This window comes from Oncorhynchus nerka, linkage group LG17, assembly GCF_034236695.1.
Source record: "Oncorhynchus nerka isolate Pitt River linkage group LG17, Oner_Uvic_2.0, whole genome shotgun sequence".
Classification (NCBI taxonomy): Eukaryota; Metazoa; Chordata; class Actinopteri; order Salmoniformes; family Salmonidae; genus Oncorhynchus; species Oncorhynchus nerka.
The window spans coordinates 50423644-50567822 of NC_088412.1; the positions used below are offsets into that span (position 1 = coordinate 50423644).

Below are 144179 nucleotides of genomic sequence, written 5' to 3' on the forward strand. Positions count from 1 at the left end.
TTCTTCCATTTAAGAATGATGGAGGTTGGACCTTTGTTCTTGGGGACCTTTTGCTCTGACGTACCCTGTCAACTGTGTGACCTTATATGGACAAATGTGTGCCTTTCCAAATCATGTCCAATCAAAGAAATGTACCACAGGTGGACTCCAATCAAGTTGTAAAAACATCTCAAAGATGATCAATGGAAGCAGGATGCACCTGAGCTCAATTTCGAGACTCATAGTAAAGGGTATTTCTGTTTTTATTAGTGCATTTTTTTATTTAATCAACTTTGGAATAAGCCTGTAACGTAACAAAATGTGGAAAGAGTCAAGGGGTCTGAATACTTTCCGAATCCACTGTATTCAATAAACCATTTAACGATGTTAGAAGCAGTGTTCGGGTTTCCTCAAAATAATAAATATTGAAGCAATGACATGATGTAATGAATGAATTTGAATATGTGACAAGAGCAAAGATCATTTGCCTTCTTAAACCTTCCAGATCATTTCCCATCAATGCATGGTTAAACAATGAGGCACAAGGGGGTATGGTAAATGCCCAATATACCACGGCTAAGGGCTGTTCTTAAGCGTGATGCAACGAGGAATGCCTGGATACAGCCATTAGCCGTGGTATATTAGCCACATACCACAAACCCTCAGGGTGCCTTATGCTATTGTAAACTGGTTACCAACGCAATTACAACAGTAAAAAGTAATGGTTTGTCGTACCTGTGGTATATGGTCTGATATACCACGGCTTTGAGACAATCAGCATTCAGGGCTCGAACCAGGTTTATAGTTGTAAATACATCCCCTTTGCGCATGTGCTTGACTATAGCTAAATCATACAGGAGAGTGATGGAAGTTGGACAGAGGATCTCGAAATCTCTGAGCAAGAAACATTTGGATTAACATTAAAAAAAACGAATGTTAGGCTATTTGCTGGCAATTGTGCTGTCATTGTGTGCCAGATGTGAAGACTACAAACCGTTAAAAATAGCCCATTTGCGAGATTGACTTGTCAATTCAATAGGCTACAGACTAAAATCTGGGTTTATAATTCTTATAAAATGTTGCTATAGTTTGTTTGGATAAAGGCAAGTAGCCCATAGCCGCTGATAGGCCTATATCTCATTTCAAATAGTCTACAGTAGCCTAGACAAGATGTAGGCAAGATGTAAACTGAACGATTTAGCAGCTTGCTTAGTTCAAATGAACATACACATTTATTCAACATGAATAGCGAGGCCATTTCGCAGTAAGAAGTGCTTGTTTCCCCAATAGCCTGCTGGAATAGGCTACTGAGGATGGGGTCATAATTTCAATCACTGAATCAAATATTAATAATATGTATAAATGTGTTTTACGTGTAGCTTAATCAGACAACTGTTACCATCAATCGAATGCGTTCATAATAACACAAGGCTACAACAACAATCAAATCAAATCAAATCAAATGAATTTATATAGCCCTTCGTACATCAGCTGATATCTCAAAGTGCTGTACAGAAACCCAGCCTAAAACCCCAAACAGCAAACAATGCAGGTGTAAAAGCACGGTGGCTAGGAAAAACTCCCTAGAAAGGCCAAAACCTAGGAAGAAACCTAGAGAGGAACCAGGCTATGTGGGGTGGCCAGTCCTCTTCTGGCTGTGCCAGGTAGAGATTATAACAGAACATGACCAAGATGTTCAAATGTTCATAAATGACCAGCATGGTCGAATAATAATAAGGCAGAACAGTTTAAACTGGAGCAGCAGCACAGTCAGGTGGACTGGGGACAGCAAGGAGTCGTCATGTCAGGTAGTCCTGGTGCACGGTCCTAGGGCTCAGGTCCTCCGAGAGAGAGAAAGAAAGAGAGAATTAGAGAGAGCATATGTGGGGTGGCCAGTCCTCTTCTGGCTGTGCCGGGTGGAGATTATAACAGAACGTGGCCAAGATGTTCAAATGTTCATAAATGACCAGCATGGTTGAATAATAGTAAGGCAGAACAGTTGAAACTGGAGCAGCAGCATGGCCAGGTGGACTGGGGACAGCAAGGAGTCATCATGTCAGGTAGTCCTGGGACATGGTCCTAGGGCCCAGGCCAGTTGAAACTGGAGCAGCAACATGGTCAGGTGGACTGGGGACAGCAAGGAGTCATCATGTCAGGTAGTCCTGGGGCATGGTCCTAGGGCTCAGGTCCTCCGAGAGAGAGAAAGAAAGAGAGAAGGAGAGAATTAGAGAACGCACACTTAGATTCACACAGGACACCGATTAGGACAGGAGAAGTACTCCAGATATAACAAACTGACCCTAGCCCCCCGACACATAAACTACTGCAGCATAAATACTGGAGGTTGAGACAGGAGGGGTCAGGAGACACTGTGGCCCCATCTGAGGACACCCCCGGACAGGGCCAAACAGGAAGGATATAACCCCACCCACTTTGCCAAAGCACAGCCCCCACACCACTAGAGGGATATCTTCAACCACCAACTTACCATCCTGAGACAAGGCCGAGTATAGCCCACCCAGACAGGCTGACCACAACAGTGAATCAACCCACCCAGGTGACGCACCCCCAGGGACGGCATGAGAGAGCCCCAGTAAGCCAGTGACTCAGCCCCGTAACAGGGTAGAGGCAGAGAATCCCAGTGGAAAGAGGGGAACCGGCCAGGCAGAGACAGCAAGGGCGGTTCGTTGCTCCAGAGCCTTTCCGTTCACCTTCCCACTCCTGGGCCAGACTACACTCAATCATATGACCCACTGAAGAGATGAGTCTTCAGTAAAGACTTAAAGGTTGAGACCGAGTTTGCGTCTCTGACATGGGTAGGCAGACCGTTCCATAAAAATGGAGCTCTATAGGAGAAAGCCCTGCCTCCAGCTGTTTGCTTAGAAATTCTAGGGACAATTAGGAGGCCTGCGTCTTGTGACCGTAGCGTACGTGTAGGTATGTACGGCAGGACCAAATCAGAGAGATAGGTAGGAGCAAGCCCATGTAATGCTTTGTAGGTTAGCAGTAAAACCTTGAAATCAGCCCTTGCTTTGACAGGAAGCCAGTGTAGGGAGGCTAGCACTGGAGTAATATGATCAAATTTTTTGGTTCTAGTCAGGATTCTAGCAGCTGTATTTAGCACTAACTGAAGTTTATTTAGTGCTTTATAACTGAAGTTATAGGTTATGTATTCAATTGGTTTGCCAGCTCCAGGTAGGCTGCAGAAGTGGCACAAATTGATTTGCAACTCTAGTGATATCGTAATTTCAACATATGTATTGTATCAAATGGTAGCATACAATGGCATTTACCTTAATAGGCTACTTGATGGACAACGGAGGCAAATGTATTATTCTCCATATGTAACCTGTCCGTTTATTGAGGACTTTTCCCCATACAAAAATAACCACGCAAGGGAGTTCCAAAACTTCCATTTCAAATTTCCACTCCAGCAGCCCACAAGACCCAATAAATGAGCACATATAAAACACTTCGCTTGATACCGATTTATTTAATAATTAAGCATTCAACATTAGAATGCAGTTTAAACCACCTCCGAGCAGATTTATGTAATGCGCTCTAGTGTGCCCAAAGTCGTTTTCCAGTGCTTTGCGCTCTAGTGTGCCCAAAGTCGTTTTCCAGTGCTTTGTCTCCAGTATTTCTTGATGTGCATCAGTTATAGAGTATGTTTGTATGTATGTTTCATGGAAAAAGGTTTGGAAATAGGTGTCTCCATAAGGACGATCTAAATAGCCTTCCTACAACTGGTAAAAAAAAGTTGACACAACGTGCGAACGTGCTGCTCTCTCTCATCTCGCTCACTGACTCAGCCAATAACTGTAGTGCTCTCTCTTTCAATTCAATTCAATTTCAATTCAAGGGGCTTTATTGGCATGGCAAACATGTGTTAACATTGCCAAAGCAAGTGAGGTAGATAATATACCAAAGTGAAATAAACAATACAAATTAACAGTAAACATTACACATACCGAAGTTTCAAAAGAATAAAGACATTACAAATGTCATATGATGTATATATACAGTGTTGTAACAATGTACAAATGGTTAAAGTACACAAGGGAAAATAAATAAGCATAAATATGGGTTGTATTTACAATAGTGTTTGTTCTTCACTGGTTGCCCTTTTCTTGTGGCAACAGGTCACAAATCTTGCTGCTGTGATGGCACACTGTGGTATTTCACCCAGTAGATATGGGAGTTTGGGTTTGTTTTCGAATTCTTTGTGTGTAATCTGGGGGAAATATGTGTCTCTAATATGGTCATACATTGGGCAGGAGGTTAGGAAGTGTAGCTCAGTTTCCACCTCATTTTGTGGGCAGTGAGCACATAGCCAGTCTTCTCTTGAGAGCCATGTCTGCCTACTGCTGCCTCTCTCTCTCTCTCTCTCTCTCCTACTACCACTACTACTACTACTCACTCACTCACTCAGCAACAGCCTGTCTCACTCAGGAGCAGGTCACATGGAAATATATGTATTTTTAAGAGTAATGCATTGGCGGCCCACCGTGCAACTTAGAAATAGCCCGAAAACCCACAACCCGTGACCAATACATTTTCCCCCTCGACATAATTTTCAAAGTAGCCCAATTTTTTTGTAGGAAAACCACGAACATGGCAGCACTGATCAATCCGTCTTTGCAAACTTCCTGGTAGTTGGCCACAAGAAAAAGTATGTTCACTCAAAATCTGAGCATTTCTATATCCCCAAACCCATATGAGTGATATTAGAGTCATTTAACAAGCAAATTTACAAGGAAATCTTAATTACTGTTCAATATTTTTAACAAATAAGACTACCTATGCCATGTAAACTGGACTAACACCTCAGTAATGGGTGTAATAAATCCAACCCCTTACTGATTGGATAATCAGTAAGTAATAATCAGTAAGTTATTTACTGATACGTTATTTATCTTTGTATAGTATAAGATCAATTAATCAATCAATTAAATCAAGCTATTCTAATCATTCTACCTGCAAAAAAAGCATATTAACTTTGAAAGACACAACGGGAATTAATTCAACACAGTCAAGTAGCAACAACACCACGATGGAAAATGTTTATTGAATCCAATGTCCTTCACTTGTGCTGAAATGTAGGTAAGGTGACAGACATTCCTAACACCGATCTGAATAAAAGGCATGGAAAGTCACATCAATTTCTAATGACTAAATGCACTCTAAGCAGGACAATGTGTAAATAAACACATAAATAAACACTTAGGAGTTATAGGTTACAGGAGCCTGTGTGTCGATGTCCGTGGTACCTCGAGATCCGGGCTCTCCGTTTACATTATTCATACGAAGGGTGTGACTTGTTGGCTGTTTTTTTCAGCCTGTATAAAACAACACGTTCGCGTAAAATAAAATAGATGGAGAAGGCTATCCGGCACTCTTTGACACGGAGAGTTCCCGTAAGCCTAGTTGACAACTCGCCTACTGTCCCTTTGTGACCAGCTTTTCGGCAGAATGCCCGGTCTATGCTTGTTTTGTCTCACTGCCGTGCTGGCTGCATTCACACGGTTCGCGGAGACCATGGGGACGGTGGTCAGATGCGAGCCGTGTGACACCGTGGCTCTCATGCAGTGCAAGCCTCTGGCAAAAGACTGCGCCGACAGGGTAAGGGAGCCTGGCTGTGGGTGCTGTCTGACGTGCGCCCTTGCGGAGGGTCAGGCGTGTGGAGTGTACACCGGGCGTTGTGGCTCCGGGCTGACTTGTCAGCACCAACCCGGGGAGACCCGACCACTGCAAGCCCTGCTAGAGGGACGGGGAGCGTGCTCCAGCGTCGCGTCCAAAACACTCAGCCCCATTCTGCTCCCCACAGAGAAACAAGGTAAGCACCGTTCTATGTGTCTCTCTTTCTGTGACGGGACTGAGCTGGGTGCCTGGGTAGGTGTGTTTCTATTAGAGAACTCGTACTGTATCCCTATAGGAGTATAGCCTGCATTTTGGTGTTGGTGCGTATTGCAGGGCACTTCTTTCTATCAACATTAGCGCACTTAAGTTACATGACCTATTAACTCATGGCAATCGGTAGTAATCTAGCTACTCAGCGGACTGTGACTGCCTTGTGACCCGCTTTCCATGCGTGCTGTGCAGTAGCCCTGCACACCCCTCTGTCAGGTTCGGGTGACTGTTGCAAATTGCAGCGCATGGTTCAATTAATTCAATACTAAGAAGGTGTTCTTAATAGCCCGTTTACTTAGTCTACATTTGTAAGTAGACCGCTTAACTACAACATTCTCGGTAATGGTAACATCCTCTTTTTACTTGCTATGACTGTGGTCTATTATTGTTTACCTTAGTTTAATACAATGACTGTAAGTCGCTCTGGATACAAGTGTCTGCTAAATGGTCAAAATGTAAATGTAAAAATGAACACTTGTAAAACACACTGCTGGTTATTATTCGAATGACCTTAGTCCGCAAACAAGGGCACATTTGATCAGAATACAAACAGTTTGAGGGCGGAGCTTGCTGGAATAATACCCAGCAGTGTGCTTTGCAAGTTTTCGTTAGACATTTACATTTGAATAATTTAGCAGATGCTCTTGTCCAGAGCATAGTCAGTGCATTCAGCTGTGGTTGATTTTAGCTGTCTAAGTATTAGCTGTCTAAGTATCTGTAACCGTTACAGGGAATGATGTTGTAGTTAATGATACATTGGTCTTCATAATACCTCTTACTATTAGTAGAATACCTTTTGAATGTAATTATGTAATGAGTTAGTTAGTGTAAAGTATGTCACTATAATGTTGATAGTGACTTGCCGCCAGCTTATTTGAGGTTACTGGAAAATGCAGTGCAATGACACAGAACAATACTTTTAAGTTAGCTGTATGTTTTGTGTGAAAGTAAATGTTGCTGACAGCGTGCTGGTGTGTTACAGTATATTTGTTTAATCAGATGGGATTAGTGCAAGCAGGTTGGCTGCTAGGTATTTGTATATAGTGCCTTCGGAAAGTATTCAGACTCCTTTACTTTTTCCACATTTTCTTACATTACAGCCTCAAAATTGAGCTCGGGTGCATCCTGTTTCCATTGATCATCCTTGAGATGTTTCTACAACTTGATTGGAGTCTGCCTGTGGTAAATTCAATTGATTGGACATGACCAATAACCCTATGGTCACTCTGACAGAATTCTAGAGTTCCTCTGTGGAGATGGGAGAAGCTTTCAGAAGGACAACCATCTCTGCAGCTCTCCACCAATCAGGACTTTATGGTAGAGTGGAAAAACGGAAGCCACTCCTCAGTAAAAGGCACATGACAGCCCACTTGGAGTTGCCCAAAAGGCATCTAAAGACCTCTCAGACCATGAGAAACAAGATTCTCTGGTCTGATGAAACCAAGATTCAACTCTTTGGCCTGAATGCCAAGATCTATCTGAGTGAGGGCAGTGTAGAGTGCAGTTGAGATTGCGTCGCCCTCGGATCTGTTTGGGCGGTATGCAGATTGGAGTGGGTCTTGGGTAGGGTCTCCGGCAGGTCGATTGCGAGCTGCCAGTAGCTCGCAGACCACCTATGAGTAGCTCGCCAAACAATTCTGAAAGTAGGCCCACATGCAATTTTCATGTGTTCCACCACAAACTGTCATAAACAAATCTCACAAGTATAACACATCGCAAGCTCCCAGCTACTACAGTTGAAGTCGGAAGTTTACATATACCTTAGCCAAATACATTTAAACTCAGTTCTTCACAAGTCCTGACATTTAATCCTAATAAATATTCCCTGTCTTAGGTCAGTTAGGATCACTACTTTATTTTAATAATATGAAATGTCAGAATAATAGTAGAGTGATTTATTTCAGCTTTTATTTCTTTCATCACATTCCCAGTGGGTCAGAAGTTTACATACACTCAATTAGTATTTGGTAGCAATGCTTTGAAATTGTTTTACTTGGGTCAAACATGTCGGGTAGCCTTCCACAAGCTTCCCACAATAAGTTGGGTGAATTTTGCCCCATTCCTCCTGACAAGGCTGGTGTAACTGGGTCAGGTTTGTAGGCCTCCTTGCTTGCTCATGCTTTTTCAGTTCTGCCCACACATTCTATGGGATTGAGGTCAGGGCTTTGTGATGGCCACTCCAATACATTGACTTTGTTGTCCTTAAGCCATTTTGCACAACTTTGGAAGTATCCTTGGGGTCATTGTCCATTTGGAAGACCCATTTATGACCAAGCTTTAACTTCCTGATTGATGTCTGGAGATGTTGCTTCAATATATCCACATAATTTTCCATCCTCATGATGCCATCTATTTTGTGAAGTGCACCAGTCCCTCCTGCAGCAAAGTAACCCCCACAACATGATGCTGCCACCCCCATGCTTCACGGTTGGGATGGTGTTCTTCGGCTTGCAAGCCTCCCCCTTTTTCCTCCAAACATAACGATGGTCATTATGGCCAAAAAGTTATATTTTTGTTTCATCAGACCAGAGGTCATTTTTCCAAAAAAGTACAATATTTGTCCACATGTGCAGTTGCAACCCGTAGTCTGGCTTTTCTATGGCGGTTTTGGAGCAGTGGCTTCTTCCTTGCTGAGTGACCTTTCAGGTTATGTCGATATAGGACTTGTTTTACTGTTGATATAGATATTGTTGTACCTGTTTCCTCCAGCATCTTCACAAGGACCTTTGCTGTTGTTATGGGATTAATTTGCACTTTTCGCAAGAAATTACGTTTATCTCTAGGAGACAGAACTCATCTCCTTCCTGAACGGTATGATGGCTGCGTGGTCCCATGTTGTTTATACTTGCATACTATTGTTTGTACAGATGAACGTGGTACCTTCAAGCATTTGGAAGTTGCTCCCAAGGATGAACCTGACTTGTGGAGGTCTACAATTGTTTTTCTGAGGTCTTGGCTAGTTTCTTTAGATTTTCCCATGATGTCAAGCAAAGAGGCACTGAGCTTGAAGGTAGGCCTTGAAATACATCCACAGGTACACCTCCAATTGACTCATAGTATGTAAAGTATGTCAATCAGAAGCTTCTAAAGCCATGACATCCTTATCAGCTGTTTAAAGGCACATTCAACTTTGTGTATGTAAACTTCTGATCCACTGGAATTGTGATACAGTGAATTATAAGTGAAATTATCTGTCTGTAAACAAAACTGTAGTTCACATACTCCACACAACAAGAAATGTTTGAACATTTTTATATTGTTACTACTGCTTTTCTAGCTCCAGACATAAATTATCTGCAGATCATTTATAAAAACATTCTCTGAAGATGGTAATTTCTCACTGCAGCAACAATATAGTGAGGAGAGAGCCTCAGTCTGGTCCATACACATTTTTTTCAGTGCGTTACATTTTGTCATTATTCTTTTTGCAGGCCATCTAATAGTTTGGTAAATGACTTAAATGTAAATGTAGCACATTAGAGGCTGCTGCCTATATGCATAGACTTAAAATCACTGGCCACTTTAATAGTGTTTACATATTTTGCATTACTAATCTCATATGTATATCCTGTATTCTATTATATTCTACTGTATCTTAGTCTATGTATTACTCATCTCATATGTATATACTGTATTCTATTATATTCTACTGTATCTTAGTCTATGTATTACTCATCTCATATGTTTATACTGTATTATATTATATTCTACTGTATCTTAGTCTATGTATTACTCATCTCATATGTATATATTGTATTATATTCTACTGTATCTTAGTCTATGCATTACTCATCTCATATGTTTATACTGTATTATATTATATTCTACTGTATCTTAGTCTATGCATTACTCATCTCATATGTTTATACTGTATTATATTATATTCTACTGTATCTTAGTCTATGTATTACTCATCTCATATGTATATACTGTATTCTATACTATTCTACTGTATCTTAGTTTATGTATTACTCATCTCATATGTATATACTGTATTCTATTATATTCTACTGTATCTTAGTTTATGCCGCTCTGACATTGCTCGTCCATATATTTAGATATTCTTAACTCCATTCCTTTACTTATAGTTGTATATATTGGGTATATGTTATTAGATATTACTTGTTAGATATTACTGCGCTGTCGGAGCTAGAAACACAAGCATTTCGCTACACACGCAATAACATCTGCTAAACACGTGTATGTGACCAATCAAATGTGATTTGATACGTAATTTAGGAAAATATCAAACATAATCTGGGGAGAAAAATCACAGATTTTATAGGGCACCCTTAGAGTTTTTATGAACCATTATTTTAACAGGTATATTGACAGAAGACACAGTGCACTACATTATCTTGTACCCGGAGAAGAGTTGCAGGTGAACGGAGAAGAGAAGAACGTGCCTATTCGATAGCTAGGAAAAGATGAGTAGCTTGTGACATGTTTCATTTTTAAAAGTAGCTGTCATGGTAAGAAATGGTTGGAGACCCCTCGTCTAGGGTGTCTAGAACGATGGAGTTGATGTCAAAGCACTTCACAGATGTGAGTGCTACAGGGCGGTAGTTATAGTGGCGTAAAAAGATGTGAGTGCTACAGGGCGGTAGTTATAGTGGCGTAAAAAGATGTGAGTGCTACAGATGGTGCTACAGGTAGTTATAGTGGTGGCGTAAAAAGATGTGAGTGCTACAGGGCGGTAGTTATAGTGGCGTAAAAGATGTGAGTGCTACAGGGCGGTAGTTATAGTGGCGTAAAAGATGTGAGTGCTACAGGGCGGTAGTTATAGTGGCGTAAAAGATGTGAGTGCTACAGGGCGGTAGTTATAGTGGCGTAAAAAGATGTGAGTGCTACAGGGCGGTAGTTATAGTGGCGTAAAAAGATGTGAGTGCTACAGGGCGGTAGTTATAGTGGCGTAAAAAGATGTGAGTGCTACAGGGCGGTAGTTATAGTGGCGTAAAAAGATGTGAGTGCTACAGGGCGGTAGTTATAGTGGCGTAAAAAGATGTGCTACAGGTGCTACAGGGCGGTAGGCGGTAGTTATAGTGGCGTAAAAAGATGTGAGTGCTACAGGGCGGTAGTTATAGTGGCGTAAAAAGATGTGAGTGCTACAGGGCGGTAGTTATAGTGGCGTAAAAAGATGTGAGTGCTACAGGGCGGTAGTTATAGTGGCGTAAAAAGATGTGAGTGCTACAGGGCGGTAGTTATAGTGGCGTAAAAGATGTGAGTGCTACAGGGCGGTAGTTATAGTGGCGTAAAAAGATGTGAGTGCTACAGGGGCGGTAGTTATAGTGGCGTAAAAAGATGTGAGTGCTACAGGGCGGTAGTTATAGTGGCGTAAAAGATGTGAGTGCTACAGGGCGGTAGTTATAGTGGCGTAAAAAGATGTGAGTGCTACAGGGCGGTAGTTATAGTGGCGTAAAAAGTTCTTCTTAATGATGCGGTGTGAACCGGGGAGGGACGACGGGTTATTAGCACGGTTATTAGCAGCAGAACAAGGCGGTAGGAACCAGGGAGGGACGACGGGTTATTAGCACGGTTATTAGCAGCAGAACAAGGCGGTAGGAACCAGGGAGGGACGACGGGTTATTAGCAGCAGAACAAGGCGGTAGGAACCAGGGAGGGACGACGGGTTATTAGCACGGTTATTAGCAGCAGAACAAGGCGGTAGGAACCAGGGAGGGACGACGGGTTATTAGCAGCAGAACAAGGCGGTAGGAACCAGGGAGGGACGACGGGTTATTAGCACGGTTATTAGCAGCAGAACAAGGCGGTAGGAACCAGGGAGGGACGACGGGTTATTAGCACGGTTATTAGCAGCAGAACAAGGGGAGGGACGGTTAGGAACCGGATCCAGGGAGGGACGACGGGTTATTAGCACGGTTATTAGCAGCAGAACAAGGCGGTAGGAACCAGGGAGGGACGACGGGTTATTAGCACGGTTATTAGCAGCAGAACAAGGCGGTAGGAACCAGGGAGGGACGACGGGTTATTAGCACGGTTATTAGCAGCAGAACAAGGCGGTAGGAACCAGGGAGGGACGACGGGTTATTAGCACGGTTATTAGCAGCAGAACAAGGCGGTAGGAACCGGGAGGGACGACGGGTTATTAGCACGGTTATTAGCAGCAGAACAAGGCGGTAGGAACCAGGGAGGGACGACGGGTTATTAGCACGGTTATTAGCAGCAGAACAAGGCGGTAGGAACCAGGGAGGGACGACGGGTTATTAGCACGGTTATTAGCAGCAGAACAAGGCGGTAGGAACCAGGGAGGGACGACGGGTTATTAGCAGCAGAACAAGGCGGTAGGAACCAGGGAGGGACGACGGGTTATTAGCACGGTTATTAGCAGCAGAACAAGGCGGTAGGAACCAGGGAGGGACGATTAGCACGGTTATTAGCACAGAACAAGGCGGTAGGAACCAGGGAGGGACGACGGGTTATTAGCACGGTTATTAGCAGCAGAACAAGGCGGTAGGAACCAGGGAGGGACGACGGGTTATTAGCACGGTTATTAGCAGCAGAACAAGGCGGTAGGAACCGGGAGGGACGACGGGTTATTAGCATTTATTAGCAGCAGAACAAGGCGGTTATTAGCACGGTTATTAGCAGCAGAACAAGGCGGTAGGAACCGGGAGGGACGACGGGTTATTAGCACGGTTATTAGCAGCAGAACAAGGCGGTAGGAACCAGGGAGGGACGACGGGTTATTAGCACGGTTATTAGCAGCAGAACAAGGCGGTAGGAACCAGGGAGGGACGACGGGTTATTAGCACGGTTATTAGCAGCAGAACAAGGCGGTAGGAACCAGGGAGGGCAGCAGAACAAGGCGTGTTATTAGCAGCAGAACAAGGCGGTAGGAACCAGGGAGGGACGACGGGTTATTAGCACGGTTATTAGCAGCAGAACAAGGCGGTAGGAACCAGGGAGGGACGACGGGTGCGCACGGTTATTAGCAGCAGAACAAGGCGGTAGGAACCAGGGAGGGACGACGGGTGCGCACGGTTATTAGCAGCAGAACAAGGCGGTAGGAACCAGGGAGGGACGACGGGTTATTAGCACGGTTATTAGCAGCAGAACAAGGCGGTAGGAACCAGGGAGGGTGGGAACCCATGCAGAAGGCTTAGGGGCCTTATAGTAGCTGACGCACACATACTAATATAGACTTGGCACACATATCACATCCATGTGAACCAATACTTTCTTCACCTTGCTTTATCATGAGGAAAAGGGTATATTTGCCTAGTTAAAAAAAAGGTGAAATAAAATACAAGGATGGATCCCAAATGGCACCCTATTCCCTATACAGTGCACCTTGGTCAAAAGTACTGCACTATGTAGGGAATAGGGTGTCATTTGGGATACAAATTAGTCATAACATTAGTCATAATGTAACAAACTCAGAGCAGGGAGACAGTGGGTTTGTCTGTCCAGTTTTGACTGCTAGCTATAACCCATTGTCCATTACCATAACAATTATGGCCCAAACTGACCCTAGAACAGCCTCTAGGCCACCGTACCTGTCTCTATCTTCCTGTTGTGCTCTATGTTTATCATGGTTGAGATGGGTAAAGTGTTAAGGTGTGACTGGAAATGGGTCCCAAATGGGTCCCTTATTCCATATAAAGTGCTTTTCTCTGGTCAAAAGTAGTACACTATTTGGGCAATAGGATACCATCAGGGAAGCATTGGCTGCATTTAAACAGGCCTCCACGTCTCCTGATGTACTGGCCTGTCTCCTGGTAGCGCCTCCATGCTCTGGATACTACGCTGACAGACACAGCAAACCTTCTTGCCACAGCTCGCATTGATGTGCCATCCTGGATGAGCTGCACTACCTGAGCTACTTGTGTGGGTTGTAGACTCCATCTCATGCTACCACTAGAGTGAAAGCACCGCCAGCATTCAAAAGTGACCAAAACATCAGCCAGGAAGCATAGGAACAGAGAAGTGGTCTGTGGTCACCACCTGCAGAACCACTCCTTTATTGGGGGTGTCTTGTTAATTGCCTATCATTTCCACCTGTTGTCTATTCCATTTGCAGCATGTGAAATTTATTGTCAATCAGTGTTGCTTCCTAAGTGGACAGTTTGATTTCACAGAAGTGTGATTGACTTGGAGTTACATTGTGTTGTTTAAGTGTTCCCTTTATTTTTTGAGCAGTGTATATATTATATATATATATATATTGTACCTTTATATAACTAGGCAAGTCAGTTAAGAACAAATTCTTATTTACAATGATGGCCTTCCAAAAGGCAAAAGAACGTGCCGGGATGGGGGCTGGGATTAAAAATACAAATAAATTAAATAAAAATATAGGACACACATCACGACAAGAGAGACAACACAACACTACACAACACTACACAACACTACACAACACAACACTACACAACACTACACAACACTACACTACACAACACTACACAACACTACACAACACTACACTACACTACACAACACTACACAACACTACACAACACTACACAACACTACACAACACTACACTACACAACACTACACAACACTACACAACACTACACAACACTACACAACACAACACTACACAACACTACACAACACTACACAACACTACACAAAGAGAGACCTAAGACAACACAACACTACACAAAGAGAGACCTTAGACAACACAACACTACACAACACTACACAACACTACACAACACTACACAACACTACACAACACTACACAACACTACACAAAGAGACCTAAGACAACACAACACTACACAAAGAGAGACCTAAGACAACACAACACTACACAAAGAGAGACCTAAGACAACACAACACTACACAAAGAGAGACCTAAGACAACACAACACTACATAAAGAGAGACCTAAGACAACACAACACTACACAAAGAGAGACCTAAGACAACACAACACTACACAAAGAGAGACCTAAGACAACACAACACTACACAAAGAGAGACCTAAGACAACACAACACTACATAAAGAGAGACCTAAGACAACACAACACTACACAAAGAGAGACCTAAGACAACACAACACTACACAAAGAGAGACCTAAGACAACAACATAGCATGGCAGCAACACATGACTACAACATGGTAGCAACATAACATGGCAGCAGCACAACATGGCAGCAGCACAACATGGTAGCAGCACAACATGGTAGCAACACAACATGGTAGCAGCACAACATGGTAGCAACACAACATGGTAGCAACACAACATGGCAGCAACACAACATGGTAGCAACACAACATGGTAGCAGCACAACATGGTAGCAGCACAACATGGTAGCAGAACAACATGGCAGCAACACATGACTACAACATGGTAGCAACATAACATGGCAGCAGCACAACATGGTAGCAGCACAACATGGTAGCAGCACAACATGGTAGCAACACAACATGGTAGCAGCACAACATGGTAGCAGCACAACATGGTAGCAGCACAACATGGTAGCAGCACAACATGGTAGCAGCACAACATGGTAGCAGCACAACATGGCAGCAACACATGACTACAACATGGTAGCAACATAACATGGCAGCAGCACAACATGGTAGCAGCACATCATGGTAGCAGTACAACATGGTAGCAACACAACATGGTAGCAGCACAACATGGTAGCAGCACAACATGGTAGCAACACAACATGGTAGCAGCACAACATGGTAGCAGAACAACATGGTAGCAGCACAACATGGTAGCAGCACAACATGGTAGCAGCACAACATGGTAGCAACACAACATGGTAGCAGCACAACATGGTAGCAACACAACATGGTAGCAGCACAACATGGTAGCAGAACAACATGGTAGCAGCACAACATGGTAGTAGCACAACATGGTAGCAGCACAAAACAGGGTACAAACATTATTGGGCACAGACAACAGCAGAAAAGGCAAGAAGGTAGAGACAACAAAACATCATTCAGTGCAGCTGCAACTGTCCGTATGAGTGTCTTTGAATGAAAAGATTAAGATAAAACTGTCCAGTTTGAGTGTTTGTTGCAGCTCATTCCAGTCACTAGCTGCAACGAACTGAAGAGGAGCTACCCAGGGATGTATGTGCTTTTGGGGCCTTTAACAGAATGTGACTGGCAGAATGGGTCTTGTATGTGGAGGATGAGGGCTGCCGTAGAAATCTCTTATGGGGGAGTGAGGCCTAAGAGGGTTTTATAAATAAGCATCAACCAGTGGGTCTTGTGACAGGTATACAGAGATGACCAGTTTAAAAAAGAGTATAGAGTGCAGTGATGTGTCCTATAAGGAGCATTGGTGGCAAATCTGATAGCCGAATGGTAAAGAACATCTTGCCGCTCAAGAGCACCCTGACCTGCCGATCTATAAATTACGTCTCCGTAATCTAGCATGGGTAGGATGGTCATCTGAATCAGGGTTAGTTTGGCAGCTGGGGTGAAAGAGGAGTAATTACGAGCCATTATGTGTTACTGCAGGTTACAGATTCAGATCATGTAAAGGCAGCCATGACTGGGATCTCTTCCTCTGAGGGGTAGTGTTCAGGTGTGTTTGCTGTCAGGCAATATAGATGAAATGCCTGTTGAATAGAGGTATATGCCCATACTGTATGCTAGAATCCCAAATGGCACCCCATTCCCTATACAGTACACTACTTTGACCAGAGCACACAGAACTGAAATACAATAGAATGTCATTTGGGACACGGATTATGACTCTCTCTCTCTCTCTCTCTCTCTCTCTCTCTCTCTCTCTCTCTCTCTCTCTCTCTCTCGTTTACCCCACTGCCATTGGAAAAACAAATACAAAAATAGACTGGTCTCTCCCCTTGGATTCTTTACACTTTTTTCAGTTTTCTTTAAGGAGTTAGTCGAAGCGATTTGCCTTATTTCTGGGTGAAGGTGACGGACAGAGCATCTATATCTATTCTATTGTTATGTTGATGGCGCTATTAACAGTTACGTTGATGTGGGAAACCATAAGACCCATGTGGGAGCGTGTGCTGCCTGGTTACCATGGTTACTAATTGATCAAGTTGTCAAGGAAAGGGTGGGGTGCCACCCGCCCATCCCTGTTCACGGCTCTGCAACACAAAATCTGGTTCTACTTAATCCTTACAACGTGTTTGTGTGTGCATGTGTGTGAATTTGTATGCGTAACTGCTTGTGTGTGTGTGTGTGTGTGTGTGCCCTTTTGTGGTCGTGTGTGTATTTGAATACATGACTGCTTGTATGTGTTTGTTTGTTTGTGTAGGTGCATGCATGCGTACTGTATGTGTGGGCACGTAGTATGTGCAGGGTTGGGTAAGTGAATTTGTAAATGTAAGCTGTAATAGTTATTGGGTTATTGGGTAACCCAGCACTGGGTAAATATTGGACTGAAAACACACTGGGTTATTGGGTAACCCAGCACTGGGTAAATATTGGACTGAAAACACACTGGGTTATTGGGTAACCCAGCACTGGGTAAATATTGGACTGAAAACACACTGCACTGGTTATTGGGGGTTAACCCAGCACTGGGTAAATATTGGACTGAAAACACACTGGGTTATTGGGTAACCCAGCACTGGGTAAATATTGGACTGAAAACACACTGGGTTATTGGGTAACCCAGCACTGGGTAAATATTGGACTGAAAACACACTGGGTTATTGGGTAACCCAGGTTATTGGGTAACCCAGCACTGGGTAAATATTGGACTGAAAACACACTGGGCACTTAAATATTGGGAAAACACACTAACCCAGCACTGGGTAAATATTGGACTGAAAACACACTGGGTTATTGGGAAAACACACTAAACCCAGCACTGGGTAAATATTGGACTGAAAACACACTGGGGGTTAAATATTGGAAAACACACTGGGTTAAACCCAGCACTGGGTAAATATTGGACTGAAAACACACTGGGTTATTGGGTAACCCAGCACTGGGTAAATATTGGACTGAAAACACACTGGGTTATTGGGGTAACCCAGCACTGGGTAAATATTGGACTGAAAACACACTGGGTTATTGGGTAACCCAGCACTGGGTAAATATTGGACTGAAAACACACACACACTGGGTTATTGGGAAAACACACTGGGTTAACCCAGCACTGGGTAAATATTGGACTGAAAACACACTGGGTTATTGGGTAACCCAGCACTGGGTAAATATTGGACTGAAAACACACTGGGTTATTGGGTAACCCAGCACTGGGTAAATATTGGACTGAAAACACACTGGGTTATTGGGTAACCCAGCACTGGGTAAATATTGGACTGAAAACACACTGGGTTATTGGGTAACCCAGCACTGGGTAAATATTGGACTGAAAACACACTGGGTTATTGGGTAACCCAGCACTGGGTAAATATTGGACTGAAAACACACTGGGTTATTGGGTAACCCAGCACTGGGTAAATATTGGACTGAAAACACACTGGGTTATTGGGTAACCCAGCACTGGGTAAATATTGGACTGAAAACACACTGGGTTATTGGGTAACCCAGCACTGGGTAAATATTGGACTGAAAACACACTGGGTTATTGGGTAACCCAGCACTGGGTAAATATTGGACTGAAAACACACTGGGTTATTGGGTAACCCAGCACTGGGTAAATATTGGACTGAAAACACACTGGGTTATTGGGTAACCCAGCACTGGGGGTAAATATTGGACTGAAAACACACTGGGTTATTGGGTAACCCAGCACTGAAATATTGGACTGAAACAAATATTGGACTGAAAACACACTGGGTTATTGGGTAACCCAGCACTGGGTAAATATTGGACTGAAAACACACACTGGGTTATTGGGTAACCCAGCACTGGGTAAATATTGGACTGAAAACACACTGGGTTATTGGGTAACCCAGCACTGGGTAAATATTGGACTGAAAACACACTGAAAAGCACAAATATTGGACTGAAAACACACTGGGTTATTGGGTAACCCAGCACTGGGTAAATATTGGACTGAAAACACACTGGGTTATTGGGTAACCCACTGAAATATTGGACTGAAAACACACTGGGTTATTGGGTAACCCAGCACTGGGTAAATATTGGACTGAAAACAAAACACACTGGGTTATTGGGTAACCCAGCACTGGGTAAATATTGGACTGAAAACACACTGGGTTATTGGGTAACCCAGCACTGGGTAAATATTGGACTGAAAACACACTGGGTTATTGGGTAACCCAGCACTGGGTAAATATTGGACTGAAAACACACTGGGTTATTGGGTAACCCAGCACTGGGTAAATATTGGACTGAAAACACACTGGGTTATTTGGGTAACCCAGCACTGGGTAAATATTGGACTGAAAACACACTGGGTTATTGGGTAACCCAGCACTGGGTAAATATTGGACTGAAAACACACTGGGTTATTGGGTAACCCAGCACTGGGTAAATATTGGACTGAAAACACACTGGGTTATTGGGTAACCCAGCACTGGGTAAATATTGGGTTACTGAAAACACACTGGGTTAACCCAGCACTTATTGGGTTAACCCAGCACTGGGTAAATATTGGACTGAAAACACACTGGGTTATTGGGTAACCCAGCACTGGGTTATTGGGGTTATTGTAACCCAGCACTGGGTAAATATTGGACTGAAAACACACTGGGTTATTGGGTAACCCAGCACTGGGTAAATATTGGACTGAAAACACACTGGGTTATTGGGTAACCCAGCACTGGGTAAATATTGGACTGAAAACACACTGGGTTATTGGGTAACCCAGCACTGGGTAAATATTGGACTGAAAACACACTGGGTTATTGGGTAACCCAGCACTGGGTAAATATTGGACTGAAAACACACTGGGTTATTTGGGTTAACCCAGCACTGGGTAAATATTGGACTGAAAACACACTGGGTTATTGGGTAAATATTGGACCCAGCACTGGGGTAAATATTGGACTGAAAACACACTGGGTTATTGGGTAACCCAGCACTGGGTAAATATTGGACTGAAAACACACTGGGTTATTGGGGGTAAATATTGGACTGAAAACACACTGGGTTATTGGGTAACCCAGCACTGGGTAAATATTGGACTGAAAACACACTGGGTTATTGGGTAACCCAGCACTGGGTAAATATTGGACTGAAAACACACTGGGTTATTGGGTAACCCAGCACTGGGTAAATATTGGACTGAAAACACAATGGGTTATTGGGTAACCCAGCACTGGGTAAATAAATATTGGGTAACTGAAAACAAAACACTGGGTTATTGGGTAACCCAGCACTGGGTAAATATTGGACTGAAAACACACTGGGTTATTGGGTAACCCAGCACTGGGTAAATATTGGACTGAAAACACACTGGGTTATTTCGACCAAGCCAGTTTGGTTGGGTGAATAACCCAACATGTTGTGTTGTAATTTAACCATCAATTAGGTTGTATTCACGTTCATGCTGGGTTGAACCAACAGCTGTCTTTTTTAAAGTGGGTTATTTTCAGGAGATGTGGCTTATTGCGAATGTGGCTTTCAGATCATTTTTTGCTGATAAGTTGGTACAATGCAAATATAAATGTGCAATAAATAGGTTTGCACATTACATGTTTTAATATAATATTAGTAACATTAGTATTTACATATTGTAGTAATGTGGGATTTGCATAGTCTTATAAGGAACTACAGTTGTCTCATTAAAGCTACAAATATAGTCTGGACCTCAGTTCCACTGCATATTTTCAGTGTTCCCTTCTAATGAGGAACTGATTTAAATCTGGGTCACTAGATGGGTGCAATTAATTATCAGGTAGAACAGAAAACCAGCGGGCTCCAGATTTTATACGGTAAGAGTTGACTACCCCTGCTCTAGAGTCTTCCCATAGAGGGATCATGTGTTTGAACACTACAGATGGAAGTTGGCCGATCAGCGTTAATGAATTCAGATGAGTCCCTTGACGCTTGTCGGGGTCGTAGAGAAAAACTTCTGACATATACAGTACCAGTCAAACATTTGGACACACCTACTCATTCAAAGATTTTTCTTTATTTGTACTATTTTCTACATTGTAGAATAATAATGAAGACATCAAAACGATGAAATAACACATGGAATCATGTAGTAACCAAAACAGTGTTAAACAAATAAAAACATATGTTATATTTGAGGTTCTTCAAAGTAGCCACCCTTTGCCTTGATGACAGTTTTGCACACTCTTGGCTTTCTCTCAACCAGCTTCATGAGGTAGTTACCTGGAATGCATTTCAATTAAGAGGCGTGCCTTGTTAAAAATGTATTTGCTTTGAAACAATCAGTTGTGTTATGACAAGGTAGAGGTGGTATACAAAAGATAGCCCAATTTGGCAAGAACAGCTCAAATAAGCAAAGAGAAACAACAGTCCATCATTACTTTAAGACATGAAGGTCAGACAATGTGGAACATTTCAAGAACAGTCACAAAAGCCATCAAGCGCTATGATGAAACTGGCTCTCATGAGGACTGCCACACGAAAGAAAGACTCAGAATTACCTCTGCAGCAGAGGATAAGCTCATTAGAGTTACCAGCCTCAGAAATTGCAGCCCAAATAAATGCTTCACAGAGTTCAAGTAACAGACACATCTCAACATCAACTGTTCAGAGGAGACTGTGTGAATTGCTGCAAAGAAACCACTACTAAAGGACACCAATATTAAAGAAGAGACTTGCTTGGGCCATGAAACACAAGCAATGGACATTAAACCGGTGGATATCTATCCTTTGGTCTGATGAGTCTAAATTTGAGATGTTTGGTTCCAGCCGCTGTGTCTTTGTGAGACGCAGAGTAGGTGAACGGATGATCTCCGTATGTGTGGTTCCCACCATGAAGCATGGAGGAGGAGGTGTGATGGTGTGGGGGTGCATTGTTGGTGACACTGTCTGTGATTTATTTAGAATTCAAGGCACACTTAACCAGCATGGCTACCACAACATCCCATCTGGTTTGCGCTTACTGGCACTATCATTTGTTTTTCAACAGGACAACGACCCAACACACCTCCAGGCTGTGTAAGGACTATAAGACTTTTGGAAAAGCATTTCAGGTGAAGCGGGTTGAGAGAATGCCAAGAGTGTGCAAAGCTGTCATCATGGCCAAGGGTGGCTACTTTGAGGAATCTCAAATATTAACTATATTTTGATTTGTTAAAAACTTTTTTGGTTACTACATGATTTCATATGTGTTATTTCATAGTTTTGATGTCTCCAATATTATTCTACAATGCAGAAAATATAAAAAAATAAAGAAAAACCCTTGAATGAGTACCTGTGTCCATACTTTTGACTGGTACTGTACGTGTTCCATTATTGGGTTATAACAGTTCATAGGTCAAACCATATGGATGCTATAGACATTTTTGTGAGAAGACTGATTTTTGGGATGCCTAATGGACTGACAGACACCGATAGTTGCGGAAGGCCGATATCAGTGAATGTGGTGGATTGAGACGCAGACCCTGGAAAAAACATATACAGTGGGGCAAAAAAGTATTTAGTCAGCCACCAATTATGCAAGTACTCCCACTTAAAAAGATGAGAGAGGCCTGACAGACAAAATTAGAAAAAAAAATCCAGAAAATCACATTGTAGGACTTTTTATGAATTTATTTGCAAATTATGGTGGAAAATAAGTATTTGGTCAATAACAAAAGTTAATCTCAATACTTTGTTATATACCCTTTGTTGGAAATGACAGAGGTCAAATGTTTTCTGTAAGTCTTCACAAGGTTTTCACACACTGTTGCTGGTATTTTGGCCCATTCCGCCATGCAGATCTCCTCTAGAGCAGTGATGTTTTGGGGCTGTTGCTGGGCAACACGGACTTTCAACTCCCTCCAAAGATATTCTATGGGGTTGAGATCTGGAGACTGGCTAGGCCACACCAGGACCTTGAAATGCTTCTTACGAAGCCACTCCTTAGTTGCCCGGGCGGTGTGTTTGGGCTCATTGTCATTCTGAAAGACCCAGCCACGTTTCATCTTCAATGCCCTTGCTGATGGAAGGAGGTTTTCACTCAAAATCTCACGATACATGGCCCCATTCATTCTTTCCTTTACACGGATCAGTCGTCCTGGTCCCTTTGCAGAAAAACATTTACATTACATTTACATTTAAGTCATTTAGCAGACGCTCTTATCCAGAGCGACTTACAAATTGGTGCATTCACCTTATGACATCCAGTGGAACAGTAGTGCATCTAAATCTTTTAAGGGGGGAGGGGTAAGAGGGATTACTTTATCCTATCCTAGGTATTCCTTAAAGAAGTGGGGTTTCAGGTGTCTCCGGAAGGTGGTGATTGACTCCGCTGTCCTGGCGTCGTGAGGGAGTTTGTTCCACCATTGGGGGGCCAGAGCAGCGAACAGTTTTGACTGGGCTGAGCGGGAACTGTACTTCCTCAGTGGTAGGGAGGCGAGCAGGCCAGAGGTGGATGAACGCAGTGCCCTTGTTTGGGTGTAGGGCCTGATCAGAGCCTGGAGGTACTGAGGTGCCGTTCCCCTCACAGCTCCGTAGGCAAGCACCATGGTCTTGTAGCGGATGCGAGCTTCAACTGGAAGCCAGTGGAGAGAGCGGAGGAGCGGGGTGACGTGAGAGAACTTGGGAAGGTTGAACACCAGACGGGCTGCGGCGTTCTGGATGAGTTGTAGGGGTTTAATGGCACAGGCAGGGAGCCCAGCCAACAGCGAGTTGCAATAATCCAGACGGGAGATGACAAGTGCCTGGATTAGGACCTGCGCGGCTTCCTGTGTGAGGCAGCCCCAAAGCATGGTGTTTCCACCCCCATACTTCACAGTAGGTATGGGGTTCTTTGGATGCAACTCAGCATTCTTTGTCCTCCAAACACGACGAGTTGAGTTTTTACCAAAAAGTTATATTTTGGTTTCATCTGACCATATGACATTCTCCCAATCTTCTTCTGGATCATCCAAATGCTCTCTAGCAAACTTCAGACGGGCCTGGACATGTACTGGCTTAACCTGTTGCCTCTACTTGGGACGCTTGCGTCCCAACTAGAGCTCTGGAAATGCAAATGCGCTACGCTAAATGCTAATAGTATTAGTTAAAACTCAAAAGTTCATTAAAATACACATGCAGGGTATCAAATTAAAGCTACACTCGTTGTGAATCCAGGCAACAAGTCAGATTTTTAAAATGCTTTTCGGCGACAGCATGAGAAGCTATTATCTGATAGCATGCACCAATACACTACAACAGAAAAGCACAGCAGGGGACGTAAACAAAATAATTAGCATTTTGGCGTTACACAAACCGCACAATAAAATAGAAAACAGTCATTACCTTTCACCATCTTCTTTGTTGGCACTCCTAGATGTCCCATAAACACTATTGGGTCTTTATTTCGATTAAATCGGGCCATATAAAGCCAAGATATCGTTATATGTAGACTGTGTGATAAACGAAAAAAAAACAGCGATTTCACAACGTAACGTCATTTTTTAAAATTCAAAAAGTAGACGATAAACTTTCACAAAACACTTCGAAATACGTTTGTAATGCTACTTTAGGTATTAGTAAACGTTAATAAGCGATAAAAATCATCCGTAGGCGATGTATATATCATTAGCTGTCGTCTTGGAAAAAAATTTCAGGAGAGAGCTCTTCCGGAATGATCTGGGCGGAGACCGGAGGTAAGCGGTGCCCCTCTTTCGGTTCAACCAAGAATCAAAGAAGAATCAAAATTCACAAGATACTCGACAACATGGGGATGCTGTGGGAGTTGAATGCTCGGTCTTATCTAATTCGGCTCACTGTTAACAATTGCTGGAAGTGGCGCAAGGATATTTATTTCCATTTTCTGTGATCAGGTTTTCCTGCGCTTTCCGATGTAACGCACGTTATGTAATAGCCACAGTCGTGATTTAACCAGTTTTAAAAACGTCCGAGGGTTTCCTATCCACACATTCTAACCATATGAACGTACTATATTCCTGGCATGAGTAGCAGGGCGCTGAAATGTTGCGCGATTTTTAACAAAATGTTCAAAAAGTAGAGGGTCGACTGAAGAGGTTAAGCAGGGGGACACGTCTGGCACTGCAGGATTTGAGTCCCTGGCGGCGTAGTGTGTTACTGATGGCAGGCTTTGTTACTTTGGTCCCAGCTCTCTGCAGGTCATTCACTAGGGCCCCCCGTGTGGTTCTGGGATTTTTGCTCACCGTTCTTGTGATCATTTTGACCCCACGGGGTGAGATCTTGCGTGGAATCCCAGATCGAGGGAGATTATCAGTGGTCTTGTATGTCTTCCATTTCCTAATAATTGCTCCCACAGTTGATTTCTTCAAACCAAGCTGCTTACCTATTGCAGATTCAGTCTTCCCAGCCTGGTGCAGGTCTACAATTTTGTTTCTGGTGTCCTTTGACAGCTCTTTGGTCTTGGCCATAGTGGAGTTTGGAGTGTGACTGTTTGAGGTTGTGGACAGGTGAAGTTTGCTAGAGAGCATTTGGATGATCCAGAAGAAGATTGGGAGAATGTCAGGTGTATTTTATACTGATAACAAGTTCAAACAGGTGCCATTAATACAGGTAACGAGTGGAGGAGAGGAGCCTCTTAAAGAAGAAGTTACAGGTCTGTGAGAGCCAGAAATCTTGCTTGTTGTAGGTGACCAAATACTTATTTTCCACCATAATTTGCAAATAAATTCATAAAAAATCCTACAATGTGATTTTCTGGATTTTTTTTCTCATTTTGTCTGTCATAGTTGAAGTGTACCTATGATGAAAATTACAGGCCTTTCTCATCTTTTTAAGTGGGAGAACTTGCACAATTGGTGGCTGACTAAATACTTTTTTGCCCCATTGTATCTAGCTTTAACAGAAATATTTTTATCAAACAAATATACAATGCTAATTACATTTCGCGCAGGGATGTGGAAATTGGCTCAAGAGGATTAACATGTGATAAAAATTCAACAGAACAGATTAACAAGAATGATGTTTACTCTTACAAGTGGCCAAAATAACTATCTGAAAGCCTCTCCCCTAAGTGACGCTTCCAGTCTACTGATCGAGGTCTTGTTTCCCAGTTGCGATGTAACTGATACATTACAATGATCGCACCAGATGCATCGTTATTTACGAGCCAACTTTTTAAGTGTTTCCTAAATGATCATGTAGAGAGAATGTTCCCTAAGTGAGTCATTTGACCTTATGTCGATATGGATAGGGTTGAAAGAAAAGCAGCGCTGCTCTCAGATCAGCTTTCTCCATTCAAATCTTACCTTAACATTAGAATTTTTCCACAATACTGACGACAGATCAGCTCCTAGAGAAATATTACTACCTATGGCTACAAATAGGCTTTTGGGGCGGCTTATTATGCTTACCCAATAATAATGCACTAAATCAAAGATTGGGCACATCATTGCACACATGTTGTCACACATCATGAACCACAATAAGGCAAAAATGACAGATAGAAGCCTAGTCGCAAAATATAACTCAATGGATTGAACATGAAATTAATTTCAATATGATTGAAATAGGCTACATGGGTCTATATAGGCTATGTTTCTTTTAAAGACATTCTCTGGTACTTTGGAGACTAGTAAGTCTTTTTTAAACCTACCTTTTTGGTCTGGATGTTTCAATGTGTAGTTCATACATGCACATGAGCAGAATTACTGTTTTACCTCAATTAGCCACAAAATCCCTAGTTTGGAAGCGACTTTTTCTGTAAGCCATGCGTGCCATTTTCCCTACATTTACATCGAAAGGACAGCAGTGGAGAAGGTGGAAAGTTTTATGTTCCTTGGCGTACACGTCACAGACAAGCTGCAATGGTCCAACCACACAGAGTGGCGCAACAGCGTCTCTTCAACCTCAGGAGGCTGAAGAAATTTGGCGATTCACTCAAAACCCTGACAAACTTTTACAGATGCACAATCGAAAGCATCCTGTCGGGCTGTATCACAGCCTGGTAAGGTAACTGCACCGCCCTCAACCGCAAAGCTTTCCAGAGGGTGGTGCGGTCAGCACAACACGTCACTGGGGGCAAGCTACCTGCCCTCCATAACATCTACAGCACCTGATGTAACAGGAAGGCCAGAAAACAAACATAACTAAGGTCAGGGCGTGACAGTACCCCCCCCCCAAAGGTGCGGACTCCCAGCCGCAAACCTAAACCTATATGGGAGGGTCTGGGTGGGCATCTAACCTTGGTGGCGGCTTTGGTTCTGGACGCCGCCCCCCCTTTACACTGAGTCCCCTCTTGTAGCACTGACCCATGGATCATCGCCGGAGGCTCTGGACTGCGGATCCTCGCCGTAGGCCCTGTGCTGGGGACCCTCGCTGCGTGGATCATCGCCAAATGTTCTGGACTGGGGACCGTCGCTGGAGACCTCGGGCTGGGGACCATCGTTGGAGGTTCCGGACTGTGGCCCGTCGTTGGAGGTTCCGGACTGAACTGTCGCTGCACGCTCTGGACTGGGTACTGTCGCCGGATGCTCTGGACTGCCGAGGCGCACTGTAGGCCTGGTGCCTAAACTAGTGGTACCGGGCTGGGGACACGCACCTCAGGGCGAGTGCGATGAGAAGGAACAGGGCATACTGGACCCTGGAAGCGTGGTGCTGGAACTGGTGGTACCGGGCTGTGGACACGCACCTCAGGCGAGTGCGAGGAGGAGGAACAGGACGTACTGGACTGTAGAGGCGTACTGGAGGTCTGGAGTGTAGAGCTGACACAACCCGTCCTGGCTGGATGTTTATTTTCGCCCTGTAAATGCAGGGCGCTGGCACAGGACGCACTGGGCTGTGCAGACTCACCGTGGCAGGGTCTTGTCCCCTGCCATTACCTCCTCCCAGGTCCATGATGTCCTCCACTCCTCTTTCTCCCGGGTCCAAGCACACTGCTTGGTCCTTTTTGGGGTTGTGGGTTGTTCTGTCACAGTCGTCATAAAGAGGAGACCAAGGCACAGCGTGGTAAGCGAACATAACTCTTTAATTAAAGAGAGAACACTGAACAGAACTAAACAAAACGAACCGTGACGCAATATGGCTTGTGCGGACAGGCAACTAAACATAGAATAACAACCCACAAAATAACCAAGGAATATGGCTACCTTAATATGGTTCCCAATCAGAGACAACGATAAACAGCTGCCTCTGATTGAGAACTAATCTAGGCAACCATAGACATATACACCTAGACTAGAAAACCCCTAGACAACACAAAACTAAACAAACCACCCTTTTCACATCCTGACCTAACCAAATAATAAAGAAAAAAGATAACTAAGGTCAGGGCGTGACAGTAATAAAAAAAAAAGTAGCCTGCCCTATACGATATTTCAGAATTTGCAGTCCATCATATTTAGGTTGAGGGAAAAGTCGACGCAAAACATTGTTGAATTAATGTTCTGCTGACAAGTCCACAACAATTTGCCGTTGTTTTCTCTTTCAGAAACTGACCGTCCCCATTTCAGATCCAATAGTTCCAAATTAGCCCTATACATCAAATAAAGGCCATTATTGTCACCATAGAAGGTGAATGGAGGGTGTTTTCCAAAGTTTTAATGCTGGTTCACACAGTTTTACAACAGGTCTGATTTATAACTGGAAACATGCACATGCATGGCGTGATCCAAGTTTATAAATCTCCATTCTTTTGTACGCAGATTAATAAATGGCGCACACAGAAATTGAGTGAGAAATATAGAACTCAACGGTTGATTAGTGGGGTCCTGTGACTGAAGTCCTGTGGTTAATGGCTGACCCTGGTCATGTGGTGGATTGTTCGCCCCTTTCCTACATTAGAGACCGGTGTTTATACCCCCTCCCACCTCCTCTACCCCTACTCTCTCCCCTTCTGGCCAAGACAGGTGGTCTGGGCTCTCCTCTGCTCTGTCTTTAACGATTTGTCAGGAATCTTTGCCAGAGACATGGTCTATAAATATAAGCGACTGAGTTCCTCTCTTTCTCTCGCTCAACCTCTACCTCTCACTGCTTCCCCTTCTGTCTTGCTCTCTCACTCTCTCTGCCCCTTGACGTTACTCTACCTTTCCCTAACTCTCTCACTTTCTGTTTCAGTTTCTCTCTCTCTCTCTCTCTCTCTCTGTCTCTCTCTGTGTCTATCTCTCTCTCTCTCTCTCTCTCTCTCTGTGTCTCTCTCTCTCTCTCTCTCTCTCTGTCTCTCTCTCTCTCTTGCTGTGAGCCTGCTATGTTCTATAGATGATTGTAGATGTACAGTTGAAGTCTGAAGAGAACATACACCGTGTGTATGTGCGTGCATGCGTGTGTGTGTGTGCATGCAGGTATATACAGTTGAAGTTTACATACACCTTAGCCAAATACATTTAAATTCAGTTCTTCACAATTCCTGACATTTAATCCTAGTAAAAACTCCCTGTCTTAGGTCAGTTAGGATCACCACTTTAATTAAAGAATGTGAAATGCCAGAATAATAGTAGAGAAAATGATTTATTTCAGCTTTTATTTCTTTCATCACATTCCCAGTGGGTCAGAAGTTTGCATACACTCAAATAGTATTTGGTAGCATTGCCTTTAAATTGTCAAACGTTTCAGATAGCCTTCCACAACCTTTCCAGAATAAGTTGAGTGAAATTTGGCCCATTCCTCCTGACAGAGCTGGTCTGAGGCAAGTTTTTAGGCCTCCTTGCTCGCACATACTTTTTCAGTTCTGCCCACAAATTTTCTATAGGATTGAGGTCAGGGCTTTTTGATGGCCACTCCAAAACTTAACTTTGTTGTCCTTAGGCCATTTTGCCACAACTTTGGAAGTATGCTTGGGGTCATTGTCCATTTGGAAGACCCATTTGCGACCAGGCTTTAACTACCTGACTGATGTCTTGAGATGTTGCTTCAATATATCCACAGCATTTTCCTCCTCGTGATGCCATCTATTTTGTGAGGTGCACCAGTCCTTCCTACAGCAAAGCACCCCCACAACATGATGCTGCCACCCCCATGCTTCACGGTTGGGATGGTGTTCTTCGGCTTGCAAGCCTCCCCCTTTTCCCTCCAAACATAACAATGGTCATTATGGCCAAACAGTTCTATTTTTGTTTCATCAGACCAGATGACATTTTTCCAAAAAGTACAATCTTTGTCCCCATGTGCAGTTGCATGTGCAGGTTCAAAAGTCTGGCTTTTTTATGGCGGTTTTGGAGCAGTGGCTTCTTCCTTGCTGAGCTGCCTTTCAGGTTATGTCAATATAGGGCTCCTTTTACTGTGGATTTAGATACTTCTGTACCTATTTCCTCCAGCATCTTCACTCTTTGCTGTTGTTACTGGGATTGATTTGTGCACCAAAGTACATTAATCTCTAAGAGACAGAACATGTCTAGCTCCTGAGCAATATTTTATTTTTACCTTAATTTAACTAGGCAAGTCAGTTAAGAACAAATTCTTATTTTTAGTGATGGCCTAGGAACAGTGGGTTAACTGCTTTTTTCAGGAGTAGAACAACAGATTTTTACCTTGTCAGCTCGGGGATTTGATCTTGCAACCTCTCGGTTACTAGTCCAATGCTCTAACCACTAGGCTACCTGCCACCCCGGCTGTGTGGTCCCATGGTGTTTATACTTGCGTGCTATTGTTTGTGCAGATGAACGTGGTACCTTCAGGATTTTGGAAATTGCTCCCAAGGGTGAACCAGACTTGTGGAGGTCTACAATTGGAGGTATTGGCAGATTTCTTCAGATTTTCCCATGATGTCAGCAAAGAGGCAGTCAAATAATGTCAATTAGCCTATCAGAAGCTTCTAAAGCCATGACATAATTTTCTGGAATTTCCTAAGCTGTTTAAAGGCACAGTCAACTTAGTGTATGTAAACTTCTGACCCACTGGAATTGTGATACAGTGAATTATAAGTGAAATAATCTGTCTGTAAGCAATGGTTGGAAAAATTACTTGGGTCATGCACAAAGTAGATGTCCTAACCAGATCACTGCACCTGTACACAGCTCATCTGTAAATAGCCTATCCAATCTACCTTATCCCCATACTGTATTTATTTATTTATCTTGCTCCTTTGCACCCCAGTATCTCTACTTGCGCATTCATCTTCTGCACACCCTACCATTCCAGTGTCTTATGGCTTGAATCCCGCTAACGGGATCGATATGACAACAGCCAGTGAAAGTGCAGGGCGCCAAATTCAAAACAACATAAATCTCCTAATTAAAATTCCTCAAACATAGAAGTGTTTTACACTATTTTAAAGATAAACTTGTTGTTAATCCTACCACAGTGTCCGATTTCAAAAATAATTTACGTCGAAAGCACACCAAACGATTATGTTAGGTCTGCATCTAGTCACAGAAAAACACAGCCATTTTTCCAGCCAAAGAGAGGAGTCACAAAAAGCAGAAATAGAGATAAAAATGAATCACAAACCTTTGATGATATTCATAAGATGACACTCATAAGACTTCATGTTACACAATACATGTATGTTTTGCTCGATAAAGTTCATATTTATATACAAAAATCTGAGTTTACATTGGCGCGTTACGTTTAGTAGTTCCAAAACATCCGGTTATTTTGCAGAGAGCCACATCAATTTACAGAAATACTCATAATAAACATTGATAAAAGATTCAACTATTATGCATGGAATTATAGATACACTTCTCCTTAATGCAACCGCTGTGTCAGATTTCAAAAAAGCTTTACCGAAAAAGCACACCATGCAATAATCTGAGTACAGCGCTCAGACAACAAATCAAGCCGTACAGATATCCGCCATGTTGTGGAGTCAACAGAAGTCAGAAATAACATTATAAACACTTACCTTTGATCATCTTCATCAGAATGCACTCCCAGGAATCCCAGTTCCACAATAAATGTTTGATTTGTTCGATAAAGTCCATTTATGTCCAAATACCTCCTGCTCGTTTGGCCCAGTAATCCAAATGCTCAATGCGCGATCGCTTAGTTCAGACGAAAAGTCCAAAAAGTTATATTACAGTTCATAGAAACATGTCAAACGATGTATAGAATCAATCTTCAGGATGATTTTATCATAAATCTTCAATAACGTTCCAACCGGAGAATTCCTTTGTCTTCAGAAATACAATGGAACTCAAGCTAACTCTCACGTGAATGTGCGTGACCAGCTCGTGGCACTCTGCTAGACCACTGACTCATCCAGCTCCCATTCCCCCCTCCTTCACAGTAGAAGCATCAAACAAGGTTCTAAAGACTGTTGACATCTAGTGGAAGCCTTAGGAAGTGCAATTTGACCCCATAGACACTGTATATTCGATAGGCAAATAGTTGAAAAACTACAAACCTCAGATTTCCCACTTCCTGGTTGGATTTTTTCTCAGGTTTTTGCCTGCCATATGAGTTCTGTTATACTCACAGACATCATTCAAACAGTTTTAGAAACTTCAGTGTGTTTTCTATCCAAATCTACTAATAATATGCATATATTAGCAACTGGGCACCAGTAGCAGGCAGTTTACTCTGGGCACCTTATTCATCCACTCTACTCAATACTGCCCCCAGCCATAACAAGTTATTTGCTATTGTTACGTCCGTCATTAGAATGAGACCAAGGTGCAGCGTGGTAAGCTTACATTTTTTCTTTATTTAAAATGACACCGAAAAACAACTAAATAAGAAAACGAACGTAAAGCTATATGCAGTGCAGAACGCAACTACACACAAACAAGATTCCACAACTTAAGTTGTGAAAAAGGGATGCCTAAATATGATCCCCAATCAGAGACAACGAATGACAGGTGCCTCTGATTGGGAACCATACCCGGCCAAAAAAGAAATAGACAAACTAGAATGCCCACCCAAATCACACCTAACCAAATAGAGAAATAAAAAGGCTCTCTAAGGTCAGGGCGTGACAGCTATATTGTAATTACTTCGCCACCATGGCCTATTTATTGCCTTACCTCTCTTATCCTACCTCATTTGTACATGCTGTATATAGATTTTTCTACTGTATTATTGACTGTATGTTAGTTCAACTCTGTGTCGTTGTATGTGTCGAACTGCTTTGCTTTATCTTGGCCAGGTCGCAGTTGCAAATCAGAACTTGTTCTCAACTAGCCTACCTGGTTAAATAAAAGTAAAATAAATATAAAATTAATGAAATAACCGACTTTCTAAAACTATAGTTTGTTAATTAACAAGAAATGTGTGGAGTGGTTGAAAAACTAGTTTTAATGAAAGTGTATGTAAACTTCCAACTTCAATTGTATATGTGAAAACTCTGATAGCATCCGAAAGCACCATAATCTCAGTAAAACTTTTCCTCAGGCTAATATAATGGTGTTCCATCTCCTTACCAGTGCAAAGGTCATATTCTATGACAATCTAACAACACAAATTATCCATCAAGCTTTTTGGACTTAATTTCGAAACTATGACATCATTTCCTGTTGTTTTGACAGAGAACGCAGGCAGGGAGCAGGTGGTGGCGGGGGAAGAGTGGCGTACCAATGTCACTGTGATGACTACCATGGCGGTGGGTGTGGTTGTTGTTGAAGGCGGAGGCGGCAAACACCGAGTGGCGATAGAGGCCAAACCGCCGCTGCAACCCAAGCCGGATGTGATCAAGAAGGAACAGAATAAGAAGAGCCAGAGCTACAAGATGGAGTCAGGATCTGGGGGAGTCAAAGCCAACATTCCCAGGTTTTCTCTGGAGGACAAGAGGGAGACCGAATATGTAAGTAATGACTCCGTCTAGCAGCATGGATATAGATATTTAACTAATACCTACCACCCCTATTTCTCACATACCATACCCATCTGTTTACTGACACACACAGACCCCCCTCCCTCATCTGTTTACTGACACACACAGACCCCCCCTCATCTGTTTACTGACACACACAGACCCCCCTCATCTGTTTACTGACACACACAGACCCCCCTCATCTGTTTACTGACACACACAGACCCCCCTCATCTGTTTACTGACACACACAGACCCCCCCTCATCTGTTTACTGACACACACAGACCCCCTCATCTGTTTACTGACACACACAGACCCACCCCCTCATCTGTTTACTGACACACACAGACCCACCCCCCTCATCTGTTTACTGACACACACAGACCCACCCCCTCATCTGTTTACTGACACACACAGACCCACCCCCTCATCTGTTTACTGACACACACAGACCCACCCCCTCATCTGTTTACTGACACACACAGACCCCCCTCATCTGTTTACTGACACACACAGACCCCCCTCATCTGTTTACTGACACACACAGACCCCCCCTCATCTGTTTACTGACACACACAGACCCCCTCATCTGTTTACTGACACACACAGACCCCCCTCATCTGTTTACTGACACACACAGACCCCCCCCTCATCTGTTTACTGACACACACAGACCCCCCATCATCTGTTTACTGACACACACAGACCCACCCCCCATCTGTTTACTGACACACACAGACCCCCCTCATCTGTTTACTGACACACACAGACCCCCCTCATCTGTTTACTGACACACACAGACCCCCCTCATCTGTTTACTGACACACACAGACCCCCCTCATCTGTTTACTGACACACACAGAGCCCCCCTCATCTGTTTACTGACACACACAGACCCCCTCATCTGTTTACTGACACACACAGACCCCCTCATCTGTTTACTGACATACACAGACCCCCCATCATCTGTTTACTGACACACACAGACCCCCCACCCCCTCATCTGTTTACTGACACACACCCATACTTTACTGTTAGTACTGTGTTGCTACAGTGCTAGTACTGTGTTGCTACAGTGCTAGTACTGTGTTACTACAGTGTTACTACAGTGTTACTACAGTGTTAGTACTGTGTTAGTACTGGGTTAGTACTGGGTTAGTACTGTGTTGCTACAGTGTTAGTACTGTGTTGCTACAGTGATAGTACTGTGTTACTACAGTGTTACTACAGTGTTACTACAGTGTTAGTACTGTGTTAGTACTGGGTTAGTACTGGGTTAGTACTGTGTTGCTACAGTGTTAGTACTGTGTTGCTACAGTGATAGTACTGTGTTACTACAGTGATAGTACTGTGTTACTACAGTGTTACTACAGTGTTACTACAGTGTTAGTACTGTGTTAGTACTGGGTTAGTACTGGGTTAGTGTTTGTACTGTGTTGCTACAGTGTTAGTACTGTGTTGCTACAGTGATAGTTACTGTGTTACTACAGTGTTACTACAGTGTTACTACAGTGTTAGTACTGTGTTAGTACTGTGTTAGTACTGGTTAGTTAGTACTGTGTTAGTGCTGTGCTAGTACTGTGTTGCTACAGTGATAGTACTGTGTTACTACAGTGATAGTACTGTGTTACTACAGTGTTACTGTGTTGCTACAGTGTTAGTGTTACTACAGTGTTAGTACTGTGTTACAGTGTTAGTACTGGTTTGTTAGTACTGGGTTAGTACTGTGTTGCTACAGTGTTGCTAGTGTTTGTACTGTGTTACTACAGTGTTACTACAGTGTTACTACAGTGTTAGTACTGTGTTAGTACTGGGTTAGTACTGGGTTAGTACTGTGTTGCTGTGTTGCTACAGTGTTTGTACTGTGTTAGTACTGTGTTGCTACAGTGTTACTGTGTTACTGTGTTACTACAGTGTTTGTACTGTGTTGCTACAGTGTTTGTACTGTGTTGCTACAGTGTTTGTACTGTGTTGCTACAGTGTTTGTACTGTGTTTGTACTGTGTTGCTACAGTCTTTGTACTGTGTTGCTACAGTGTTAGTACTGTGTTGCTACAGTGTTAGTGCTGTGTTGCTACAGTGTTTGTACTGTGTTGTTTGTACTGTGTGTTTGTACTGTGTTGCTACAGTGTTTGTACTGTGTTGCTACAGTGTTTGTACTGTGTTGCTACAGTGTTTGTACTGTGTTGCTACAGTGTTTGTACTGTGTTGCTACAGTGTTTGTACTGTGTTTGTACTGTGTTGCTACAGTCTTTGTACTGTGTTGCTACAGTGTTAGTACTGTGTTGCTACAGTGTTAGTGCTGTGTTACTACAGTGTTTGTACTGTGTTGCTACAGTGTTTGTACTGTGTTGCTACAGTGTTTGTACTGTGTTGCTACAGTGTTTGTACTGTGTTGCTACAGTGTTTGTACTGTGTTGCTACAGTGTTTGTACTGTGTTGCTACAGTGTTTGTACTGTGTTGCTACAGTGTTTGTACTGTGTTTGTACTGTGTTGCTACAGTCTTTGTACTGTGTTGCTACAGTGTTAGTACTGTGTTGCTACAGTGTTAGTGCTGTGTTGCTACAGTGTTAGTAATGTGTTGCTACAGTGTTAGTAATGTGTTGCTACAGTGTTAGTACTGTGTTGCTAGAGTGTTGCTACTGTGTTGCTACAGTGTTTGTACTGTGCTAGTACTGTGTTGCTACAGTGTTTGTACTGTGTTGCTACAGTGTTAGTACTGTGTTAATACTGTGTTAGTACTGTGTTACTACAGTGTTTGTACTGTGTTAGTACTGGGCTAGTGCTGTGTTGCTACAGTGTTTGTACTGTGTTAGTACTGGGCTAGTGCTGTGTTGCTACAGTGCTAGTACTGTGTTGCTAGAGTGTTTGTACAGTGTTAGTACTGGGTTAGTGCTGTGTTACTACAGTGTTTGTACTGTGTTGCTACAGTGTTTGTACTGTGCTAGTACTGTGTTGCTACAGTGTTAGTACAGTGTTTGTACTGTGTTAGTACTGGGCTAGTGCTGTGTTGCTACAGTGTTAGTACTGTGTTGCTACAGTGTTGCTACAGTGTTTGTACTGTGTTGCTACAGTGTTAGTACTGTGTTAGTACTGTGTTACTACAGTGTTTGTACTGTGTTAGTACTGGGTTAGTGCTGTGTTACTACAGTGTTTGTACTGTGTTGCTACAGTGTTTGTACTGTGTTAGTACTGTGTTGTACTACTGTGTTGCTACAGTGTTTGTACTGTGTTGCTACAGTGTTTGTAGTACTGTGTTTGCTACAGTGTTTGTTACTGTGTTGCTACAGTGTTTGTACTGTGTTGCTACAGTGTTAGTACTGTGTTGCTGTGTTAGTACTGTGTTACTACAGTGTTAGTACTGTGTTTGTTAGTGCTGTGCTAGTGTTTGTACTGTGTTGCTACAGTGTTAGTACTGTGTTGCTACAGTGTTAGTACTGTGTTGCTACAGTGTTAGTAATGTGTTGCTACAGTGTTAGTACTGTGTTGCTACAGTGTTGCTACTGTGTTGCTACAGTGTTTGTACTGTGTTAGTACTGTGTTAGTACTGTGTTGCTACTGTGTTGCTACAGTGTTTGTACTGTGTTGCTACAGTGTTAGTACTGTGTTAGTACTGTGTTAGTACTGTGTTACTACAGTGTTGCTACTGTGTTGCTACAGTGTTTGTACTGTGTTACTACTGTTTAGTGCTGTGTTGCTACAGTGTTTGTACTGTGTTGCTACAGTGTTAGTACTGTGTTGCTAGTGTTGCTACTGTGTTAGTACTGTGTTGCTACAGTGTTTGTACAGTGTGTTGCTACAGTGTTAGTGTTGCTGTTTGTACTAGTACAGTGTTTGTACTGTGTTAGTGCTGTGTTACTACAGTGTTTGTACTGTGTTAGTACTGGGCTAGTGCTGTGTTGCTACAGTGTTTGTACTGTGTTAGTACTGGGCTAGTGCTGTGTTGCTACAGTGCTAGTACTGTGTTGCTACAGTGTTAGTACTGTGTTGCTACAGTGTTTGTACTGTGTTAGTACTGTGTTGCTACAGTGTTAGTACTGTGTTGCTACAGTGTTACTACAGTGTTTGTACTGTGTTACTACAGTGTTAGTACTGTGTTAGTACTGTGTTACTACAGTGTTTGTACTGTGTTAGTACTGGGTTAGTGCTGTGTTGCTACAGTGTTAGTACTGGGTTAGTGCTGTGTTACTACAGTGTTAGTACTGGGTTAGTGCTGTGCTAGTACTGTGTTGCTACAGTGTTGCTACAGTGTTTGTACTGTGTTACTACAGTGTTAGTACTGTGTTAGTACTGTGTTACTACAGTGTTTGTACTGTGTTAGTACTGGGTTAGTGCTGTGTTGCTACAGTGTTTGTACTGTGTTGCTACAGTGTTTTTACTGTGCTAGTACTGTGTTGCTACAGTGTTAGTAGTACAGTGTTAGTACTGGGCTAGTGCTGTGTTGCTACAGTGTTTGTACTAGTACTGTGTTGCTACAGTGTTAGTACTGTGTTGCTACAGTGTTTGTACTGTGTTAGTACTGTGTTGCTACAGTGTTTGTACTGTGTTAGTACTGTGTTGCTACAGTGTTACTACAGTGTTTGTACTGTGTTAGTACTGGGTTAGTGCTGTGCTAGTAGTGTTGCTACAGTGTTGCTACAGTGTTTGTACTGTGTTACTACAGTGTTAGTACTGTGTTAGTACTGTGTTACTACAGTGTTTGTACTGTGTTAGTACTGTGTTAGGTGTTTGCTACAGTGTTAGCTGTGTTGTGTTACTACAGTGTGTTGCTACAGTGTTTTGCTACTGTGTAGTACTGTGTTGCTACAGTGTTACTGTGCTACTGTGTTGCTACAGTGTTAGTACAGTGTTTGTACTGTGTTAGTACTGGGCTAGTGCTGTGTTGCTACAGTGTTTGTACTGTGTTAGTACTGGGCTAGTGCTGTGTTGCTACAGTGCTAGTACTGTGTTGCTACAGTGTTTGTACAGTGTTAGTACTGGGTTAGTGCTGTGTTGCTACAGTGTTAGTACTGTGTTGCTACAGTGTTAGTACTGTGTTGCTACAGTGTTGCTACAGTGTTTGTACTGTGTTGCTACAGTGTTAGTACTGTGTTAGTACTGTGTTAGTGCTGTGTTACTACAGTGTTTGTACTGTGTTAGTACTGGGCTAGTGCTGTGTTGCTACAGTGTTTGTACTGTGTTAGTACTGGGCTAGTGCTGTGTTGCTACAGTGCTAGTACTGTGTTGCTACAGTGTTTGTACAGTGTTAGTACTGGGTTAGTACTGTGTTGCTACAGTGTTTGTACTGTGTTAGTACTGGGTTAGTGCTGTGTTGCTACAGTGATAGTACTGTGTTACTACAGTGTTAGTACTGGGTTAGTACTGTGTTAGCTACAGTGTTTGTACTGTGTTGCTACAGGGTTAGTGCTGTGCTAGTACTGTGTTACTACAGTGTTTGTACTGTTGTGTTAGTGCTGTGTTTGTACTGTGTTGCTACTGTTAGTACTGTTGCTACAGTGTTTCTGTGTTGCTACAGTGTTAGTGCTGTGTTGCTACAGTGTTAGTAATGTGTTGCTACAGTGTTAGTACTGTGTTGCTACAGTGTTGCTACTGTGTTGCTACAGTGTTTGTACTGTGCTAGTACTGTGTTAGTACTGTGTTAGTACTGTGTTACTACAGTGTTTGTACTGTGTTAGTACTGGGCTAGTGCTGTGTTGCTACAGTGTTTGTACTGTGTTAGTACTGGGCTAGTGCTGTGTTGCTACAGTGCTAGTACTGTGTTGCTAGAGTTTTTGTACAGTGTTAGTACTGGGTTAGTGCTGTGTTACTACAGTGTTTGTACTGTGTTGCTACAGTGTTTGTACTGTGCTAGTACTGTGTTGCTACAGTGTTAGTACAGTGTTTGTACTGGGCTAGTGCTGTGTTGCTACAGTGTTAGTACTGTGTTGCTACAGTGTTGCTACAGTGTTTGTACTGTGTTGCTACAGTGTTAGTACTGTGTTAGTACTGTGTTACTACAGTGTTTGTACTGTGTTAGTACTGGGTTAGTGCTGTGTTACTACAGTGTTTGTACTGTGTTGCTACAGTGTTAGTACTGTGTTGCTACAGTGTTTGTACTGTGTTTGTACTGTGTTGCTACAGTGTTTGTACTGTGTTGCTACAGTGTTTGTACTTTGTGTTTGTACTGTGTTGCTACAGTGTTTGTACTGTGTTGCTACAGTGTTTGTACTGTGTTGCTACTGTGTTGCTGTGTTAGTACTGTTGCTACAGTGTTAGTACTGTGTTAGTACTGTGTGTTGCTACAGTGTTGCTACTGTGTTGCTACAGTGTTTGTACTGTGTTGCTACAGTGTTTGTACTGTGTTGCTACAGTGTTAGTACTGTGTTAGTACTGTGTTAGTGCTGTGTTTGTACTGTGTTGCTACAGTGTTTGTACTGTGCTGTGTTGCTACAGTGTTTGTACTGTGTTGCTACAGTGTTGCTACTGTGTTGCTACAGTGTTTGTACTGTGTTAGTACTGGGCTAGTGCTGTGTTGCTACAGTGTTTGTACTGTGTTGCTACAGTGTTGTTGTACTGTGTTAGTGTTGCTACTGTTTGTTAGTGTTTGTACTGTGTTGCTACAGTGTTACTACTGTGTTGCTACAGTGTTAGTACTACAGTGTTTGTACTAGTGCTGTGTTGTTAGTGCTGTGCTAGTGCTGTGTTGCTACAGTGTTTGTACTGTGTTGCTACAGTGTTAGTACTGTGTTAGTACTGTGTTAGTACAGTGTTGCTACAGTGTTTGTACTGTGTTGCTACAGTGTTAGTACTGTGTTAGTACAGTGTTAGTACTGTGTTAGTGTTAGTGCTGTGTTACTACAGTGTTTGTACTGTGTTAGTACTGTGCTAGTGCTGTGTTGCTACAGTGTTTGTACTGTGTTAGTACTGTGTTAGTGCTAGTGCTGTTTGCTACAGTGCTAGTACTGTGTTGCTACAGTGTTTGTACAGTGTTAGTACTGTGTTAGTACTGTGTTGCTACAGTGTTTGTACTGTGTTAGTGTTACTGGTGTTTGTACTGTGTTGCTACAGTGTTTGTACTGTGTTAGTACTGTGTTAGTACAGTGTTTGTACTGGGCTGTGCTGTGTTGCTACAGTGTTAGTGTGTGTTGCTACAGTGTTAGTACTGTGTTGCTACAGTGTTAGTACTGTGTTGCTACAGTGTTTGTACTGTGTTAGTACTGGGTTAGTGCTGTGTAGTACTGTGTTGCTGTTTGTAGTGTTTGTACTGTGTTAGTACTGTGTTGCTAGTGTTAGTACTGTGTTAGTACTGTGTTACTACAGTGTTTGTACTGTGTTAGTACTGGGTTAGTGCTGCTGTGTTGCTACAGTGTTTGTACTGTGTTGCTACAGTGTTTTTACTGTGTTTGTACAGTGTTGCTACAGTGTTGTGTTGCTACAGTGTTTGTACTGTGTTAGTACTGGGCTAGTGCTGTGTTAGTACTGTGTTACACAGTGTTTGTACTGTGTTAGTGCTGTGTTGCTACAGTGTTTGTACTGTGTTAGTACTGTGCTAGTACTGTGTTGCTACAGTGTTTGTACTGTGTTAGTACTGGGTTAGTGCTGTGTTGCTACAGTGTTAGTAATGTGTTGCTACAGTGTTAGTACTGTGTTACTACAGTGTTTGTACTGTGTTGCTACAGTGTTGTACTGTGTTAGTACTGGGTTAGTGCTGTTTTAGTAGTTGCTACAGTGTTTGTACTGTGTTGCTACAGTGTTGCTACAGTGTTTGTACTGTGTTGCTACAGTGTTTGTACTGTGTTGTACTGTTAGTACTAGGTTACTGTGTTACTACAGTGTTTGTACTGTGTTGCTACAGTGTTAGTACTGTGTTAGTACTGTGTTACTACAGTGTTAGTACTGTGTTACTACAGTGTTTGTGCTGTGTTAGTACTGTGTTAGTGCTGTGTTGCTACAGTGTTTTACTGTGTTGCTACAGTGTTTGTACTGTGTTGCTACAGTGTTTGTACTGTGTTGCTACAGTGTTAGTACTGTGTTGCGTACTGTGTTAGTACTGTGTTAGCGTGTTACTGTGTTTGTACTGTGTTAGTACTGTGCTAGTAGTGTTAGTGCTGTGTTGCTACAGTGTTTGTACTGTGTTAGTACTGGGTTAGTACTGTGCTGTGTTGCTACAGTGTTAGTACTGTGTTGCTAGTGTTAGTTGTGTTGTACAGTGTTAGTACTGTGTTGCTACAGTGTTAGTACTGTGTTGCTACAGTGTTAGTACTGTGTTGCTACAGTGTTAGTACTGTGTTGCTACAGTGTTGCTACTGTGTTGCTACTACAGTGTTTGTACTGTGCTAGTACTGTGTTGCTACAGTGTTTGTACTGTGTTAGTACTGTGTTGCTACAGTGTTTGTACTGTGTTGCTACAGTGTTAGTACTGTGTTAGTACTGTTACTAGTACTGTGTTTGTACAGTGTTGTACTACTGTGTTGCTACAGTGTTTGTACTGTGTTAGCTAGTGCTGTGTTGCTACAGTGTTTGTACTGTGTTGCTACAGTGTTAGTACTGTGTTGCTACTGTGTTAGTACTGTGTTGCTACAGTGTTTGTACTGTGTTGCTACAGTGTTAGTACTGTGTTGCTACAGTGTTGTACTGTGTTGTGTTAGTACAGTGTACTGTGTTAGTACTGTGTTGCTAGTGTTTGTACTGTGTTGTGCTGTGTTTGTACTGTTACTACAGTGTTTGTTTGTACTGTGTTAGTACTGGGCTAGTGTTTGCTGTGTTGCTACAGTGTTTGTACTGTGTTAGTACTGTGTTAGTAGTGCTGTGTTGCTACAGTGTTAGTACTGTGTTGCTACAGTGTTTGTACAGTGTTAGTACTGGTGTTAGTACTGTGTTGCTACAGTTACTTGTTTGTACTGTGTTAGTACTGGGCTAGTGCTGTGTTGCTACAGTGTTTGTACTGTACTGTGTTAGTACTGGGCTAGTGCTGTGTTGCTACAGTGTTAGTACTGTGTTGCTACTAGTGTTTGTACAGTGTTGTACTGTGTTGCTACAGTGTTTGTACTGTGTTAGTACTGTTAGTTGCTACAGTGTTAGTACTGTGTTGCTACAGTGTTACTACAGTGTTTGTTACTGTGTTACTACAGTGTTAGTACTGTGTTAGTACTGTGTTACTACAGTGTTTGTACTGTGTTAGTACTGGGTTAGTGCTGTGTTGCTACAGTGTTTGTACTGTGTTGCTACAGTGTTTTTACTGTGCTAGTACTGTGTTGTGTTTGTACTGTGTTAGTACAGTGTTTGTGTTTGTACTGTGTTAGTACTGGGCTAGTGCTGTGTTGCTACAGTGTTTGTGTTACTGTGTTTGTACTGGTTAGTGCTGTGTTGCTACAGTGTTGCTAGTGCTACTGTGTTGCTACAGTGTTTGTACAGTGTTAGTACTGGTGTTAGTGCTGTGTTGCTACAGTGTTTGTACTGTGTTGCTACAGTGTTAGTACTGTGTTGCTACAGTGTTTTGTACTGTGTTGCTACTACAGTGTTTGTACTGTGTTGCTACAGTGTTTGTACTGTGTTAGTACTGTGTTAGTGCTAGTACTGTGTTGCTACAGTACTGTGTTGCTACAGTGTTTGTACTGTGTTGCTACAGTGTTTGTACTGTGTTGCTACAGTGTGTGTGTGTTGTGTTGCTGTGTTAGTACTGTGTTGCTACAGTGTTTGTACTGTGTTGCTACAGTGTTAGTACTGTGTTAGTGTTTGTACTGTGTTACTACAGTGTTAGTACTGTGTTACTACAGTGTTTGTGCTGTGTTAGCTACTGTGTTAGTGCTGTGTTGCTACAGTGTTTTTACTGTGTTGCTACAGTGTTTGTACTGTGTTGCTAATGTTTGTACTGTGTTAGTACTGTGTTGCTACAGTGTTAGTACTGTGTTGCTACAGTGTTAGTACTGTGTTAGTACAGTGTTAGTGTGTTTGTACTGTGTTTGTACTGTGTTAGTACTGTGTTAGTACAGTGTTAGTGCTGTGTTGCTACAGTGTTTGTACTGTGTTAGTACTGGGTTAGTGCTGTGTTGCTACTTGTTAGTACTGTGTTACTACAGTGTTAGTACTGTGTTGCTACAGTGTTAGTACTGTGTTGCTACAGTGTTTGTACTGTGTTGTTACTACAGTGTTAGTACTGTGTTGCTACAGTGTTTGTACTGTGTTAGTACTGGGTTAGTGCTGTGTTGTGTTTGTACTGTGTTAGTACTGCTGTTTGCTACAGTGTTAGTACTGTGTTGCTACAGTGTTAGTACTGTGTTGCTACAGTGTTTGTACTGTGTTAGTACTGGGTTAGTTGCTACAGTGTTAGTACTGTGTTGCTACAGTGTTACAGTGTTTGTACTACAGTGTTTGTACTGTGTTAGTACTGGGTTAGTGCTGTGTTGCTAGTACTGTGTTGCTACAGTGTTACTACAGTGTTACTACAGTGTTAGTACTGTGTTAGTACTGTGTTACTTGTTTGTACTGTGTTAGTACTGGGTTAGTGCTGTGTTGCTACAGTGTTTGTACTGTGTTGCTACAGTGTTTTTACTGTGCTAGTACTGTGTTGCTACAGTGTTAGTACAGTGTTTGTACTGTGTTAGTACTGGGCTAGTGCTGTGTTGCTACAGTGTTTGTACTGTGTTAGTACTGGGCTAGTGCTGTGTTGCTACAGTGCTAGTACTGTGTTGCTACAGTGTTTGTACAGTGTTAGTACTGGGTTAGTGCTGTGTTGCTACAGTGTTAGTAATGTGTTGCTACAGTGTTAGTACTGTGTTACTACAGTGTTTGTACTGTGTTACTACAGTGTGTGTACTGTGTTAGTACTGGGTTAGTGCTTTGCTAGTACTGTGTTGCTACAGTGTTGCTACAGTGTTTGTACTGTGTTGCTACAGTGTGTGTACTGTGCTAGCACTGTGTTACTACAGTGTTTGTACTGTGTTGCTACAGTGTTAGTACTGTGTTAGTACTGTGTTACTACAGTGTTAGTACTGTGTTACTACAGTGTTTGTGCTGTGTTACTACAGTGTTGCTACAGTGTTTGTACTGTGTTACTACAGTGTTAGTACTGTGTTAGTACTGTGTTACTACAGTGTTTGTACTGTGTTAGTACTGGGTTAGTGCTGTGTTGCTACAGTGTTTGTACTGTGTTGCTACAGTGTTTTTACTGTGCTAGTACTGTGTTGCTACAGTGTTAGTACAGTGTTTGTACTGTGTTAGTACTGGGCTAGTGCTGTGTTGCTACAGTGTTTGTACTGTGTTAGTACTGGGCTAGTGCTGTGTTGCTACAGTGCTAGTACTGTGTTGCTACAGTGTTTGTACAGTGTTAGTACTGGGTTAGTGCTGTGTTGCTACAGTGTTAGTAATGTGTTGCTACAGTGTTAGTACTGTGTTACTACAGTGTTTGTACTGTGTTACTACAGTGTGTGTACTGTGTTAGTACTGGGTTAGTGCTTTGCTAGTACTGTGTTGCTACAGTGTTGCTACAGTGTTTGTACTGTGTTGCTACAGTGTGTGTACTGTGCTAGCACTGTGTTACTACAGTGTTTGTACTGTGTTGCTACAGTGTTAGTACTGTGTTAGTACTGTGTTACTACAGTGTTAGTACTGTGTTACTACAGTGTTTGTGCTGTGTTAGTACTGGGTTAGTGCTGTGTTGCTACAGTGTTTTTACTGTGTTGCTACAGTGTTTGTACTGTGTTGCTACAGTATTAGTACTGTGTTACTACAGTGTTAGTAATGTGTTGCTACAGTGTTAGTACTGTGTTACTACAGTGTTTGTACTGTGTTACTACAGTGTGTGTACTGTGTTAGTACTGGGTTAGTGCTGTGCTAGTACTGTGTTGCTACAGTGTTAGTACTGTGTTACTACAGTGTTAGTAATGTGTTGCTACAGTGTTAGTACTGGGTTAGTGCTGTGCTAGTACTGTGTTGCTACAGTGTTAGTACTGTGTTGCTACAGTGTTAGTACTGTGTGCGTACTGTGTTAGTACTGTATTAGTACAGTGTTAGTGCTGTGTTGCTACAGTGTTTGTACTGTGTTAATGCAGTTTTATAGAGGTGTTATGTGCTGTTAGTACGGTGTTAGTACGGTGTTAGTACGGTGTTAGTACGGTGTTAGTACGGTGTTAGTACGGTGTTAGTATGGTGTTAGTACAGTTCTATTGAGGTGTTGTGTGCTTTGTATGCAGGGCCCATGCAGGAGAGAGATGGAGAGCATTCTGAACAGTCTTAAAATCTCCAATGTGCTCATCCCAAAGGCATCCGCATCCCCAACTGTGACAAAAAAGGCTTCTATAAGAAAAAACAAGTGAGTCTCGCTTTGCTTTAAGTATTACACACACACACACGTACACGTACACATGCACACACACACACACACACACACACACACACACACACACACACACACACACACACACACACACACACACACACACACACACACACACACACACACACACATTCACTATACAGGCTTCAAAAAGAAACCTCGCCCAGGCCCCCCCCAATGCATTCTTTGACAGTACCTTGACAGAAACAGAAACATCAATAGCATTATCAACATAAATAATAACCAGGTATTACAGAGACAACTGCACACTGCTGACTCACTACACTCTTAACAATTCTGGGTTTAAAAACATCTTATTATTTGGTTAACCTAGCACTGAGTAAATATTGGCTAGAACACACCCTTAGTTATTTTGACCCAGCCAGTTGGGTTGAGTGAATAACCCAACTAATTGTTATTTTGACCCAGCCAGTTGGGTTGAGTGAATAACCCAACTAATTGTTATTTTGACCCAGCCAGTTGGGTTGAGTGAATAACCCAACTAATTGCGATTACCCAAACATGGGTGATTTAACCATCAGTTGTTGTTTTTTTGTTTTTTGTACTGTTATGTTGGGTTGCCTTAGCAGCGGGATTATATTCATTAGATCTTAATATGTGATGACTATACAGCACAACAGCTTAACAGGAATGACATTTACGCTCATGGGTGGCTAAAAAGAACTATCTGAAGGCCACGCCCCAACTAAACTACGCCTCCAGTCTTTTGATCTGACCCATTGGATCATATCTCAATAACCCAAAAGTGTTTAAAGAAAACAACCCAGCAGCTAATGACCCAACGCCTGCAACCCAGCAGTTGGGTCAACCAAACAACCCAGCATTTTTTAGAGTGTAGGAACAGCAAATTAAATTGTTAAAGAACATTTTCAAAAATGTCAACTTGATATCTGTCGTTTTCAGCACCACCCCAACATCAACATAATATGTGAAAATGGCGCTATTTGTAGTAAAAATATACAGGAAGATGTATTTCCAATGATATCATTGGTATGCATCGTGATTTTAATTCAATATGAGTAGGCGTTGCCTACTAATTGTCTACTAATTGTTTGATGATGTCATTGGGAACACTTATTTTCCTCCATCTTTTTTTTACTACAAAACATAGAATCCATTTCTCACGTACAGTATGTTGATGTTGGGGTGGTGCTGAGATGATGAATATTAGGTAGAACATTCTAGAAATGTCCCTTAAAGTGAGTGTGTGTTTGAGAGAGAGGATGTGAGTGTGGTCTGAGCCTGTGTGTGACACTAGATGTGGTGGAGGAGGAGTGTGGCTGGCGTGCATCTGGTGGAGAGCAAAGAAAGCAAGTATTTTGGTGAGGGCGATGGGAGGTCTCACTAGAGAAAACACAGAGACTACCACTGGTGTTGTTCTTAATGTCTGTGGCGGGACAGACGTCGGCCACCCATGGTCTATACACCGACGGAGAATAGAGGGAGTAGAAATACATCCGATATTTGCAGAATGCTGGATCTGTGTTGGGCATACAATATGCTTCATATCAATTGTAAATACATTACATTTATTACATAATATATTATCCATACGGAGAGGATATGATGCAACAGCCTACTGGACGGAGGGAGGGGGTGGTCCACACACACACACACCATCCAACCCAGTAAATACCCCTAACATCCCACTTCCCAGGGGCAGAAGGGCTGACAAATGGTCTCTGACGATTCTGAGAAATGGAATGAGTCATATTATAACTCGCTTTAACATCACCGTGGCTCAGAGAACATTGGAACGCACCACACGCACATACAGTTGTGGCCAAAAGTTTTGAGAATGACACAAATATAATTTTCACAAAGTCAAGCATTTCATGAGTGTCAAAGACTTTTATTGACAATTACATGAAGTTGATGCAAAGAGTCAATATTTGTAGTGTTGACCCTTCTTTTTCAAGATCTCTGCAATCCGCCCTGACATGCTGTCAATTAACTTCTGGGCCACATCCTGACTGATGGCAGCCCATTGTTGCATAATCAATGCTTGGAGTTTGTCAGAATTTGTGGGTTTTTGTTTGTCTACCCGCCTTATGAGGATTGACCACAAGTTCTCAATGGGATTAAGGTCTGGGGGGTTTCCTGGCCATAGACCCAAAATATCGATGTTTTGTTCCCCGAGCCACTTAGTTATCACTTTTGATAACCAGTGAGATATACCTGCTGGACTGCGTTCTATGGGTGGGTGGTGCTATGGTGACCAGTGAGCTGAGATACAAGGCGGGCTTTACCCACTACTCACTTTTGCCTTATGGCAAGGTGCTCCATCATGCTGGAAAAGAGATTGTTCATCACCAACTGTTCCTGGATGGTTGGGAGAAGTTGCTCTCGGAGGATGTGTTGGTACCATTCTTTATTCTTGGCTGTGTTCTTAGGCAAAATTATGAGTGAGCCCACTCCCTTGGCTGAGAAGCAACCCCACACATGAATGGTCTCAGGATGCTTTACTTTTGGCATGACACTGGACTGATGGTAGCGCTCACCTTGTCTTCTCTGGACAAGCTTTTTTCCGGATGCCCCAAACAATCGGAAAGGGGATTCATCAGAGAAAATGACTTTACCCCAGTCCTCAGCAATCCCTGTACCTTTTGCAGAATATCAGTCTGTCCCTGATGTTTTTCCTGGAGAGAAGTGGCTTCTTTGCCACCCTTCTTGACACCAGGCCATCCTCCAAAAGTTTTTGCCTCATTGTGCATGCAGATGCACTCACACCTGCCTGCTGCCATTCCTGAGCAAGCTCTGTACTGGTGCCCTGATCCCGCAGCTGAATCAACTTTAGGAGATGTCCTGGCGCTTGCTGGACTTTCTTGGGCGCCCTGAAGCCTTCTTCACAACAATTGAACCCCTCCCATTAAAGTTCTTGATGATCCGATGAATGGTTGATTTAGGTGCAATCTTACTGGTAGCAATATCCTTGCTTGTGAAGCCCTTTTTGTGCAAAGCAATGATGACGGCACGTGTTTCCTTGCAGGTAACCATGGTTGATAGAGGAAGAACAATGATTCCAAGCACCACCCTCCTTTTGAAGCTCACAGTCTGTTATTCGAACTCAATCAGCATGACAGAGTGATCTCCAGCCTTGTCCTCGTCAATACTCACACCTGTGTTTACGAGAGAATCACTGACATGATGTCAGCTGGTCCTTTTGTGGCAGGGCTGAAATGCAGTGGAAATGTTTTTGGGGGATTCAGTTAATTTGCATGGCAAAGAGGGACTTTGCAATGAATTGCAATTCATCTGATCACTCTTCATAACATTCTGGAGTATATGCAAATTGCCATCATACAAACTGAGGCAGCAGACTTTGTGAAAATTAATATGTCATTCTCAAAACCTTTGGCTACGACTGCGCGCACATATATACATGTACAAGGGCATACACACACACACACACACACACACACACACACACACACACACACACACACACACACACACACACACACACACACACACACACACAGTACATGCAGTGACATGTATAACAGTTGGATATGTGAATTGATTTCGATGCTCAGTATATATCTGGTTTGGTTGGAGAGAGTGTGGTTAGATTGGGGCTGTAGCCACTATGGCAGTAATCTACTAGTCAGGGATCCATGATGATTTTCTTCACAAGGAGCTTGCGTTCCTAAATTGAAAAAGTAAGGAGCACATACAGAAATTTAGGAGCACAATGAAAGTATTTGAGGAAGACTGCTCAATATACTAAATATTTGAGTCACTTACGTGAGACAAAAATGTTTAGCTGCCCCTTTAATGGGCGGGCCGTTACCATTGTAACGGTGGGACTCGCATGTCTGTCTGTTAGTGATGTGAAGTTTGACTCTTTTTACTGACTCGTTCAGTTTTCAACTCGGTTTAGTCAATAGAACAAACCTTTCGACTCATTTCGTTCATTTGAGTTAGTTAGCCCAGAGCACGCAGGACCCCCTATCAGAGAATGATGATCTGAAAACTCTAAAGAGTCATGATTCTACAAGCCTCTTGTTCACGTTGTTCATTATAGGGGGCTTATTAGAGCTGTCATTTGTGACTGAGACAAGTGTAAACGTGTGCTTTAAACAATGTAGGCCACATTTGTTGATTGCTAGGCATACAAATACGATTATTTCTTGATATATTTGAAAGGAGATCTAGTTGTGGAACTGGACTGTGAACGACTGTTGGAGGAATGCATTGTTTGGCTGCCATGAGGGTGATAAGCAAAATATAGTTCACTAACTTCAGCCCCCCCCAAATGATTAATACTTAAGTTCGAGTTTATTGAGCAGAGGCTGTTTATGTTTTGGTTGTACAAAACTGTGTCCATCTTAACATTCAATAATCAATGAATTGCATTCATTCTTGCACCATGAGATCAATGATCAGTTCTAAACATGTATTTATTTCTCTTCTCTATGCTGCCTGCAGCGTGATCTGTTTTCCTGCTATATGACTGGCAGTCGGACCACGTCTCTGGAGCTGCTGAGCCAGAGGAGCATGTATCGATCCTGCTGTACAACTCAAATAAACGAGTCACTGACACTCAAGTCAGTAAAAATAGTCATTGAAAAGATCAAATCGTTTGCGAACTTCACATCACTACTGACTGTGAGAGATGAGATTCTCCAATGTCTCTCTTCGTTAGCAGTTGAGCAAGCTCAAACTAACATTGAAAAACCACCTAGCGTGTTAACCTCTTGCTTCTACTTGGGACGCTTGCGTCCCAACTAGAGCTCTGGAAATGCAAATGCGCTACGCTAAATGCTAATAGTATTAGTTAAAACTCAAAAGTTCATTAAAATACACATGCAGGGTATCAAATTAAAGCTACACTCGTTGTGAATCCAGGCAACAAGTCAGATTTTTAAAATGCTTTTCGGTGACAGCATGAGAAGCTATTATCTGATAGCATGCACCAATACACTACAACACAAAAACACAGCAGGGGACGTAAACAAAATAATTAGCATTTCGGCGTTACACAAACCGCACAATAAAATAGAAAACAGTCATTACCTTTCACCATCTTCTTTGTTGGCACTCCTAGATGTCCCATAAACACTATTGGGTCTTTATTTTGATTAAATCGGGCCATATAAAGCCAAGATATCGTTATATGTAGACTGTGTGATAAACGAAAAAAACAGCGATTTCACAACGTAACGTCATTTTTTAAAATTCAAAAAGTAGACGATAAACTTTCACAAAACACTTCGAAATACGTTTGTAATGCTACTTTAGGTATTAGTAAACGTTAATAAGCGATAAAAATCATCCTTAGGCGATGTAAAAATCATTAGCTGTCGTCTTGGAAAAAATTTCACGAGAGAGCTCTTCCGGAATGATCTGGGCGGAGACCGGAGGTAAGTGGTGCCCCTGTTTCGGTTCAACCAAGAATCAAAGATGATTCAATTCACAAGACTCTAGACAACATGGGGATGCTGTGGGAGTTGAATGCTCGGTCTTATCTAATTCGGCTCACTGTTAACAATTGCTGGAAGTGGCGCAAGGATATTTATTTCCATTTTCTGTGATCAGGTTTTCCTGCGCTTTCCGATGTAACGCACGTTATGTTATAGCCACAGTCGTGATTTAACCAGTTTTAAAAACGTCCGAGGGTTTCCTATCCACACATTCTAACCATATGAACGTACTATATTCCTGGCATGAGTAGCAGGGCGCTGAAATGTTGCGCGATTTTTAACAAAATGTTCAAAAAAGTAGAGGGTCGACTTAAGAGGTTAACAAAACAATGTACATAGTCAAGAGGACAAATTCACACTTGAGTAGACTTTCGGATAAATTTGACCAACTTCTTTGCCTGTGCGCTTCTAAAAAATGAATCTTTCAGCACTTCAGTCACGGTGCGCAAAGCCCCCCAGGAACTGTTGCTGCTCGAGGCGGGATAGCTATATTGGAATCGTAGTTCTTTGTGTGATTAGCTAACACCTATGAAGCAAAATGGCAGAAATACTTTGAAAATGTCTAATAGCAATTGTTTTTGCTATAAATCACAACTCGCACATGTGCTCAAACTTTACTTTCTCAGTTCAAACAGGTCTATTTTAGGTGCATAAGCGTGTAAAATGGTCTTATTGTAGAGCCCTGCTAAGAGTACTATGTGGCCTGGTCTCTCTCTGTCTCCCATGGTCTCTCTGTAGCTTCTATAGCCTGGCCTCTCTGTCTGTTAACCTTTGTCCTACTAAGATGTTCTCTTAGAAACATGTGTCCCTCAGATGACTGGGTGGGAGTTTATATGAATCTGTAAATGTTAAGTCAAGCTCCAGCTCCTGCCCCCCTCAGTGTGGATAGATAGAGGGGAGTAGGGATTAGGGGGTAGTGCTAGAGGCACGGGCGAGCCGGCAGGGGTGTTGTGGTATACCAATCGAGGGGAATGTGCGGTCATGGTGTGTTCCAGACATTTAAGACCGGAAAATACAGTGAAGAGGAGACCGTGTGAACAGTCTAGACTGGAGTGACAATACTGAGAGAAGGAGAAAGGAGGGGGAGGTTAGAAAGAATGGGAAGAGAGGAATGGAAAGAAGGAAGGAGGGAGGGAGTAGAGTCATGGAAGTGTGCGTGTGCGCGTGTGTGTGTGTGTGTGTGTGTGTGTGTGTGTGTGTGTGTGTGTGTGTGTGTGTGTGTGTGTGTGTGTGTGTGTGTGTGTGTGAGAGAGGGTCAGCTGTTTGTTCACCAGCACCCGACCGCAATTGCTAATAACCCATCTGCAACCACCTGACTATACAGTGCATCCGGAAAGTATTCAGACACCTTGACTTTTTCCACATTTTGTTACATTACAGCCTTATTTTAATATTGATTAAATAAATGTTGTGGAAACGGCTGATTTCTAATGGAATATCTAAATAGGCATACAGAGGCCCATTATCAGCAACCATCACTCCTGTGTTCCAATGGCACGTTGTGTTAGCTGATCCAAGTTTATCATTTTAAAAGGCTAATTGATCATTAGAAAACCCTTTTGCAATTATGTTAGCACAGCTGTAAACTGTTGTGCTGATTAAAAAAGCAATAAAACTGGCCTTCTTTAGACTAGTTGAGTATCTGGAGCATCAGCATTTGTGGGTTAGATTGCAAGCTCAAAATGTCCAGAAACAAAGACCTTTCTTCTGAAACTCGTCAGTATATTCTTGTTCTGAGAAATTTAGGCTATTCCATGCGAGAAATTGCCAAGATTCTGAAGATCTGGTGCAACGCTGTGTATTACTCTCTTCACAGAAAAGCTCAAACTGTCTCTAACCAGAATTGAAAGAGGAGTGGGAGGCCCCGGTGCACAACTGAGCAAGAGGACACGTACATTCGAGTGTCTAGTTTGAGAAACAGTCGCCTCACAAGTCCTCAACTGGCAGCTTCATTAAATAGTACCCGCAAAACATCAGTCTCAACGTCAACAGTGAAGAGGCGACTCCAGGATGCTGGCCTTATAGGTAGAGTTCCTCTGTCCAGTCTCAACGTCAACAGTGAAGAGGCGACTCCAGGATGCTGGCCTTCTAGGCAGACTTCCTCTGTCCAGTCTCAACATCAACAGTGAAGAGGCGACTCCAGGATGCTGGCTTTCAAGGCAGACTTCCTCTGTCCCGTGTGTGTGTTCTTTTGCCCATCTTAATCTTTTATTTTTATTGGCCAGTTTGAGATATGGCTTTTTCTTTGCAACTCTGCCTAGAAGGCCGGCATCCCGGAGTCACCTCTTCACTGTTGACGTTGAGACTGGTGTTTTGAGGGTACTATTTAATGAAGCTGCCAGTTGAGGACTTGTGAAGCGACTGTTTCTCAAACCGGAAAGGTGGCCGAAGGAAGAATTGGCTTTGGGGGTGACCAGTGAGATATACCTGCTGGACCGCGTGTTATGGGTGGGTGGTGCTATGGTGACCAGTGAGCTGAGATAAGGCGGGGCTTTACCCAGCAGAGACTTGTAGATGACCTGGAGCCAGTGGGTTTGGCGATGAGTATGAAGCGAGGGCCAGCCAACGAGAGCATACAGGTCGCAGTGGTGGGTAGTATATGGGACTTTGGTGACAAAACGGATGGCACTGCGGTAGAATGCATCCAATTTGTTGAGTAGAGTGTTGGAGGCTATTTTGTAAATGACATCGCCGAAGTCAAGGATCGGTAGGATGGTCAGTTTTACGAAGGTATGTTTGGCAGCATGAGTGAAGGATGCTTTGTTTTGAAATAGGAAGCCGATTCTAGATTTCATTTTGGATTGGAGATGTTTAATGTGAAACTGGAAGGAGAGTTTACAGTCTAACCAGACACCTTGGTATTTGTAGTTGTCCACATATTCTAAGTCAGAGCCGTCCAGAGTAGTGATGCTGGACGGGTGGGCGGGTGTGGGCAGCGATCGGTTGAAGAGCCAGGCCAGGTCGATTAGAAAGGCCTGCTCGCTGAAGTGTTTTAGGAAGCGTTTGACAGTGATGAGGGGTGGTCGTTTGACTGCAGACCCATTACGGATGCAGGCAATGAGGCAGTGATTGTTGAGATCTTGGTAGAAAACAGCAGAGGTGTATTTAAAGGGCAAGTTGGTCAGGATGATATCTATGAGGGTGCACTTATTTACGGATTTGGCGTTTTACATGGTGGGTTCATTGATCATTTGTGTGAGATTGAGGTCATCGAGCTTAGATTGTAGGATGGCTGGGGTGTTAAGCATGTCACTCTTTACCTAGCAGTCACCTAGCAGCACGAGCTCTGAGGATAGATGGGGGGGCAATCAATTCACAGGGCACAGCTGGGGGCAGAGGGTGGCATATAGCAAGCGACAACAGTGAGAGACTTGTTTCTGGAAAGATGGATTTTTAAAAGTAGTATAAGGTCTCACAGTTGACAATGCATGTCAGAGCAAAAAATCCATTAGGTGGAAGGAACTGTATGTAGAGGTCAGAGACAAGATTGTATCGAGGATCTGGGGAAGGCTACCAAAACATTTCTGCAGCATTAAAGATCCCCAAGAACACAGTGGCCTCCATCATTCTTAAAAGAAGAAGTTTGGAACCAGACTCTTCCTAGACCTCCAGAGTTCCTCTGTGGAGATGGGAGAACCTTCCAGAAGGACAACCAGCTCTTCAGCACTCCACCAACCAGGCCTTTATGGTAGAATGGCCAGAAGGGATGCCACTCCTCAATAAAAGGCACATGACAGCTTGGAGATTGCCAAAAGGCACGTAAAGACTCTCAGACTCTCAGAGAAACAAGATTCTCTGGTCTAATGAAAACTAAGATTGAACACTTTGGCCTGAATGCCAAGCATCACATCTGGAGGAAACCTGGCACCATCCCTACGGTGAAGCATGAAGTCATGCTGTGGGGATCTTTTTCATGGACTGGGAGACTAGGCAGGATCGGGGGAAAGATATGTGGAGCAATGTACAGAGAGATCCTTGATGAAAACCTGCTCCAGAGTGCTCAGGACCTCAGACTGGGGTGAAGATTCACCTTCCAACAGGAAAACGACCCTAAGCACACAGCCAAGACAACGCAAAACTAGCTTCGGGACAAGTCTCTGAATGTCCTTGAGTGGCCCAGCCAGACCCCGAACTTGAACCTGATCTAACATCTCTGGAGAGACCTGAAAATAGCTGTGCAGTGACACTCCCCATCCAACCTGACAGCACTTGAGAGGATCTGCAGAGAAGAATGGGTGAAATTCCCCAAATACAGGTGTGCCAAGCTTGTAGCGTCAAGAACGCTCAAGTCTGTAATCGCTGCCAAAGGTGCTTCAACAAAGTACTGAATAAAGGGTCTGAATACTTATGTAAATGTGATATTTCAGTTTTTTATTTGTAATAAACTTGCAATAAAACTGTTTTTTTTTTTGTCATTATGGGGTATTGTGTGTAAATTGATGAGGAAATAAACACAATTTAATCCATTTTAGAATAGGGCTGTAACATAACAACATGTGGAAAAGTCTAGTTGTCTGAACACTTTCCAAATGCACAGTATGTGATGAAGTGAAACTCTGAGGCCCGCACCCAACCCAAACCCGCTAATATAGAAAATGTGCAGTAGGGTACAGTCAAAGACTGCGGAACAATTTTCTGACAGGGGGTGCAGGATTTATTTTGCCCGATTTAGTTTTTGCTTTTAATTTTCAACATTTTTGTAGGCTATTTGTTAGTGAACTTGTCTATAATTAGATATGTGCCGCTTCTCTTCTGTCATTATATGTTGCCCTAGAAGACTAAATAAACCCATGCTCACCAGATGAATAGAATGAATGTTTCAATGTAGTTGACATCAGTAAAGTTGATCTGTTATCGTCTTTCGCAGAGCAGATGTTTGGGACTGGGGAGAAAATGTAATAACATTTAAAAAAAAGTCAAAGATTGTCTCTGAAAAACATCCACGAGTTGTAAGGAAATAGAAAGCTGTGAAAACGACCCAACATGTTTCTGATTGCAGTTTGGCTTGGAGGCTTGGAGGCTTATTTTAAGTGGTTGAAATACAATCAGTGTTTATGATGCTGATAAGATTGCACCTCTACAGACGGTATCTAACTGAGCATTCGCATTCTCTCAAGATGCTGAAAGAAAGAAATCATATCTTTTCATTTCTGTTCTCCAGTCAACATTTTGCTAACATTTGGCGTATCATGTTACTGCAAGAAATGCTTAATTCTGTAGGAGTTAATATGAAGCCTATGTGAGAGGTTATAGACCTACAGTCAGATTTCATTTTCCATTTAACCCATCTGAACAGAAGGCTACAGTTCCCTTGAACGTCCCTATTTGAAGTCCAAGTCTTGTGACTGTCGAATTTGTATAGCGCCTCACATTCATCACACATTTTATTTTATTTATTTATTTATTTATTTCACCTTTATTGAACCAGGTAGGCAAGTTGAGAACAAGTTCTCATTTACAATGGCGACCTGGCCAAGATAAAGCAAAGCAGTTCACATAACACATAAACACATAACACAGCCATCATCCTCTTTTACCACTTCACCAAATCTTTCCTGAACATTACTTTTCTGGAATTACTTTTCTCCCTTCGCTTTATTTTCAACTCTCCGTTTCGCAGCTTTTCTCTTCTTAAATTATATTCTGACGTTATCCTTTTTGCCTACGGGGATGACGCTAAAGTTTTCTGCCTGTTCACAAAAGCATTTGGCGATTGGTGTGTAGGCTATTTGGTGCGTGTACAGTTAGGCCCTTAAGCTTACACACTAATGCCAGATAGCCTAAAATACCTCAATGTAGTCTATAGATATAAATTGCACAAGAATGATACACTATATATACAAAAGTATTTGGACACCCCTTCAAATGAGTGGATTCGGCTATTTCAGTCACACCATTTGGTGACAGGTGTATAAAATCAAGCACACAGCCATGCAATCTCCATAGACAAACAATGCCAGTAGAATGTCCTTACTGACGATGTCAATGACTTTCAAAGTGGCACCTGTCGTAGGATGCCACCTTTCCAACAAGTCAGTTTGTAAAATTTCTGCCCTGCTAGAGCTGCCCGGTCAACTGTACAGTACATTATTGACCTGGATCTCCCTGCCTCTCCATGTTAGAACCTCACAATCCATACACATATTCAAGTCCACACTAAAGATACACCTCTTCACACAGGCCTACCCAGATTCACTGTTGTCTTAGCTTATTCTCTGTGTAGTTCTTTTCCTTGGTTAGTCTGTCATCATGTTTAATGGTCTCCATGGTTAGCCTGTCATGTGTAGTGGTCTACTTGGTTAGTCTGACATCATGTTTAGTGGTCTCCCATGGTTAGCCTGTCATGTGCAGTGGTCTAGTTGGTTAGTCTGACATCATGTTTAGTGGTCTCCATGGTTAGCCTGTCATCATGTGTAGTGGTCTCCTTGGTTAACCTGTCATCATGTGTAGTGGTCTCCTTGGTTAACCTGTCATCATGTTTAGTGGTCTCCTTGGTTAGTCTGACATCATGTTTAGTGGTCTCCCATGGTTAGCCTGTCATGTGCAGTGGTCTATTTGGTTAGCCTGTCATCATGTGTAGTGGTCTCCATGGTTAGCCTGTCATCATGTGTAGTGGTCTCCATGGTTAACCTGTCATCATGTGTAGTGGTCTCCATGGTTAGCCTGTCATCATGTGTAGTGGTCTCCATGGTTAGCCTGTCATCATGTGTAGTGGTCTCCTTGGTTAGCCTGTCATCATGTGTAGTGGTCTCCTTGGTTAACCTGTCATCATGTGTAGTGGTCTCCTTGGTTAACCTGTCATCATGTGTAGTGGTCTCCTTGGTTAACCTGTCATCATGTGTAGTGGTCTCCTTGGTTAACCTGTCATCATGTGTAGTGGTCTCCATGGTTAACCTGTCATCATGTGTAGTGGTCTCCATGGTTAGCCTGTCATCATGTGTAGTGGTCTCCATGGTTAACCTGTCATCATGTGTAGTGGTCTCCATGGTTAGCCTGTCATCATGTGTAGTGGTCTCCATGGTTAGCCTGTCATCATGTGTAGTGGTCTCCTTGGTTAGCCTGTCATCATGTGTAGTGGTCTCCTTGGTTAACCTGTCATCATGTGTAGTGGTCTCCTTGGTTAACCTGTCATCATGTGTAGTGGTCTCCTTGGTTAACCTGTCATCATGTGTAGTGGTCTCCTTGGTTAACCTGTCATCATGTGTAGTGGTCTCCTTGGTTAACCTGTCATCATGTGTAGTGGTCTCCATGGTTAGTCTGACATCATGTGTAGTGTGTCACGCCTTGGTCATTGTATTGTGTTTTCGTTATATGTTTGGTCAGTCCAGGGTGTGACATGGGTTTATATGTTGTGGTTCGTATTGTTTTTTTTTGTATTATTGGGATTACGGCTGAGTAGGGGTGTTGCATAGGCTTGGCTGCCTGAGGCGGTTCTCAATCAGAGTCAGGTGATTCTCGTTGTCTCTGATTGGGAACCGTATTTAGGTAGCCTGGGTTTCACTTTGTATTTCGTGGGTGATTGTTCCTGTCTCTGTGTAGTTTCACCAGATAGGCTGTAATTAGGTTTCGTTCCGTTTTGTTGTTTTTGTATTTATAAGTTATTTCATGTATCGTCATTTTCTTCATTAAAGACATGAGTAACCACCACGCTGCATTTCGGTCCTCTCTTTCGACAAACGAAGAACGCCGTGACAGAATCACCCACCACACACGGACATTTACATTTTTTACATTTAAGTCATTTAGCAGACGCTCTTATCCAGAGCGACTTACAAATTGGTGCTTTCACCTTATGACATCCAGTGGAACAGCCACTTTACAATAGTGCATCTAGGTCTTTTAAGGGAGGGGGAGAAGGATTACTTTATCCTATCCTAGGTATTCCTTAAAGAGGTGGGGTTTCAGGTGTCTCCGGAAGGTGGTGATTGACTCCGCTGTCCTGGCGTCGTGAGGGAGTTTGTTCCACCATTGGGGGGCCAGAGCAGCGAACAGTTTTGACTGGGCTGAGCGGGAACTGTACTTCCTCAGTGGTAGGGAGGCGAGCAGGCCAGAGGTGGATGAACGCAGTGCCCTTGTTTGGGTGTAGGGCCTGATCAGAGCCTGGAGGTAGTGAGGTGCCGTTCCCCTCACAGCTCCGTAGGCAAGCACCATGGTCTTGTAGCGGATGCGAGCTTCAACTGGAAGCCAGTGGAGAGAGCGGAGGAGCGGGGTGACGTGAGAGAACTTGGGAAGGTTGAACACCAGACGGGCTGCGGCGTTCTGGATGAGTTGTAGGGGTTTAATGGCACAGGCAGGAGCCCAGCCAACAGCGAGTTGCAGTAATCCAGACGGGAGATGACAAGTGCCTGGATTAGGACCTGCGCCGCTTCCTGTGTGAGGCAGGGTCGTACTCTGCGGATGTTGTAGAGCATGAACCTACAGGAACGGGCCACCGCCTTGATGTTATTTGAGAACGACAGGGTGTTGTCCAGGATCACGCCACGGTTCTTAGCGCTCTGGGACGAGGACACAATGGAGTTGTCAACCGTGATGGCGAGATCATGGAACGGGCAGTCCTTCCCCGGGAGGAAGAGCAGCTCCGTCTTGCCGAGGTTCAGCTTGAGGTGATGATCCGTCATCCACACTGATATGTCTGCCAGACATGCAGAGATGCGATTCGCCACCTGGTCGTCAGAAGGGGAAAGGAGAAGATTAATTGTGTGTCGTCTGCATAGCAATGATAGGAGAGACCATGTGAGGTTATGACAGAGCCAAGTGACTTGGTGTATAGCGAGAATAGGAGAGGGCCTAGAACAGAGCCCTGGGGACACCAGTGGTGAGAGCACGTGGTGAGGAGACGGATTCTCGCCACGCCACCTGGTAGGAGCGACCTGTCAGGTAGGACGCAATCCAAGCGTGGGCCGCGCCGGAGATGCCCAACTCGGAGAGGGTGGAGAGGAGGATCTGATGGTTCACAGTATCGAAGGCAGCCGATAGGTCTAGAAGGATGAGAGCAGAGGAGAGAGAGTTAGCTTTAGCAGTGCGGAGCGCCTCCGTGATACAGAGAAGAGCAGTCTCAGTTGAATGACTAGTCTTGAAACCTGACTGATTTGCATCAAGAAGGTCATTCTGAGAGAGATAGCGGGAGAGCTGGCCAAGGACGGCACGTTCAAGAGTTTTGGAGAGAAAAGAAAGAAGGGATACTGGTCTGTAGTTGTTGACATCGGAGGGATCGAGTGTAGGTTTTTTCAGAAGGGGTGCAACTCTCGCTCTCTTGAAGACGGGAGGGACGTAGCCAGCGGTCAGGGATGAGTTGATGAGCGAGGTGAGGTAAGGGAGAAGGTCACCGGAGATGGTCTGGAGAAGAGAGGAGGGGATAGGGTCAAGCGGGCAGGTTGTTGGGCGGCCGGCCGTCACAAGACGTGAGATGTCATCTGGAGAGAGGGGGAGAAAGAGGTCAGAGCACAGGGTAGGGCAGTGTGAGCAGAACCAGCGGTGTCGTTTGACTTAGCAAACGAGGATCGGATGTCGTCGACCTTCTTTTCAAAATGGTTGACGAAGTCATCTGCAGAGAGGGAGGAGGGGGGGGGGAGGAGGATTCAAGAGGGAGGAGAAGGTGGCAAAGAGCTTCCTAGGGTTAGAGGCAGATGCTTGGAATTTAGAGTGGTAGAAAGTGGCTTTAGCAGCAGAGACAGAGGAGGAAAATGTAGAGAGGAGGGAGTGAAAGGATGCCAGGTCTGCAGGGAGGCGAGTTTTCCTCCATTTCCGCTCGGCTGCCCGGAGCCCTGTTCTGTGAGCTCGCAGTGAGTCGTCGAGCCACGGAGCGGGAGGGGAGGACCGAGCCGGCCTGGAGGATAGGGGACATAGAGAGTCAAAGGATGCAGAAAGGGAGGAGAGGAGGGTTGAGGAGGCAGAATCAGGAGATAGGTTGGAGAAGGTTTGAGCAGAGGGAAGAGATGATAGGATGGAAGAGGAGAGAGTAGCGGGGGAGAGAGAGCGAAGGTTGGGACGGCGCGATACCATCCGAGTAGGGGCAGTGTGGGAAGTGTTGGATGAGAGCGAGAGGGAAAAGGATACAAGGTAGTGGTCGGAGACTTGGAGGGGAGTTGCAATGAGGTTAGTGGAGGAACAGCATCTAGTAAAGATGAGGTCGAGCGTATTGCCTGCCTTGTGAGTAGGGGGGAAGGTGAGAGGGTGAGGTCAAAAGAGGAGAGGAGTGGAAAGAAGGAGGCAGAGAGGAATGAGTTAAAGGTAGACGTGGGGAGGTTAAAGTCGCCCAGAACTGTGAGAGGTGAGCCGTCCTCGGGAAAGGAGCTTATCAAGGCATCAAGCTCATTGATGAACTCTCCGAGGGAACCTGGAGGGCGATAAATGATAAGGATGTTAAGCTTGAAAGGGCTGGTAACTGTGACAGCATGGAATTCAAAGGAGGCGATAGACAGATGGGTAAGGGGAGAAAGAGAGAATGACCACTTGGGAGAGATGAGGATCCCGGTGCCACCACCCCGCTGACCAGAAGCTCTCGGGGTGTGCGAGAGCACGTGGGCGGACGAAGAGAGCAGTAGGAGTAGCGGTGTTGTCTGTGGTGATCCATGTTTCCGTCAGAGCCAAGAAGTCGAGGGACTGGAGGGAGACATAGGCTGAGATGAACTCTGCCTTGTTGGCCGCAGATCGGCAGTTCCAGAGGCTACCGGAGACCTGGAACTCCACGTGGGTCGTGCGCGCTGGGACCACCAGATTAGGGTGGCTGCGGCCATGCGGTGTGGAGCGTTTGTATGGTCTGTGCAGAGAGGAGAGAACAGGGATAGACAGACACATAGTTGACAGGCTAGAGAAGAGGCTACGCTAATGCAGAGGAGATTGGAATGACAAGTGGACTACACGTCTCGAATGTTCAGAAAGTTAAGCTTACGTAGCAAGAATCTAATTGACTAAAATGATTAAAATGATAGAGTACTGCTGGGGTAGGCTAGCTGCGTTGTTGACACTACCCTAATCAAGTCGTACCGTTGAGTGTGAAGTTTCTACAATGCTGCTTATCGGGAGCTAGCTGGCTAGCTAGCAGTGTTGGTTACGTTACGTTGCGTAGGAGAACGACAATAGCTGGCTAGCTAACCTAGAAAATCGCTCTAGACTACACAATTATCTTTGACACAAAGACGGCTATGTAGCTAGCTATGTAGCTAGCTACGATCAAACAAATCACACCGTTGGGACTGTAATGAAATGAAGTGAAAAAGTGATACTACCTGTGGAGCGACGCGGAATGCGACCGGAATGCGAAAGTTCTATTCAGTAGACGTTGGCTGGCTGTTGGCTAGCTAGGAGTGTCTCCTACGTTAAGGACGACAAAATAGCTGGCTAGCTAACCTTGGTGAAATAAGATAATCACTCTAAGACTACACACTCTAAACTACACAATTATCTTGGATACGAAGACAGCAAAGACAACTATGTAGCTATCTAATACTACACTAATCAAGTCGTTCGGTTGAGTGTGATAGTTACTACAGTGCTACGGTAGCCGGTGAACGTATGCTAGCTGCTAGGCAGATAGGAGGGCGACGAAATACAATAATAACGCAATTATCACTCTAAGACTCCACACTCTAAGCTACACAATTATCTTGGATACGAAGACAGCAAAGACAACTATGTAGCTAGCTATGTAGCTAGCTAACACTACACTAATCAAGACGTTCAGTTGAGTGTGATAGTACTACAGTGCTACGGTAGACGGTGAACGTGTTGGACAGATAGGAGACGACGAAATACGATAATTACGCAATTATCTTTGATACAACGACGACTATGTAGCTAGCTAAGAGGAAATTGCTAAGATTAGACAAATCAGACCGTTGTACTATAATGAAATGTAATGAAATGTAATGAAAAAGTTATACAACCTGCAGACCGAAGCGCGGATGCGACCAGGACCGAGTGGCGTGGTTACAGGCAGCGACAGCAGGAGCGAAAGGAGGCACTTACGAGAGCTGAGAGACGCTGTTATGAGGACGTTATGGACAGCAGAAGCATGGAGTATACGACGTTTGGAAGAAATAGACAGGTGGGCGGTCGACCCAGAGAGAGTGCCTGAGCCCGCCTGGGATTCGCTAGAGCAGTGCGAAGAGGGCTATAGGCGAATGGAGTTGGAGAAACAGACACGGCGGCGCAGAGCGAAACCCGAAAGTCACCCCAAAAAATGTATTGGGGGGGGGGGGCTCAGAGGGAGAGTGGATGAGTCAGGAGATAGACCTGAGCCAACTCTCCTTGTTTATCGTGAGGAGCCAAGGAGGAGACCAGAACCAGAGCCGGTGTTAGAGGTGAGCGAAGCAGAGACTGTGAAGGAGTTAATGGGGAAAGTGGAGTGGAGAGTAATGAGGGAGTTGCTAGCTTGGTGCTATAGATACGATATTCGTCCGACGGATCATGTCGGGGATTTAATGGCACCTGGGTCAGCGCTCCATACTCGTCCTGAGGTGCGTGTTAGTCGGCTGGTGAAAAATGTGCCAGCCTCACGCACTAGGCCTCCTGTGTACCTACCTAGCCTTGCACGTCCTGTGCCAGTCCTGCTCTCAGGCTCTACAGTACACCTTCACGGTCCAGTCCATCCTGTGCCACCTCCACACACCAGTCCTCCGGTAGCAGCTCCCCGCACCAGGCTTCCTGTGCGTGTCCTCGATCCAGTAGCACCAGTTCCAGCACCACGCACCAGGCCTTCAGTGCGCCTCGCCTGTTCAACGCAGCCAGAGCCTGTCTCCTCTCCTGCGCTGTTGGAGTCTCCCGCCTGTTTAGCGCAGCCAGAGCCTTCCTCCTCTACAGCGCTGCCGGAGCCTCCCGCCTGTTCAGCGCAGCCAGAGCCTGTCTCCTCTCCTGCGCTGCCGGAGCCTCCCGCCTGTTCAGCGCAGCCAGCGCTTTCCTCCTCTCCTGCGCTGTCGGAGTCTCCCGCCTGTTCAGCGCTATCAGAGCCTTCCTCCTCTACAGCGCTGCCGGAGCCTCCTGCCTGTTCGGAACAGCCTGAGCTGCCAGTCTGCAGGGAGCTGTCAGTCTGCAAGGTGCTGTCAGTCTGCATGAAGCAGCCAGAGCTGTCAGTCTGCAAAGAGCTGCCAGTCTGCAAGGAGCTGTCAGTCTGCAAGGAGCTGCCAAGTCTGCAGGGTGCTGTCAGCATGCATGGAGCAGTCAGTGCTGTCAGTCTGCATGAAGCAGCCAGAGCTGTCAGTCTGCAAAGAGCTGCCAGTCTGCAAGGAGCTGTCAGTCTGCAAGGAGCTGCCAGTCTGCAGGGTGCTGTCAGCCTGCATATGGAGCAGTCAGAGCTGTCAGTCTGTATGAAGCAGCCAGAGCTGTCAGTCTGCATGAAGCAGCCAGAGATGTCAGTCTGTATGAAGCAGCCAGAGCTGTCAGTCTGCATAGAGCAGCTAGATCCGCCAGTCAGCCATGATCTTCTAGATCTGCCAGTCAACCAGATTCTTCCAGATCTGCCAGTCAACCAGATTCTTCCAGATCTGCCAGTCAACCAGATTCTTCCAAATCTGCCAGTCAACCAGAATCTTCCAGATCTGCTAGTCAGCCTGAATCTTCCAGATCCGCCAGCCAGCCAGGATCTACCGGAGCCTACTACCTACCTGAGCTTCATCTCAGTACTGGGCTTCCTCTCAGTACTGGGCTTTCTCTCAGTCCCGAGCTGCCCCTCAGTCCCGAGCTGCCCCTCAGTCCCGAGTTGCCCCTCAGTCCCGAGCTGCCCCTCAGTCCCGAGCTGCCCCTCAGTCCCGAGCTGTCCCTCAGTCCCGAGATGCCCCTCAGTCACGAGCTGCTCCTCAGTTCTGTGGGGTTCTGGGTGAGGACTATTAGGCCATGGTCGGCGGCGAGGGTGGATTATCCCAGGACGCGAAGGGGAGGAACTAGGACATTAATGAAGTGGGGTCCACGTCCCGAGCCGGAGCCGCCACCATGGACAGACGCCCACCCGGACCCTCCCTATGGTTTTGAGGTGCGTCCGGGAGTCCGCACCTTAGGTGGGGGAGTTCTGTCACGCCTTGGTCATTGTATTGTGTTTTCGTTATATGTTTGGTCAGGCCAGGGTGTGACATGGGTTTATATGTTGTGGTTCATGTTGGGTTTTTTTGTATTACATTTACATTACATTTAAGTCATTTAGCAGACGCTCTTATCCAGAGCGACTTACAAATTGGTGCTTTCACCTTATGACATCCAGTGGAACAGCCACTTTACAATAGTGCATCTAAATCTTTTAAGGGGGGTGAGAAGGATTACTTTATCCTATCCTAGGTATTCCTTAAAGAGGTGGGGTTTCAGGTGTCTCCGGAAGGTGGTGATTGACTCCGCTGTCCTGGCGTCGTGAGGGAGTTTGTTCCACCATTGGGGGGCCAGAGCAGCGAACAGTTTTGACTGGGCTGAGCGGGAACTGTACTTCCTCAGTGGTGGCGAGGCGAGCAGGCCAGAGGTGGATGAACGCAGTGCCCTTGTTTGGGTGTAGGGCCTGATCAGAGCCTGGAGGTACTGAGGTGCCGTTCCCCTCACAGCTCCGTAGGCAAGCACCATGGTCTTGTAGCGGATGCGAGCTTCAACTGGAAGCCAGTGGAGAGAGCGGAGGAGCGGGGTGACGTGAGAGAACTTGGGAAGGTTGAACACCAGACGGGCTGCGGCGTTCTGGATGAGTTGTAGGGGTTTAATGGCACAGGCAGGGAGCCCAGCCAACAGCGAGTTGCAGTAATCCAGACGGGAGATGACAAGTGCCTGGATTAGGACCTGCGCCGCTTCCTGTGTGAGGCAGGGTCATACTCTGCGGATGTTGTAGAGCATGAACCTACAGGAACGGGCCACCGCCTTGATGTTAGTTGAGAACGACAGGGTGTTGTCCAGGATCACGCCAAGGTTCTTAGCGCTCTGGGAGGAGGACACGATGGAGTTGTCAACCGTGATGGCGAGATCATGGAACGGGCAGTCCTTCCCCGGGAGGAAGAGCAGCTCCGTCTTGCCGAGGTTCAGCTTGAGGTGGTGATCCGTCATCCACACTGATATGTCTGCCAGACATGCAGAGATGCGATTCGCCACCTGGTCATCAGAGGGGGGAAAGGAGAAGATTAATTGTGTGTCGTCTGCATAGCAATGATAGGAGAGACCATGTGAGGTTATGACAGAGCCACGTGACTTGGTGTATAGCGAGAATAGGAGAGGGCCTAGAACAGAGCCCTGGGGGACACCAGTGGTGAGAGCGCGTGGTGAGGAGACAGATTCTCGCCACGCCACCTGGTAGGAGCGACCTGTCAGGTAGGACGCAATCCAAGCATGGGCCGCGCCGGAGATGCCCAACTCGGAGAGGGTGGAGAGGAGGATCTGATGGTTCACAGTATCGAAGGCAGCCGATAGGTCTAGAAGGATGAGAGCAGAGGAGAGAGAGTTAGCTTTAGCAGTGCGGAGTGCCTCCGTGATACAGAGAAGAGCAGTCTCAGTTGAATGACTAGTCTTGAAACCTGACTGATTTGGATCAAGAAGGTCATTATGAGAGAGATAGCGGAGAGCTGGCCAAGGACGGCACGTTCAAGAGTTTTGGAGAGAAAAGAAAGAAGGGATACTGGTCTGTAGTTGTTGACATCGGAGGGATCGAGTGTAGGTTTTTCAGTAGGGGTGCAACTCTCGCTCTCTTGAAGACGGGAGGGACGTAGCCAGCGGTCAGGGATGAGTTGATGAGCGAGGTGAGGTAAGGGAGAAGGTCACCGGAAATGGTCTGGAGAAGAGAGGAGGGGATAGGGTCAAGCGGGCAGGTTGTTGGGCGGCCGGCCGTCACAAGACGCGAGATGTCATCTGGAGAGAGAGGGGAGAAAGAGGTCAGAGCACAGGGTAGGGCAGTGTGAGCAGAACCAGCGGTGTCGTTTGACTTAGCAAACGAGGATCGGATGTCGTCGACCTTCTTTTCAAAATGGTTGACGAAGTCATCTGCAGAGAGGGAGGAGGGGGGGAGGAGGATTCAGGAGGGAGGAGAAGGTGGCAAAGAGCTTCCTAGGGTTAGAGGCAGATGCTTGGAATTTAGAGTGGTAGAAAGTGGCTTTAGCAGCAGAGTCAGAGGAGGAAAATGTAGAGAGGAGGGAGTGAAATGATGCCAGGTCCGCAGGGAGGCGAGTTTTCCTCCATTTCCGCTCGGCTGCCCGAGCCCTGTTCTGTGAGCTCGCAATGAGTCGTCGAGCCACGGAGCGGGAGGGGGGACCGAGCCGGCCTGGAGGATAGGGGACATAGAGAGTCAAAGGATGCAGAAAGGGAGGAGAGGAGGGTTGAGGAGGCAGAATCAGGAGATAGGTTGGAGAAGGTTTGAGCAGAGGGAAGAGATGATAGGATGGAAGAGGAGAGAGTAGCGGGGGAGAGAGAGCGAAGGTTGGGACGGCGCGATACCATCCGAGTAGGGGCAGTGTGGGAAGTGTTGGATGAGAGCGAGAGGGAAAAGGATACAAGGTAGTGGTCGGAGACTTGGAGGGGAGTTGCAATGAGGTTAGTGGAAGAACAGCATCTAGTAAAGATGAGGTCGAGCGTATTGCCTGCCTTGTGAGTAGGGGGAAGGTGAGAGGGTGAGGTCAAAGAGGAGAGGAGTGGAAAGAAGGAGGCAGAGAGGAATGAGTCAAAGGTAGACGTGGGGAGGTTAAAGTCGCCCAGAACTGTGAGAGGTGAGCCGTCCTCAGGAAAGGAGCTTATCAAGGCATCAAGCTCATTGATGAACTCTCCGAGGGAACCTGGAGGGCGATAAATGATAAGGATGTTAAGCTTGAAAGGGCTGGTAACTGTGACAGCATGGAATTCAAAGGAGGCGATAGACAGATGGGTAAGGGGAGAAAGAGAGAATGACCACTTGGGAGAGATGAGGATCCCGGTGCCACCACCCCGCTGACCAGAAGCTCTCGGGGTGTGCGAGAACACGTGGGCGGACGAAGAGAGCAGTAGGAGTAGCGGTGTTGTCTGTGGTGATCCATGTTTCCGTCAGTGCCAAGAAGTCGAGGACTGGAGGGAGGCATAGGCTGAGATGAACTCTGCCTTGTTGGCCGCAGATCGGCAGTTCCAGAGGCTACCGGAGACCTGGAACTCCACGTGGGTCGTGCGCGCTGGGACCACCAGATTAGGGTGGCCGCGGCCACGCGGTGTGGAGCGTTTGTATGGTCTGTGCAGAGAGGAGAGAACAGGGATAGACAGACACATAGTTGACAGGCTAGAGAAGAGGCTACGCTAATGCAAAGGAGATTGGAATGACAAGTGGACTACACGTCTCGAATGTTCAGAAAGTTAAGCTTACGTAGCAAGAATCTAATTGACTAAAATGATTAAAATGATACAGTACTGCTGAGGTAGGCTAGCTGGCAGTGGCTGCGTTGTTGACTTTGTAGGCTAGCTGGCAGTGGCTGCGTTGTTGACACTACACTAATCAAGTCGTTCAGTTGAGTGTAAAGTTTCTACAATGCTGCTATTCTGGGGCTAGCTGGCTAGCTAGCAGTGTTGATTACGTTACGTTGCGTTAAAAGAACGACAATAGCTGGCTAGCTAACCTAGAAAATCGCTCTAGACTACACAATTATCTTTGAAACAAAGACGGCTATGTAGCTAGCTATGTAGCTAGCTACGATCAAACAAATCACACCGTTGGGACTGTAATGAAATTAAATGAAAATGTGATACTACCTGTGGAGCGAGCGGAATGCGACCGGAATGCGAAAGTTCTATTCAGTAGACGTTGGCTAACTGTTGGCTAGCTAGGAGTGACTCCTACGTTAAGGACGACAAATAGCTGGCTAGCTAACCTCGGTAAATTAAGATAATCGCTCTAAGACTACACACTCTAAACTACACAATTATCTTGGATACGAAGACAGCAAAGACAACTATGTAGCTAGCTAACACTACACTAATCAAGTCGTTCAGTTGAGTGTGATAGTTACTACAGTGCTACGGTAGACGGTGAACGTTAGCTAGCTGGCTAGCTGCTGGGCATATAGGAGGACGACGAAATACGATAAGTACGCAATTATCTTTGATACAAAGACGGCTATGTAGCTAGCTAAGAAGAAATTGCTAAGATTAGACAAATCAAACCGTTGTACTATAATGAAATGTAATGAAATGTAATGAAAAGTTATACAACCTGCAGACCGAAGCAGACCGAAGCGCGGATGCGACCGCTCGCTCCAACCCGGAAGTAATACAACCAAGGAGAGGTGGAGGAGAGTGTGCTTCTTTAGCCTTATGGCGATGTATTATTGGGATTACGGCTGAGTAGGGGTGTTGCATAGGCTTGGCTGCCTGAGGCGGTTCTCAATCAGAGTCAGGTGATTCTCGTTGTCTCTGATTGGGAACCGTATTTAGGTAGCCTGGGTTTCACTTTGTATTTCGTGGGTGATTGTTCCTGTCTCTGTGTAGTTTCACCAGATAGGCTGTAATTAGGTTTCGTTCCGTTTTGTTGTTTTTGTATTTATAAGTTATTTCATGTATCGTCATTTTCTTCATTAAAGACATGAGTAACCACCACGCTGCATTTCGGTCCTCTCTTTCGACAAACGAAGAACGCCGTTACATAGTGGTCTCCATGGTTAACCTGTCATCATGTGTAGTGGTCTCCTTGGTTAACCTGTCATCATGTGCAGTGGTCTAGTTGGTTAGTCTGACATCATGTTTAATGGTCTCCATGGTTAACCTGTCATCATGTGTAGTGGTCTCCTTGGTTAACCTGTCATCATGTGTAGTGGTCTCCATGGTTAGCCTGTCATGTGCAGTGGTCTAGTTTGTTAGTCTGACATCATGTTTAATGGTCTCCATGGTTAGCCTGTCATCATGTGTGGTGGTCTCCTTGGTTAACCTGTCATCATGTGTAGTGGTCTCCTTGGTTAACCTGTCATCATGTGTAGTGGTCTCCTTGGTTAGTCTGACATCATGTTTAATGGTCTCCATGGTTAACCTGTCATCATGTGTAGTGGTCTCCTTGGTTAACCTGTCATCATGTGTAGTGGTCTCCATGGTTAGCCTGTCATCATGTGTAGTGGTCTCCTTGGTTAGTCTGTACTTATGTTTAGTGTACTTTTATATAGTTACTTAATTTAATGTGTGATTGTATTGCTTTTCATCCTACTGATTTTCTTCTGTATGTAAAGTGACATGAAAAGCGCTTAAATAAAATCTATTATTATTATTACAATTAACAGAGAGAGAGAGAGAGAGCTGCTGCCCCTTGGCCATGCATTCTGATGCACAGGGAATCATTCAACAGGTGAGGTAGGAAAGGACCAGGAGAAAAAAGCATTTGTGATAGAGAGAAATACATCGCAAAAGGACATCGACAGATTGCAAAATATGTGAGAGAAACAGGTAACGATTTCGTTTGACAGCGTATCCATAACACATTTATTACACATCTGTAAGCATTTCACGAATGTGTTACAACAGGTCCCAACTGCATGATTAAAGATGAACCAAATATATCCATAGCATATCTATAGCACTTTAATGTCATGCTATACAAGTGCTCATATTTAGGTATCTTAATGGATGCATCATTACAATGACAGCGGTGTCATCATTATGACTGTTCTCAAAGGTCTGCTTCTGTCATACCAGTGTTAGTGAATATGGCAAAAGGCCTAAGCACGTTTACAAAATGATACTGAAATATACAGTGCATTCGGAAAGTATTCAGACCCCTTGACATTTTCTAAATGTTTTTACGTTATAGCCTTTATTCTAAAATTGATTAAATTGGGGGGGGTTTTCTTCATCAATCTATACACAATACCCCATAATGACAGGAAGGAAAACACAAGGCCAAATCTACACTGGAGTTGCTTACCATGAAGACAGTGAATGTTCCTGAGTGGCCGAGTTACAGTTTTGACTTAAATCTGCTTAAATCTATGACAAGAAGAAGATAATGACAAAGGAAAAACTGTTTTTTAGAAATGTTAGCAAATGTATATTTAAAAAACAAAACAGAAATCATATAATTTACATAAGTATTCAGACCCTTTACTCAGTACTTTGTTGAAGCACCTTTGGTAGCAATTAAAGCCTAGAGTCTTCTTGGGTATGACGCTACAAGCTTGGCATATCTGTATTTGGGCAGTTTCTCCCATTCTTCTCTGCAGATCCTCTCAAGCTCTGTCAGGTTGGGTGGGGAGCGTTGCTGCACAGCTATTTTCAGGTCTCTCCAGAGATGTTTGATCGAATTCAAGTCCGGGCTCTGGCTGGGCCACTCAAGGACATTCAGAAACTTGTCCCGAAGCCACTCCTATGTTGTCTTGGCTGTGTGCTTAGGGTCGTTGTCCTGTTGGAAGGTGAACCTTCGCCCCTGTGTGGACTCCGTCAAGTTGTAGAAACATCTCAAGGATGATCAATGGAAACAGAATGCACCTGAGCTCAATTTCGTGTCTCATAGCAAAAGGTCTGAATAAATATGTAAATAAGGTATTTCTGTTTTCTAAAAACCTGTTTTTTCTTTGTCATTGTGGGGTATTGTGTGTAGATTGATGACAAAATGTTTTTATGTAATACATTTTAGAATAAGGCTGTAACGTAACAAAACGTTTAAAATGGTAAGGGGTCTGAATACTTTCCGAATGCACTGTAGCATACTAGCCCCACTTCCCCCATTGCCTGAAATAAGCCTGTGACTAACTTTCTCCTTCTCACTGAGGCCGATGGTGCACGAAGATCTCTACAGGGTTGAATCCTCAGGGTGAATTTTACCTATCAAATCGTGTAGTTGAGGGTCATATCCTAATTCTTTAGGAAATCATCAACAGCCCTCCTCCACATACCAATTAGGGGTAAATTGGTCATACTGGTCTATAACGCACCCATGAAGGGTCTATGTATGAATTATATGCAGTCAAAGTAAAGTCTAATATATTTAGAAAGCATTTATAGCTAAGTACTTTATGGTAATTAACTGTGCAGTTTGCCATGTGATCTACAGTACATTGTATTTACATTGGCACGTTAGAAACCTTTTTAAAACACAACAAATTAACAGACAGAAACCAGTTGCTTTCATTTTGACTGCAGAGAAGAGGTGCGAGGTTAGTCTGACATCACTTCTGGGTGACAGCCAAGTGTTCTTCTGGCTTCTTCTTGGCTATTTGTGTTATTTTACATGTGCAAACGTACAATGTCAGTCATGAAATAGTGAACAAAAAGGTTAACTAAATGTTTAATTCATTTTTTGACGATTTTTGTTGACCCTAGAGGTCACCAGGAAGTGACATTTCAGAGCCCTCGCATTCTCTTCCAGTGTAGCTAAAATGTAAAGCTCCAAGCTATCCGGGATCCTTGGGACGACCCTACAACATTTGAATCTGAAAAGTTTACTGAACAAAAATATAAACACAACATGTAACATGTTGGTCCCATGTTTCATGACCTGAAATAAAAGATCTCTGAAGTTTTCCACAAAAAGCTTTTTTCTCTCAAATTTTGGGCACAAATTTGTTTACATCCCTGTTAGTGAGCATTTCTCCTTTACCAAGGTGTCACGTTCTGATCTTTATTTCCTTTGTTTTGTTATTATTTAGTATGGTCAGGGCATGAGTTGGGGTGGGCAGTCTATGTTTGTTTTTCTATGATTTGCGTATTTCTATGTTTCGGCCTAGTATGGTTCTCAATCAGAGGCAGGTGTCATTAGTTGTCTCTGATTGAGAATCATACTTAGGTAGCCTGGGTTTCACTGTGTGTTGGTGGGTGATTGTTCCTGTCTCTGTGTTTGCACCAGATAGGGCTGTTTTAGGTTTCACTGTGTGTTGGTGGGTGATTGTTCCTGTCTCTGTGTTTGCACCAGATAGGGCTGTTTTAGGTTTTCACGTTTCTTGTTTTTGTTAGTCTGTTCATGTATAGTTTTCTTCATTAAAGAACCATGAATAGAAACCACGCTGCATTTTGGTCCGCCTCTCCTCCAAGTCAAGAAAACCGTTACACAAGGTAATTCATCCAACTGACAGGTGTGGCATATCAAGAATGTCCACCACAGCAGTTGCCAGCAAATGTAATATTTATTTCTGTACCATAAAATGTCTTCAACAAAATTTTTGAGAATTTGGCAGTATGTCCAACTGGCCTCACAACCGCAGACTACGCGTAACCACGCCTGACCAGGACCTCCATATCCGGTTTCTTCCCCTGCAGGATCGTCTGAGACCAGCCACCCGGACAGCTGGCACTAAGACTGCACTCAGCTGTATAAGGCTATAAGAAAACATGAAAAGACCGGGGAAATTAATATAGGAAAACTTTCAAAGGTTTTACTTCATTTCAACCAGCATGTCACATGTAAATACAGAGAAAAAAACTCTAGACCACCTTTACTCCACACACAGAGATGCAAACAAAGCTCTCCCTTGCCAGCAAATTCGGCAAATCAGACCATAATTCTATCCTCCTGATTCCTGCTTACAAGCAAAAACTAAAGCAAGAAGTACCAATACATAAATGGTCAGCTATTGCAGATGTTAAGCTACAGAAGTGTTTTGCTAGCACAGACTGGATTATGTTCAGGGAATTATCTGATGGCATTGAGGAGTACACCACATCAGTCACCGGCTTCATCAATATATGTATCGATGACGTCATCCCCACAGTGACTGTACGTACATACCCCAACCAGCAGGCATGGATTGCAGTCAACATCCACACTGAGCTAAAGGGTAGAGCTGCCGCTTTCAAGGAGCGGGACTCTAACCCGGACGCTTATAAAAAATCCTGCTAATCCCTCCGACGAACCATCAAACAGGCAAAGTGGACTAAAATGTAATCCTACTACACTGGCTCTGATACTCGTCAGATGTGGCAGGGCTTGCAAACTATTATGGACTACAAAGGGAAGCCCAGCCACGAGCTGCCCAGATGAGCTAAATGACTTCAATGCTCACTTCGAGGAAAACAACACTGAAGCATGCATGAGAGCACCAGCTGTTCAGGACAACTATGTGATCATGCTTGCTGTAGCCGATGTGAGTAAGACCTTTAAAAAGGTCAATATTCCCAAAGCCGCAGAGCCAGACGGATTACCAGGAAGTGTACTCCGAACATGCACTGACCAACTGGCAAGTGTCTTCACTGCCATTTTCAACCTGTCCCTGATCGTTTCTTTAATACATACAGGTTTCAAGCAGACCACTATAGTCTGTGTGTCCAAGACACCAAGGTAACCTGCCTAAATGACTACTGTCCCACTGCACTTACGTATGTAGCCATGAAGTGCTTTGAAAGGCTGGTCATGGCTCACATCAAACACCCTCATCCCAGAAACTCTAGACCCACCCCAATGTGCATACCACCCCAACAGATCCACAGATAATGCAATCGCTATTGATCTCCACACTGCCCTTTCCCACCAGTACAAAAGGAACACCTACAGTGAGGGAAAAAAGTATTTGATCCCCTGCTGATTTTGTACGTTTGCCCACTGACAAAGAAATGATCAGTCTATAAATTTAATGGTAGGTTTATTTGAAAAGTGAGAGACAGAATAACAACAACAAAATCCAGAAAAACGCATCTCAAAAATGTAAAAAATTGATTTGCATTTTAATGAGGGAAATAGGAATTTCACCCCTCTGCAAAACATGACTTAGTACTTGGTGGCAAAACCCTTGTTGACAATCACAGAGGTCAGACGTTTCTTGTAGTTGGCCACCAGGTTTGCACACACCTCAGGAGGGATTTTGTCCCACTCCTCTTTGCAGATCTTCTCCAAGTCATTAAGGTTTCGAGGCTGACATTTGACAACTCGAACCTTCAGCTCCCTCCACAGATTTTCTATGGGATTAAGGTCTGGAGACTGGCTAGGCCACTCCAGGACCTTAATGTGCTTCTTCTTGAACCACTCCTTTGTTGCATTGGCCGTGTACTTTGGGTCATTGTCATGCTGGCATACCCATCCACGACCCATTTTCAATGCCCTGGCTGAGGGAAGGAGGTGCTCACCCAAGATTTGATGGTAAATGGCCCGTCCATCATCCCTTTGATGCGGTGAAATTGTCCAGTCCCCTTAGCACAAAAACACCCCCAGAGCATAATGTTTCCACCTCCATGTTTGACAGTGGGGATGGTCTTCTTGGGGTCATAGGCAGCATTCCTCCTCCAAACACGGTGAGTTGAGTTGATGCCAAATAGCTCTATTTTGGTCTCATCTGACCACAACACTTTCACCCAGTTGTCCTCTGAATCATTCAGATGTTCATTGGCAAACTTCAGACGGGCATATATATATGTGCTTTCTTGAGCAAGGGGACCTTGCGGGCGCTGCAGGATTTCAGTCCTTCACGGCATAGTGTGTTACCAATTGTCTTCTTGGTGACTATTGTCCCAGCTTCCTTGAGATCATTGACAAGATCCTCCTGTGTAGTTCTGGGCTGATTCCTCACCGTTCTCATGATCATTGCAACTCCACGAGGTGAGATCTTGCATGGAGCCCCAGGCCGAGGGAGATTGACAGTTCTTTTGTGTTTCTTCCATTTGCGAATAATCGCACCAACTGTTGTCACCTTCTCACCAAGCTGCTTGGCGATGGTCTTGTAGCCCATTCCAGCCTTGTGTCGGTCTACAATCTTGTCCCTGACATCCTCCGGAACCTCACCTTTCTGCATGGGATCAGCTACCACCGGCCTGAGGAGAGACACATGAAACGAGGGGTTAATACGATAATACGAAGGAAGTAATAATCGATAACAAACCTCGTTTATTCTCCTCAGGACTTTAAATGGCCCTACACACTGCGTACCCAGCTTCCGACAGGGCAAGCGGAGGGGCAGGTTTCAGGTCGAGAGCCAGACCCTTCCCCCGGTGCAAACACGGGGGCCTCACTGCGGTGACGGTCAGCGCTCTTCTTCTGCCGTCCACTCGCTTGGCGTAAGGACTCCTGTATGGCCCTCCAGGTCTCCTTAGAGCGCTGCACCCACTCTTCCACCGCAGGAGCCTCAGTCTGGCTCTGATGCCATGGTGCCAGGACCGGTTGGTACCCCAACACACACTCAAATGGTGACATGTTGGTAGAGGAGTGGCTTAGTGAGTTCTGGGCCATTTCTGCCCAGGGGATGTATCTCGCCCACTCCCCTGGCAGGTCCTGGCAATACGACCGCAGAAACCTACCCACCTCCTGGTTCACTCTCTCCACTTGCCCATTACTCTCCGGGTGATACCCTGAGGTCAGGCTGACCGAGACCCCCAGACGTTCCATAAATGCCCTCCACACACGGGAGGTAAACTGGGGACCCCGATCAGAAACAATATCCTCGGGCACCCCGTAGTGCCGGAAGACATGGGTGAAAAGAGCCTCCGCAGTCTGCAGGGCCGTAGGGAGACCGGGCAACGGGATAAGACGGCAGGACTTAGAGAACCGATCCACAACGACCAGGATCGTTGTGTTCCCCTGAGAGGGGGGAAGGTCAGTAAGAAAATCCACCGATAGATGGGTCAAAAAAATAAAAAGCACAGGGGTGGAGCTTCGATGGCGTACCCGAGCGCTGTGAGAGCACCGCTCCAACCCAAGCCTAGGATGCATCCACCTCTACCATGAATGCCAAAGAAGGGTCCGGATGCGCCAACACCGGCGCCTCAGTGAACAGCGCCTTCAACCTACGGAAAGCTCCGTCCGCCTCTGCTGACCACTGCAAACGCACCGGCCCCCCCTTCAGCAGTGAGGTAATAGGAGCTGCTACCTGACCAAAACCCCGGATAAACCTCCGGTAGTAATTGGCAAACCCTAAGAACTGCTGCACCTCCTTTACCGTGGTCGGAGTCGGCCAATTACGCACGGCCTTGACGCGGTCACCCTCCATTACCACCCCCGAGCTGGAAATGCGATAACTCAGGAAGGAAACGGCTCGTTTGGAAAACTCACATTTCTCCGCCTTCAAGTACAGGTCATGCTCCAGCAGTTGCCCAAGAACCTTGCGCACAAGAGACACATGCGCGGTGCGTGTAGCGGAGTAGATCAAAATATCGTCAATATACACTATCACACCCTGTCCGTGCAGGTGTCTGGGAATCTCGTCCACGAAGGATTGAAAGATAGCTGGAGCATTTTTTTTACCCGTACGGCATGACGAGGTACACATAATGGCCAGACGTAGAACTAAACACGGTTCTCCCTCCCGAATACGCACCAGATTATACGCACTCCTGAGATCCAGTTTCGTGAAGAACTGTGCTCCGTGAAATGATTCCACTGCCGTAGCAATGAGAGGTAGTGGGTAACTAAAACCCACCATGATGGAATTGAGACCTCGATAATCACGGACGCAAACCACCATCATTTTTCTTCACAAAAAATTAACTTGAGGAGACGGATGACATGGAGGGCCGAATGTACCCCTGTCCCAGAGCTTCCGTGACATATGTCTCCATAGCCAACGTCTCCTCCTGGGATAAAGGATACACATGACTCCTGGGGAGTGCAGCATTTACCTGGAGGTTTATCACGCAATCCCCCTGTCGATGGGGTGGTAATTGGGTCGCTTTCTTTTTACTGAAAGCGACAGCCAAATCCGCATACTCAGCGGGAATGCGCACGGTGGAAAACTGGTCTGGACTCTCCACCGTTGTCGCACCGATGGAAACTCCTACACACCTGCCTTAACACTCATCAGACCACCCCTGGAGAATTCCCTGTTTCCACGAAATCGTAGGATTGTGAATAGCCAGCCAGGGAATCCCCAGTACCACTGGAAACGCAGGTGAATCGATAAGGAACAGACTAATCTGCTCCTTATGAATCCCCTGCGTAATCATCTCCAAAGGAATTGTGGCCTCCCTGACCAGCCCTGACCCTAATGGTCGACTATCTAAAGAGTGCACGGGAAAAGGGGGGTCCTCCTTAACTAACGGAATCCTCAACCTCTGAGCGAGTCCGCGTTCTATAAAGTTCCCAGCTGCGCCTGAATCGACTAGCGCCTTATGCTGGAGAGAGGGAAAACATTTAAGGAAACAAATTAATAAAAACATGTGACCAACAGGAAACTATGGGAGAGTGTGGTGCTTACTCACCTGGGGTAACCGAGGAGTGTTCTGCCTACCTTCTCGACTCCCAGATGAACTCCTCCAGCACCGACCTGAAGTGTGCCCTCTCCGGGCCACAACTGGTACAGGAGGAGCCTCCTCCTCCGATCTCCCTAGATGCGGCCCCTCCTAGCTCCATCGGGATAGGAGCGGGAGGGTCAGGAGGTGGAACTAACAGGACCCTTTCAGAACGTCCGCGAGCAGCTAGCAGATGGTCTAACCGGATCAACAGGTCTATCAGTTCATCCAGGGTAAGCGTATTGTCCCGACAAGCCAGCTCCCTGCGGACGTCCTCTCTCAGGCTACACCTGTAATGGTCTATCAGGGCCCTGTCGTTCCACCCTTCTCCAGCGGCCAAGGTCCGGAAATCCAGCGCGAAGTCCTGCGCGCTCCTCGTCCCCTGCCGGAGATGGAACAACCTCTCACCCACCACTCGGCCCTCCGGAGGGTGATCGAACATGGCCCGGAAACGGCGGGTGAACTCCGGGTAGTTGCCCCTCGCTGAGTCTGGCCCGTTCCAGACAGCATTGGCCCACTCCAGGGCTCTACCCGTAAGGCAAGAGACGAGGACACTCACGCTCTCCTCGTCCGAGGGAGCCGGCCGAACGGTGGCCAGGTAGAGATCTAGTTGAAGCAGGAATCCTTGGCACCCCGCCGCCGCTCCTTCGTACTCCCTCGGAGGAGTAATGCGCAGAGCGCTGGAACCAGATCCCGCTGCGGGAGATAGTAGAGTTGCTGGTGGGAGGGTAGGTGGGGTAGTAGGGAGACCACTCCTCTCCCAACGAGCCATCCTCTCCATCATTTGATCCATCGCTGATCCGATGCGATGGAGGATGGACGTGTGTTGAAGGACTCACTCTTCCATCGTGGGGAGAGGGGTGGTCGCTGCTCCTGCTGACTCCATAGAAGGTGCGGGCTTCTGTAACGCTCAATGAGTGAATGGGTGTGGAGAGAGCAAAGGATGCGGGAAAAAACACGCTTTAATGTCCAAAAATCACAGGAACAAAATAGTATACCCAACACAGGTATAACTACAAAACAAAATTGTACCCTATCGTGAAAATACTAGGACAGCGAGAAAGCCAACAAAACACTAACCACTCTAACACATACAGAATGAACAAGCCCGCACAAACAGAAGTGGGCTAAACTAACTTAAATAAGCCCACCCTAACAACCAAACAAGGAACAGGTGAAACCAATTAGACAAAACCAAACGAACACAGAACAAAGGATCGGTGGCAGCTAGTAGACCGGCGACGACGACCGCCGAGCGCCACCCGAACAAGAAGGGGAGCCACCTTCGGTAATATTCGTGACAGTTTGCTACATAATAGTAATAGTGAAGCCATCAAAACTATGAAACAGCACATATGGAATCATGTAGTAACCAAAAAAGTGTTAAACAAATCAAAATATATTTTCTTCAAAGTAGCCGCCCTTTGTCTTGAAGACAGCTTTGCACACTCTTGGCATTCTCTCAACCAGCTTCACCTGGAATCATCTCAATTGGGTTGAGGTCGGGTGATTGTGGAGGCCAGGTCATCTCTCAGCACTCCATCACTCTCCTTCTTGGTCAAATGGCCCTTACACAGCCTGGAGGTGTGTTGGGTATTTGTCCTATTGAAAAATAAATTATAGTCCCACTAAGCGCAAACCAGATGGGATGGCGTATCTCTGCAGAATGCTGTGGTAGCCACACTGGTTAAGTGTGCCTAGAATTTTAAATAAATCACAGACAGTGTCACCAGCAAAGTGTTTTTCTTTATTTGAACTATTCCACACTCAGCATTCTCTCAACCAGCTTCAACTGTAATGCTTTTCCAACAGTCTTGAATGAGTTCCCACATATGTGGAGCACTTGTTGTCTTATTTTCCTTCACTCTGCGGGCCAACTCATCCCAAACTATCTTCATTGGGTTGAGGTCGGGTGATTGTGGAGGCCAGTTCAAATTTCGACAAAGAACAGACTTCCACCGGTCTAATGTCTATTGTTTCTTGGCTCAAGCAAGTAGCTTTTTCTTATTGGTGTCCTTTAGAACTGGTTTCTTTGCAGCAATTCAACCATGAATGTCTGATTCACACAGTCTCCTCTGCACAGAGGATGTTGAGATGTGTCTGTTACTTGAACTCTGTGAAGCATTTATTTGGGCTGAAATTTCTGAGGCTGGTTATTCTAATGAACTTATCCTCTGCAGCAGAAGTAACTCTGGGTCTTCCTTTCCTGTGGCCGTCCTCATGAGAGTCAGTTTCATCATAGCGCTTGATGGTTTTTGCGACTGCACCTGAAGAAACTTTCAAAGTTCATGACATTTTCTGGATTGACTGACCTTCATGTCTAAAAGTAATGATGGACTGTTGTTTCCCTTTGCTTATTTGAGCTGTTCTTGCCATAATATGGACTTGGCCTTTTACCAAATTGGGCTATCTTCTGTATACCACCCCTATCTTGTCACAACACAACTGATTGGCTCAAACGCATTAAGGAAAGAAATTCCACAAATTAACTTTTAACAAGGCACACCTGTTAATTGAAATGAATTCCAGGTGACTACCTCATGAAGCTGGTTGAGAAAATGCCAAGGGTGTGCAAATCTATCATCAAGGCAAAGGTTGTCTACTTTGAACAATCTCAAATCTCAAATATATGTAATAACATGTTTTTGGTTACTGCATGATTCCATGTGTGTTATTTCATTGTTTGATGTCTTCACTATTATTCTACAATGTAGAAAACAGTAAACATAAAAAAATCCCTGGAATGAGTAGCTGTGTCCAAACTTTTGACTGGTAATGTATATATTACCTCTACTAACTTGTACCTCCGCACACTTGGTACCAGTACCCCATGTATACAGTGCCTTCGGAAAGTATTCAGACCCCTTGACTTTTTCCACATTTTGTTACGTTACAGCCTTATTCTAAAATGGATTTTTTAAAAATCACCCTCAGCAATCTACACACAATACCGCATAATGAAAAAGTGAAAACTGTGTTTTAGATTTTTTTTATTTGAAAATAAAAAACAGAATTACCTCATTTACATAAGCATTCAGACCCTTTGCTATGAGACTTGAAATTGAGCTCAGGTGCATCCAGTTTCCATTTATAGTCGTTGAGATATTTTTACAACTTGACTTGAGTCCACCTGTGGTATAATCATTTGATTGGACATGATTTGGAAAGGCACACACCTGTCAATATAAGGTCCCATAGTTGACAGTGCATGTCAAAGCAAAAACCAAGCCATGAGGTCGAAGGATTTGTCCATAGAGCTCCGAGACAGGATTGTGTCGAGGCACAGATCTGGGGAAGGGTATCAAAAAATGTCTGCAGCATTGAAGGTCCTCAAGAACAAACTTGCCTCCATCATTCTTAAATGGAAGAAGTTTGGAACCACCAAGGCTCTTCCTAGCGCTGTCCATCCGGCCGAACTGAGCAAATGGGAGGAAGGGCCTTGGTCAGGGAGGTGACCAAGAACCTGATGGTCACTCTGACAGAGCTCTAGAGTTCCTCTTTGTAGATGGGAGGAACTTCCAGAAGGACAACCAGCTCTGCAGCACTCCACCAACCAGGCCTTTATGGTAGAATGGCCAGACGGATGCCACTCCTCAGTAAAAGGCACATGACAGCCCACTTGAAGTTTGCCAAAAGGCACCTAAAGACTCTCAGACCATGAAAAACACGATTCTCTGGTCTGATGAAACCAAGACTGAACTCTTTGGCCTGATTTCCAAGTGTTACTTCTGGATGAAACCTGGCACCATCACTACGGTGAATCATGGTGGTGGCAGCATTATCCTGTGGGGATGTTTTTCAGCGGCAGGGACTGGGAGACTAGTAAGGATCGAGGGAAAGATGAACGGAGCGAAGTACAGAGAAATCCTTGATGAAACCTGCTCCAGAGCGCTTAGAACCTCAGACTGGGGTGAAGTTTCACCTTCCAACTGGAAAACGACCCTAAGCACACAGCCAAGACCACGCAGGAGTGGCTTCGGGACAAGTCTCTGAATGTACTTGAGTGGCCCATCCAGAGCCCGGACTTGAACCTGATCGAACATTTCTGGAGAGACCTGAAAATGTCTGACCAGTAATGCTCCCCATCCAACCTGATAGAGCTTGAGAGGATATGGTGAGAAGAATGGGAGGAACTCCCCAAATACAGGTGTGCCAAGCTTGTAGCGTCATACCCATGAAGACTCAATGCTGTAGTCGCTGCCAAAGGTGCTTCAACAAAGTACTGTTTAATTTTGTTATTTGTAATACTTTTTACATTTTTATTCGAAAAACTTCTTTTTGGGGTATTGTGTGTAGATTGATGAGGAAATAAATCCAATTGAATCAATTTTAGAATCCTGATGTAACCTACCAAAATGTGGAAAAAGTCAAGGGGCCTGAAATTTTCAGAAGGCACTTGTTATTATTGTTGTTTTTTTGTGTTACTTTTTAATATTTTTTTGGTTGGTTAAGGGCTTGTAAGTAAGCATTTCACTATAAGGTCTACACCGGTTGTATTCGTTACAAATAACATTTGATTTGGTTTGACTTGATTTTGAAACTCTGAAGAATTTCTGCACAAATCTTTCACTGGAACTAAGTGGCCTAGCCAGAACCATGAAAAATAGCCCCAAACCATTATTCGTCCCACACCAAACTTTACAGTTGTCATTATGCATTGGGGCAGGTAGCGTTCTCCTGGACTGCTAGAGAACTCCAGAGAACGCTTTTTCACTGCTCCAGAGTCCAATGGCGGCGAGCTTTACACCACTCCAGCTGATCCTCTGCATTTTGCATGGTGATCTTAGGTTTGTGTGCAGTTGCTCGGCAATGGAAACCCATTTCATCAACCCCCCTACAAACAGTTATTGTGCTGACGTTGCTTCCAGAGGGAGTTTGGAACTTGGTAGTGAGTGTTGCAACCAGATGTTGCAAATGGATGATTTTTACGAGCTTCAGCACTCGGCAGTCTCGTTCTGTGAGCTTGTGTGGCCTACCACTTCATGGCTGAGCCATTGTTGCTCGTAGAAATTTCCACTTCACAATAACAGCACTTACAGTATGTGGACACCAGTCCATTGAGTGCTTTGTAGGTAAGCATGAACAATTTGAAGATGATCCTGTGTTGAACAGGGAGCCAGTGGAGTTTGATGCGGGTAGGGGTGATGTGGGATAGGTGAGATAGGGTCTGAGTTGTGAGATGTTTTTGAGGTGGAAGAAGTTATTGCTCATCCAAGTTTTCACTTCACGGAGCCAGTCAACAACAGAGGGGGATGGCAGAGTGGAGTTGGGTTTTGTGTGGATCTAGATTTGTGTGTCATCTGCAGAACAGGGAAATTTGAGTCCAAATTGATGGAGGCTCTGACCAAGGGGTAGCATGTAAATACTAAACCGTAATGGACCTAACACTGAGCCGTGTGTGACACCTGGGGCAGACCTGCAGTTGCCAAGGGAGACAAACTTATTTCTATCAGATAGGAGTGGAACCAGACAATGGGTGATCCGGAAACTCCAAGAAGCCTCTCCATGCGGTCAGTTAAAATCTGATGACGGTGTCAAATGCTGCAGACAGGTCCAGGAGGATGAGGATGGAGATGTTCCTAGTATCAGCAGCATAGAGAAGGTCGTTCACTGCCTTTACCAAGGCAGTTTCAGTGTCATGCATAGCCCTGAAGCCCGACTCAAGGGATTAAAAAAGTTTATGAGAGGCCATGTGTTGTTGGATTTGTGATGCTACCACTCTCTCAAAGCACTTTGGCGAGAAAGGGGAGGTTTGAGTTATGCCGGTAGTTGGTGAGGATCTCAGGGTCCCGGCCCTGTTTTTTCAGAATGGGAGTTATAGCCTCTGTTTTCAGAGTAGGAACAATGCCAGATGTGAGGGATGCATTCACAATCTTGACCACCAGGGGGCAGAGAACAGGGCGGCATGCCTTAACTAAGGCAGAGGGCATGGGGTCAAGGGAGCAGGTTGTGGTTTTGGATTTAGAAAAGAGGATTGGTGGTTTCATTGACAAGGGAGAATGCATTAAGTCTTTTCACAGGTGGTGAGTCAGGTAGTCCTGTCGGGGGGAGCAGATGAAGGGGCAGACTGTTGCAGCTGTTGGTAGATAGTATAGGTTGACCGATTAATCGGAATGGCCGATTAATTAGGGCCGATTTCAAGTTTTCATAACAATCGGAAATCGATCTTTTTGGACACCGATTTGGCCATTTTTTGTTTTTTTTACAGCTTTATTCATCATATTTAACCATTCTTATTTTCAATGACGGCCTAGGAACGGTGGGTTAACTGCCTTGTTCAGGGGCAGAATGACAGAATTGTACCTTGTCAGCTCGTTCAAATTTGCAACCTTACAGTTAACTAGTCCAACGCTCTAACCACCTGATTACATTGCACTCCACGAGGAGACTGCCTGTTACGCGAATGCAGTAAGAAGCCAAGGTAAGGTGCTAGCTAGCATTAAACGTATCTTATAAAAAAAATCAATCAATCATAATCACTAGTTAACTACACATGGTTGATGATATCACTAGTTTATCTAGCGTGTCTTGCGTTGCATATAATCGATGCGGTGCGCTTTCACGAAAAAGGACTGTCGTTGCTCCAACGTGGACCTAACCATAAACATCAATGCATTTCTTAAAATCAATACACAAGTATATATTTTTAAAACTGCATATTTAGTTAATATTGCCTGCTAACCTGGCTCGTTGCGAACTCTGTGAAGACTATTTCTTCCTAACAAAGACAACCAACTTTGCCAAACGAGGGATGATTTAACAAAAGCGCATTTGCGAAAAAAGCACAATCGTTGCACGACTGTACCTAACCATAAACATCAACGCCTTTCTTAAAAATCAATACACAGAAGTATATATTTTTAAACCTGCATATTTTGCTAAAAGAAGTCCAGGTTAGCAGGCAATATTAACCAGGTGAAATTGTGTCACTTCTCTTGCATTCATTGCACGTAGAGTCAGTGTATATGCAACAGTTTGGGCAGCCTAATTTGCCAGAATTTTATGTAATTATGACATAACATTGAAGGTTGTGCAATGTAACAGGAATATTTAGTCTTATGGATGCCACCCGTTAGATAAAATACGGAACGGTTCCGTATTTCCCTGAAAGAATAAACTTCTTGTTTTCGAGATGATAGTTTCCGGATTCGACCATATTAATGACCCAAGGCTCGTATTTCTGTGTGTTATTATGTTGTAATTAAGTCTATGATTTGATGGAGGAGTCTGACTGAGCGATGGTAGGCACCAGCAGGCTCGTAAGCATTCATTCAAAAAGCACTTTCGTGCGTTTTGCTAGCAGCTCGTCGCTGTGCTTCAAGCATTGAGCTGTTTATGACTTCAAGCCTATCAACTCCCGAGATTAGGCTGGTGTAACCGATGTGAAATGGCTAGCTAGTTAGCGGGGTGCATGCTAATAGCGTTTCAAACGTCACTTGCTCTGAGACTTGGAGTGGTTGTTCCCCTTGCTCTGCAAGGGCCGTGGCTTTTGAGGAGCGATGGGTAACGCTGCTTCGAGGGTGGCTGTTGTCGATGTGTTCCTGGTTCGAGCCCAGGTAGGGGTGAGGAGAGGGACGGAAGCTATACTGTTACACTGGCAATACTAAAGTGCCTATAAGAACATCCAATAGTCAAAGGTATATGAAATACAAATGTTAGAGAGAAATAGTCCTATAATAACTACAACCTAAAACTTCTTACCTGGGAATATTGAAGACTCCTGTTAAAAGGAACTACCAGCTTTCATATGTTCTCATGTTCTGAGCAAGGAACTGAAACATTAGCTTTTTTACATGGCACATTTTTGCATTATTTAAACCAAATTGAACATGTTTAATAATTATTTGAGGCTAAATTGATTTTATTGATGTATTATATTAAGTTAAAATAAGTGTTCATTCAGTATTGTTGTAATTGTCATTATTACAATCTTTTTTTTTTTAATCGTCTGATTAATCGGCATTGGCTTTTTTGGCCAATAATCGGTATCGGCATTGAAAAATCATAATCGGTCGACCTCTAGTAGATAGCCTCCACTTTGTTTTGAAAGAAGGCTAGAAAACTGTCACAGAGGTCAGAGGTGATTGTGAGAGAGGGGTTGTCCAATAGGCGGAGAAGTGTGCTGATGGCTTAGAAGAGCACTCTTGGGTTTCATTTACATTTACATTTAAGTCATTTAGCAGACGCTCTTATCTTGTTCATTCCTTATGGTGTTGGAGAAATAGGCAGATTTGGTTGTGGCAAGTGAGTCCTTTACTTGTGAATGTACGCCTGTGCTCTGTGCTCATTTCAGAGTAGCTGCACTGAGGCTCTCATTCGCCCAGCTTTATTTAGAAAAGCAATATCCTGCAGCCATTTGCGGGCCAGGGAGTTACTCACACACACATACATGCACACACACATGCACACACACGCATATATATATATATATATATATATATATATATACACCCACACATACACACACACACATGTTCTACGAGCCTGTGTTTACCCTGTGGTCAGCCAGGCTCTTTTTAATGTCCGTGACGCTCGGTGGCGCTGCTATTAGCCCAAAAAAGGGCATTATAAGTGCACACACTCATATACGCACAGAACACACTCACACACCCATAAAGGATGCATTATGAGCACGCACACATGCATGCACACACACACCTATAAATGCAGCATTATGAATGTGTGGGGTGGATGAAGTGTGCTCTGTAAGCATCGGCCATGTGTACACCGTTAGGGCTCAGGAGCTAGGTCTCAGTGGCTAGGGCTCAAGGGAGTAGAGTTTAGCATTTAGGGTTTAAGGACTCAAGGGCTAGGGTTTAGCATTTAGGGCTTAGGTGCTAGGGTTTAGAGTCTATGAATCCCCACTCAGGGTCAGACTCATTATGGGGAAAGGAGGGAGACAGGCAGGCTCTTTCACAGACAGTGCCAATAAATACGTTTAGTCTTTAGGCTGAAGAACTGAAACATGCCAGCATCTCTCCTCCAAGGGAAAATAAAGTGATTCCTTTTTTGGCCTTTTCATTGTTAAAGTTCCTCCTTTTCCCTCAGTCTGTTTCATATAGGGTGTTTGTCCCTAATGGAATCATATTCCCTATATAGTACACTACTTTTGATCAGATCCCTATTGGCCCTGGTCAAAAGTAGTTCACTTAATAGGGAATAGGGTACCATTTGGGATCAAGCCGGGCTAGGAAGGTTTAAATAGAAGATACTAAGAAAGAGAGAGAGAAAGACTACATGCTAGCTGGTGGAGATGACACTGCTAATAGTTCACAGATGAAACAGAGCCTGAATGGAAACTCACAGGTAGCAAGTAGGGAATGCACACGTGCATACTCGCTTACTCTCGTTCTCTCTCCTTCTTTCTCTTTCCCACATACTGAGCCACATGAACGAATACTACAGTACTTACCATATAATTCTATGGTAAACTGTTGTATACTGTAGAATACTATACTACACACTGTATTATCCCTTAAGCATGTATAGTACTTGCTATATAATGTTTTACTATACTGTAAAATACTACAGTACTTTTTCATTTATTTTATTTATTTCACCTTTATTTAACCAGGTAGGCAAGTTGAGAACAAGTTCTCATTTACAATTGCGACCTGGCCAAGATAAAGCAAAGCAGTTCGACAGATACAACGACACAGAGTTACACATGGAGTAAAACAAACATACAGTCAATAATACAGTATAAACAAGTCTATATACAATGTGAGCAAATGAGGTGAGAAGGGAGGTAAAGGCAAAAAAGGCCATGGTGGCAAAGTAAATACAATATAGCAAGTAAAACACTGGAATGGTAGTTTTGCAATGGAAGAATGTGCAAAGTAGAAATAAAAATAATGGGGTGCAAAGGAGCAAAATAAATAAATTAATTAAATACAGTTGGGAAAGAGGTAGTTGTTTGGGCTAAATTATAGGTGGGCTATGTACAGGTGCAGTAATCTGTAAGATGCTCTGACAGTTGGTGCTTAAAGCTAGTGAGGGAGATAAGTGTTTCCAGTTTCAGAGATTTTTGTAGTTCGTTCCAGTCATTGGCAGCAGAGAACTGGAAGGAGAGGCGGCCAAAGAAAGAATTGGTTTTGGGGGTGACTAGAGAGATATACCTGCTGGAGCGTGTGCTACAGGTGGGAGATGCTATGGTGACCAGCGAGCTGTTATAAGGGGGGACTTTACCTAGCAGGGTCTTGTAGATGACATGGAGCCAGTGGGTTTGGCGACGAGTATGAAGCGAGGGCCAGCCAACGAGAGCGTACAGGTCGCAATGGTGGGTAGTATATGGGGCTTTGGTGACAAAATGGATTGCACTGTGATAGACTGCATCCAATTTGTTGAGTAGGGTATTGGAGGCTATTTTGTAAATGACATCGCCAAAGTCGAGGATTGGTAGGATGGTCAGTTTTACAAGGGTATGTTTGGCAGCATGAGTGAAGGATGCTTTGTTGCGAAATAGGAAGCCAATTCTAGATTTAACTTTGGATTGGAGATGTGTGATATGGGTCTGGAAGGAGAGTTTACAGTCTAACCAGACACCTAAGTATTTATAGTTGTCCACGTATTCTAAGTCAGAGCCGTCCAGAGTAGTGATGTTGGACAGGCGGGTAGGTGCAGGTAGCGATCGGTTGAAGAGCATGCATTTAGTTTTACTTGTATTTAAGAGCAATTTGAGGCCACGGATCAATGAATACGGCTGCACAGTAATGTTTCTTATCGATGGCGGTTAAGATATCGTTTAGGACCTTGAGCGTGGCTGAGGTGCACCCATGACAAGCTCTGAAACCAGATTGCATAGCAGAGAAGGTATGGTGATATTCGAAATGGTCGGTAATCTGTTTGTTGACTTGGCTTTCGAAGACCTTAGAAAGGCATGGTAGGATAGATATAGGTCTGTAGCAGTTTGGGTCAAGAGTGTCCCCCCCTTTGAAGAGGGGGATGACCGCAGCTGCTTTCCAATCTTTGGGAATCTCAGACGACACGAAAGAGAGGTTGAACAGGCTAGTAATAGGGCTGGCAACAATTTCGGCAGATAATTTTAATTAGAAATTCTCAATTATGGTGGATTTATCAGTGGTGACAGTGTTTCCTATCTTCAGTGCAGTGGGCAGCTGGGAGGAGGTGTTCTTATTCTCCATGGACTTTACAGTGTCCCAGAACTTTTTTGAGTTAGTGTTGCAGGAAGCAAATTTCTGCTTGAAAAAGCTAGCCTAACTGCCTGTGTATAACGGTTTCTAGCTTCCCTGAACAGCTGCATATCACGGGGCTGTTCGATGCTAATGCAGAACGCCATAGGATGTTTTTGTGTTGGTTAAGGGCAGTCAGGTCTGGGGAGAACCAAGGGCTATATCTGTTCCTGGTTCTAAATTTCTTGAATGGGGCATGTTTATTTAAGATGGTTAGGATGGCATTTAAAAAAAATATCCAGGCATCCTCTACTGACGGGATGAGATCAATATCCTTCCAGGATACCCCGGCCAGGTCAATTAGAAAGGCCTGCTCGCTGAAGTGTTTCAGGGAGCATTTTACAGTGATGAGTGGAGGTCGTTTGACCGCTGACCCATTACGGATGCAGGCAATGAGGCAGTGATCGCTGAGATCTTGGTTGAAGACAGCAGAGGTGTATTTAGAGGGAAAGTTGGTTAGGATGATATCTATGAGGGTGCCCGTGTTTAAGGCTTTGGGGGGGTACCTGGTAGGTTCATTGATAATTTGTGTGAGATTGAGGGCATCAAGTTTAGATTGCAGGATGGCTGGGGTGTTAAGCATGTTCCAGTTTAGGTCACCTAGCAGCACGAGCTCTGAAGATAGATGGGGGGCAATCAGTTCACATATGGTGTCCAGAGCACAGCTGGGGGCAGAGGGTGGTCTATAGCAGGCGGCAACGGTGAGAGACTTGTTTTTAGAGAGGTGGATTTTTAAAAGTAGAAGTTCAAATTGTTTGGGTACAGACCTGGATAGTAGGACAGAACTCTGCAGGCTATCTTTGCAGTAGATTGCAACACCGCCCCCTTTGGCAGTTCTATCTTGTCTGAAAATGTTGTAGTTTGGAATTAAAATTTCTGAATTTTTGGTGGTCTTCCTAAGCCAGGATTCAGACACAGCTAGAACATTCGGGTTGGCAGAGTGTGCTAAAGCAGTGAATAGAACAAACTTAGGGAGGAGGCTTCTAATGTAACATGCATGAAACCAAGGCTATTACGGTTACAGAAGTCATCAAAAGAGAGTGCCTGGGGAATAGGAGTGGAGCTAGGCACTGCAGGGCCTGGATTCACCTCTACATCGCCAGAGGAACATAGGAGGAGAAGAATAAGGGTGCGGCAGAACGTCTGGAACAGAGAGTAAAAGGAGGTTTCTGGGGGTGATAAAATAGCATCAAGGTATAATGTACAGACAAAGGTATGGTAGGATGTGAATACAGTGGAGGTAAACCTAGGTATTGAGTGATGAAGAGAGAGATATTGTCTCTAGAAACCAGGAGATGTCATTGCATGTGTGGGTGGTGGAACTAATAAGTTGGATAAGGTATAGTGAGCAGGACTAGAGGCTCTACAGTGAAATAAGCCAATAAACACTAACCAGAACAGCAATGGACAAGACATATTGACATTAAGGAGAGGCATCCTTAGTCGAGTGATCAAAAGGGTCCAGTGAGTGGAGAGGTTGGTTGGGGGTCACGGCGATTTAGACAGCTAGCCAGACCATCGGTAGCAAGCTAGCATAGGATGGAGGTCTGTTGTTAGCCACCTCTTGCGTTCCGTCAGTAGATTAGTGGGGTTCCGTGTGGTAGAGGGGATTAATCCAAATCACACAACAAAAAAAATAAAAACAATAGATATAGTTATAGAGGCCCAAGAAGAAACATGTTAATAATAAAAATAAATAAATTGTCCGATTGTCTATTCTGAGAGCAGCCGGTAAGACAGCTAACGGTTAGCGGACCGCAGATGGGCGTTCAGGTAATGTCGCGACGGAGGAGCCAGCCGGATCTCCTTCGGGTAGATAACGTCGGCAGTCCAGTTGTGAAGGCCCGGCGGGGCTCCGCGTAGGCAGTAAAACGGGTCCGGATAGGTGACTGCAGCCCAGGAGTGATTGACGGAGCTCAGGAGTGATTGACGGAGCTGGCTAGCTCCGGAGTAATTGATGTTTGCTCCGAAATCGACGAAAGCAGATAGTCACACGGATAGCAGCTAGCTAGCTGTGAGATCCGGGTATGAATGTCCAGAGAGCAGTTGAAATCCAGGGACATGGAGAGAAAAATTGGTCCGGTATGTTCCGTTCCGAGCCGCGCTGCGCCGTACGAAACTGGCGATAGATTTTCGAGCTAAAGGATAGTTGATGACCACAAACCGTGGTTAGCTGAATAATAACGATTTGCCAGTAAAGAAGCTAACTAGCTTCTGAACTAGCTTCTGATTAGCTTCTGGATTAGCTTCTGGGCTAGCTCCTGGCTAGCTTCTGGCTAGTTTCTGGCTAGCTTCTTGGAGTTTCTGGCTAGCTTCTTGGAGGATTGCAGATTTGAGGTAAATAATACTTATTTATAAATATAAATTGGTGAAGGGGGTTGCAGGAGAGTGTTTTGAAGATGAGTTGATGGAAAATAAAAATATAATTCTATGGTAAACTGTTGTATACTGTAGAATACTATACTACACACTGTATTATCCCTTAAGCATGTATAGTACTTGCTATATAATGTTTTACTATACTGTAAAATACTACAGTACTTACCATATAATTCTATGGTAAACTGTTGTATACTGTTGTATACTATACTACACACTGTATTATCCCTTAAGCATGTATAGTACTTGCTATATAATGTTTTACTATACTGTAAAATACTACAGTACTTACCATATAATTCTATGGTAAACTGTTGTATACTGTTGTATACTATACTACACACTGTATTATCCCTTAAGCATGTATAGTACTTGCTATATAATGTTTTACTATACTGTAAAATACTACAGTACTTACCATATAATTCTATGGTAAACTGTTGTATACTGTTGTATACTATACTACACACTGTATTATCCCTTAAGCATGTATAGTACTTGCTATATAATGTTTTACTATACTGTAAAATACTACAGTAAATACTACAGTATTTTCCACACAAAAAAACACTAGTAAATACAACAGCAATATCAGCAAAACACTACAGTCTGCAAAAACACTACACTCACTTTTACTATAGTAAATACTGCAGTATGTTATTTACATGTACCCTACCCATTCCCCTCCCCATATTGAAATTTGAGCCACCCATACGTGAGTAATCTACATGCCAAGTACAGTATATACCATTTATTGTATTCCCTACAGGTTATGAAAAAGAGCGGAAATGCTGGTACTATCCTGCCTACTTATCGTTTATGGAAAAAAGCCTCCACTTCTATGTCAAATATAATAAAACAAAAACACTATGGTAAATACTACAGTAATGCCTGCAAAAACACTATGGTAAATACTACAGTATACTACAATCCACCAAAACACTACATTAAGTATTTATACTATATTTAACTGTAAATACTAAAGTATAAACAGTATCCTGAAGTATACTACAGTATTCATTGTAGTATTTTTGTGGACTAGACAGTAAAGTCCACAAAAACACTACAGTGAATACTATAGTATTTATATCATAGTATACTATAGTATATTTTTTTGGGGGGGGGTGGGGTGACACAATCCTCCCTCTACACATACATGCACGCATGCACACACAGAAACGCACTCACACACATACACAACTACACACACATAAGCATGCGCACGCATGCACACACACATTCCCAGGACTCCAACATCATTAACCATCTCAGGAACACAATGTTAAGCTCTCTTCCCCTGTCTCGTCCGCTGGTCTCGTCCGCTGGTCTCATCCGCTGGTCTCATCCGCTGGTCTCGTCCGCTGGTCATAGAAGAAATAGGACCTGCCCCAGAGGAGAGGAGAGGAGCAAGGCAGGGAGGAAGGGAAGGAGGAGCTGTGGCGAAAGAGAAAAAGAGGGAAAGGAATGATGGGAAGGAAGGACATTCTGTGGGCCGAGATGACAGTACTGAGAGTATGGGGTTACCCTATTCCCTTTATAGTGCTTTGGTCTAAAGTAGTGCACAATATAGGGCATAGGGTGCAATTTCAGAAGCAGACAGAGTCCTGTAGTTGGTGCAGGTATTTTAATTTGTTTTCCAGTCTTTGATCCTAGTGCTCAGCTGGCTGGCTGGCTGGCTGGTGTCTGACTCGCTGGCTGACTGGCTGGCTGTCTGACTGGCTGGCTGGCTGGCTGTCTGACTGGCTGGCTGGCTGGCTGTCTGACTGGCTGGCTTGCTGGCTGGCTGGCTGGCTGTCTGACTGGCTGGCTTGCTGGCTGGCTGTCTGACTGGCTGGCTGTCTGACTGGCTGGTTTGTTGGCTGGATGGCTGACTAGTTCACTGGTTTGCTGAATGGCTGGCTGGCTGGCTAAGTACCTGTGTGTGTGTGTGTGTGTGTGTGTGTGTTGTGTTTGTGTGGGGGGGCCATAATCAGCTCCAGATGATTTTGAGCTTTTGCCAGATGCCCAAAATAGCAGTGCTCCTTTCTCCACGGCCCTCCAGCTGACCCTCACAAATATTATAGCAACTCCATGTTTACCATCACACTATTTCACTCTCAGTCGCTCACGCCGTAGCCTCTCCTCGCTCTATATGTCCGCTAAATCGAAAATTACTTTTACATTTGTATCGCAGAATCTGCCACTCTTTCAGCAGATTGAATAAAACCCTAGCACCCTGCTGATACACAGATCATTTCAGAGAAAAATAGAGACACACACGCACGCACATGTACACACACATTCTTGTTCGTGAACGTGATGTTTGAGTTCTGCTGAAGCCTGGCTTGCACACGATTCTGAATAACATCCAAGTTGAGAAAGGCAAGAGAGAGAGAGAGAGAACATAAGGGTGGGTGGAGAGGAGATGAATTGAGGTCAGCAAACAGGGGAAGAAAGGAGTGGAGCAATAGGACAGTCTGGCAGGTGGCTGTGGAGAAAAGGTGTTATTATTACATTAGGGACAGATCGCAATTTACTGGGGGAGAGAGTTGGTCCAAAATAGGGAGGGTTGTCAAACTTTTTTTTGTTTTGCTTTGGGGAGGGTTGTGCATTTTTTCCCCTGGTTAATTTCTTCCATCCAAATTTCCTCATCAGCTTGCATGCTCCTCTCCTATATCAATGTGTTTTGGTACTTCCCTTATGTACTACGCTTTTCAATGTGCTAACTTTTACTATACCACAGGTCAGTACAGTCTGCCAGTGGTCTATCCTGCCCTCATAGTGACAATAGTGGTAGGTGGATTGTTTGTCCAGATCCGCAGTAGACTAACAAACAGTCATAACACACATACAAATATTCAAAGCTGCGTACATTTTTTAAAATTTTTTATTTTACCTTTATTTTACTAGGCAAGTCAGTTAGGAACAAATTCTTATTTTCAATGACGGCCTAGGAACAGTGGGTTAACTGCCTGTTCAGGGGCAGAACGACAGATTTGTACCTTGTCAGCTCGGGGATTCGAACTTGCAACCTTTCGGTTACTAGTCCAACGCTCTAACCACTAGGCTAGGTTACCCTAGGCTACCCTGCCGCCCCAGGAATCAACAGGAACAAATAGGAATAGCTGATAGGCTGCGGACACGCCAGGTGTGTACAGAGAAGACATTAAACACACAGTATTCTCCTACCTGGACTATAGTAGCTAAATGCAACGCATGATTGATTCATGTGAGCACAACATTCTAGGCTGCAGTGAAAGTGTCATTTGAATAACGACGCAAAAGCTTTTTTGATTTAAATGTTTCAGTCGATTTGGATCAGCCGTGGGTCGACTCTCTACAGTTCATACGGTCCAGATGGGCGCAATAGCGGGCCAGTCTGGCTGTATTTTAACTTCTGATACTGAATGTTGCAAATCATCATTCTCCCAAGTCGTCCTACAATAATGTGGCCACATATCCTCCCAGCGGGCCCGGTTATTCAGGAGAGGTTAACACACGCTCTCGGATCAAATCAAATCAACTGTATTTGTCACCGAATACGACCTTACTGTGAAATGCTGACTTACAAGCCCTTAACCAACAATGCAGTTCAAGACAGAGTTAACTTCTACGGGATCGGTGTCCCTAAACCAGGACAGTTGTTGCTCAATATGCAATAATCAAATCAAATCATATTTTTATTAGTCGCATGCGCTGAATACAACAGATGTAGACCTTACAGTGAAATTGCGAGCCCCTAACCAACAATGCAGTTTAAAAAAATATGGATAAGAGTAAGAAATAAAAGTCAGAAGTAATTAAAGAGCAGCAGTAAAATAACAATAGCGAGACTATATACAGGGGGTACCGGTACAGAGTCAATGTGCAGGGGCACCGGTTAGTTGAGGTAATATGTACAGAGTCAATGTGGAGACTATATACTGGGGGTACCGGTACAGAGTCAATGTGGAGACTATATACTGGGGGTACCGGTACAGAGTCAATGTGGAGACTATATACTGGGGGTACCGGTACAGAGTCAATGTGGAGACTATATACTGGGGGTACCGGTACAGAGTCAATGTGGAGACTATATACTGGGGGTACCGGTACAGAGTCAATGTGGAGACTATATACTGGGGGTACCGGTACAGAGTCAATGTGGAGACTATATACTGGGGGTACCGGTACAGAGTCAATGTGCGGGGGCACCGGTCAGTTGAGGTAGTATGTACATGTAGGTAGAGTTATTAAAGTGACTATACATAGATGATAACAACAGAGAGTAGCAGCGGTGTAAATAACCCTAACCCCTAGGTAGCCATTTGATTAGATGTTCAGGAGTTTTATGGCTTGGAGGTAGAAGCTGTTTAGATGTCTCTTGGACCTAGACTTGGCGTTCCGTTACTGCTTTCCGTGCGGTAACAGAGAGAATAGTCTATGACTAGGGTGGCTGGAGTCTTTGACAATTTTTGGGCCTTCCTCTGACACCGCCTGGTATAGAGGTACTGGATGGCAGGAAGCTTGACCCCAGTGATGTACTGGGCCATTCGCACTACACTCTGTAGTGCCTTGTGGTCGGAGGCTGAGCAGTTGCCGTACCAGACAGTGATGCAACCATGCTCTCGATGGTGCAGCTGTAGAACCTTTTGAGAATCTGAGGACCCATGCCAAATATTTTCAGTCTTCTGAGGGGGAATAAGCTTTGTCGTGCCCTCTTCACAACTGTCTTGGTGTGCTTGGACCATGTTAGTTTTGTTGGTGATGTGGACACCAAAGAACTTGAAGCTCTCAACCTGCCCAACTGCAACCCCGTCGATGAGAATGGGGGCATGCTCGGTCCTCTTTTTCCTGTAGTCCACAATCATCTCCTTTGTCTTGATCACATTGAGGGAGAGGTTGTTGTCCTGGCACCACATGGCCAGGTCTCTGACCTGCTCTCTATAGGCTGTCTCGTTGTTGTCGGTGATCAGGCCTACCACTGTTGTGTTGTCAGCCAACTTAATGATCGTGTTGGAGTCGCGCTTGGCCACGCAGTCATGGGTGAACAGGGAGTACAGTGTTGAGGATCAGCGTGGCAGATGTGTTGTTGCTTACCCTTACCACCTGGGGTTGGCCCATCAGGAAGTCCAGGATCCAGTTGCAGAGGGAGGTGTTTAGTCCCAGGGTCCTTAGCTTAGTGATGAGCTTTGTAGGCACTATGGTGTTGAACTGTCCAGGTGGGAAAGGGCAGTGTGGAGAGCGTGTTGTGTCATCTGTTGGAGTGGGTCTATGGTATCCGGGATGATGCTGTTGATGTGAGCCATGACCAGCGTTTCAAAGCACTTCATGGCTACCGACGTGAGTGCTACGGGGCGGTAATCATTTATGCAGGTTACCTTGGCTTCCTTGGGCACAGGGACTATGGTGGTCTGCTTGAAACATATAGGTATTACAGACTCGTTCAGGGAGAGGTTGAGAATGTCAGTGAAGACACTTGCCAGTTGGTCCGTGTATGCTTTGAGTAGACATCCTGGTAATCCGTCTGGCGCCGCTGCTTTGTGAATGTTGACCTGTTTAAAGATCTTGCTCACATCGGCTACCGATATCGTTATCATACAGTCATCCGGAACAATCCGAGCAGCTGTTCCTCATGCACCTTGAACCTATCGCTACAATATAAGCCTAAATATTTAGCATTTACATTTTTTTAATGACTTTTTTTTAAATGACCTTTTATGTGAGGCATAAACATCCTTTATTTTGATCAGGCTACTTCTAAAGTCTCCTGTAGGCAAGCACACGTTCGTCCAAAATATAATTCCAGCATCCTCAAAATGGCTTGACATTAATAACCAGGTTTCCATCCAGACTTTTCATGCGAGTCAAGTAGCCTACATGTCTGATAAAATGTATCACACCACATCATGGGAAAGCATGTAGTTTATTAGGCTACAGATTTAAGTTATGATGAACTTCACATGAGGTTGATGCTCCTTTCAATAAATATCAAGGGTCTTAGTCTGGTGACATGATGATCGATGCTTGGCTTCCATTTGACAATTAAGTAGGTCTGCTCATAAGTAGGTCTGCTCAGCCGCCAAGTGGTAGGCCACACAAGCTCATAGAACAGGACCGCCGAGTGCTGAAGAGCGTAGCGGGTAAAGATTGTCTGTCCTCGGTTGCAACACTCACTACCAAGGTCCAAACGGCCTCTGGAAGCAACATCCGCACAATAACTGTTAGTCGGGAGCTTTATGAAATGGGTTTCAATGGCCGAGCAGCCACACAGAAGCCTAAGATGACCATGCTCAATGCCAAGCATCAGCTGGAGTGGTGTAAAGCTAGTTGCCATTTAACTCTGGAGCAGTGGAAACGCGTTCTCTAGAGTGATGAATCACGCTTCACCATCTGGGAGTCCGACAGACGAATCTGGGTTTGGGGGAATGTTACCTGCCCAAATGCATAGTACCTGAATGAATAGTGCCAACTGCAAAATTTGGTGGAGGAGGACTAATGGTCTGGGGCTGTTTTTCATGGTTTGCCCTAGGCCCCTTAGTTCCAGTGAAGGGAAATCTTAATGCGACAGCATACAATGACTTTGTAGACTATTCTGTGCTTCCAACCTTGTGGCAACAGTTTGGGGAAGGCCCTTTCCTGTTTCAGCATGCCAATTCCCCCGTGCACAAAGCGAGGTCATTAAAGAAATGGTTTGTCAAGATCGGGGTGGAAGAACTTGATAGGCCTGCGCAGAGCCCTGACCACAACCCCATTGAACAACACCTTTGGGATGTTGGGGGCCTCATCCCCCAACATCAGTGACCAACCACAATAATGCTCTTGTGGCTGAATGGAAGCAAGTCCCCGCAGAAATGTTCCAACATCGAGTGGAAAGGCTTCCCAGAAGAGCAGAGGCTGTTATAGCAGCAAAGTGGTGATTAACTCCATATTAATGCCCAGGATTTTGTAATGAGATGTTCCACGAGCAGGTGTCCACATGGTCATGTAGTCAGTGGCGGCTGCTGAGGGGAGAACGGCTCATCATAATAGCAGGAACGGAGCAAATGGAATGGAAACCGGTTGTTTGATGTATTTGATACTATTCCACTGATTCCGCTCCAGTCATTACCAAGAGCAGGTTCTCCCCAAATAAGGTGCCACCAACCTCCTGTGATTGTAGTGTTTTTTTTTAAATGACAAGTAAATAAATCAATCCAAACTATGCCAAGGCAATTTGAAGAATGGAAAGAGACATCTGTTACAAAACACACATTCATAGATTGTCAAGCCAAGCTTTCGGTACTGGGTCAGCCTACAGGGTAGGGAGGGATGTGTCTTCTGTTTGTCCAAGCTTTCGGTACTGGGTCAGCCTACAGGGTAGGGGGGGATGTGTCTTCTGTTTGTCCAAGCTTTCGGTACTGGGTAAGCCTACAGGGTAGGGGGGGATGTGTCTTCTGTTTGTCCAAGCTTTCAGTACTGGGTAAGCCTACAGGGTAGGGAGGGATGTGTCTTCTGTTTGTCCAGATTGATAGTCTATTTATCGTGGTGTTGAAAATGCAAACCATGTCTGTATGTTTTGTTTATTGGTTGTGTGGTGCATTGGCACAGAAACCTGTTGGTGGAAAATTGATTGCATATATTTTCTATAATTATAATTTCCCCCTAGCTGATCATTGTCAGCAATCGGAAGAATGTGTTAAATGTATTTGACAGTACAAGGGGAGGGTCATGTTTTACGTTGAGGAGGGGGGCGCATCCTTTTTTTCTGACACCTTGTGTTGGATCAACAATTGATGTGCTTTCCGTGAAAACTAATCTAATCTGTTTCAAATCGATGTCCTTTCCCCTCTTTGTCATCCTTCCCCTTTCTGTCCTCTTACTTCAACCCCTCTGTCCTTTTCCCCCTCTCTGTCCTCTTACCCTCTCTCTGTCCTCACCCCCTTTGTGTCCTCACCCCCTTTACTTCGTCCCTCTCTTTCTACCCTTTACCCTGTCTGCCGGTCTCCCCCTCTCTCCCCCTATCCCCTGGGTCTTTCTACCCTTTACCCTGTCTGCCGGTCTCCCCCTCTCTCTAAAGGTTCTCTCTCTCTCAATTTAAGGGATTTATTGGCCTGGGAAACACATGTTAACATTGCCAAAGCAAGTGAAATAGATAATAAACAAAAGTGAAATAAACTATAAAAATTAACAGTAAACATTACACTCACAGAAGTTCCAAAATAATAAAGACATTTCAAATGTCTGTCAAATGTCATATTATATCTATACAGTGTTATAGCGATGTGTAAATGGTTGAGGTACAAAAGGGAAAATAAATAAACATAAATATGGGTTGTATTACAATGGCGTTTGTTCTTCACTGGTTGCCCTTTTCTTGTGGCAACAGGTCACACATCTTGCCGCTGTGATGGCACACTGTGGTATTTCACCCAGTAGATATGGGAGTTTATCAACGTTGGGTTTGTTTTCCAATTCTTTGTGGATTTGTGTAATCTGAGGGAAATATGTGTCTCTAATATGGTCATAGATTTGGCAGGAGGTTACTCTCTCTCTCTCTCTCTCTCTCTCTCTCTCGCTCTCTATCCCTCTCTCCTCTTTCACCCTCGGAGTGTTTCTAGGCTGCCAGGGCTAGTTGAATGGTGTTAGTGTGTTAGTCCTTCCCATACGGGTGTTACCTGCCTATGAGATACAGCTTCCTGAAGGCTGCACACATCTGACCGAAAAAACTCCCTTTCTAGTCTGTCAAAGTTGAAAGGCGTTTTATATGATAGAATGTTGGTTGTTATATTGAATTAAATGTAACTCTATCTTTCTTTATTTCTACTCTCTTTCTGTCTCTCTCTCTGCAGTGCCGTCCATCCAAAGGGAGGAAGCGAGGTTACTGCTGGTGTGTGGATAAGTATGGTCAGCCTCTCCCCATCTACCATGGAAAGGAGAGAGGAGAATCCCAGTGCAACAACCTGGAGAACAAATGAGAAGCAGAGAGAGTGGATGGATGGAGAGAAAAAACAAAGCAAGGAGGAGAGAGGAATAGGAGAGAGACTTTTTTTCACTCCGGCCCTTCACAAAGCACAGTCAAAAGAGCGCCAGACTGTTGACCTCAGGTCACATGACTGCTGGATAGGGAAGGGGGGGCAGAGGGGGGAGGGAGTGAGAAGACTGGGGGAGCACAGCCTATAGGCCAAGCCTTCTGTCCATCGTCTATAGCTATCTGCTCTGTGCTATGGGAACCTCCTCACCTTGTATGAAAACAAGAGAGAGAGAAACTAATCATCTCCACTATTCATTTAGAGAGAGATGGAGGGACTTTTCCACTGTATTTAAAGTGTGAGTGACTGTGACCCAACTCAATGTGTGTATGTGTGTTTGTGTGTGTATGCGTGTGTAAATGCTGTCTTTCACTAAAGATCAGTTTAGAGAAACCCAAACCCAAATCCAGCCCCCTTCCATCCTGTCATGCCGAAACTCCTCCTCTTTCTCAGGGTCCATCATTATGAAGTGAAGGCTTATGGTTTGGCCAGCCTCTGATCTCTTTCATGACATCTTGGACAACACTGGCCTTCCCCACTGTCTCCAAAGCAACCAGCTTGTCCAACCCGATGTGCTGCGTCACATTTACAGGTTTATGGGGGAACGAATGGAGACAGTGCCCAATAACGGTGCCTTAAAACCCCACACTGCCCCCCACCCTCTCCGCCCTCTCTCCCCCATCCCTAACCCCTATCCCTCCCTTTCCCATAGTCCTTCCTTTGCCTTCTGCAGTCCTCATAGGTGCTCACATAGTTTTACCACCATTCAGCCCTGGAGTCTGGTCTGGTTAGTTAGCTGGTGGGTTAGCCGAGCCTAGCTTAGCTGCCAAACCATCACTCATCCAGTCAGGAAATAGGGCCAGCATTGTTGTCATAACAACTTGGTCCCTCTTAATCTGCAGTCCTCTTCCTGTTTATGGTGAGTATGGCCAGTTGTAGGGTCCTTTAGACTGGGCATGCTCGGTGAGACTGGATTGCTCTCTCTTCAATAGGTCCCCATTCTTCGAGCCCAAGCGCAATCACTTAAAGCACTTCAGCTGCATCCAACCAACCAATTTGGACCAATTATAAATAATTAGTTGTTTGTCCTGTTTATTATACAAGTGTGTATTATACACGTGAAATTAGAAATGTGTTTTTTCCCTACTCCACCTGAGACACCCTCGGAGAGTGAGGTCAATGCCAGGTCTTCCATTATCAATGGCAACCCCGGATCAATTAGTTAAGTGCCTTGTTTACATCAACAGATTTTTCACCTTGTCAGCTTGGGGATTCAAGCTACCAACCTTTCAAACTAGCACAAAGCTCTAACCGCTAGACTACCTGCCTCCCCATAGCATAGCAATAATGCAGTACCTTTTCCATAGTGGCAACATTTGACAAGGTTTATAGCACTGTAGAACAAAACAACAAGAACTACATTCGACAACAACACAATATGCTACACCAGGACTTCAGACAGTGATCTTACTCAGCCTAGTAAACAAACGGCACAATTCAAAGGGTGTTTTATTTTTGTCTATATTGTTCTTGGGGATTCTTGTTGTTGTTGTTGTTGATCTTATGCCAACAACTCCACAAGATGGACACAGCACCAAATATGCACTCAAGAAGCAGACAGGGGGTCTGAGGAAAGGGGCGTGGTTCTCCTAGAGATGCTTCCTGCTTCCTCTATTGCGCTTTCACATATCCTGTGTCCAAAATGGCACCATATTTGGATGACATTTCAGATGCAGACTTGAACAGTGGAGACTGCATAAGAAGGAATGCTAGCCCAGTAGCTTGGTTGCACTGAATCAGCTACAAAGTAACTTTCAAAAAACAACCACAACAACTTCAAAGCGACCTACCCGCTGGTACTATATGACATTTTGTCAGAGCACTTCATTTAATGGTGAGTTGCATAAAAGTATGTTTAAGCTATTGCCCCTTTCCCTGTTATTTGTGTGTCTTTGTAATTATTATAATTTTTTCCCTGGAAGCTATGTGTCTGAATAGACATACAGAGCCTTCAGAAAGTATTCAAACCCCTTAACTTTTCCCACATTTTGTTAGGTTATTCTAAAATTTATGAAATCGTTTTTTTCCCTCATCAATCTACACACCCCATAATGACGAAGCAAAAAACAGGTTTTTAGAACATTTTGCAAAAAAAAACTGAAATATCACATTTACATAAGTATTCAGACCCTTTACTCAGTACTTTGTTGAAGCACCTTTGGCAGCAATTACAGCATTGAGACTTCTTGGGTATGACGCTACAAGCTTGGCACACCTGTATTTGGTGAGTTTCACCCATTTTCTGCAGATCCTCTCAAGCTCTGTCAGGTTGGCTGGGGAGCGTTGCTGCGCAGCTATTTTCAGGTCTCCAGAGATGTTCGATTGGGTTCAAGTTCGGGCTCAGGCTGGGCCACTCAAGGACATTCAGAGTCTTGTCCCGAAGCCACTCCTGCCTTGTCTTGGCTGTGTGCTTAGGGTCGTTGTCCTGTTGGAAGGTGAACCTTCACCCTAGTCTGAGGTTCTGAGGGATCTCTCTGTTCTTTGCTCCGTTCATCTTTGTCTCAATCTTGACTAGTCTCCCAGTCGTTGCCGCAGAAAATCACCCCCACAGCATAATGCTGCTACCACCGTGCTTCACCGTAGGGATGGTGCCAGGTTTCCTCCAGATGTGATGCTTGCCATTCTGGCCAAAGAGTTGAATCTTGGATTCATCAGACCAGAGAATCTTGTTTCTCATGGTCTGAGAATCTTTAGGTGCCTTTTGGCAAACTCCAAGCAGGCTGTCATGTGCCTTTTACTGAGGAGTGGCATCCGTCTGGCCACTCTACCATAAAGGCCTGATTGGTGGAGTGCTGAAGAGCTGGTTGTCCTTCTGGAAGGTTCTCCCATCTCCACAGAGGAACTCTAGACCTCTGTCAGAGTGACCATCAGGTTCTTGGTCACCTCCCTGACCAAGGCCCTTATCCCTCGATTGCTCAGTTTGGCCGGGCAGACAGCTTTAGGAAGAGTCTTGGCGGTTCCACATTTCTTCCATTTAAGAATGATGGAGGCCGCTGTGTTCTTGGGGACCTTCAATGCTGCAGAAATTTCTTGGTACCCTTCCCCAGGTCTGTGCCTCGACACAATCCTGTCTCGGAGCTCTAGGACAATTTCTTCGACCTCGTGGCTTGGTTTTTGCTCTGACATGCACTGTCAACTGTGGGACCTTATATAGACAGGTGTGTTCCTTTCCAAATCATGTCCAATCAATGTAATTTACCACAGGTGGACCCCAATCAAGTTGTAGTAACATCTCAAGGATGATTTAATGGAAACAGTGTACACCTGAGTCTCATAGCAAACGGCCTGAATACTTATGTACATGTACTAAAAATAAATTAGCTAAAATTCTAAAACCCTTTTTTTGCTTCGCCATTATGGGGTATTGTCTGTAGATTGCTGAAAAAATGGTTGCATTTAATCAATTTTAGAATAATAACTTAACAAAATGTGGAAAGTGTCAAAGGATCTGAATCCTTTCCGAAGGCACTGTATGTACTGTACATAAAATAAAGTAAATAAAGAAATAATTTATCTAATAAATAATTAAATGCTGATCCAAACTACGTTTTATTTTCTTATAAAGGATTCAGTGACTTTCGAATAGTAGGGGAGATTGGGACTAGCCAAAGGGTAAGTTGAACCACCCTTGTTTCTAGGAAAATATACACAAAATTAATAATTTGAACAAATTTTTAGGAAGAGGTGATCATGGAGTCTGTGAAGGAAGAAACCACATGGAAAAAGTGGTGAGCAAGTTACGTCCAAAAAAACAGATTTTTACCAAGTCAAATGAATTTCATCCTGAAATATATGTAGATAGCTTTGTAAGAAATAATACTATATATTTACCTTAATGTGTGATTACATTCAAGTGATGTTGAATGTTTTAAAAAAATGGCTCAACTTACCCCACTCTCCCCTACCACAAAGTGGAAGTTGATTCAGTGTATAATTACTAATTAATGTCTATATTTTAATTAACACTATCTCTTCTGTTTCTCAGCAGTATCATTATTTTGTAAACTCCATACATCTCCGGGTCTGTTGCCCACGGTAACTATCAGTCAGTCACTAATAGGTGTGTGACAGAGTTATTGTTTCAATGCACTCAATACAGTATTCTAAAGTTCTTAATGAGCTAAATGTTCATTTCAAAACTTCCTGAATTGACAATGTGGCTAAACCCAATCCTGTTGTGTTTTCCTATGGGTCTGTCATCCAGTGGAACTCTGTCAGTCAGTCGGTCACAACTCCACTACTTCTCTCTGTGCACGCCAACGTGCACGCCATGCCATTCTGTCTCAGTCTGGGTCCACTGGTCACATAAAAATCTCTGTTGTTCACGGGTAATTGTACTTTTTTTTAAAAATGTATTTATTTATTCAAATTGTATCATTTAAAGAGTTTTGATTCTTTAAAGAATAAAAGCTTTTCATGTTACTAAACTAGAAAATCACACAGCTAATTCTTTCCTTTGAGAATGGAAAATTATTTTGTTCAAATATAATGTATATTGAATGTATTTTTTAAATAAAAAATTTACACAATTTGTATTTACTGTTGAATGGCTTGAGGGCGTTTTTACGAGTCAGGCTATATTACCTCAGAGAGCTGAGTAGTACATTACAGTCTAATTCAGAGTTATAGTATGTAGACATTACATAAAGTGTGTACATCACATGTTCAAGCAGATGAGGAAACAGTTGGCAACCAAAAAGATGACCAGAGGTTCAGAGGTTCTGTTTTTCTCATCAAATCCATGTCTCTCGCCCTCTCTCTCTCGTTCTCTCTCTCTCTCTCTCTCTCTCTCTCTCTCTCTCTCTCTCTCCTTCAGCCCTGGAATGTGGCAACGACGATAGACAAAGCGATAGGTCAATTTGTAAAAAACTTAAATGAATGTGGTGGTGCCAGGCAGGCTGGCAGTGGGCACGTTGGGGACGTTGAGGGAAATGCATTCAACCATTCAACCTGCATTCAACCAAGACAAACAGAGAGCGGGTCAAAAGGCCGAGAGAGAGGAGAGAGAGAGAGCGCGGACGGGCAGGGCCTATTTATACCTGGTTCAAGCATGCAGGCTTTTTTACGGATCTTGTCCACACTGATTGTGTCCTCATTTTTGTCAGTAGATGATTAAAAGATGCATTGTGATCTGATTGTGATCAGATCTTAGAAGTGTAAACAGACAAGATCATGTCAAGATCAGGACAAAATCAGGACAAAGGACTCATGTTAACGGCAGGTATAAACAGGGCTTCTGGTAAGGGAGCATAAAGACTGATTGATTTATTGATTGAATATATTTGATCATTAGAAATAGTAGGCTGCTCCAGCCAAAGACAACATTACATACATTAATGATTGAGGATAAAAACACAAAGCCAAGAAGGCTTATTTTCATTGTAGTCTTGTTTGGCAACACAATGACCAAAATAACATATTTGAGGTTAAACATTTTAATTAAATATATATTTTTTTTACACATCTCAATTACAAAAGTGTATATACATGAGTGAGCAGTCAGTCACTTTGGAATAATCTCTCTCTCTCTCTCTCTCTCTCTCTCTCTCTCTCTCTCTCTCTCTCTCTCTCGTAATGCGTTCATGTTATATAAAGAACAGTGATGGCAGTCAGTAAAGAGAGGTAGGTCAAGGTAGACCCCCGTCAGAACAAGGGACAATGCAGGAGCATTACCCATCATGCAATTCTGCAAAACCCACATTGAGTTTCTTGAAAGGTAAGAATGTCCAAATTAGTCATTTTCTGCATTCACTGATGTAGCCGAGTGTCATCATGTATGAATCATATCAGAAATAAAAACAAACAAAACCATGTCAGTGAACATGAAAAACTATTAAAAGTCACATAATATTTAGAAATCGTTCAAAAATGAATTTGGGTCACACAGTGCTTTTGCTTATGTTTGGTTCGTTTCAAAAGTAAACCACCAGACCAACTCCAAAAGACCTGGACCCAGTTTCCCGATAGCGATGGAATTTAGGCTTATGAGAGTTTTAAGGATGCATCTTTCCTGCAATGACCAAGGTCATTATAATTATTCCACAATACTGACAACGGATCAGCTCCTAGAACGATCGTATCACCTATTATGGCTGCAAATATTGAAGTGGCTCATTCTAATTCTTACCCTATAAAGTAACCGAAAGGTTGCTGGATTGAATCCCCGAGCTGACATGGTAAAAATCTGTCGTTCTGCCCCTGAGCAAGGCAGTTAACCCACTGTTCCCCTGAACAAGGCAGTTGACCCACTGTTCCCCTGAGCAAGGCAGTTAACCCACTGTTCCCCTGAACAAGGCAGTTAACCCACTGTTCCCCTGAACAAGGCAGTTGACCCACTGTTCCCCTGAGCAAGGCAGTTAACCCACTGTTCCCCTGAACAAGGCAGTTGACCCACTGTTCCCCTGAGCAAGGCAGTTAACCCACTGTTCCCCTGAACAAGGTAGTTAACCCACTGTTCCCCTGAACAAGGCAGTTAACCCACTGTTCCCCTGAACAAGGCAGTTGACCCACTGTTCCCCTGAACAAGGCAGTTGACCCACTGTTCCCCTGAGCAAGGCAGTTAACCCACTGTTCCCCTGAACAAGGCAGTTGACCCACTGTTCCCCTGAGCAAGGCAGTTAACCCACTGTTCCCCTGAACAAGGCAGTTAACCCACTGTTCCCCTGAGCAAGGCAGTTAACCCACTGTTCCCCTGAACAAGGCAGTTAACCCACTGTTCCCCTGAACAAGGCAGTTGACCCACTGTTCCCCTGAGCAAGGCAGTTAACCCACTGTTCCCCTGAACAAGGCAGTTAACCCACTGTTCCCCTGAACAAGGTAGTTAACCCACTGTTCCCCTGAACAAGGTAGTTAACCCACTGTTCCCCTGAACAAGGTAGTTAACCCACTGTTCCCCTGAACAAGGCAGTTATCCCACTGTTCCCCTGAACAAGGCAGTTAACCCACTGTTCCCCTGAGCAAGGCAGTTAACCTATTGTTCCTAGACCAGTTAACCCACTGTTCCCCTGAACAAGGCAGTTAACCCACTGTTCCCCTGAACAAGGCAGTTAACCCACTGTTCCCCTGAACAAGGCAGTTAACCCACTGTTCCCCCTCAATATCATTGATATATAGGCCTATGTAGAATATACTGTAGGAAGGCTATTTATCTTTTAACGCAGTCATCTCGGGCTTTCATTTGAAGGATCTTTAAATCGTTTGTTATCGGCGGTCACAGGGAGACAGATAAACATCTTGATTCTATGTTTAGCAGAGCTTCTTCTGTGTATAAAGTGAAAAACACATCCAACGATGTTCAATGAGTGGTCTGAGGCAGTCGGTAAATAATGAGTGTTTTTTCAAGTGCAACTTTAGTAATGATAGTTTTGGGAAACAGTGCAGAAATTTAACGATGATCCTATGAATGTTTTGAAGATGAACTTAGCCTTAAAATGCTTTTGGAAAACCGGGCCCAGAGTAACATGGAGTAACTCAGGGCGTCGATACATATATACACTTTATACACTGATAATAATGCACACATAATAATAATTATATAAATATTAAAATACAATTACAAATGAATACATACAGTACATAATGTGAAATAAGTAAGGCTGTGGAGTTAAAGAAAATGTATTAAAATATAAAAATCTCCTTTTCCGAAAAAAATTGATTTTCTCTTTGGTGGGGAGGGACGGGGTCAGGATTCAGGGATTGGGGGTCAGGGGTCCGGGGCTGAGGGTCAGGGGACATCAGTTCCACAGTGATAGTGTGTACCTGAATATCAAACACTACCATGGACAATTAATAAATAACAAGTATCTAAAGAAAATCAGTGGTTTACTGTGTGTGTGTGTGTGTGTGTGTGTGTGTGTGTGTGTGTGTGTGTGTGTGTGTGTGTGTGTGTGTGTGTGTGTGTGTGTGTGTGTGTGTTCTGCATCAGTGGTTGATCTCTTAAGAACATTCTGCATCTCCAGACAGATCAGTGGATCCTGGAATCTTCATTCCATTCGAGGAGGACACACACCAACACCTGCCTCTCTGTCCATCAAGAGACGACTCACACTGGTGAGAGAAAAGGAAAGAGAGAGAGCAAGAGCGAGAGAAAGAGATTAGAATCCCTGGGTATTTTTTACACAATTTAACACACCTCCACCTAACCACCTGTTCAGATATGCTATGACCCTCATCTGTGTGCAGCCGCAACCTACAGTACGAGGTGAGCACACACCAACTCCAAGACACGAATGTACAAGAGCACACACAGAGAGACACACGTGCCACGCTGAGCCAAGGCGATGACATCAAAGTGAATATAGCTGAATGTGCTCAAAGGTGTAAACACTGCTATACAAATCTGAGCTGTAGTTGGCACAATATTGGCTACACACACACACACACACACACACACACACACACAGATAAGGTATATCTACCTGTTTGGCTTTGTAGAGCCCGTGATTGTTACAGTTTGGCAGGTAGAACCTGGTCAGATTCTCTCCTAGCTTCTGCTGTGACTCAGCGATCTTCTCCAGAGCTCTCTGCAACTCCACTTGACAAGGAGCCTGGGAGGAGAGAGAAGGGGGGTCACTTACTTGAGATGGGGACTTTCTGTATATTTGGGGACTTTGTTTATGTGAAGTGTTTTATCTATGTTCATTCGCTTCTAAATGTGACTCTGAACAGGCTACATGGGTAACATACTAGATAGAGTATCTCACTAGTCATCTAGAGCTGCTGTTCTATCCTATCAACCCACACAGTCAAGGCCTGTTGTGGCAAAACACTGGTAGCCTATTTAGTCAAATAGTTCCATGATAGGTCATAGGTAGGCTGAAGAACACACATACGCACGCACGCACGCGCGTGCACACACACACAAACTTCAAAGGCACTCGAACGCCCCCTTGCGGTATGACGCTTAATACCCACCAGCCAAACATGCTTTGACTACAAAAGTTTTAAGCATGTTGATTATAGTTGCAAAACGGCTAATAAATGTTCCATGACCGCTCACTTGCTCCGCCAGTTTCTTCCTGATTGCGCTGACTTTGGCTTTCATTCTCTCCTGCGCGTCCGCGGACGGGGGATCGAAGGTCTTTCTGTTGCCAGGATGCGTGAAGCAGGTGATTTCCACTGCGGCAGACAGAGAAAAGAGGGAATGAGAATGTCAAGAAGGGGACAAGCAGAAATCACAGAATTGCACTTCTGCACAAATACATTTGTAAATGATGAATAATATGCAATCTAATTATTATTAGCCTATCATTATCAATCAACTATTAAAACGATAAAACACATAGGCTATTATTATCATAGGTCTATTATAGATATATGACATATATGCAATGTATAAGCATTCTGCAATATGGGTTTGAATACCTTTGGGAATTGGGCTCCTTTCGGGCTCGGGGTTCGCCATACACACCGCCTGGCTGCGAATAAGGGAGTGCAGCGGCTGGAGGTCGCCGGGTGTTGGGGTGCACCTCAGTCCATACCCGCATGGCGCCGTGTAGATTCCGCACAGTTCCCCCGTCATCAGGGCGCAGACAAGGCAGCATCCGCAACCCGGCTCACTCAGAACCTCCATACAGCCTTGCGCCACCACTGGACACTCGCTCAGCTTCTCCGGTGCGCACGGGGCGCATCGGATCGGCTCTTGAGCTAACACCGGGCACCCCAACAGAGACCCCAGTACCGCAGTGACCAGCACCGAGCAACATACCGCTGCTGCCACCAATACATTTTTCAGAAATAATCCACTCATTGTAAACGGAGAGTCTGGTAGACTAAATATAGAACAAGGAATAAAAGTAGTTATCAAAGGTTAGGTAAAGGACACATAACCAGGATTCGTTTCTGTTCCTTAGTTTCTATCCTTTCATTTTGGAAAAATGACTAACTACTCCAGCCATATTTATTCCAGGGTCCTCGTAAAAACGTTTGACGCATCGGCATTATGAATGATTTCTGAAAAGAAGGTGTACTGATCTGAGGGCTTCTGATTGGCCCGCGTTCGTCCGATCAGTGAGCGTATTTCAATACAACAACACTTCAATATTTATATTGGAACAGACGGAGCCCACATGACGCGCTCTCTGTACACTGAAAAAAAAGGTAGTTAAATGGTTCTTCTTCAGCCTAAAATGACCTACCCAAATCTAACTGCCTGTAGCTCAGGACCTGAAACAAGGATATGCATAGTCTTGATACCATTTGAAAAGAAACACTTTGAAGTTTGTGGAAATTTGAAATTAATGTAGAAGAATATAACACATTATATCTGGTTAAAGATAACACAAAGAAAACATTTTTTTTTGTCAGCTTTGAAATGCAAGAGCAAGGCCACAATGTATTATTCCAGTTTAGATGCAATTTAGAGTTTGGCCACTATATGGCAGCAGTATATGTGTAAAGATTAACCTGATCCAATGAACCATTGCATTACTGTTCAACATGTTGTATCAAGTCTGCCCAAATATACCTAATTGGTTTATTGATACATTTTCAAGTACATAACATGCACTTTCCTCAAACAATAGCATGGCATTCTTTCACTGTAATAGCTACTGTAAATTGGACAGTGCAGTTAGATTAACAAGAATGTCAGCTTTCTGCCCATATCAGATATGTCTATGTCCTGGGAAATGTTCATGTTACTTACAACATCATGCTAGTCACGTTTTAGCTCAACCATCCTGCGGGGGGACACCGATCCTGTAGAGGTTTTAAGGTTCCTTGGATAGCTTTTCCTGATAAAGAACATTTGAGTTAATTGTGGGGTTCTTGACATGGTGCTTCAGATTTTTTAAATGTTATTGCAATGTATGAAAACCTGCAGATGTGTCACCTTCATAGCACACAGAAAATTGGCCAGTGTTAACTAGGGTTGATTTTTCAGTGTCACATTTCTAGTGTTGAGTCAAGGGTTAAATTGACACTGTAGTTAAATTAACACTCAGTGGTGTAAAATAACCTGTGTTAATATTCAAGGACAGCTTTTTTCCATCTACGTAACATTGCAAAAATCAGAAACTTTCTGTCCAAAAATGATGCAGAAAAATTAATCCATGCTTTTGTCACTTCTAGGTTAGACTACTGCAATGCTCTACTTTCCGGCTACCCGGATAAAGCACTAAATAAACTTCAGTTGGTGCTAAATACGGCTGCTAGAATCCTGACTAGAACTAAAAAATTTGATCATATTACTCCAGTGCTAGCCTCTCTACACTAGCTTCCTGTCAAAGCGAGGGCTGATTTGAAGGTTTTACTGCTAACCTACATTACATGGGCTTGCTCCTACCTATCTCTCTGATTTGGTCCTGCCGTACATACCTACACGTACGCTACGGTCACAAGACGCAGGCCTCCTAATTGTCCCTAGAATTTCTAAGCAAACAGCTGGAGGCAGGGCTTTCTCCTATAGAGCTCCATTTTTATGGAACGGTCTGCCTACCCATGTCAGGGACGCAAACTCGGTCTCAACCTTTAAGTCTTTACTGAAGACTCATCTCTTCAGTGGGTCATATGATTGAGTGTAGTCTGGCCCAGGAGTGGGAAGGTGAACGGAAAGGCTCTGGAGCAACGAACCGCCCTTGCTGTCTCTGCCTGGCCGGTTCCCCTCTTTCCACTGGGATTCTCTGCCTCTAACCCTATTACAGGGGCTGAGTCACTGGCTTACTGGGGCTCTCTCATGCCGTCCCTGGAAGGGGTGCGTCACCTGAGTGGGTTGATTCACTGATGTGGTCATCCTCTCTGGGTTGGCGCCCCCCCCCTTGGTTGTGCCATGGCGGAGATCTTTGTGGGCTATACTCAGCCTTGTCTCAGGATGGTAAGTTGGTGGTTGAAGATATCCCTCTAGTGGTGTGGGGGCTGTGCTTTGGCAAAGTGGGTGGGGTTATATCCTTCCTGTTTGGCCCTGTCTGGGGGTGTCCTCGGATGGGGCCACAGTGTCTCCTGACCCCTCCTGTCTCAGCCTCCAGTATTTATGCTGCAGTAGTTTATGTGTCGGGGCTAGGGTCAGTTTGTTATATCTGGAGTACTTCTCCTGTCCTATTCAGTGTCCTGTGTGAATCTAACTGTGTGTTCTCTAATTCTCTCCTTCTCTCTTTCTTTTTCTCTCTCTCGGAGGACCTGAGCCCTAGGACCATGCCCCAGGACCACCTGACATGATGACTCCTTGCTGTCCCCAGTCCACCTGGCCGTGCTACTGCTCCAGTTTCAACTGTTCTGCCTTATTATTATTCGGCCATGCTGGTCATTTATGAACATTTGAACATCTTGGCCATGTTCTGTTATAATCTCCACCCGGCACAGCCAGAAGAGGACTGGCCACCCCACATAGCCTGGTTCCTCTCTAGGTTTCTTCCTAGGTTTTGGCCTTTCTAGGGAGTTTTTCCTAGCCACCGTGCTTCTACACCTGCATTGCTTGCTGTTTGGGGTTTTAGGCTGGGTTTCTGTACAGCACTTTGAGATATCAGCTGATGTACGAAGGGCTATATAAATAAATTGGATTTTTTTTGTTTGTTTTTGTTTTTGTCCAGGTGGGAAAGGGCAGTGTGTAGTGCGATTGAGATTGTGTCATCTGTGGATCTGTTGGGGTGGTATGCAAATTGGAGTGGGTCTAGAGTATCTGGGGGAAATGCTGTTGATGTGAGCCATGACCAGCCTTTAAAAGCACTTCATGGCTACCGATGTGAATGCTACGGGGAGGTGGTAATTTAGGCAGGTTACCTTCGGTTCCTTGGGCACAGGCACTTTGGAGGTCTGCCTGAAACATGTATGTACAGTAAAATGTCAGTGAAGACACTTGCCAATTGGTCCGCGCATGCTTTGAGTACACGTCTTGGTAATCCACAGCTTTGTGAATGTTTACCCTGTTAAATTTTTTATTTCATTTTCATTTCACCTTTATTTAACCAGGTAGGCTAGTTGAGAACAAGTTCTCATTTGCAACTGTGACCTGGCCAAGATAAAGCAAAGCAGTTTGACACATACAACAACACAGAGTTACACATGGAATAAACAAACACACAGTCAATAATACATTAGAAAAAGTCTATATACAGTATGTGCAAATGAGGTAGGATAAGGGAGGTAAGGCAATAAATAGGCCATGGTGGCGAGGTAATTACAATATAGCAATTAAACACTGGAATGGTAGATGTGCAGAAGATGAATGTGCAAGTAGAGATACTGGGGTAGAAAGGAGCAAGATAAATAAATAAATACAGTATGGGGATGAGGTAGTTGGGTGGGCTATTTACAGATGGGCTATTGGTCTTGCTCACATGGGCTATTGAAAGCGTTATCACACAGTCATCCAGAACAGCTGGTGCTCTCGTGCATGCTTCAGTGTTGCTTGCCACGAAGCGAACATGAAAGACATTTAGCTCGTCTGGTAGGCTCATGTCACTGGGCAGCTCGCGTCTGGGTTTCCCTTTGTAGTCCGAAATAGCGTTCAAGCCTTGCCACATCCGACGAGCGTCAGAGCCGTTGTAGTAGGATTTAATCTTAATCCTGTATTGACACTTTGGTTGTTTGATGGATCGTCTGAGGGCATAGAGGGATTTCTTATAGGCGTCCGGATTAGTGTCCCGCTCCTTTGAAGCGGCAGCCTTTTGCTCGATATGGAAGTTGCCTGTAATCCCTGGCCTCTGGTTGGGATATGTACGGTCACTGATGGGACGACGTCATCGATACACTTATTGATGAAGCCGATGACTGAGGTGGTATACTCCTCAATCTAGAGGCGAAAGAAACACACACCATTTTAGGCAAGGTGCTGGCTAGCAGAGTAGAACACTTCAAATTAAAAGGAGAGCAGCACACTCTAGGATCTCAGAATCAATCATTTAATAACATAATAACCAAGAGACAGAGAAGCTGTTTTCATCAGGGTATAATAACAAACACTGCATGGTGACTAGTTTATAGAGTGTCAAAGAACACACACAGGTGTCTGTAATCATGGCCGGGTGTGGCCTGATATTATTGGTTAACTCTCAGATATAAAAAATAACATCCCAAAAACATGAATAGATACAATTATAGATACAATTTGGCTACATAGGCCTACAAATATTTACAATAGCAAAATCACAATTATCACAAGAATGGCCTCAGATAAAAGTTTACGCTGAGACCGAAGGGAGCAAGAGTCTTTAAATTAAATATCCAGGCAGCCTCTCATTTTAACAATAAATTGTAGAGGTCACCCCCGATATAACGTAGGAACAAAATCGAGTGGTGTGCTTCCAAAAAGTGGGCCGCAACTTGGTAAGTCGAGTTTTTGCACCTAATGGTGCTACGATGCTCCAAGATTCGTACTTTTAATTCTCGCTTTGTTTTACCCACATCATTTTTACTACTAGGACAAGTTATAAGATAAATAACTGTCTTAGTGGAGCACGTGATAACACCTTTTATTGGGATCGATTTCCCTGTTTGTGGGATGTTGAAAGGATCTACATTTACAAGTGCCACTGCATTGAGCACAGCCATTACACTTGTAGTTTCCATCCAGTAGGGGCGTGAATAGACGTTGTGCAGGGATATCTTGGGGTGGTAAATCAGAGTGTACCAGTTGATCTCTGAGATTTCTGCCCTGCGAGAATACGATCAAGGGAGGGTCCGAAAACACATTACCGATACCGTCATCGGAGCCTAGTAATGTGCCAGTGTTTGTGAACAATTCCCTTAATTTGTTCAGAGCACTTGTAATAGCGCATAATTAGAATGCAAGAATGCTTATTTTTGTAAGACTGTCCATGTCTCAGTTTGAATTTTCTCAATATTAATCTGAACTTTTTTGTATCCCCTTTCTCCTTTAATTTTCTTTGAGCCTCAGCCATATTTTGGTCGAAATCTGATTGTTTTTTACAAATTCTTTTCATTCGACATAATTGGCTGTAAGACAAACAGTTTTTCAAGGGAAGCGGGTGACAACTATCAGCCCTCAACAAACTGTTACGATCAGTAGGTTTCCTGTAAAGATCAGTGTACAGAACATTATCCTCACACAAGATCAGAAGATCAAGGAAACTGATTTGACGTGTGTCAGATTGCATAGTAATTCTCAGATGCTCAGAACAGGAATGCCTGTAGCTGTTTCTGGAGCTGTTTTGCATCACCCCTCCATAGAACAAAAATATCATCAATATACCTCTTCAGAATAATGATGTTAGGCAAGAAAACATTATTACATTATAAACATTATTGAGAGGATGGAAAATGGACTGTTTCTCCATGTAACCCACATGCAGTTGAGGTCAGAAGTTTACATTCACTTAGGGTGGAGTCATTAAAACTCGTTTTTCCAACCACTCCACAAATGTCTTGTAAACAAACTACAGTTTTGGCAAGTCGGTTAGGACATCTACTTTGTGCATGACACAAGTAATTTTTCTAACAATTGTTTACAGACAGATTATTTCACTTATAATTCACTGTATCACAATTCCAGTGGATCAGAAGTTTACATACACTAAGTTGACTGTGCCTTTAATAAACAGCTTGGAAAATCCCAGAAAATTATGTCATGGCTTTAGAAGCTTCTGATAGGCTATCATCAAAATAAATCAGCCAAGGCCTCAGAAAAAAAATTGTAGACCTCCACAAGTCTGGTTCATCCTTGGGAAGAATTTCCAAATGCCTGAAGGTACCACGTTCATCTGTACAAACAATAGTACGCAAGTATAAACACCATGGGACCACGCAGCCGTCATACTGCTCAGGAAGGAGACGCGTTCTGTCTGCTAGAGATGAATGTACTTTGGTGCTAAAAGTGCAAATCAATCCCAGAACAGCATCAAAGGACCTTGTGAAGATGCTGGAGGAAACAGGTACAAAAGTATCTATATCCACAGTAAAATGAGTCATATATCGACATAAGCTGAAAGGCCGCTCAGCAAGGAAGAAGCCACTGCTCCAAAACTGCCATAAAAAAGCCAGACTATGGTTTGCAACTGAACATGGGGACAAAGATTGTACTTTTTTGGAGAAATGTCCTTTGGTCTGATGAAACAAAAATAGAGCTGTTTGGCCATAATGACCATCGTTATGTTTGGAGGAAAAAGGCGGAGGGTTGCAAGCCGAAGAACACCATCCCAACCGTGAAGCACGGGGTTGGCAGCATCATGTTGTGGGGGTGCTTTGCTGCAGGAGGGACTGGTGCACTTCACAAAATGGATGGCTTCATGAGGATGAAAAATGATGTGGATATATTCAAGCAACATCTCAAGACATCAGTCAGGAAGTTAAAGCTTGGTCGCAAATGGGTCTTCCAAATGGACAATAACCCCAAGCATTCTTCCAAAGTTGTGGCAAATTGGCTTAAGGACATCAAAGTCAAGGTATTGGAGTGGCCATCACAAAGCCCTGATTTCAAACCTGTAGAAAATTTGTGGGCAGAACTGTAAAAGCGTGTGTGAGCAAGGAGGTATACAAACCTGACTCAGTTACACCAGCTCTGTCAGGAGGAATGGGCCAAAATTCACCCAACTTATTGTGGGAAGCTTGTGGAAGGCTACCCAAAACGTTTGACCCAAGTTAAACAATTTAAAGGCAGTGCAACCAAATACTAATTGAGTGTATGTAAACTTCTGACCCACTGGGAATGTGCTATTATTCTGACATTTAAAATAAAGTGGTGATCCTAACTGACCTAAACAGGGAATTATTACTCTGATAAAATTTCAGAAATTGTGAAAATCTGAGTTTAAAAGTATTTGGCTAAGGTGAATGTAAACTTCTGACATCAACTGTTCAAGTTAGCATAGTATACTCCTCAATGCCATTAGATGAATCCTGGAACTGTGCAAAACAGTCCTGTAGCGTAGCATCCGCGTCATCTGACCACTTCCATATTGAGTGAGTCACTGGTTCTTCCTGCATTCGTTTTTGCTTGTAAGCAGGAATCAGGAGGATATAATTATGGCAATTTTGCCAAATGAAAGGGGAGGGAGAGCTTTGTATGCATCTCTGTGTGTGAGCAATGGTGGTCTAGAGTTTTTTCCCTCTGGTTGCACTGACATACTGGTAAAAATTTGGTAAAACTGATTTAAGTTTTCCTGCATTAAAGTCCCCAGCACTTCTGGGAGAACATTTTCTTGTTTGCTTAAGGCCTTATAGAGTTGGTTGAGTGCTGCCTTAGTGCCAGCATCGGTCTGTGGTGGTAAATAGATGGTTACAAATAATACAGATGAGAACTCTCTTGGTAGATAGTGTGGTCTACAGCTTATCATAAGGTACTCTACCTCAGGCGAGAAATACCTGGAGAATTCTTTAATATTAGACATTGCGCACCAGCTGTTATTGACAAAAAGACACACATCCCAACCACTCGTCTGACCAGATGTAACTTATCTGTTCTGCAATCCCTCCAACTCTATATTATCAGTGTCGTCGTTCAGCCACGACTCAGTGAAATATAAGATATTACAATTCTTAATGTCCCGTTAGTTAGTAGGATAATCATAATCGTAGGTCATTCCAATGATTGCATGTTAGCAAGTAGATTTGATTGCAGTGGGAGTTTACTCACTCGCCTACGGATTCTCAAAAGGACGCCCGATCTGTGTCCTCTCTTTCTCCATCTTTTCTTCACGCAAATGACGGGGTTCTGGGCCTGTTCCCAGGAGAGAAGTATATATTTCTCGTTGGACTTGTTGAAGGATAAAGCTTCTTCCAGTTCATGGTGAGTAATCCCAGTTCTGATGTCCAGAAGTTATTTACGGTCATAAGAGACAGTGCAGCAACATTATGTACAAAATAAGTTAAAAATAAGCTACAAACAACGCAAAAAATGAACTATTGGTTTTGGGTTTGTAAAACATCAGCCATCCTCTTCAATGCCATCTTAAAATCACAGGACTTTCAACGTAAACATGTATCTTTTTAATCAAAACGCGTTTATTTTGGCGGAAATATCTTCTAGAACCTATGAACTTTTATCTGCCTTAAAAACAAAACATGTATGTCATCTGTAAATACTATTCAAATTGTTAAGTTACGAACCTAGTTCGTTTAACCATGGAAAATCCAGGAACATTCCCGCTACTGCTAGCCATGATTTGCTAAGATAATGGATGGGTTGGATAAGTTCAAATTGGTCTACCATGTAGCATGCTTCTGTCTATAACATGAGCTGCTCAGTATGTGTAGGTAATCCTTTCAAACACAGCTTTTTTGAAAGATATCACAAAGACCTGCAATATAGAAGTGGACCAAGTTTTGAAATCAGTGGAATGCCCAGTGGAAGCAGAGTATGATCACTAAAGACATGGAGAAAATTATAGTGTTTGATTGCAAATATGTGAAGGGAGTCAAAAAGAGATAACACAGAAGGCTGTTGTATAAAACATCTGTCTCTGGATTACATCTTCAAACTAAGGGAAACCATGGCATCCGTGACAGAGAGGAAGAAGCGTTCATCCATACATATGGTTAAGAGAGTCTAGTTCGCTTCATTTTCAGATGTTATACGTTTTTAATTTGGTCAGAAAGTTGTTTTCATTGGAATTTAAAGCGTATTGTTAGCTAGCTAGCTAACGTTAGCTGGCTGGCTCACTAGCTAAATTTAGCTGACTGGCTCACTAGCTAAAGTTATGTGTAATAATTAATGTAGGAGAATATAACACAAAGATCTTGTAAAAGATAATACAAAGAAAAAAACAAACGTTCTTTTGTAAAAAAAAATACCATCATTGTAGCTGGTGAGATGAGCCAGGTCAGCAGATATGAGTAAAAAAATAATTTACTAAAAAATTCAAACAAAACACGTAATATACACGGCCACACAATACGGACCACAATAAAACAAACAATCACTCACAAATACCACATGTAGAACAGGGGGTTAAATAATAAACAAGTAATTGATTAAGTGAAGCAAGGTGTGATAAGACAAAGACAGCACAAATGGAAACTGAAAAGTGGATCGGCGGTGGCTAGAAAGCCGGTGACGTCAACCTCCGTATGCCGCCCAAACAAGGAGAGGGATGGAGGAGGGGAGGCTGAGGAACAGGAGAGAGATGGAGGAGGGGAGGCTGAGGAACAGGAGAGAGATGGAGGAGGGGAGGCTGAGGAACAGGAGAGAGATGGAGGAGGGGAGGCTGAGGAACAGGAGAGAGATGGAGGAGGGGAGGCTGAGGAGAGGGACCTACTTCGGCGGAAGTCGTGACAGTACCCCCCCACCCCCACCCCACCCCCCTGACGTGCGGCTCCAGCAACAAGGAGAGGGACCTACTTTGGCGGAAGTCGTGACAGATGGCGGTCGGCACTCGCTTTTTGCTTCCTCACGTTGTAGGTGCACATGGGCGGCGTCCCAGGTCTCCTCCGAGTGCTCGTCCACTGCAGAAGCTTCGATCTGGCTCTGCTGCCATGGTGCCAGAACCAGCTGATATCCCAGTACACATTGGAAAGGAGAGAGGTTAGTGGAGGAGTGGCGGAGTGAGTCTTGGGCCATCACTGCTCAGGTGATGAACGTCGCCCACTCCCCCGGCCGGTCCGGCAACATGACCGCAGAAACCTACCCTGATTTACTCTCTCCACCTGCCCGTTACTCTCGGGGTGAAAACCTGACCGAGACCTCCAGACGTTCCATGAACGCTCTCCAGACCTTGGACGTGAACTGGGGACCCCGATCAGGCACCCCGTAATGCCTAAAGACGTGAGTTTGTAGGGCCGTAGGGAGACCGGGCAAAGGGAGGAGACGGCAGGACTTAGAAAACCGATCCACAATGACCGGGATTGTGGTGTTGCTGTGTGAGGGAGGAAGCTCCGACAGGAAGTCCAAATTCAATCCAAATGTATTTATATAGCCCTTCTTACATCAGCTGATATCTCAAAGTGCTGTACAGAAACCCAGCCTAAAACCCCAAACAGCAAGTAACGCAGGTGTAGAAGCACGGTGGCTAGGAAAAACTCCCTAGAAAGGCCAAAACCTAGGAATTAACCTAGAGAAGAACCAGGCTATGAGGGGTGGCCCGTCCTCTTCTGGCTGTGCCGGGGGGAGATTATAACAGAACATGGCCAAGATGTTGAAATGTTCATAAATGACCAGCATGGTCAAATAATAATAAACACAGTAGTTGTCAAGGGTGCAGCAAGTCACCTCAGGAGTAAATATCAGTTGGCTTTTCATAGCCAATAATTAAGAGTATCTCTACCGCTCCTGCTGTCTCTAGAGAGTTGAAAACAGCATGTCTGGGACAGGTAGCACGTCCGGTGAAAAGGTCAAGTTCCATAGCCACAGGCAGAACAGTTGAAACTGGAGCAGCAGCACGGCCAGGTGGACTGGGGACAGCAAGGAGTCATCATGCCAGGTAGTCCTGAGGCATGGTCCTAGGGCTCAGGTCCTCCGAGAGAGAGAAAGAAAGAGAGAAAGAGAGAATTAGAGAGAGCATACCTAAATTCACACAGGACACTGGATAAGACAGGAGAAGTACTCCAGATATAACAAACTGACCCTTGCCCCCCGACACAAACTGCTGCAGCATAAATACTGGGTGCTGAGACAGGAGGGGCCAGGAGACACTGTGGCCCCATCCGATGATACCCCCGGTCAGGGCCTAACAGAAAGGATATAACCCCACCAACTTTGCCAAAGCACAGCCCACGCACCACTAGAGGGATTACTTCAACCACCAACATCCTGAGACAAGGCCAAGTATAGCCCACAAAGATCTCTACCACGGCACAACCCAAGTGGGGGCGCCAACCCAGACAGGAAGATCACGTCAGTGACTCAACCCACTCCAGTGACGCACCCCTCCTAGGGACGGCATGAAAGAGCACCAGTAAGCCAGTGACTCAGCCCCTGTAATAGGGTTAGAGGCAGAGAATCCCAGTGGATAGAGGGGAACCGGCCAGGCAGAGACAGCAAGGGCGGTTCGTTGCTCCAGAGCCTTTCCGTTCACCTTCACACTCCTGGGCCAGACTACACTCAATCATATGACCCACTGAAGAGATGAGTCTTCAGTAAAGACTTAAAGGTTGAGACCGAGTCTGCGTCTTTCACATGGGTAGGCAGCCCGTTCCATAAAAATGGAGCTCTATAGGAGAAAGCCCTGCCTCCAGCTGTTTGCTTAGAAATTCTAGGGACAAATAGGAGGCCTGCGTCTTGTGACCGTAGCGTACGTGTAGGTATGTACGGCAGGACCAAATCGGAAAGATAGGTAGGAGCAAGCCCATGTAATGCTTTGTAGGTTAGCTGTAAAACCTTGAAACCAGCCCTTGCCTTAACAGGAAGCCAGTGTAGGGAGGCTAGCACTGGAGTAATATGATCACGTTTTTGGGTTCTAGTCAGGATTCTAGCAGCCGTATATAGCACTAACTGAAGTTTATTTTGTGCTTTATCCGGTTAGCCGGAAAGTAGAGCATTGCAGTAGTCTAACCTAGAAGTAACAAAAGCATGGAATAATCTTTCTGCATCATTTTTGGACGGAAGGTTTCTGATTTTTGCAATGTTATGTAGATGGAAAAAAGCTGTCCTTGAAACAGTCTTGATATGTTCGTCAAAAGAGAGATCAGGGTCCAGAGTAATGCCGAAGTCCTTCACAGTTTTATTTGAGAAGACTGTACAACCATCAAGATTAATTGTCAGATTCAACAGAAGATATCTTTGCTTCTTGGGACCTAGAACAAGAATCTCTGTTTTGTCCGAGTTTATAAGTAGAACGTTTGCAGCCATCCACTTCCTTATGTCTGAAACACAGGCTTCTAGCGAGGGCAATGTGGGCCTTCACCATGTTTCATTGAAATGTACAGCTCTGTGTCATCCGCATAGCAGTGAAAGTTAACATTATGTTTTCGAATGACATCCCCAAGATGTAAAATATATAGTGAAAACAATAGTGGTCCTAAAACAGAACCTTGAGGAACACCAAAATGTACAGTTGATTTGTCAGAGGACAAACCATTCACAGAGACACTAATATCTTTCCCGACAGATAAGATCTAAACCAGGCCAGAACTTGTCCGTGTAGACCAATTTGGGTTTCCAATCTCTCCAAAAGAATGTGGTGATCGATGGTATCAAACGCAGCACTAAGGTCTAGGAGCACGAGGACAGCCTTGTTCTGACGCCATTAAAAGGTTATTTACCACCTTCACAAGTGCAGTCTCAGTGCTATGATGGGGTCTAAAACCAGACTGAAGCATTTCGTAAACATTGTTTTTCTTCAGGAAGGCAGTGAGTTGCTGTGCAACAGCTTTTTCTAAAATCTTTGAGAGGAATGGAAGATTCAATATAGTCCAATAGTTTTTTATATTTTCTGGGTCAAGGTTTGGCTTTTTCAAGAGAGGCTTTATTACTGCAACTTTTAGTGAGTTTGGTACACATCCGGTGGATAGAGAGCTGTTTATTATGTTCAACATAGGAGGGCCAAGCACAGGAAGCAGCTCTTTCAGTAGTTTAGTTGGAATAGGGTCCAGTATGCAGCTTGAAGGTTTAGAGGCCATGATTATTTTGTGTCAAGAGATATAGTATTAAAACACTTGAATGTCTCTCTTGATCCTAGGTCTTGACAGAGTTGTGCACTCAGGACAACTGAGCTTTGGAGGAATACGCAGATTTAAAGAGGAGTCCGTAATATGCTTTCTAGTGATCATGATCTTTTCCTCAAAGAAGTTCATGAATTTATTACTGCTGAAGTGAAAGCCATCCTCACTTGGGGAATGCTGCTTTTTAGTTAGCTTTGCGACAGTATCAAAAATAAATTTCGGATTGTTCTTATTTTCCTCAATTAAGTTGGAAAAATAGGATGATCGAGCAGCAGTAAGGGCTCTTCATTACTGCTCGGTACTGTCTTTCCAAGCTAGTCGGAAGACTTCCAGTTTGGTGTGGCGCCATTTCCATTCCAATTTTCTGGAAGCTTTCTTCAGAGCTCAGATATTTTCTGTATACCAGGGAGCTAGTTTCTTATGACAAACGTTTTTAGTTTTTAGGGGTGCAACTGCATCTAGGGTATTGCGCAAGGTTAAATTGAGTTCCTCAGTTAGGTGGTTAACTGATTTGTGTCCTCTGACATCCTTGGGTAGGCAGAGGGAGTCTGGAAGGGCATCAAGGAATCTTTGTGTTGTCTGAGAATTTATAGCACGACTTTTGATGCCCCTTGGTTGGTGTCTGAGCAGATTATTTGTTGCGATTGCAAACGTAATAAAATGGTGGTTCGATAGTCCAGGATTATGAGGAAAAACATTAAGATCCACAACATTCATTCCATGGGACAAAACTAGGTCCAGAGTATGACTGTGACAATGAGTAGGTCCAGAGACATGTTGGACAAAACCCACTGAGTCGATGATGGCTCCGAAAGCCTTTTGGAGTGGGTCTGTGGACTTTTCCATGTGAATATTAAAATCACCAAAAATTATAATATTATCTGCTATGACTACAAGGTCCGATAGGAATTCAGGGAACTCAGTGAGGAGCGCTGTATATGGCCAAGGAGGCCTGTAAACAGTAGCTATAAAAAGTGATTGTGTTGGCTGCATTGATATCATGACTAGAAGCTCAAAAGACGAAAACATCTTTTTTTTTTGTAAATTGAAATCTGCTATCGTAAATGTTAGCAACACCTCCGCCTTTGCGGGATGCACGGGGGATATGGTCACTAGTGTAACCAGGAGGTGAGGCCTCATTTAAACACAGTAAAACCATCAGGCTTAAGCCATGTTTCAGTCAGGCAAATCACATCAAGATTATGTTCAGTGATTAGTTCATTGACTATAACTGCCTTTGAAGTGAGGGATCTAACATTAAGTAGCCCTATTTTGAGGTGTGAGGTATCACAATCTCTTTCAATAATGGCAGGAATGGAGGAGGTCTTTATCCTAGTGAGATTGCTAAGGCGAACACCGCCATGTTTAGTTTTGCCCAACCTAGGTTGAGGCACAGACACGGTATCAAAGGGGATAGCTGAGCTGACTACACTGACTGTGCTAGTGGCAGACTCCACTAAACTGACAGGCTGGCTAACAGCCTGCTGCCTGGCCTGCACCCTATTTCTTTGTGGAGCTAGAGGAGTTAGAGCCCTGTCTATGTTGGTAGATAAAATGAGAGCACCCCTCCAGCTAGGATGGAGTCCGTCACTCCACAGCAGGCCAGGCTTGGTCCTGTTTGTGGGTGAGTCCCAGAAAGATTGCCAATTACCTACAGCAGAAAACCGTTTTCAACCAGCGATTGAGTCGTGAGACTGCTGTAGAGCTCCTCACTCCCCCTAACTAATTACTCGATGCCGACACATCTTTCTAGCTGATTTACACGTTGAACCTATGTTGCGCTTCGTGACCTCTGACTGTTTCATCCTAACATCGTTGGTGCCGACGTAGATAACAATATCTCTATACTCGATACACTCGCCAGTTTTAGCTTTAGCCAGCACCATCTTCAGATTAGCCTTAACGTTGATAGCCCTGCCCCCTGGTAAACAGTGTATGATCGCTGGATGATTCGTTTTAAGTCTAATACTGCGGGTAATGGAGTCGCCAATGATTAGGGTTTTCAATTTGTCAGAGCTAATGGTGGGAAGCTTCGACGTCTCAGACCCCGTAACGGGAGGAGAAGAGACAAGAGAAGGCTCGGCCTCAGACTCCGACTTGCTGCTTAATGGGGAAAACCGGTTGAAAGTTTCTGTCGGCTGAATGAGCGACACCGGTTGAGCATTCCTACAGCATTTCCCTCCAGAAGCCATGAGAAAGTTGTCCGGCTGCGGGGACCGTGCGAGGGGATTTATACTAACGTTACTATCTGTACTTACTGGTGGCACAGATGCTGTTTCATCCTTTCCTACACTGAAATTACCCTTGCCTAACGATTGCGTCTGATGCTGGGCTTGGCAGCACAGCTATCCTCGCCGTAAGGCGATCGTTCTCCTGTATATTAGGAATACAGTGACTGCAATTAGAAGGCATCATGTTAATGTTACTACTTAGCTTCAGCTGTTGGAGGTCCTGATGAGCCATGTCCAGATAAAGCGGAATGAAAAAGTTGAATGAAAAAAAGTTGAGTGAGGGAAAAACTAAAAATATAAACAGTAATTAAAAATAAAAAAAAATATAAAAGTAAGGTTGGCAACAAAACGCACAGCAACACGTAAACAAGTCTGCAAGTTGTGAACAATCCACCGACATGTGCGACCATGGCCGTTGTGGAACGGGTAGGGGGTTGTAATTTCCCTCTGGGCAGGTGCATGGGAGCCTTGCACTGGGCGCACACCGAGCAGGAGGAAACATAAACACTCACGTCCTTGGCAAAGGTGGGCCACCAGTACTTCCCATAAAGGCATCGCACCGTCCGACCGATCCCAGGATGACCAGAGAAGGGTGAAATATGGGCTCAATAGATCAAACGGTCGCAGACAACAGACAGATCGTACAGGAGCCCAGCTGGACACTGGGGGGGATTGGGCTCTGTGCGTAACTCCCGCTCGATGTCCGCGTCCAGCTCCCACACCACCGGTGCCACCAGGCAAGAGGCTGAAAGTATGGGAGTGTGATCCATGGACCACTCTTCTGTGTCATACATACGGGACAGTGCGTCTGCCTTAGCGTTCTGGGAACCTGGTCTGTAGGATAGAGTGAAAACAAAGTGGGTAAAGAACATAGCCCACCTTGCCTGGTGAGGGTTCAGTCTCCTCGCCGCCCAGATGTACTCCAGATTGCGATGGTCAGTCCAGATGAGAAAAGGGTGTTTAGCCCCCTCAAGCCAATGTCTCCACGCCTTCAGAGCCTTGACAACAGCCAACAGCTCCCGGTCCCCCACATCATAGTTTCGCTCCGCCGGGCTGAGCTTCTTCGAAAAGAAAGCACAGGGGTGGAACTTTGGTGACGTGCACGAGCCCTGAGAGAGCACGGCTCCTATCCCAGCCTCAGACGTGTCCATCTCCACTATGAACGCCAAAGAGGGATCCGGATGGGCCAGCACGGGAGCCAAGGTAAACAGAGCCTTCAGGTGACCGAAACCCTGTCCGCCTCAGCCGACCACTGCAGCGGCACCCGTCTCCCCTTCAGCAGTGAGGTAATGGGAGCTGATACCTTACCAAAATCCCAGATAAACCTCTGGTAGTAGTTGGCAAACCCTAGAAACCACTGCACTTCCTTAACCGTGGTGAGAGTCGGCCAATTAAACACGGCTGAAATGTGGTCACTCTCCATCTCCACCCCTGACGTGGAAATGCGGTACCCTAGGAAGGAAACTGACTGTTGGAAGAACAGACATTTCTCAGCCTTGACGTACAGGTCATGCTCCAACAGTCGACCAAGCACCCTGCGCATCAGGGACACATGCTCTGCGCATGTAGCGGAGTATATCAGAATGTCATCGATATACACCACTACACCCTGCCCGTGCAGGTTCCGGAAAATCTCGTCAACAAAGACCTGGAAAACTGATGGAGCATTCATCAATCTGTACGGCATGACGAGGTACTCATAGTGCCCTGAGGTGGTACTAAATGCAGTCTTCCACTCGTCCCCTTCCCGGATACGCACCAGGTTGTAAGCGCTCCTGAGATCCAATTTTGTGAAGAAGCGCGCCCCGTGCATTGACTCGATCGCACTGGCAATGAGAGGCAGGGGGTAGCTGTACCTCACAGTAATCTGATTGATCCCTCGATAGTCAATACACGGGCGCAGACCCCCATCCTTCTTCTTCACAAAAAATAAACTCAAGGAGGTAGGTAAAGTGGAGGGCCGCATGTATGTTTCCATAGCCACCGTCTCCTCCTGTGACAAAGGACACGTGACTCCTGGGAAGTGCTGCGTCTACCAGGAGATTTATCGCACAATCCCCCTGTCGATGAGGTGGTAATCTCCCGACGGACGTCGTCGCGCGGACTGCACCTGTAGTGATCGATCAGGGCCCTGTCGTTCCATCCCAAGCTGGCGGCCAGGGTCCGGACGTCCAAGGCGAAATCCTGCACGCTCCTCATCCCCTGCCTCAGGTGGAACTGACGTTCACCCGCCGCTCGATCCTCAGGCCCAAAAAGCGGCAGGTGAACTCTGTGTAATGGTCCATTGCCGCTTCTTCCTCACTCCATCCGGCGTTGACCCACTCCAGGGCTTTGCCTGAGAGGCAGGAGACGAGGGCGGACATACTCTCACGCCCCGAAGGAGCCAGGTGGACGGTTGCCAGGTAGAGCTCCAGCTGTAGTAGAAACCCCTGGCATCCGGCAGCCATCCCATCATACTCCCTCGGGAGCGCGAGTCGCATCCCGATGGGACCAGGTGGAAGAGGGGTGGACAGTGGGACCTGTTTTAGTGGAGCTGGTGGAGGCGCTGGATAACCTCCTCCTCTCTCCCAACGATCCATTGTTTACAGCACTGCTGCTGCTGAATGCGCTCCTCCACTGCAACTGGGAGGGCGTCTGCTCCTGCTGACTCCATTCTTCTGGGTGAGTGATTCTGTAAAGGAGTCTGGGTGTAGCTGGTAAGATGAGTCAGGCACAGGTCAGCAGATATGAGTAATACTTAAAAATTCAAACATAACAAGTAATATACAGTATATCTACACAACAGCCTCCAATCTTCTGGGAAGACTTTCCACTAGATTTTGGAACATTGCTGTGGGGACTTGCTTCCATTCAGCCACAAGAGCATTAGTGAGGTCGGGCACAGATGTTGTGCAATTTGGCCTGGCTCAAAGTCCGCATTCCAATACATCCCAAAGTTGTTCGATGGGGTAGGGATACAGGGCTCTGTGCAGGTCAGTCAAGTTCTTCCACACCGATGTCGACAAACCATTTCTGTATGGACCTCGCTTTGTGCACGGGTGCATTGGGGAGGCAGGTAGCCTAGTGGTTAGAGCATTTGGCCAGTAACCAAATGGTTGCTGGATTGAATCCCCGAGCTGACAAGGTAAACATCCGTTGTTCTACCAGTGAACAAGGCAGTTAACCCACTGTTCCTAGGCCGTCATTGTGAATAAGAATGTGTTCTTAACTGCCTTGCTATTTAAATAAAAAATATAAAACAGGAAAAGGCCTTCCCCAAACTTGCCACAAAGTTGGAAGCACAGAATAGTCTAGAATGTCATTGTATGTTGTAGCATTTAGATTTCCTTTGACTGGAAATAAGGGGCCCGAACCATGACAAACTGCCCCAGACCATTATTCCTCCTCCACCAAATTTTACAGTTGGCACTATGCATTGTGGGAGGGTTTCATGTTCAAATCCCCGAGCTGACAAGGTACAAATCTGTCGTTCTGCCTCTGAACGGGCAGTTAACCCACTGTTCCTAGGCCGTCATTGAAAAGAAGAATTTGTTCTTAACTGACTTGCCTAGTTAAATAAAGGTCAAATTTAAAAATGTAAAAAATTGTGACAGGCATTCTTCTAGCATCTACCAAACCCAGATTCGTCCATCAAACTGCCAGATGGTGAAACGTGATTAATCACTCCAGAGAACGGGTTTCCACTGCTCCAGAATCCAATGGTGGTGAGCTATCTATCTATCTATCTATCTATCTATCTATCTATCTATCTATCTATCTATCTATCTATCTATCTAATCGGTCACACATTATTTGGATAGTCCGAAAAGTCATCTGTACATTTACATTTAAGTCATTTAGCAGACGCTCTTATCGATGCTGTACAGATAGTATGACCATCAACAAACTATCTGTTGATAAGCCAGTGCTTGCTAAATTAAGTGTTAGGGTAAGGGTTCATTTTAGGGTTAGAATAAAGGGTAAGGTTAGTAGATAGTTCAAATGTTACTTAAAGTCTGTAGTAAAGGGCTATTCAACTGGTGGCCCGCAGGCCAGATCTGGCCCATTTATCAATTTACAATGCCCCTATTGATCAATTATGGACATTAATAATCAGCAAAAAATCTGATGTTTAGTGCCAAAATGAGCCCTCATTCAGTATTCTCCAGTTGGATAATCTGTACCAGTTACAGCCAATCAGAGCTGCTGACATCAGTCAATAGCAGCACCACTGCACCAATCTGCCGCCTCAGCCAAGCTAGCTAGCTAGCTAGTTAGCTGAAATTTTACTAACGTTTAGCACAGAGTACAATGTAAGCTGGCAAAATGTCACTCTCAACTCTAAAGAAAAGAAAAGTGGTTGATGAAAATCGCTAATTCAAAAGTGATAGGACTAAGAAGTACCCATTCGTAGAAATTGTGGGAGGGAAGACTATGTGCCTGCTGTGCAACAAGATCGTACCCACTTAAAAACGAAACAATTGAATACCAACTTTTCAGTTGGTTCAGATGTACACCAAAACAAAATACAAAAACAAACAGCCTACAATGAGCAGACCCGGGTCACTATGGTGCAATCTTGCTCCGCATAGGAGAAGGCTATGGGAAAAGAAGAGGCCTTTTACATACGATGAGATGGAAAAAGAGTACATGATAGTGAAGCCATCGAAACTATGAAACAGCACATGTGGAATCATGTAGTAACCAAAAAAGTGTTTTACAAATCAAAATATATTTTCTTCAAAGTAGCCACCCTTTGCCTTGAAGACAGATTTGCACACTCTTGGCATTCTCTCAACCAGCTTCACCTGGAATGCTTTTCCAACAGTCTTGAGGGAGTTCTTACATATGCTGAGCACTTGTTGGCTGCTTTTACTTCACTCTGTGGTCCAACTCATCCCAAACCATCTCAATTAGGTTGAGGTTGAGTGATTGTGGAGGCCAGGTCATCTGATGCAGCACTCCATCACTCTCCTTCTTGGTCAAATAGCCCTTACACAGCCTGGAGGTGTGTTTGGTCATTGTCCTGTTGAAAACTAAATGATAGTCCCACTAAGCGCAAACCAGATGGGATGGCAAATCACTGCGTAATGCTGTGGTAGCCACGTTGGTTAAGTGTGCCTTGAATTTTAATTGAATCACAGACAGCGTCACCAGCAAAGCACACCCACACCATCACACCTCCTCCTCCATGCTTCACAGTGGGAACCACACATGCAGAGATCATCCGTTCACCTACTCTGCGTCTCACAAAGACACCAAATATCTCAAATTTGGACTCATCAGAACAAGGACAGATTTCTACCGGTCTGATGTCCATTGCTCGTGTTTCTTGGCTGAAGCAAGTCTCTTCTTCTTACTGGTGTCCTCTAGTAGTGGTTTATTTCCAGCAATTCGACCATGCAGTCTCCTCTGAAAAGCTGATGCTGAGATGCGTCTGTTACAGCGCCTTGCAAAAGTTTTCACCCCCTTGGTGTTTTTCCTATTTTGTTGCATTACAACCTGTAGTTTAAATATATTTTTATTTGGATTTCATGTGATAGAGTAAAGTAAAAAGTAAAGTGAAATGAAAAAAATGATTTGTTTAAAAAACAATCTAAAAAATAAAACATGGAAAAGTGGTCCGTGCATATGTATTCACCACCTTTGCTATGAAACCCCTAAATGAGATCTGGTGCAACCACTTACCTTCAGAAGTCACATAATTAGTTAAATAAAGTCCACCTGCGTGCAATCTAATTGTCAGATTATCTGTCACTTGATCTCAGAATATATAGACCTGTTCTGAAAGGCAACAGTGTCTGCAACACCACTAAGGAAGGGAGACAACCAAGCAAGCAGCACTATGAAGACCAAGGAGCTATCCAAATAGGTCAGGGACAAAGTTGTGGAGAAGTAGAGATCAGGGTTGGGTTGTGAAAAAATATCTGAAACAGCCCACGGAGCACAGTTAAATCCATTATTAAAAAATGGAAAGAATATGGCATCACAACAAAACTGCCAAGAGAGGGCCGCCCACCAAAACTCATGGACCAGACAAGGAGGGCATTAAGAGAGGTAACAATGAGACCAAAGATAACCCTGAAGGAGCTGCAAAGCTCCATAGTGGAGATTGGAGTACTGTATCTGTCCATAGGACCAATTTAAGGCATACAATCCACAGAGCTGGGCTTTACGGAAGAGTGACCAGAAAAAAACATTGCTTAATGAAATAAATAAGCAAACATGTTTGGTGTTTGCCAAAAAGCATGTGGGAGACTCCCCAAACATATGGAAGAACATACTCTGGTCAGATGAGATTAAAATGTAGCTTTTTGGCCAGTAAGGAAAACGCTATGTCTGGCGCAAACCCAACACCTCACATCACCCCAAGAACACCATCCCCACAGTGAATCATGGTGGTGGCAGCATCATGCTGTGGGGATGTTTTTATTCGGCAAGGACTGGGAAACTAGTCAGAATTTAAGGAATGATGGATGGCGCTAAATACAGAGACATTTTTGAGCGAAACCTGTTTCAGTCTTCCAGAGATTTGAGACTGGGACGGAGGTTCACCTTCCAGCAGGACAATGACCCTAAGCATACTGCTAAAGCAACACTTGAGTGGTTTAAGGGGAAACATTTACATGTCTTGGAATGGCCTAGTCAAAGCCCAGACCTCAATCGAATTGAGAATCTGTGGTATGACTTAAAGATTGTTCTACACCAGTGGAACCCATCCAACTTGAAGGAGCTGGAGCAATTTTCCCTTGAAGATTTGGCAAAAATCCCAGTGGCAAAATGTGCAAAGCTTATAGAGACAAACCCCAAGATACTTGCAGCTGTAATTGCTGCAAAAAGGTGATTCTACAAAGCATTGACTTTGGGAGGGTTGAATAGTCATGCACGCTCAATTTGTCTGTTTTCTTTGTATTATTTCTTATTTCTCAATTTGCAAGAGGATCAATGTATCTCACCGGAAAAAGCATCCGATCGAACGAAACAGCGCCATTCTGTCTCTGTATGTGTAGGCCATCTATCTGATGATGTCTGGTCCAAAAGAGTATTACATTGTTGCCATCAAATCCAGCGAGCATTTGGCCTCCCTTGATAAAAAAAGTTTTAAATAATAACCAATCAGCATTGAGCTAAACTGAGTGATCTCAACTGTGAATGGGCCTGGTGCACCAAAAAAAGGTCAAGGAAAGACCGTTTGAATTTTGTTCTCACTCTCACTCAAATAACATCGAGAGCATAAGTCATTGACAGAAACAACTTGAATTATTGAATCTTGTTGTGTTGTCCTCCGGAGGCTAGAAAGCCAGAAAAAATTGGCGCCTTCCTAAATTAGCCATGGATGAAGATAGGGAATTTGACTTGTGGTTTTAATTAATTCTATGAACTGATCAATGATTATAACAGCAATTCTGAGCCAACCATTAATTCATACATTGTGTCCCTGGCCTGAGAGGATGGAAGTTAAATATGTAGCTAGATGTAGAAAGTCAATGTTAACTAGCTAATGTTGCCCACGAAAGGAAGTTAGGCTAACGAGCAAGCATTTTAGCCAGGTGGCCTAGGACAACAAAAAATGAAAGCGTGTACTGTATGACAGAGTGATAGACTGTTTCGTCAACATGAAAGAGAGGATGGCATTGCCGTTACTCTACAAGTAGGAGTCAACATGTTTTCTACTTACACACACAAATCAGAACCATGGACAGCCATATCATATTTAGCTTAGGTTGATTAGACTAAATAGTTTTTGGTAACTTTTAGTTGTCACTGTAATAGACTCAGCATAGGTTATTTGATGGTGTTTAAATTTGGAAGTTTAAATGGTGCTGGAATAGTGGAGGCAGCTCCTGTTTTCTTTGCGACTTGTGGTAACTGTGGTTCGAAATGAATAGTTGTTTAGTGGTACAAAAATGTTGGCAACATTAACTTCCTTGACCATACTGTAGATCATGTAACTGTTTGTTACATGCAATGTAATATGTGGACTTCACAGGATAGAGGTTTCTCTCTGGTTTTGTGATGAAACAAAGGTGTGGTTGAATGTATTCTGCAACAGTATTCTTATTGTCTCGGACTTAGTCTTATATACTGTATCACGGTCTCAAGACACATGAGAACTAACAGGTTATAGAGCAAACAACGCAATTATCACAACCCATAGTTTGTAATACGGCATCTTTTTCTGGCATCCCTAGTGATTTTAGCCACGCACCGCCACCAATATCAGACACATCAACTGCAAGGAGAATCAAAGTTCGTGTTATGGAGTTTTTTGGGACAGAATGAAGGTGATGTGACTTGCTGTGGATGAGGCAATACGGACAATGCAGTTGTTTATTTGTGAAATGGTTCGGTGGAGAGAAAGCTTTCGGTTGGATGTTATCACGCCTGCTCCATCCATCATCTATTACGCACACCTGCCTTCCCTCGTCACGTGCATCAGCGATATTGGACTCACCTGGACTCACTCATCACCTGTTTATTACCTCCCCTATATGTGTCAGTTCCCTGCTCTGATTACCTGGACTCAGTCATCACCTGTTTATTACCTCCCCTATATGTGTCAGTTCCCTGCTCTGTTCACCTGGACTCAGTCATCACCTGTTTATTACCTCCCCTATATGTGTCAGTTCCCTGCTCTGATTACCTGGACTCAGTCATCACCTGTTTATTACCTCCCCTATATGTGTCAGTTCCCTGCTCTGTTCACCTGGACTCACTCATCACCTGTTTATTACCTCCCCTATATGTGTCAGTTCCCTGCTCTGTTCACCTGGACTCACTCATCACCTGTTTGTTACCTCCCCTATATGTGTCAGTTCCCTGCTCTGTTCACCTGGACTCAGTCATCACCTGTTTATTACCTCCCCTATATGTGTCAGTTCCCTGCTCTGTTCACCTGGACTCACTCATCACCTGTTTATTACCTCCCCTATATGTGTCAGTTCCCTGCTCTGTTCACCTGGACTCACTCATCACCTGTTTGTTACCTCTCCTATATGTGTCAGTTCCCTGCTCTGTTCACCTGGACTCACTCATCACCTGTTTATTACCTCCCCTATATGTGTCAGTTCCCTGCTCTGTTCACCTGGACTCACTCATCACCTGTTTGTTACCTCTCCTATATGTGTCAGTTCCCTGCTCTGTTCACCTGGACTCACTCATCACCTGTTTGTTACCTCTCCTATATGTGTCAGTTCCCTGCTCTGTTCACCTGGACTCACTCATCACCTGTTTGTTACCTCCCCTATATGTGTCAGTTCCCTGCTCTGTTCACCTGGACTCATTCATCACCTGTTTGTTACCTCCCCTATATGTGTCAGTTCCTCATCACCTGTTTGTTACCTCTCCTATATGTGTCAGTTCCCTGCTCTGTTCACCTGGACTCACTCATCACCTGTTTGTTACCTCTCCTATATGTGTCAGTTCCCTGCTCTGTTCACCTGGACTCACTCATCACCTGTTTGTTACCTCCCCTATATGTGTCAGTTCCCTGCTCTGTTCACCTGGACTCACTCATCACCTGTTTGTTACCTCCCCTATATGTGTCAGTTCCTCATCACCTGTTTGTTACCTCCCCTATATGTGTCAGTTCCTCATCACCTGTTTGTTACCTCCCCTATATGTGTCAGTTCCTCATCACCTGTTTGTTACCTCCCCTATATGTGTCAGTTCCCTGCTCTGTTCACCTGGACTCACTCATCACCTGTTTATTACCTCCCCTATATGTGTCAGTTCCCTGCTCTGTTCACCTGGACTCACTCATCACCTGTTTGTTACCTCTCCTATATGTGTCAGTTCCCTGCTCTGTTCACCTGGACTCACTCATCACCTGTTTATTACCTCTCCTATATGTGTCAGTTCCCTGCTCTGTTCACCTGGACTCACTCATCACCTGTTTGTTACCTCTCCTATATGTGTCAGTTCCCTGCTCTGTTCACCTGGACTCAGTCATCACCTGTTTATTACCTCCCCTATATGTGTCAGTTCCCTGCTCTGTTCACCTGGACTCACTCATCACCTGTTTGTTACCTCCCCTATATGTGTCAGTTCCCTGCTCTGTTCACCTGGACTCACTCATCACCTGTTTGTTACCTCCCCTATATGTGTCAGTTCCTCATCACCTGTTTATTACCTCCCCTATATGTGTCAGTTCCTCATCACCTGTTTGTTACCTCCCCTATATGTGTCAGTTCCCTGCTCTGTTCCCCACTGCTTCATTCTGTCAAGGGATGACGCTGGAGAGGCGAAGCAGGTATGGGGGAGTCAAACATTTAATATGGAACGGACATAAAACGAGACAGGAACAGCGTCAGCATATGGGTAACACAGACAAATTACAATGAATGCAGCAGCATACCTAGCATACCTAAAGTCAAAAATAAAAAGTAACAATAAAATAACAATAACAATAACAAAACTATATATAGGGGGTACCGTTACCGAGTAAATGTGCGGGGGTACAGGTTAGTTGAGGTAACATGTACATGTAGGTAAGGGTAAAGTGACTATGCATAGATAATAAACAGTGAGTAGCCTCATTGTAAAAACTGGGGGCGGTGTCAATATAAATAGTCCTGGTGGCCATTTGATTAATTGTTCAGCAGTCTTCTGGCTTGAGGGTAGAAGCTGTTAAGGAGATTTTTGGACCTAGACTTGGCGCTCCTCTGATGCCTAGCATATAGGTCCTGGATGGCAGGAAGCTTGGCCCCAGTGATGAACTGGGCCGTACACACTACCCTCTGTAGAGCCTTAAGGTCGGATGGCAAGCAGTTGCCATACCAGGCAGTGATGCAACTGGTCAGAATGCACTCGATGGTGTATCTGTATAATTTTTTGAGGATCTTGGGACCCATGTCAAATCTTTTCAGTCTCCTGAGGGGGAAAAAGTATTGTCGTGACCTCTTCATGACAGCCTTGTTGTGTTTGGACCATCAGCGTGACAGATGTGTTGTTGCCCACCCTTACCACCTGGGGGCAGCCCATCAGCTGGGTTTCCCTTTGTAGTCTTTAATAGTTTGCTCTGCCACATCCGACAAGCATCAGAGCCGGTGTAGTGGGATTCAATCGTGGTCCTGTATTGACGCTTTGCCTGTTTGATGGTTCGACGGAGGGCATAGCAGGTTTTCTTATAAGCGTCCGGATTAGTGTCCCACTCCCTGAGAGCGGCAGCTCTAGCCCTTCGCTGGGTGCGGATGCTGACTGTAATCCATGGCTTCTGGGTGGGATATGTACGTACAGTCACTATGGGGTCAACGTCGTCAATGCACTTATTGAAAAAGCCGGTGACTGACTCCTCAATGCCATTGGATGAATCCTTGAGCGAGACACCGGTATTTCCTGCTTTATTTTTGGCTTGTAAGCAGGAAACAGGAGGATAGAATTATGGTAATATTTGCCAAATGGAGGGCGAGGGAGAGCTTTGTATGCATCTCTGTGTGTGGGGTTAAGGTGGTCTATAGTTTTTCCCCCCTCTGGTTGCACGTGGCATGCTGGTTTAAATTAGGTATTTAAGTTTGCCTGCATTAAATACCCGGGCCACTAGCAGTGCCAGTTCTGAATGAGGTTAGAGTCAGGGTTAGTGTTTGCTCATGGCCTTATACAGCTTGTTGAGTGTGGTCCTAGTTCCAGCATCAGTTTGTGGTGGTAAATAGACAGCTACGAATAATATAGATGAGAACTCTTTCGGTAGATAGTGTGGTCTACAGCTTATCATCAGGTACTCTACCTCAGGCAAGCAATACCTCGAGACTTCTCTAGTATTAGACATTGCGCAAATAGACAAATAGACACACGCCCTTCGTCTTGCCAGACGTAGCTGCTCTGTCGTGCCGATGCACGGAAAACCCACCCAGCTCTATATTATCCGTGTTGTCATTGAGCCATGACTCGGTGAAACACAAGATATTACAGTTTTTAATGTCCCGTTGATAGGATAGTCTTGATCATAGATCATCCATTTTATTTTCCAGTGATTGCACAGTGGCTAATAAGATGGAGGGTAGTAGCGGTTTACCCACTGGCTGACCAATTCTCACAAGGCCCCCTGACCTCCGCCCCCGGTATCTCCATCTTTTCTTCACGCGAATGACAGGGATTTAGTCCTAGTTTTTATTTGTATTCTGGTACCGCTCTGCACATACACGTTTGTTAGCTAGCTTGTTAGCTAGCTCTGGTCTACCTCTCAGACTCTAGGTGCAATTATGTGTCATGTAATGGATCTTAGTCATGGTCAAGGGATAGCTCTGGTCAAACATTGGTTAAGTCAACTCTCTGAAGTTCAAAGACATTCAAAGTGCCTTCATAGGAGCTGCTCCTCCATAGGTATAAGTCTGTGCGCCTAATTCAGCCATTACAACAAGATACCCAGCTCTGCATGCCCACCTCTTCTCACCCGCAAAATTTAATAGCTTTCCCGCTTCATAGCATGCTGCTCTATCCATTGGTGAAGTAATGTAATAACTTTTCTGGCGTTCAATCCTGTCCAGAACTTTATTTTGCTGGTCGGAACAGTGGAACGAAATTAACAAAAAAGAATGGTTCAGAACTAAACGATTGGGAAATGATTTAGGTTCCAACCCCTGCCACTATGCTTGTGGGGGAGAACCAGCACAAAAGTAACACTTTTAGCTTTTTTCCTAATTACTCAGAGATTGATAGAGCTAGAGACACCTTATTCTATGAGAAACAACTTGCAGTATATGTGTTCTCAACAATTAACGACTTCAATTTAATTTCTACGTTAAATGAGTTGAAATGAAATAGACCACGAACAGAACTCCAGCAAAGTTATTGTTGTACCTGCCGGCGGGTTCGGGTGTAAAACTACCTGGGAGCAGAAGTAACAGCTGGCGAGAGGTATATAATATCAATATCACAATACAATATCTGTCTTATCGCCATGCTTCTGGTTTGTAATGCTCGTCACTTTCAACAAATGTCCTATCAGCCATAATTTCATGTTTGTGTCGACTTGAATAATTAATGCTATAGGTTTGATATGTATGGAAATGAGCCATGCGTCAACATTGCAATGTTGCGCAACCACAATATTTTTCCTTACAATATTAGTTTGACTAAAACTGATCGTATAATAGCGAAATTAACCATAATTCTATCACCTCACTTTAATGAGAATGTAGTGGGAATGTAGTGGGAATGTTTTTTCACAATTTTTAATGACTATTCATGACTATTCATGCTTAGCCCATACCGATCAGGTGTCCTTGTCTTTCATGCTCCTCGTGTCTTGATAGAATAAACATCTTTATTCTCTTCACAAACGGCAAACTCATCATACTTGTCACATTTCCATGGGTTGACATAGGGTAATTGACCCCCAGAATCATAAAGATATTTTTAACCACTAATCTGATTAAGGCATAATTCTAATTATGTCATATATCATTTTCAAACATTCAGTCACTTGTTAATATTTTGCTAAAATTATAAAAGCAATAGGAAGTAGAAGACACAATGACATGTGTTTAAACTTTATTTTATTCCAAGTCATCAGTTTACATTGGTGGGATGAAAGTAACACAATCTCTCCTGTAACTTCTCCCAGGCTAACACTATCTAGCATGATACAGGCTAACACTATCTAGCATGATACAGGCTAACACTATCTAGCATTATACAGGCTAACACTATCTAGCATGATACAGGCTAACACTATCTAGCATGATACAGGCTAACACTATCTAGCATGATACAGGCTAACACTATCTAGCATGATACAGGCTAACACTATCTAGCATGATACTTGAAACCTATGCTGTCAGTTATTTGATTATTTTTGTACCTGTAACCCCCCTCTGAAAAAGAAAAATGACAAAACAAAATCAAATAATGCACTGTAATGCAAAACTGTACATTTCTGTATATGGTACATTTTTGGATTATCAACAGTAAAGTATGTTTTACTGCAGAATATTGTAAATTATGGTGCACTGTGTGAAAATGTTGTGGGCAGGTAAATAATTGCTGTATTTCAAATGGTACTGTAAATACACCCCACGGAATTTGTCCATGTCTCTTTTGGTCTGTTTTGCCCTGTAGTAGCTGCTAATTTGGAAGGCTTTGTTAAAAGGCCTCTAAAAGTGCAAGTGATATAAAACACCAAATATCCATATTCATATGCTGTAATGTTTGTAAACCACTTTGCCTAGCAGCCAACCTGCTTGCACAAATCCCTTGTAATTAGAGTAAAATTATGTGAAATACAAAACCCCTCCCCTCATCGAATTTCATTCATCCCTTCGTCAATTCATTCCGTTTATGGTAGCATGTACTTTTTTACAGTATAATTCTGTCAATGTTATGCTATTGTACTGTGTCATTACACGGCACTTGCTTTGATACCATATTTATATTATAGTAGGTGTACTATAATATGAAATACTACATTTACATTTACATTTAAGTCATTTAGCAGACGCTCTTATCCAGAGCGACTTACAAATTGGTGCTTTCACCTTATGACATCCAGTGGAACAGCCACTTTACAATAGTGCATCTAGGTCTTTTAAGGGGGAGAAGGATTACTTTATCCTATCCTAGGTATTCCTTAAAGAGGTGGGGTTTCAGGTGTCTCCGGAAGGTGGTGATTGACTCCGCTGTCCTGGCGTCGTGAGGGAGTTTGTTCCACCATTGGGGGGCCAGAGCAGCGAACAGTTTTGACTGGGCTGAGCGGGAACTGTACTTCCTCAGTGGTAGGGAGGCGAGCAGGCCAGAGGTGGATGAACGCAGTGCCCTTGTTTGGGTGTAGGGCCTGATCAGAGCCTGGAGGTACTGAGGTGCCGTTCCCCTCACAGCTCCGTAGGCAAGCACCATGGTCTTGTAGCGGATGCGAGCTTCAACTGGAAGCCAGTGGAGAGAGCGGAGGAGCGGGGTGACGTGAGAGAACTTGGGAAGGTTGAACACCAGACCTTCCCACATTTTACTTGCCACGAGCTGCCTGTAAACTACTGTCAAATTCACGGTTTCCAGTGTATATTTACAATCCTGGCTCACAGCAAAAACATGACCTTTTTCAAAAATAATTTTCTTGTTGAATGCTTGGGCCATGCATGCACGACAAGATTAATTTTTAATTTTTTTGCATCTACCTATCAGTTTTGAGATTTGTGGTATTTAGGTCCATTACTATTACTATTAGTATTTTCAAAAAGTTAACACAATGTCAAACACTTGATAAAAATGTTTTATATATACTATATACTACCCTTATACTACCCTCATCAACATTTCAATTAATTTTAACCACGTTAAAATGGACATCAAAAGTTTCAAAGCATTAAATTACACATAATGTAATAGTCAATTTCATAGAGTGTTACAAACTGGACTATATTCAGTAACTCACTTTGAAGAGATGGTGATTGGGTCTAAACAGGCATTTGGCATTTGGTGGTCTTAATTCAGTGTAGAGCGTCATTTCGTGACCTTGGGACTATTAGGTCATATCTGCGCAAAGCATAGTTCTGAGATATTGAGCAGCAATGTTTTCACATCCCAGATCTCAGAACTGTTTTGTAAAGAATGTATCTTTCATAGCCCATTAGGGTCCTCACCTTAATCAAACCTAAAGTGCAGAGTATAAAAATCCCAAAACATTTGTCAATCATTTTTTCGAAGGGGGAGCGATCACAGAGAGAACATTCTGGCTCTGAAATGTCTATCTGGGTTCAGCCAAAATATTCTAGCTGACATTTCTGAATCAGACATGTTCTGTTTTTAAGAAAACTGTAGATATGTGAATACATAAATGATAGAATAACACAATTTTACCAAGATAGTCAGAACACATCATCAATATATTAAGAAATATATTATGAACATCAGACAAATTACTGTCATGATGTGACAACATGATTTACTTTATGGTTTATGACAGCATTGTTTTTTGCTTGTGTGCCATTATCGCTGGCTAGAATTGCCTACACCATACTTAGAGGGATGGCAAAGACGTTTTCTGATTGGTCCATCTGTATTTGTTCAGGCTTGTGATTGGATTTCAGATAGAACCTTGTAGTAAAAATATTTGTTTACTTAATGTACTATTTTTTCTAATCTAACTTCACAGACCATCTAAAGATCTATTATATGTGAGTAACTCATTTTTGATGAAGGTCTCGAATTGATCATTTCTCTCCATCTCGAAGGATAGATATCTCTTTCTCTCTTCTCTTCTCGCAGACTCTATCTCTATCATTCTCTCATTATTGTCAAAAGACTCCAGTCACCCAAGTCATAGACTGTTCTCTCTGCTTCCGCACGGCAAGCGGTACCGGAGCACCAAGTCTAGGACCAAGAGGCTCCTTAACAGCTTTTACCCCCCAAGCCATAAGACTGCTGAACAGTTCATCAAATGGCCACCTGGACTATTTACATTGACCCGCCCCCCTTTGTTTTTATACTGCTGCTACTTGCTGTTAATTATCTATGCATAGTCCATTTACAAATGACCTCAACTAACCCGTACTGCCGCACATTGACTCGGTACCGGTACCCCCTGTATATAGCCTCCACATTGACTCGGTACCGGTACCCCCTGTATATAGCCTCCACATTGACTCGGTACCGGTACCCCCTGTATATAGCCTCCACATTGACTCGGTACCAGTACCCCCTGTATATAGCCTCCACATTGACTCGGTACCGGTACCCCCTGTATATAGCCTCCACATTGACTCGGTACCGGTACCCCCTGTATATAGTCTCCACATTGACTCGGTACCGGTACCCCCTGTATATAGTCTCCACATTGACTCTGTACCGGTACCCCCTGTATATAGCCACCACATTGACTCTGTACTGGTACCCCCTGTATATAGCCTCCACATTGACTCTGTACCGGTACCCCCTGTATATAGCCTCCACATTGACTCTGTACTGGTACCCCCTGTATATAGTCACCACATTGACTCTGTACTGGTACCCCCTGTATATAGCCTCCACATTGACTCTGTACTGGTACCCCCTGTATATAGTCACCACATTGACTCTGTACCGGTACCCCCTGTATATAGCCTCCACATTGACTCGGTACCGGTACCCCCTGTATATAGCCTCCACATTGACTCTGTACCGGTACCCCCTGTATATAGCCTCCACATTGACTCGGGACCGGTACCCCCTGTATATAGTCACCACATTGACTCTGTACCAGTACCCCCTGTATATAGCCTCCACATTGACTCGGTACCGGTACCCCCTGTATATAGCCTCCACATTGACTCGGTACCGGTACCCCCTGTATATAGCCTCCACATTGACTCTGTACCGGTACCCCCTGTATATAGCCTCCACATTGACTCGGTACCGGTACCCCCTGTATATAGCCTCCACATTGACTCTGTACCGGTACCCCCTGTATATAGCCTCCACACTGACTCGGTACCGGTACCCCCTGTATATAGCCTCCCTATTGACTCTGAACCGGTACCCCCTGTATATAGCCTCCACATTGACTCTGTACCGGTACCCCCTGTATATAGCCTCCACACTGACTCGGTACCGGTACCCCCTGTATATAGCCTCCCTATTGACTCTGAACCGGTACCCCCTGTATATAGCCTCCACACTGACTCGGTACCGGTACCCCCTGTATATAGCCTCCACATTGACTCGGTACCGGTACCCCCTGTATATAGCCTCCATACTGACTCGGTGCCGGCCCCCTGTATATAGCCTCCACACTGACTCGGTGCAGGTACCCCCTGTATATAGCCTCCACACTGACTCGGTACCGGTACCCCCTGTATATAGCCTCCACACTGACTCGGTCCACATTGGTACCCCTGTATATAGCCTCCACATTGACTCTGTACTGGTACCCCCTGTATATAGCCTCCACATTGACTCGTGCCGGTACCCCCTGTATATAGCCTCCCTATTGACTCTGTACTGGTACCCCCTGTATATAGCCTCCCTATTGACTCGGTACCGGTACCCCCTGTATATAGCCTCCACATTGACTCGGTACCGGTACCCCCTGTATATAGCCTCCCTATTGACTCTGTACTGGTACCCCCTGTATATAGCCTCCCTATTGACTCGGTACCCCTGGCCTCCCCCTGTATATAGCCTCCACACTGACTCGGTACCGGTACCCCCTGTATATAGCCTCCCTATTGACTCTGTACTGGTACCCCCTGTATATAGCCTCCACATTGACTCGGTACCGGTACCCCCTGTATATAGCCTCCACATTGACTCGGTACCGGTTCCCCCTGTATATAGCCTCCACATTGACTCGGTACCGGTACCCCCTGTATATAGCCTCCACATTGACTCTGTACCGGTACCCCCTGTATATAGCCTCCACATTGACTCGGTACCGGTACCCCCTGTATATAGCCTCCCCATTGACTCTGTACCGGTACCCCCTGTATATAGCCTCCACATTGACTCTGTACTGGTACCCCCCTGTATATAGCCTCCCCATTGACTCTGTACCGGTACCCCCTGTATATAGCCTCCCCACTGACTCTGTACCGGTTCCCCCTGTATATAGCCTCCACATTGACTCTGTACCGGTACCCCCTGTATATA

At 44.3% G+C, this 144179-nt stretch overlaps 2 protein-coding genes across 2 annotated transcripts; one reads left to right on the top strand and one right to left on the bottom strand.

Annotated features, from left to right (window-relative positions):
- Positions 1–5330: 5330 nt before the first annotated feature.
- LOC115145418 (insulin-like growth factor-binding protein 3) lies at positions 5331–100862 on the top strand. Its single transcript, XM_065002781.1, is given in 5 exon segments — positions 5331–5815; positions 33257–33531; positions 45713–45773; positions 45776–45831; positions 100690–100862. Coding segments are annotated over 5 exon segments (882 nt in total). The 5' UTR covers positions 5331–5451; the 3' UTR covers positions 100816–100862.
- A 5486-nt stretch (positions 100863–106348) lies between these two features.
- LOC115145528 (insulin-like growth factor-binding protein 1) lies at positions 106349–110979 on the bottom strand. The gene is made up of 4 exons (XM_029687052.2): positions 110293–110979; positions 109928–110046; positions 109347–109475; positions 106349–108975 (listed from the first exon to the last, which is right to left on the bottom strand). Exons 1-4 carry the CDS (start codon positions 110675–110677, stop codon positions 108865–108867), a joined length of 744 nt encoding a protein of 247 aa, XP_029542912.1. The 5' UTR covers positions 110678–110979; the 3' UTR covers positions 106349–108864.
- Between the last annotated feature and the right edge of the window lie 33200 nt (positions 110980–144179).

What these genes read in the sequence shown, in the direction of transcription:
- LOC115145528 (XM_029687052.2), bottom strand. Translation starts at nt 110,677, where the DNA reads ATGAGTGGATTATTTCTGAAAAATGTATTGGTGGCAGCAGCGGTATGT. An exon ending in GGAAGAAACTGGCGGAGCAA is followed by an intron (nt 109,476 to 109,927) that starts GTGAGCGGTCAT and finishes CTCTCCTCCCAG; the next exon opens with GCTCCTTGTCAAGTGGAGTT. An exon ending in GGCTCTACAAAGCCAAACAG is followed by an intron (nt 108,976 to 109,346) that starts GTAGATATACCT and finishes TTCTCTCACCAG; the next exon opens with TGTGAGTCGTCTCTTGATGG.